The following is a 144,179-nucleotide window of genomic DNA, read 5'->3' on the forward strand; positions in this document are numbered from 1 at the left end:
ATGTACACATTTTATTCAACACATAAACATCACTACAGATATTCGGATTTAGGTTATGACATGTTTGAGATGCCTGCCATCCTTGGTGATGATGAGGCACAGACGAATGGTGAAATTCTGCACGATCAGCTAAAGTGTCGGAACATCAATGCTGTCAATGACCTCCTAAATAGCAGTTTTCAGCTCCACAATGGTTTTAAGGCTATTGCTGTACACCTTGTCTTTATAATAGTCCCACGAAAAGGAGTTGCATGTGCTAAGATCCGGAGAATATGGCAGCCAATCATGGCCCATGCCTGTGGCCTCTGGGTACCCCAGAGTGAGAATATGATCCCCAAAGTGCTCCTCCAGGACATCAATCACTCTCCTGCTTCGATGAGATCGAATTAAGTCTTGCGTGAACCACATCTTGTCGAAATCAGTGTCACTTTGGATAATGGGGAGGAAATCATCTTCCAAAATCTTCATTTACCATTCAGTAGTCATTGTGCCATCAACGAATATCGCACTAATTATTCTGTGACATTGCGCACCACACAGTCACCCGTTTAGGGAGAAGAAGTTTCTCGATCATGAAATTTGGATTGCTCAGTTCCCCAATGTGCCAAGTTTGCTTATTAACAAACCCATCCAAATGCAAGTGGGCTTTATCATTAAACCAAACCATTCATGCCCGTACTATTTCCCATCACGAACCATGGCCAACTTTGCACTTTAAACGTCCTAACGCAAGCCATTCAGAAGTTATGATGATTTTATTTAAGATAGTTCAATAACTGTCACCCTATATATACACAGCCTACAAGAAAATAGAAAAGGCCATTGGAGAAAAGAGAAGCAACTGCATGAATACCAAGAGCTCACATAGAAAACCTGTCCTGAGCAAAGGAGGGAAAGCTGAAAGTTGGAAGGAGTATATAGAGGATCTATACAAGGCAGATGAACTTCAAGGCAATATTATAGAAATGGGAGAGGACGTAGATGAACATGAGATGGCAGATGTGGTACTGCAAGAAGAATTTGACAGAGCACTGACATACCTAAGTCAAAGCAACGCATCGGGAGTAGGCAACATTCCATGTGAAATATTGATAGCCTTGGGAGAGCCAGCCATTATGAAACTCTTCCGTCTGGTGATCAAGATGTATTGGATAAGGAAATGAGACTTTGAAAGTAACAGATGATATTTGTCATTTGGGCACCAAAATAACTGATCACGGCCAAAGTACAGAGGCTTAAAACGCAGACTGGCAGTGGCAAGGAAAACATTTCTGAAGAAGAGAAATTTTTTATCATCGAATATTTATTTAAGTGTTAGGAATTTTTTCTGAAGATAATTATTTGGAGTGTATGGGAGTCAAATATAGATGATAAACAGTTTAGACAAGAGGAGAATACAAGCATTTCAAATGTGGTACTACAGAAGAATGCTGAAGATTAGATGGGTAGATCACATGACTAGTGACGAGGTACTGAAAAGAATTGAAGAGAAAAAAATTTGTGGCACAACCTGACTAGAAGAATAGATAGGTTGATAGGACATGTTCTGAGACAGCAAGGGATCACCAGTTTAGTATTGGAGGTAAGTGTGGGGGGTAAAATCGTAGAGGGAGACCGAGAGGTAAATGCAGTAAGAAGATTCAGAAGGATGTAGGTTGTAGTCAATTAGATTTGATGAGGCTTGCGCAGGATAGAGTACCAAGGACAGCTGCATCAAACAAGTCTTCGGACTGAAGACAACAATAAATCCCCAATTACTGTAATTCTGATAATGAGGATAAATGTGGTACTGAGTCAATCACTTTTTGGAAATCCAGAAATACTGCATCAACTGCCTCGAGCCATAGTTTTCAGGATACCATGCGAGAAAACTTGATCGATGTTTTCAGATTTCAGACTGATTGGCGTTGTGCACTTCAATCTGTTCGACGTACCTCATTGCATTTGCAATCGGAATATGTTCTGAGATTCTGCAATAAATGGATATAGGAATACTGGACAGTACTTCTGGTACACACACTGTAATGTGGAACCTAAGCCCCGCTACATCAGCATTATGATGGCTAACATATTATTCAAGGATTTACTCACAGGCCAAGGTGACCACAAATGCCTGGTTGTAGTGAACTTTCTACAACACCCAAGCAGCAGCACTTGTGTCCCTTCCCCACCACATGGGTTTAAATAAGCCCGACTGCACTAGCACATGGACACTTGTGGTGCAGCACTGCCTCAGGTATGGCCCCCCACCTGACCTTAACTTTGGAACTTGGCTATGTCCTGCTGTTCTCTCTTACACCTTCCAGTGTTTTTCTTCTACTCCTTCGCATCTATTTGTCTATTCATATAATCCTCTTTAGCTTTTCTCAATTTCAAATATTTTACAGGTTTTGTGACAATATGAATGTACAGACTCACACGAGTGACATTGTATTTTATCCATTTATAATGTTTTGACATTCACTAATACTTCACTGTCATCTGATTTGTCCTCGTACACTTCTTTTCCTCCCTAAAATCTAGAGCCCTGAAAAGTTTGCCTTCATAACCTCTGAAAACACTATTTTCTTCAGCCCTTAAACTGAGGTATTCAATTTGATCAAAGCTAGTGAATCTGTTAGCTTTCATGTCTTTCAATTTGATGACTGCCTGGTAAGCAGACTTTAGTTTCCATTATCCATAATTGGAAGTACTTCCATTTAGGACTGTTGTCCTCTTTACAGATTCAAAGCGACATTTCTGACACGCTTGTGCTGTCTGTGAAACAGCTGGTCACACACCTGATTAATTAGTTATCTACTGATCTTTGGTGATGTTGGTGGTGGTGGTGATGAGGTTGGTTTGTGGGCGCTCAACAGCATGGTGATCAGTGCCCATACAAATTCCAAATCTTTCCATTTGCACTCTCAGTACTTCCCAAATGATGATGAGGACAACACAAACACCCAGACCCCAGGCAGAGAAAATCCCTGACCCGGCTGCAAATCGAACCCGGGGACCTGTGATCCAGAGGCAGCAACATTAGCCACTAGACCACATGCTGTGGACTGATTTTTGGTGCTTCAATAGCCCTGGATAGCCTGAAGCTACAGTGCTGGTATACTGAAACTGTGTTTTTGTGCTATTTTCTGCAGGACACTGTCTGGTATCTCAACTACTAGTTCCAAATCTTGTTTTAACACGTCTGTCCACAGCTTAATCATATATTTCAATGAGGAACATTTACGATGAATAGCCCGACTGAACTAGCAGATATGCACTAGCATGTGCATGAATTATATATTGATGTCCATGAAGATAGGATTTCAAAGCAGTGTTACCCCATCTTCAAGAATATTGTAAGTCAAGACACAAAGAACGATTGTACGTCATGTAGGAAGTAAAGTAGACACATCTCACAAATCAGATCCTCAGCAAAGTTTACTTTTCTGTTACTATATTTATTGTGAAGTTCTGCAGCCTTTGTTCCTCCATGCAAGCCCAATAATAAATTTAAAACATGGCTAAGATGGTTGGTTTGCATTTTATCAAGAAAACCTTAAGTTTCTAAGTGCAGACTGTATGCTCACAACCATTTAGCTCCAATAGTTATTTATAACACTGCTTCTTCTAATTACATTTACACTGCTTCTTCTAATTACATTTAACAGTTTGTAAGTTAGAACATTAATATTAGATACTGTTATACAACGATCAGCCAGAACATTATGACCACCGACCTACTGTCGACATAAGCCTGTCCACGCGATAGCAGTGTCACCTGGTGAGGATTGACATGCACGGTGCACGTAGTATCAGTGAGCATGCTGTCCATAAGCAGAATGGGGAAGGCACTAGCTCTATCTGAGTTTGACCGAGGGCAGATTGTGGTCACCTGGAAACAAGGCACGAACATTTCGGAAACTGCACGACTTGTTGAGTGTTAAAGGAGTGCTGTGGTGAGTATGATAAAACAAAAGGTAAACCGTATCCAGATGTTGTGAGGTTGGGCAACCGTCCCTCATTACCGATGTCAGATGTCACACACAGGCTAGGCAGACTGGTAAAACAGGACAGGCGGTGAGCTGTGGCTAAATTAACATCAGATTTTAATGCTGGGCAGAGTACAGGTGTGTGAGAACACACAGTGCACTGAATGCTCCTAACAATGGGCCTCTGCAGCCACACACCGTGCCTGTGTCAATGTTAACACAACGACATCGGTAACCGTGACTGGAATGAGGACACTGGACACTAGTGCTGTAGCAAAGCTGGTGCTGTAGCAAATCATCGGATGGTCTGGTGAATCCCAATACCTCCTCCATCATGCTGACGGGAGAGCGTGAATCCGTCATTTTCCAGGGGAACAACTCCTCGACATCCGTACTGCAGTACCGATGCAAGCTGGCGGTGGCTCCATTATGCTCTGGGGAACATTCGTGTGGACATCCGTGGGTCCAGTGGAGCTTGTGCAAGGCACCATGATGGTCAAGGAGTATCATACTCTGGTTTAGACCGAGTGCACCACTTCACAAGGACCATGTTTCCACCTGCCAGTGGCATTTTTCAACAAGATAATGCACTATGTCACAAAGCCAGGAGTGTGATAGAGTGGCTCGAGGACTACAGTGACAAATTCCAAATCGCCAGATCTGAACCTGATCGAACACGTACGAATGTTGTGTCAAAGCCCCCTGGAATTAGGTGACTTGTGTGTGCAGTTGTGGTGGCAGCTCCCTCCAGTGACCTACCGAGGCCTCATTACGTCCACGCCTTGACGTGTCGCCACTGTTATCCCTGCCAAAAGTGGACATATTGGCTGTTCTGTAGGTCATTATGTTCTGGTTGAGCAATGTAGACGTCCTTCAACAAACCCACCAACAATCTTAATTACGAACACTGAAAATGAAGGCATTGCTCTTCTCTAATAACTCTGAGATCGGAATGACAATTATAGCAGCCTATTTAACCACAGTCCTTCAGATTTGGGTTGTCAGCATAAGAAGCCAATCACTGTGCCAACTAGATAATTCCACATTTCATTGGACTTAGTTTCAAAACACACAACTCTGCAGTAAATCCATATAATTTTAGTTTTTTTTTTCTTTTTTTTTCAAATAACTGGGTGTAGTTCCTATCAAACACCAATTTTCCTTGTTTACTTTGTCTCAATGCTTGTTCCAACGACATCTCCACCTATATTAATTAATCAACAGAAGCAATGTTCTTGCCACTCTGATGCAGTACACACTTGCCAACTAATGCAATTGTGTGATAAGTACATCCCATCATCCCCGTATAAAAATTATGAGTTTTTCATTGTTACCACTTTAACACATTTACATTACCTTGGCACAAAACATAACATACTTGCTTCCCTTTTACCTCTTATGACATTTTTCAAGATATTAGAAGTTCACAAAGTCTATATAATCTTAAGAAATATGTCCAGTGTTGTTATTGTCTTTGTAACCTTATTAACCACAATACACTCTATCTACCTTATATTACCACAATACACTATCTCTCTTTTTTTCCATCACTGGACAATTTTCTTTTACCCATCTCTTAACACAACCACCTACTCCATGTGGAGCTTCCTTTCCATTTGATTGACACACAACAAAAGCTGTACACGATTATCATTCATCTCGTGTTCTATATTTCTTGTTCTATATTTCTTGCTTGCTCACAAATAAAATTCAAATTTACACAAATTTTGAAGAAAGCACATGTCATCAAAATTCACTAAACCAAGAGACACATCCCTGTGCAAAATGAAATGCTGGAAAATATGAGATACAGTAACAACACAGTTCAAGATAAATTACTAATAGAGGTGCTATTGAACAGCAGACAGGCATGTTTACCTGTTGGATGTTTCATTTCAAGTGAAGAAAAACACACACACACACACACATATGGGGACACTATCATTTCCAGGTGCTGTGGTCTAGGGATGGCAAGAGCTGCTGTGTGTGACCAATGACTTTGCCCAATAGCTAAAAAAACTGTTTAACATCTACTTCTGCCTGTCTTCTGTTTAACACTTTCTCTGCGTGGTGAGTAGCAATTTATACTAATTTGTATCGTTAAACAAACTACCATGTTCATAAGTGTGTGTGATTTGTAACACAGTCTTTCTTCTCTTTCCTTTTATTGCAATAACATGTTGAGTTAACAAATTATTTACATGACTTAGAAAATTTAATATAACTGATTATGTCACTGAAAAATCAAAACTGCAAACAAGAATGAATGAACTCTACCTTCAACCACAAAACAAATTTTATCTTAAATTATACACTATTGATCCACGATGTCAAGCAGCACAATTTAAAGAGAGCTGTTTTATGGATCACAGTGAAATTTGGACATAGATTCATTTTAGTTTCCACAATTATAGGTCAGTTTCATATTTCTGGAAATAATACTAAACTGTGTATGTAAGACTCATTCCTTAAAATACAGTTTTGGGTAATGCGTTTTAAAATACTTGACTGCTCATGTAGTGTTAATTGCACTCACTGCTCACAGCCAAAACAGAGTAAATGTTGTGTGTGACGTATGTCCTTCAAGTGAAATTACAAGGTGACAAACTATTAGTTCCTTTATTAGGCAGGAAAGAGTGATAATATTCATAAATGATGTGAATGAGCCACAGGTTTCCTGTACCCGGAAGGCAAAAGACCTATCAGATGTGAAGACAAGTGAACACAAACACTTTTTCTACATCTACATCTACATCCATACTCCGCAAGCCACCTGACGGTGTGTGGCGGAGGGTACCTTCAGTACCTCTATCCGTTCTCCCTTCTATTCCAGTCTCGTATTGTTCGTGGAAAGAAGGATTGTCAGTATGCCTCTGTGTGGGCTCTAATCTCTCTGATTTTATCCTCATGGTCTCTTCACGAGATATATGTAGGAGGGAGCAATATACTGCTTGACTCTTCGGTGAAGGTATGTTCTCGAAACTTTGACAAAAGCCCGTACCGAGCTACTGAGCGTCTCTCCTGCAGAGTCTTCCACTGGAGTTTATCTATCATCTCCGTAACGCTTTCGCGATTACTAAATGATCCTGTAACGAAGCACGCTGCTCTCCGTTGGATCTTCTCTACGTCTTGTATCAACCCTATCTGGTACGGATCCCACACTGCTGAGCAGTATTCAAGCAGTGGGCGAACAAGTGTACCGTACCCTACTTCCTTTGTTTTCGGATTGCATTTCCTTAGGATTCTTCCAATGAATCTCAGTCTGGCATCTGCTTTACCGACGATCAACATTATATAATCATTCCATTTTAAATCACTCCTAATGCGTACCCCCAGATAATTTATGGTATTAACTGCTTCCAGTTGCTGACCTGCTATTTTGTAGCTAAATGATAAAGGATCTATCTTTCTGTGTATTCGCAGCACATTACACTTGTCTACATTGAGATTCAATTGCCATTCCCTGCACCATGCGTCAATTCGCTGCAGATCCTCCTGCATTTCAGTACAATTTTCCATTGTTAAAACTTCTCGATACACCACAGCATCATCTGCAAAAAGCCTCAGTGAACTTCCGATGTCATCCACAAGTTCATTTATGTATATTGTGAATAGCAACGGTCCTATGACACTCCCCTGCGGCACACCTGAAATCACTCTTACTTCGGAAGACTTCTCTCCATTGAGAATAACATGCTGCGTCCTGTTATCTAGGAACTCCTCAACTTTGTTCATTAAACGACTGTGGGGAACTGTATCAAACGCCTTGCGAAAGTCAAGAAACACGGCATCTACCTGTGAACCCGTGTCTATGGCCCTCTGAGTCTCGTGGACGAATAGCGCGAGCTGGGTTTCACATGACCGTCTTTTTCGAAACCCATGCTGATTCCTACAGAGTAGATTTCTAGTCTCCAGAAAAGTCATTATACTCGAACACAATACGTGTTCCAAAATTCTACAACTGATCGACGTTAGAGATATAGGTCTATAGTTCTGCACATCTGTTCGACGTCCCTTCTTGAAAACGGGGATGACCTGTGCCCTTTTCCAATCCTTTGGAACGCTACGCTCTTCTAGAGACCTACGGTACACCGCTGCAAGAAGGGGGGCAAGTTCATTCATGTACTCTGTGTAAAATTGAACTGGTATCCCATCAGGTCCACAGGACTTTCCTCTTTTGAGCGATTTTAATTGTTTCTCTATCCCTCTGCCGTCTATTTCGATATCTACCATTTTGTCATCTGTGCGACAATCTAGAGAAGGAACTACAGTGCAATCTTCCTCTGTGAAACAACTTTGGAAAAAGACATTTAGTATTTCGGCCTTTAGACTGTCACCCTCTGTTTCAGTACCATTTTGGTCACAGAGTGTCTGGACATTTTGTTTTGATCCACCTACCGCTTTGACTTAAGACCAAAATCTCTTAGGATTTTCTGCCAAGTCAGTACATAGAACTTTACTTTTGAATTCATTGAACGCCTCTCGCGTAGCCCTCCTCACACTACATTTCGCTTCGCGTAATTTTTGTTTGTCTGCAAGGCTTTGGCTATGTTTATGTTTGCTGTGAAGTTCCCTTTGCTTCCGCAGCAGTTTTCTAACTCGGTTGTTGTACCACGGTGGCTCTTTTCCAGCTCTTACGATCTTGCTTGGCACATACATGTTTTTGTCACCATTTTGTTGTTGGTGTTGCATCTGCCAGTGGTGCTGACCTTTCACGCCCCAAAGCAAGTACTGGCAAGACCACCACAGGAACACACTGCTGCAGGCTTGATGTATGGCGTCCATCTGTTGGATTAAAAATGGGGCCTGCTGTGCCAACCAGCCTTAATGTGCTTTTTAGGTGTAACTAGAAGAATAGCATGTAACTAGAAGAATACTGGTCTGGTACACCTGTCCCACTTCGTTTACATGATTCAAAAATATTCAGAAAAATTTCAAATATTTTTGAACGGGATAACACGAGATGCACACACACGGTTTAAACAAATTCTGTCCTGAGGATGAGAAAGACCTGGTGACAGCTCTACCATTACCAAACCCAAAAAAATGATGTGCCAACCCATGTGGTTACAGGAAAAGCTAAGGAAAAAGAAAGGGCGTACTGGTCAGCACACCTCCAAAATAATCAGCACGACCAAAGAAATTCTGTTTACCACCATAAAAATAACAGCTGTGTATCAGTTAAAAAAATTATAACAGCTTAAAGCCAACAATTTGTAGCAAAGAGAAATCATCATACGAAGTTATAATGGTACCTGTAATTGGTAAGCCACAGAATTCTTAAACAGAGTAAAAAAAGTTGCAAAACAGCTTCAAAAACAGCAATCTCAAGTCTACTTTAAAATAACATTGCATATTGTAAAGCTTCAGTGTATAATGAACTGGGCAACTCTCAACGCACTAGAATCTGTTATCAAAGCTGAGGAAAACCTCTGCCATAGCTAACAATCTGGTTGTCTTTGCTATTCAATTTTTGTCTCCATACATATTAGAATACTGCACGGTTTCATGTATACTGAAGTTCTATAACAGTGAGTCCAATACATATACTAATGAATTAGCACTGAAAGACTGGTATCAGTCCTTTTTACTAATGTAGTCAAATTAGTGCAGGCCAATTTTCACCTGCAGCAAACCTTTAATAAAAAGACAAAAGGAAAACAATTACGAACATTATCCACATGGAAATAAGCTCTGTATTAACAGAGCCGCAACTGCTCTTAACAATTAAGATGACCAAGCAATACAATAGCACACAAAAATATTTTCTGGGAAATGTTCACACTGTAACACCCCCCCCCCCCAAACACCCACACACATCCACACAAAGGTACAGTAGGAATAAAGGAAGGATGGTCACTTATATACATGGGAAAAATAAATCAAGCCTCACAGCAGTTGGTGACTTTAGCATACAAGATTTTTTATCACCATCTTTCTTTGTCGAATAATCCAGAAGTAAAATTGCTTCGAGATTAGCACACACCCAAGTCAAGTTTCTTATAAAGGATGAGGAAACACAAATAATGCAAATCATTATTGTAAACACCAAAAAATATTTTATTTCATGAGCATATAATTTCTTCTGCAGCATGTCAAGTATGGTTACAAGCATCAAAAAACAATAAACACAGGCTTCACGTGTACACAACTTCTCTACAGTACTGTACTAATATTACATTTTAGACATTATTCCCTAATGCAGCCTTCTAAAGCAAACAGATTGTCTAAGATAAAAATCAGCACATTCAGATCGAGAAACAGGCTTGCAGATCCTGTCTCTCAAATGGTGTTTCAGGTTCATCACAGCTGAGTCTACCACATATGACAATGAATTTTATGTACATAGCCTACTCTTATGAAACTGGCCTACAAATAACTTTTATCTTCAAACCTTAGAGAATCTCATTTGCTTTCAAATAAGTAATACTACCAGTGCCCCACCAGGAAACCTCAGCTACTTTTTTTACTATGCAGTATGGCCAGCACAACTTTAAGAACTAAAGACAAAGTAGATGTGATACACAGGTTCCAGAGAAGCAGTACAGCAAGCAATGCCCCAACTGACCACCTGCAACAATTCTGCCCGCCATCTATGCTACTGGTATCAGAAAATGAGTTTCTGGCATGAAGTAATAACCTTACTTCCACTGCATGCACATTTCAACCACTCTTCAGCACAATCTAATAAGCTCAGGACATATGAGCTTCACTTCAGTGTCACACTTTCGTGAAATTGGGGAGGGGGGAGCTATTCCAATGCCATCCTGGCACAGAAGTGGCTAATGTAATAGGATATCCAAGGAGAAAGGAAACTTAGTACCTGCAGGCAAAAATGAGGGGTTTCATGATTTCGAAGTGCCGCTGAGCCCAAAGGCACAGGGCAACAAAAGGAACCGGATGTGTAGGATCGAAATTGAAAACCGGAGTGTTTTTTTGTAGCAAAGGGCATACAGTAAAAAGTTATGAAGGAAGGAGGGTACCAAAATTTCTTTAGATTACACTTCTTTCATAATTTTTTTTAGGGAAGTGCTGCATAACACCACCGCCTGAACAATAGTTCATTGTCTTTTTTTCACTTTCAACACAGTAATACGCCATACTGTGACTACACACTAGTGTCTTACTCTCTCCTGCAATTTGGCACAATCAATTTCCAAGTTAGTCTCCTGACGATAAGTTAAGGTTTCAATGCAGATCACTCCTCCTACCACTGTCTCCTTCTGCTAAATAGCTTCTAGGTCATTTGAAGTAGAGTACAGTGCTCTCACACAGATTCCTATCCCAATTCAGAAATAAATTTAGAATTATAAATTATTCGTAGCAATTCATGCTGCACGTACTGTAATAACATCATTTCACAGCACTGAATCAATTTCTTGGACTTCAGTCATTGTGTCAGTCAACTGTAGTGTGCACCATTATAGTGATGGAAGGGCTACTAAATCATTTACTGCTTGCAATGGTCACTGTCCACAGAGTGAGTAGAACAGTGAGCGCTCTTTCTAATTGGTTCCAAAATTCATGCAGTAGAATATATTCCTAAAGTTAATCCTCTACTGCTACTGAATTTGTGTGTGTGTGAGATCTTTTAGAAGGTGTAGTTCGCACAAGTCTACTAGAGCCAAATCACATTTTTCACTACCATTTTTCCAAACCCACAAAAGATGGTTATTGCTGTCTTGATTTCAAACAGATCAACATTGCGTGCAGAAAAATGGAATTGTCAACCCAGCCCAAAAAAGAACTACAGGCCCTGAAGATTCCGCCACGTGAACAGGCTGACATGTCATCCTTTGGCTGTGGCATCATTTAAATGCAGTGTGGAGGTTCAAAATGGTTCAAATGGTTCTGAGCACTATGGGACTTAACAGCTATGGTCATCAGTCCCCTAGAACTTAGAACTACTTAAACTTAACTTACCTAAGGACATCACACAACACCCAGTCATCACGAGGCAGAGAAAATACCTGACCCCGCCGGGAATTGAACCCGGGCGCGGGAAGCGAGAACGCTACCGCACGACCACGAGCTGCGGACGCAGCAGTATGGAGGGTCCTATGGTAAGCACACCACTCTCCTCGCTATCATCAACTTCCTGAGCCACTACTTTTTTATCAAACGGCACCTCAGCTAGCTTCACATGGCTGAGTGCTCTCATTCCAGTTCTCCCATCCTGGAAACAATCCCTGTCAGAACTGGAAACTGAACCCAGGCCCTCTGCACAGCAGAATGACCCAACCTAACTGCTCAGCTATGGAGGCTGATTGACCCAGTGAAACATTGTGTGGTTACCACAAGTTTCCAAAGTAGCGAATGAAAGGATAAATTGTGTGTGTGTGTGTGTGTGTGTGTGTGTGTGTGTGTGTGTTTTTGTTTTTCACAAGCTGTTAGTGAATTAGATGGCTATGGTTTAGAAGCTAGAAGTCATATTTATCACACCATTTATATACTTCAACTCAAGCTGTATTACAGCAAACATATTTATTTGTACAAGGCAAAAGGAACATCTAAGTTAATTCATCATTTCAGTAACAATTATAATTAAAAATAGTCCATCTGAGCTATCACTGACCAAAAAAACTTTACCTTTTTACAAAGTTACTTGTTATACAATAGAGATAGTTTTGCTGCAAAACTACCTTTCATTAGAGACACTATTAGTACTAAGTTTTGCTAATAAAATTTGTCTTACTACACAAGGGTTTTAATCAAATTCTGATTAATTGTTAAAACACACCAGCGAGTTTTGGAGTTCCTTTATAGGACATTGCAGTCCAGGCATTGACTAGGGTAAGAAGGTTATCTACTACACAATAAAGGGTGGCTGATGACTGCAAAAGCTACAGGAAGTTAAAAACAAAACAAATCATTGCTGCAGAAAAAAACGAAAAGCAAAATATTCCTGATAATGTGGCAGCAATGGTCTGCCATATTGTGAGAAAACTTATCATGTAAGCAGTCAGTGACTGCCTGCGATCAAACAGCAAAAAATGCTATTAAGCTGCCAGACTCATTTTCTGATGCTTCTGGTCCACTGTACTGCAGCAAAGAAATAGAATATTGGGCTTACACAGCTGTAGAACTCGAGATAACCTCAGGATCTATTCCCTTCATCAACTGGCTCATTTGACCAACCAAAGATTGTGGAATTGCCTCAAACAACTAATCTCTTTTATTTCAATATTTGAAACATATTGATGTACACTGGCTATTTAAGTCTGGTGTGAAAGATACCTACATTTTGCATGTGATAATTACTTTTAGTCTACAGTACTTCACTGTACAGTCTGGCAATGACTATTTTTTATTGTGAAAAGGTTATACAAAACAAAACAACGTGATAATATGTATTATGTAAAAAACTGAACCTCTCCACATAAAATGTGCAGCACATATTAGTAACAACAGAAAACAGGAGTTTCTTATCCATTCATACACATACATCACTGAAGACAATTTTAAAATCATTTGAAAACTCATCTATAAAATTAATTATCTGCAGCCATTATCAGAACTGCATAAAATTGCCATCCTTTCCTATACGTAAATATTTTAGAACATTCTTTTATTAACAGCAGTAGAGTTATTCTGATTCTATAGGTAACATGATCATCACAATAACAGGCCTGCAAGCGGTGAAGAGGCAAAGAGTACTGAAGCCATAAATGGAGACATAACATAATATAAAAATCATTCGAAATTGGCAGCCTCACATGTCAAATGAACATCAACAGCACATCACAATCCACATACGATACACATTCGACAAAAGTAAAACAAGGTATGTAGCTGAGACTTCACGAAGATCAGACAATAAAACAAGGCTTGACACACATACATTCAACCACAGTCAATTCAACAAAATTACTCTCAAATGCTACAACATCCACACACACACACAAAAAAAACACAAAAACTTTGTGCAACCCTGTTTTGAACACTGTCACTCTTTATTTCAGTCCTTCAAATCCAAAAGAGTAGCTGAACTAATACATTTGTCCAGCACATATTAGTTGGTATACAAAAAGATGAATACACACCTAATTTGTAAACAAGTTAAAAAAATCACTCCTAAACTTAGTAAGTAGCTTAGTGCTAAAAACTAAGAGTCAAAAAGAGTTTATCACTGTTTGTACCTAGGAATCATTTCGGGAAAAAACAAACTTTCCAGTCCTTTTTCATGAAATGTTACAGTTAAAATTTAACTGTGTAAGATCTACAAGTTAGCCTTAATTTTAAAAAAGTCTACAACAGTTCAATGCAACACTATATAAAGGGAAATTAATATATACTATGTACAGTTCATTTATTTACAATAAATGATATATTTATATACACTGTAACGACTCCCCATGATGTGTACTTTTGTGCACAGAAAAACTCAGTAATGCGGCTAGCGCAATTACACAGCTCGATATAAAGATCAATAAAAGTGGAACAGATTCTGCGAGGGGTAAAACAGTCCCCTCTACCTGGTACTGCACGAGTAGTGAATCCGTGGCATGCCCCTCGCATAAATACATCACATAAGTGTAATGTGTAATACACAAAGCACTGTAAACTGCGTATTTACATTCAGAAAAAGGTATCAGTTGTTATTCTTATTATTATGAATATTAATATGTTTATTAATGACTGATTTTTATACTATATACATAATATTTGTTTGTTGTCCCTACTAGATACAAGCGCTGCTAATACAGTCAGTCCGACTAAAAACAATTCTGACAAAAGTCTCAGAGGACGTAATTCTCACCGTGCAAATTAAATCAAAAACTGCTATCAAAACTTCTGAACAGCAGTACAATTTCAGGAAAATTCTTAATACCTTCCCAAGAAGACTCCAAATACACCCTTCCGCACCGTGGAAGGTTATTCTATATACACAAAATGGTCACCGAGAACAGCTAAATGGCAAGACAGTTTGACAAACGGTCTCAGAGAATATATCACCAACATTGTTTCCATCAGCAGATTTACTTGTTTGTTGCTTTTAGAAAAGGTCTCAGCTTCGGGGTTAAGTATGACACACTGCCATTCTGTGACAGCCCATTATTTCTCCAGTGACCAGACAAACAATAGAGGTGTACCCCCTCCACTCTCTCAGGGAAGGGGGGCCGCAGCGTTAGACCAAAAAGACAAGGGAGGGCTCTCCTCAGGCCCCTTCCGGCCAGCCGCAGTAAGACGGCAGCGGGGGTGTTCTCCGCAGGCACAGGCGCTGCCGCCCCCCCTTCGTGCCCCTGCCGAGGCTAACGACTAGCGACGACTCGTTCTGACCCTCTGCATCTGGACGTACCCCTAGGTCTCCTTCTTCGTCTTGAACTCCTCGCCCAGGATTGTAGCAATCTCTCCTTGCATGAATGCCCACGGCACATTGGAGTTGGCCAGTGGGCACTTTTCACCACTCGGGCAGTATACCTGTGAACACATATGCCCATTAAGTGAATTTTAAGAGGTCTTTCCATTCGGACATGTGACGCATCAACTGATATCAGTTATGGATATATCACCATATTTTATTCTAATGTACCAGAATTTAACTCATGTTGTTACAGGTATGAAAAAGTTGTTATTATGGGCAGCTAATTGTTTTATAGTGCACCCAAGCAACAGCGTGAGGAAGGGTGCATAGCACAGATGGACGGGTGACAGTCACTTTTCATAGTCCGAATTTCATTCTTGCACAGAGAAGGAATACATACATACATACATACACACAGGGCCGAGCACCACAAACAATTTTCACTGGCCAAAAAGTTATACATTACTAATATCGAAGTTATGTTTTTTTGTTCTTTCATGGTTTGTTCTGTTGTGTGAAGGCAATTTTGATTTTTCAACAAAACATTCTCTGCTGACTACACAGAAACACTTAAGTTAAAAGAAAATCTGCCATGAGAGTGAGTATTATGTGCTTTTTTAAAAAGTTTCAGTAGGATACATTGTGTCACCTCAGAGAAGTGTACGAGCAATGACCACTGACAAATTACAAAATTTTCAACAAATACAGGTAGCTCAGAGTTGTAGACGGACACAGAAAGAAGGAGGTAAAAAATGGTTACTTCACCTAGCTGCTATACACTTCCTTTACAAGATGAGTGGTTGTCTTTATTAACGACAATGTTTATTTAACAATCAAGTACTGAGCAGCATGTCGTTGCAAACACAATCCTAACAAGTCTCCTTCCTTTAATTTTACTGAAGCCTATACTGAGACAGTCAATGTGGCTTCTCCAGTTGTTACATATCCGAGATTAAATAACAGCTCAAGAAAGGGGTCAAGTTGAATATTTGATAGTAGTTGTCAGCTTCATCTAGTGACATAATGTTAATGGCCTCTGTGACATAACATTTTGGTGCATATATTAACAGTTTTGCTGTGATTTGGCAAAGCCAGTGAACATGAAACTAAAACAAAACCTGGGTGTGTGCCAGACTGAGCTGTGGCTTAGCTATCTGTAGCGGGAAAAATCACAACTAATCATAAACTACAGTCACCCCATTGTTTACAGGGTTTGTCATAAGTTTCCCGCATAACTGATCAAAGCCTTTGTCTTAACTCTTATCACAAGAAAGTACAGCAAATAACAAGGGAAATAAAGAATAGAGTAAGGCATAAAAAGTCAGTTTGATGAACTGGATGTTCACACCCCTTTCCAAAATTTTCTAATGTGGTAAACTTTCAACAGAAATACACAAAAAATTGTCACATTCATTGAAAGTCAGTGTCTTTGAAGCCATACAATAACGATTCAATACACATCTCTCAGGTCTGTTAACGGATCTTGCTTTCTAAATCCCACAGCAGTTCATCAAAGCACCTGCTCGAGATCATCAGGTGGTGGTTGCCGCATATTGCCGGTTCAGTAGCAAGAGTGAGTTGTTACTTACTAGTAGTAACCAGCAGTCACCACCTGAGAATGCCTAACAGCTGCTTTGATGAAATATTGTGAGGATTTACAAAACTTGATCTGGCAGCAGACCCAAGAAAAACTGAATACATCTACTGGGCAAGCCTAAATATTAAATATGTTAAGCCAAGCTACAGCAAGGTCTGAGTATATAAATACAAGCAATAAGCTGTTCCCTGTACATATAAATGGGCACTGCTGGGAAGTACTAGCACTTACCTCAGCACCTGCACCCTGCCTCTTGATGGACTCTCTGCTGCATGGGAAACAGAACTTGTGCTGTGGAACAGAAGGACACTGCACGAAGTGCGTGTCTTCCAGCCTCTCCTGACACAGCGTACACTTCAGAGTCGTGGCAGAGCTGCCGCCGGTCCCCGCCGCACTGCCGCCGGTCCCCGCCGGCGTCTGCCCGGGTCCCGAGGCCGCGGTGGAATTTCCGTCGTGCCCGGTAGCGGCTCCGCCACTACCCGTGCCGGCACCCGCACCGTCCGCTTCGCTGGACGTGGTCACTGTGGTCGAACTCACGGTCCGGCTGCCTGAGCTACGGCGACTCCCCGTGGAACCTGAAACATCCGTTAAAGGGCCTATTTTACAAGAAAAATCGAAACTAGGTGAAGGCAGCTACATACTTCCAAAATTCAATCTTAAATGTACCTCCTGATGTGTGCACACGAGAGAGAGAACTTATCTTCCTTCTCGAAGCTATAGAGGGGTAGGACGGGATGGAGTGAAGACCGGACTCTTGTGGAAAAATGTATTAAGTTTCCGATATCCCACAGACTGGACCAATCGATGCTACTAGATTATGATCTTTTCTTTCATGTATGTAAGTTGTCATGTCAGTTGTGGCCACACTGTAAAGTCAACAGAACTAACGAGAATGAAGTGTCATTAGTAGAGCTCGAATGTTTACTCTTCAGATTGCCACCACATAAGCAGTGTCGCAGCTCGGTGGTTTAAGACGCGAGGCCGAACGTAGAACTGCCAGAGCATCTAACGGGCGAGTAACGTGCCACCAGTGGAGGTAAGACTGACAGTAAGAATAATGTGTGCATAGTAACTTTATTGCCAGGGTGAGTAATAAATGTAGTCAAAGTTAACAATTAAAATGGTGGGCAGATTGGTGACACAGACCAGCAACATACTACATTGGAATATTGTGGAAACTGTTGACACACGGACAAAAACCCATATAAAAATAATGAAAAGCAGCACAACTGAACGAAAACGTAGTGAAGTGCAACACAATATTCAGAATTGCGATCAATTAAAGTATTAGCACACAAGCGTACCAGTGGAACTCTAAACAGCACAGGGATCGAGACATCGAGTAGCAAAGAAGTTTCGAGAGGAATTTGACACGGCCTAACAACTCTGAAGGTTTTATCACAAATTCTCTCTGAAGTCCGATAGTAGAAATGAGGACATTGTCTCAGTCGTACAGGTTGTACACGTGTTACGAAGAAAGAAATGACAACTTACCTGAGGAGTTGGGAGAATGCTGGGAGCCCCTGGAAGCAGAGCGTGGTGGCCCCGGAGGGCTGCCTCCTGCAGAGCGCGGAGATCCGGGTGGCAAGTTGTCTGCCACTGACATGAGAGCAGCCATGGGGGACTGTCCAGGGGCAGCGGCTCCAGCACCACTGCCCGCCGTGGCAGCTGCAGACTCTGGAGGAGTGTTGGTGCGCGGGCCCAGCGGAGAGCCCGCTCCACCTGCACTCACGCTCATCGCCACACCTGGGTATCCTGCAACAGCACAAACACTACTTCGTCAGAAAACACGGTCACAAATGAATCGCTGAGGAAACAGCTGCTGAAGGCATAAACATTTTTTGAAAACGACTTATCACACCAAAGTAATAACTAACAACTAAATGTTTGGGGTTTAAAATTTAGCACTCTCAATTCGCTTCCAACAGGTTCATTTGGTTTTGGCCAGAAGCAGGATGTGTACAGATATTTCTCTGCTATTTTCAGGTTACATCAGTAACTGAAAGATTGCAAACTATTTTGTTTACTTCCAGCACAGCACAAGAATCTTATATATACTTTTCATTATGTTATTAAATTTAAAGTGTGTGTGTGTGTGTGTGTGTGTGTGTGTGTGTGTGTGTGTGTGTGTAAGACAGACAGATAAAAGCTGTCCGTTACTGAAACAGTTTTCACAATTGGTGCATGCAAACTTCCTCTGTCTCCTCTTGCGAACTACCTGAACGCTATGGTGATGAAGGCTATGTCAAACAATTTAACTTTACATGACTAATTTTATTCCAGTAATGTGGATATGTCCAAAGACAGTAGTGAAAATTTTAATCAGCCGTTACAGTGCATCATGTGAAAAGTCACAGAGGTACTGAAATGTTTTGTAACAGAAGCTGAAACAAAATCCACACATTCTGGCTCTAAATAATGAGGGGCTGACAGCTACTGCAGATGCACTCTAAGAAGAATTCTGGTATATTCTCTGAATCACCCATCCCTTTTTCCCCACAGCCACCATGAGGGAAATTCAGACTAGCCACTTCAGCTGCAATAATCAACAGTTTTCTTATCTGCACAATGCCCAGGATGTTAAAATGGACCCACTGACTGGCGCAAGTAACACAGCAGTCATCCCTCACACACTGTGTTTTACGTACATAGCTTTCTTGTCGGAAACTTGTCCATCGTGTAATACAGAACTTTTTGAACATGCCTTATAGTTTTTGTTTCCATAAGGAAAAGTGCATCAAACAGACTGCAATTACACAACAGGCTACACTACAGATGAATCTGTTGCCATTAACTTTACTTCACATTGCCATTGTTGACTTCGACAATTACCCTCCTAATCAAATTTTTACCTTCGAACCTAACCCTGACCACAGGCTACGCTACAGACGATCTCGGCACAGCCGACATACATCTTTTTTTGTTTTTGTTTTTTTGTGGGGGTGGGGGACGGTGTTTGCTGGATTATCACGCTCTAGGCCTGCATATATGATACCTTCCCAACATACACGGCAATGTAATTCTCTTTTTCTTCTTATTTTTATATACTGAAATAACACAACATTTCACTAATTAATATTATACCCCTGATGGCTGGTATTTTGTTCCTGTCACGACCAACATTACGCTAACAAACTCGTGAGCTTAGTCACGCCGTAGACGCCCTGGTTCTGAAAACGACACGCTATTTTAAGTAACAGATACCGCTACTGAAGAGTTAGTAATGTGATTCGATTAACTCTTATGCCTCGGTTAATTTAAAACGCAATTTCTACCTCCGTAAACGCTTGATACGAAGGTACGTACAGTATGTTGGAGGCACTGCCGGAGGAAAGCGTTAAATGAATAAGGCTACTGTCATATTTCAGTAACATTCACTTTTTATATGTCAATAATTAGATTCAGCTGAAGTGGAGCTTAAATGTCGGCATTATTTAGAACCACATCTGAATACACGTATCGGTTAGTGCAACGGATGCACGTGAGCGCTGGCGGCCACTAGAAAGCTGTGCAGGTGGCCACGGTGACGTCACAAGCCGTGACCCCCAGGCAAGGTCGTGGAGGGCTAATAATACGGCTGGGCCAGCACCGCTGCCGACTGCTATCGCGGACACGTCGCGCCTACGTGCTCTTGCGCAACGCGTCGTGCAGGCTCGTCTTATCTGACGGGGCACAGTTCACCGCCTCCCCCTCGCCTACGTAAGACGTCCCCACGCACACAACAACCAACCCAACCGCTAATGCAAATAACAAATCTGGTCGTTTGCACAGGTGACACTGATATCTCTGCTGGAACGCGGGTGTGATACAATACTTTGTATTTAGAACCGTGTCGCAATACAGTTGTCCGGTAGCAAAACGGATGCACTGAGCGCCCGCGACCGCTGGGCTGCTGTGCAGGTGTCGCGGTGACGTCACAAGCCGTACCCACATACCAGAAAATACACACATCAAAAAAAGGTTTGCCTCGTTCCCAGAACTCCTGAAGATCGACGCTGACTGTGGATATTGTATCAGAGACACAGTCCCTTTGACTGTTCAGAAATGTCACTAAACCCGCCCGAAGATGTAAATAACCACGCATGAGCAGCGCCATTAGACGGAGGGGGTCCGACAGCCGATCAGTTCCAGTCATTCCACCGGAAAGGAGTTACAAGGCTCGTGTTGTCTCTAGTTTAACCTTGCCTAGACGGTCAATACCGCGGTTCGATCGCGATTGTTACTTTGTGCCAGGAAGGGCTCTCAACAAGGGAAGTGCCCAGGTTATCTAGGAGTGAACCAACGCGATGTTGTTCGGACATGAAGGAGATACAGAGAGACAGGAACTGTCGACGACATGCCTCGCTCAGGCCGCCCAAGGGCTACTACTGCAGTCAATGATCGCTACCTACGGATCATGACTGCTCGGAGGAACCTTCACAGCAACTCCACCATATTGAATAATGCTTTTCGTGCAGCCACAGTACGTGTTGCGACTCAAACTGTGCCCAAGAGTCTGCGTGATGCGCAGCTTCACTCCCGACGTCCATGACGAGGTCCATCTTTGCAACCACGGCACCATGCAGCGCGGTATAGATGGGCCCAACAACATTCCGAATGGACCGCTCAGGACTGGCATCATGTTCTCTTCACCTATGAGTGTCGCAGATGCCTTCAACCACACAATCGTCGGAGACGTGTTTGGAGGCAACCCGGTCAGGCTGAACGCCTTAGACACAATGTCCGGCGAGTGCAGCAAGGTGGAGGTTCCCTGCTAGTTTCGGGTGGCATTATGTGGGGCCGACGTGCGCCGCTGGTTGTCATGGAAGGCGCCGTAATGGCTGTACGATGCTTGAATGCCATCCTCCGACAGACTGTGCAACCATATCGGCAGCATATTGGCGAGGCATTCGTCTTCATGGACGACAATTCGCATTCGTCTTCATGGACGACAATTCGCGCCCCATCGTGCACACGTTGTGAAAGACTTCCTTCAGGATAATGACCTCGCTCGACTAGAGTGGTCAGCATGTCTGAGATAGATTGAAAAGGGCTGTCTGTGGGCGACGTGATCCACCAACCACTCTGAGAAATCTAGGCCGCTGAGGACTGGAACCATCTGCACCAACTGTGTGCCTTGATGAATTTGTGGACAGTATGCCACGACGAATACAGGTATGCATCAATGCAAGCGGGCGTACTACTTTATAGGTACCGATGTGTACTGAAATCTGGACCACCACCTCTGAAGGTCTCGCTGTATGGTGGTATAACATGCAATGCGTCGTTTTCATGAGCAATAAAAGGGCCGAAATAATGCTTATGTTGATCTCTATTCCAATTTTCTGCACAGTTTCCGGAACTCTCGGAACCGAGATGATGCAAACCCTTTTTTATGTGAATATTTACCTTGCGTTGCCAATGTATAGAGTGGATAATACACTCCCGCGCTGCTGCTCCGCAAGGACATGCGGAATCATTCTGTAGAGTATACACCCGGAAGCTTTTCATGGCGTGTTTCGTACTGTGCTGTTATAGTTGTTAATACATGTTAGTATTCGTATCGTTAGGCTTGGCATGCAACAACATGCTACTGAGAACATTTTCATGTGTACCAATGCACGCTGTGTTATCCTAGGTATCTCAACTTACCAACATGACGATAATGGAAATTAAAACATTTCTTAACAGCAGCTGAAGCGACGTTTTACATACATCTTGGTCAATTTTATTTACAGGTGAAACACTTTTTTGGGCCAAATAGATACGCCTGCACTGTATTTCAGTATAATTCTCGCCACCTGTGGCACATTGAAGGTGAGTGTGACAGTAGTTATATTATGAGGGAGATTACAAATCAGTAAAAAACTGAACCACGTCCCACCCCCACATCTAACAGCAGACCCGCTTCCGCACAATAGCCTACGAGCAAATAGCAAAATTTCTGAGCGAAGTTAGATTACAAATTCAGATCTACAGATGGCAGTTCATCGGTTCGTCTACTCTTGCCGATCATGCGTCTTTTCGTGCGGAGACGTCAGATTCGAGTGGAAGTGGCAGAAATAATATTCAGATTATTTCGCAGGCAAGGCGAAAAGAGGTTGTCATTTTCCGTGGGTTCACTGCCTGGTTTACAAATTTTCCTATTTTGGTACCACTTCGGCGGCTGGAGTGTAGCGCACAATAGTGATAATGTTGCAGTTCAGGAAATACATGACACCCTGCGACAAGACATCTCAACTGTTACTGAATTCGAATCGGCGATCTTCAGATCAAGTGTCTTATCACAGGTGTGTGTTTTGGCGAGCTATATACTTTTCTAACAAGTTTGATGCTCCCGCTCCGAATCCCGACAGCGCATTACTGACAAAACAAAATACAGCAATTTGTCACCCTAGTCTTAGACAATTTTCTTCACATATAATAAACACGCCCTTAACTATTCGAACGCCGCTACCTCACAGAATGACATACTTCAGAGCTCATGCGGATCTAACGTTTCACAGAGAAAATAACACCATACAGCAGTTCAGAGTCCACACTCTGCGATTCATTGACAGCAGGCGTTGTAGCGTAATGCCCCGCCAATGCCAGCAGAGCTTTGGCAGTCTTCTGCCAAGGAGGCAAAGTCCTCAGATTACATCCTCAAATACAGCTTACCTCGCAATCACATGAAACAACTCGTGGTGTTAGCTTAACAATGGAATGTCCCGGCATTTCTACAGCCCTTGAATGTGGAGTTTCTCGTGTCGTCTAGGTAGTCTCGTCGTCGATTGGACGAACGCCCACTGGTATACGAAAAAAAAAAATCTGAACCCTATGGAAACACCCGAAACAGTGCACGAGCATCAGTGCGACATTACTGACGACACCAGTATTCATTCCATATGTTAGCATATTTCGGTGGTTGATCTGGCAGTAATATCAACAAGTAAGTGCCTGGGGTACACGACCAGGCATTATGAAACCTAAGTTCTGCTAAGGCACCTGCAGAACCGTGCCAGGCGGAAGCCACTGACGCCCACGCAGCCTAAAATCCCCTGAGCCGTCGCTATTTCTGAGCTGCCGTGCGTCAAACTGCTTTGCGGCAGCTCGCTGGGTAGCGTGGAAACTCGGGCTGTTGCTGTTCGTTCAGCTTGCATCTTCTTCGACGCCGACAATTCTTCCACTGTCACTGAATTCAATGTGTAACTGACGTTGAAAGTACATACTTCAGTAAACCTGTGAACTACATCGGACGTTGGGAATCTTCGTAAAAACTGTTTATGATCGTCTTCCTCTCACATGTCATGTAGAATCACAGAGAGCTAAAATACTATCGGTCTTCCCATCACCAGGTAAACAGTGGCGACGAAAATTTCTGCGAGCACCATGGTTCGAACAAGCTGCCTCCAGATAGAGTGCCGCTACACTATGTAAGTTTTCGAGTTGTGTAGTAACGTAATAGAACGACATTTAACTGCCTCCTTAACCTTTGTTCACGTGTGTGCACTTCGGTGCTGATGGCAAGGACCTTTAGTTACGGTGTATTTTATAAGACGGAGCTACCTTTAAGTTTCTACGCCCACTCTCAGACTTGGGCCATGAGGGTGGTCGGAGTAGCTTAACGTCAGCTACAGTACATGTTATCTCGGGGTAACATGGCGATTAAAAGGCAGAATTTCGGTGAACGACAGTTCCGCGTTTTGCTTCTGCTTCTGTACAAGACGCACTGAGCAGAATTGTCTGCCATTAATGCTGCCAGTGCTCAGGAGTTAGGCAATACTGATCGACACTATTCCATTTTTATAGGTGAATGTATTCCCACCAACCACCTCGCCTAGGCTAATAGTGCGCTTACAGCAGTCAAATTGGGTCTCATTACGGCTCTGTCTGACGGCGAATCTTACCGTCAAATGGGGACGTTACGCTCCACCTTTATGTAACAGCACAGTTTATATGAAGCAAGATGGTGAAGGACTTCTCCTCCGGCCTTGATACGTCATCATAGTGAGGTATTGATTGCAAGAGGGAGGAGAGGGGCGTGAAGGCTACGTCAGAATGGTCTGACCCGTACCACATCTGTCGTCTCACTGTCAGTATTTTACTGTTACTGTTCGCTATTCTGTAGCGGGAACATCAGCAATCGCGATCGAACGTCATCGACAGTTATGACGCACATCTAGTTAACCAGGATGTACTGTGGATGCGGTCGGTTAGATGGAAGCAGTGGTGCAGTGTACTTGGAGTTGGGGGCTAGGGACCGGGGATTTTCCTGGCGCGTTGAGGGGGGGAACCTCACCGGTCCAGGTCCGGGCGACCTCAGGGGAACCGGCCGCTAAAGGTCGCTCTATGCTAATGCAGGACCCGGCCAAACCTGCACCGTTACCAACTGCTGCTTTCCGCGGGTGTGCACAGTCCAAATAGCAGCTGATACCATGCTACGTCCCATCTCAGCGACGCCTTACTGCGGATAAACGTGTATTTCACTCTTCAAATCTTGACAACGGCTGTTTCTGTGATGGTATGGTGTTGGACAGTAATAAACGATTCTACACAGTAGTTAATTTTGAATAGCTTCTCAAGTTCTTTACCAGAAGGATTTTCCCCACTTCTATTTCACAAATCTGCCGCTTCCCTGTTTAGTCTGCACATAAGCAATACCTTTATTGACAGCGCTGAAATCCTGCACTTCCAACACATGCAGCAGCAGTAGGCCTACGCACACAGCAGTAAACGCACGCACGAGCGACCACGTCAGCGCTGGCGTGATGCCAGCGCAGCTATCCGACACTCCCGGAAACTAGTCAGCAGCTTCGACCAACATACGCACGCTTTTAGCTTCTCACCTGGCGATTTGTTAGCAGTCAACGCGCAACAGATACAGCGCTTAGGAAAGATACGAGTTATTTTGAGAAAAGAATACCTACAACAGAAAATATTCCTGAATCAATTATTTACGTGAATTCTGAGGTTTTCCCAGCGTTTCGATGGACGTGGCACGTTTTTGGATTTATTTGTAAATATGTTTTCGGCGGTTGGCCTAGGTGAGTGGACTTTTCGCTTCAAGATGAAAACTACCTCCAAAAACGCAAGGCAACTGATCTTTAACTGCGCAATAAAGGTAAAAAAAAAGTTAACTCCCCATGAAGGTATAGAGATAGGACTGAGTCAGTTTCGTGTACTACATGGAGAACTATTTTTTTTTTTATTTTAGTTTGAATAACTTGTTCTACAGCCGTACCTGCTAGTTGTTAATAGCGCTTTAGTAGTACATAATTTCTTCACTATTTCCTTTTGTAATTTATATTGCTCATTTGCACTCTTCTGGATGGACGGATTAAGCCGCCAGCTTCCGCTGTTTCTGCCGAGATTGGAACGTTAGTTAATGTCAACCGCTGAAAGTGCTTTAATTGGATTCTAATTTTACATGATAGGAATTTTAAGCAGTCTTTAGCAATCATGTACATATTTTGCACGTTTGCTCTAAATTCATTCGCCCGATTTGGCATCAGCTAATCAGCACGTTCTACTTTGCCACGTTCGCTCAACGTGTATATACCCTTTTGCTACCTCATTCATTGCGCTTACGTCATTAGCCCACTGGAAATGCGGACCCCTTCCTTCCTTCCCCCACCCCCAAAAAGAACTTGCGACGCAATACTAGTTGCCTCACCCGACATACAATGATGTTACAAAATTCATGGAATAGCGATTTGATAAAAGGGGCAGTGCATTGGTGGAGCTGTCCTCTGGTCCAACTGGACCTCTCATTGACTGAAAATTGTTATGTTCGACTACTCGTATACCACTAGGTGCCATTGATTGATGAAATTTTTATGGATGACAATGCGCCATACTACCCGGACACGATTGCTCGCGATTGATTTGATCCGGGGTGAAGTTATACGAGGCGGCACCCCTCAGCTCCACAGTGGGACCGCAAGGCGCGCGTTGTTCAGGCCGCTGTCGTGTCGTGCGGTAGGTCGCGGCAGCTACCCTGCACACTGCATTTTATTGCTCCGCAGTTAAGTTTAACGACTGCGGTTAAGAACAACGGCGCGTGACCCGAGCTGGCAGGAAAGGTCGCAGTGCACAGAGGCTAGCGAGAGCTGACGCGATGGTTTGAAAAGCTGCACACGCATTCGAGGAAACAGCCGTTCAAAGTCTCGTACGGCGATTCAGATTTAGGTTTTGCGGCGTACGATTTAACAGACGTTGAAGCATCCACTGAAAAACTTTATACGCCCAAGGTAGAAGGGTGATTACTGTGTTAGCTTGCATCGCTTTAAAGCAAATCCCACGAGTTATTTTTTCCCGTAACCTTGTCCAATATTTTAGAGGGAGGATTTTCTTTGAGGTTACAGCTGGACAACTTAGCTGATTACATGAACTGAGAATGGGCCTCCGATCGCGAAACTACGCGCAAAGAAAGAAATGTAAGTAAGTATAATGGAAAAGAAAATGCAGTTGTGGAACTAATATTTCCAGAAATGCGCCGGGGCAGTCATAATCGAAAGGGCCGATTTCCTTCCCCAATGCGACCGTTGTTCCTTTGCTTTGTCGTCAATGTGGCGTAAAAGCTGATCACTCTTACAAACAGCGAACCTATGACCTGATTGCGATGGTGCATGTCAGAGTATTAATGCAGTTCAATCTTCAGTTTGTTCAAACAAAGAAATGGGGACTTTGCTTCCGTGCACCACGGTGACTGATAGTTCTTTTCATTTATTGGCTTCTATCTCTACCCAGTCCGCCCCGAAAGCTGAATGGTCAGCGTGACGGACTACCGTCCTAAGGGACCCGGGTGGGTCGGGGATTTTCTGCGCTCAGGGAGTCTGTGTTGTCTTCATCATTTCATCCCCATCCGGCGCCCAATGTGGTGTCGAATGTAAGAAAACCTGCACCGAGGCGGCCGAACCTGAACGTAACGGGCCTCCCGGCCAATGACGTCAAACGCTCATTCCCATCTCTACCTACACAGCTATCTTCACACAGTTTTTTAGCATTTAACTATTGCAGTTTTTTTGCTGGTTCATGTAAGTTGGATACAATATTTTCAATTAAGTACATGGTGATATATATATCTAGTTATAATGAAGGTTCATAATTAGATACTATTACTAATCGCATTTGGTCAATTAAAACAAAGTGGAGAGTAAAATTGATGAAGTCGTGATGGGAAGTACACACTACATAACTGGATAACTAAATAGATTTACGTTACTGATACAAATATTGCCAATATATTTCCTGCACAAGTCTTACAAAAGTCAGTTGCACTTCACTGCATTGCGTACACTAACAAGTAAATTCAAATTTACAAATGTGTTGCACCTTGATTTAACAGAGATTTATCTGATTGCCTACGTCTAACTACTATTTAATGTTTCTGCATACAAGAATCCTGTAGTTTCCTGTCGCCTGGAGCGCCAGTGGAGGGTTTGGAACAGAACATTTTAACGTCACCAAAGGCGAAAACTGCTGTCTTCGATTACCAAAGAACAATTGGTCCTCATCTCTGTGATTCCACATTCGCAAAGCGCTGAGTTTGAAGAAGGCCAGAATGTGTAATGGATACTCACTCACAGCACTTGTACCCAGACTCATTTCGCTATTAACAGTGAAACATACACTTCCTCGTGCAAATATTCTCAACGATGAAGTGCATATGTGCTACGTCGCCGTGAGAATTTCGTTTATTTTATGATGACTCGTGTATCTACGAGGCAACAGTTTTAGTACTCGGCTTTTAAGGTCTGGACGCATTCGTTATGCAGTGCTTACATTACACAAGACGTTAGGTCACTGCTACCAGAACCGAAAAGAGATTGGCATCGACAGGGGAAAACCAAGATAACGCTGCAGCAGAAGGTATTTTTCTAAAGTTGGAGTGAATAACGAATGTTGAGTATCCACTGAACAGTGGACGCTGTCCCTAAACCTGTCGGGAGAAAAACTGTCGACAGCTTAACGGGTAATCTGAACAGCGTGTTGCTTCACTTTATCACCAGAGGCGACTGGTTACATTACAATTACTAAGTTTTAAATAAGAATTTGATTGTACCTGACAATGCCATTTCTACGTGCAAAATTTCGACAGCTGCGAACGGCCCGATAAGAAGATTGAGCTCGGCAGTGTTCTCTGTATGGACGCAGAGGAACAGCTAAACGAAGCTTCCAGACGTCAGGAAGCCGACGACGACCTGGCAACATCGCACGCGACTACGCCCGCCGCGCTCTTGCCATCGCCTTTAGTACTCAAGTCATACAGCATTCTATCCTGTTCTGGAGGGAAAATTTGCGGGAACCCCTGTACTTGGTGAAACAAGGGATTGTTATTGACGGTCTTCTCCCCTACACGTAGAGCGTCAGATTAACTTAGAACAAAATACACCAGTGGTGGATGCTAAGTTGTAACAGAACGTAAATTTCCCATGATCCTACTGGAGGTAATGCGCCGTGAATTTAGAAAGTCACGTCCCCAAAGTCGCAACAACTGAACTTGTTGGAACTAGTCCACAATAAAATTGCAAAGAAACTGGAAGACTTTATATTCAAATAATGACCTGTATTCTTAAGGAAACATCAATCGATGAGAGGTGTGAACGTTTACGAAAAAATATGAGGAAACACGATGAACTACTGACGTTTAGATGAAAAATTATCAAGGAATATTTAGGACATGTAATCGACGATGATACCAGTGAATGTAGGCTCAGACAAAAATTGTACAAACTGTTGAAGGGGAGAAGGTTGAGCTGCATAGTAAGTGTGTGAGGACAGAACCTAATATATCACAGTTTGCAGAAAGAGCTGTTGGCCCGTGGAGAGAAGGAGAACCCAGAAGCCGAAGCGGATTAACAATCAAGGTGACGCAGCAAAAATAGATCGAATAATCATCCAACGCATTAGATAGAAATAACTGAATGAGGCTTATGGAGTAGCCATAAGATCGATAATGCCCTAGTGAATCACCAATAAATAAATCACTTAAACAATATATTTGAGACACTCTTGTTCGCCCATGCAGGAGCAAGAAATCAACTGGAATGAGCAAGGGCAGGGTAGCCTGAAGTTCCTGTGAAAAAATTGTATACGAAAGCACCTGATACCCGCCGTTTTTGATCCCCCCCCCCCCCGTTTTTCGCGCTACCCTTGCGTCATGTTACTACACACATCACGATGGTGCAAAAAAAAAAAAAATTAAACTTGTTTTATGCTTTCTGTGAGACAGGGAACACTGTTGATTCCGCCGTTTATCAGTTTAAAATACTGACTACGCATCACTGCAAACAGTGCACGGTCTTCAAGAATGAGGCAAACATTGAGGGGAAATACTGATTATAGGGCTCTAATCTTATCGGAGCCAGTGTTGCGAGTCACAGCAGCAAGTTGTAAATAGCACTATCACAGAGAGAAAAAGCTGGCCGTTATGTCAGACAGCATAGCTCTTAATGAATGGCCGAGACAGCAAAACACCGCCTATGTCTGACCTGGTCTCCGTTATCATACCTACCGTTCAGCAGAGCAGGTTCAAACCATAGTGGAAACATACTTTTAATACCTTTTAAAATAGATTTTTTATTCCTTCGCAGCTAATCGAACTATAGAAAGGTAATCCAAAAGACAATTCCGGTAGCTACATGATTCCAAAGTAAGCAACAGCCATCTTACACAGAAAATATATTAAAAATGTATCACTATTAAACAGGCAATTTCAAACGTAGTACTTTCACCAGAAAAAGCTTTTTATAGCTGACAAATCGTTTAGCAACCCTCTTCCAACTATTTTTTCCTAAACGGCTTATGATGATAACAGTAAAGAAATTGAGATCAGCTATAAACGCATGTTACGTTCTCGCTCACGACACTGCGAGTAAAGTATTTAATATTAAAGTCAATTTCCAAAATTTCTACATTAAGTAAACACAACAAGTTATTTTATGAGACAGCAACGATCTTGCGAAGGAAATATTCGTCAACGGAAAACATTTTCACATGTAGACCTAGTTCAAAACACACGGGAGTAAATTTGATGCAAATACAACAAGCATGTTTCCCAGTAACATAAAGGGCGACTCCGATGTAATGTTCTGAACTGCTTCAACTACTTTCGAACTTACATGTGATATGGAGACTTACTGACTGACGTTCGGACATAATAAATTACACCGTGTTGTGTTCCGATCAATGCTGACAACGAACCCCCGTTCGTTAACGAAATATTACGCAATTTCATGATAAAAAACTGAACTCTGGACAAAAGAATTATTACACCTTCGTAGCTGTGTAGTTCAGATTGCGTAAGCTTAAAGGAGTGGGGGACGTAGCGCGCTTGGCGTGAGAAACGGAGCCGTATCACGCCATGAATTATCCCACTCACGCCACGCAAGCAGCCAGGCACGCACGCTCGCACACACAAAGGCCTGCTGTCGCGTCGGCTCGCCGCTACCCAACGTGGCAACGCCGCCGGCGCGATCGCGCAACACCGCATGACGCGTCCGTTGGCTACGTGCCCTGCCGCTGTCGCTGCAGGCCAGACGGGGGGGAAGCCGGGAACGTTCGTTACGCGCGGCGCAGGGACACGAAAGGACGTGGAGGAAAGGAAGGGGGCACGAAAAAAAGAAAGAAACCGACGACGGGGGGAGGGGAGGAGAAAACGAGTGGCACGCTGCTACGTCGGCCGCGGCGGGCAGGCTGCCAGGCGTGGCGAGCCATGAGAAACGAAACGGGCTGGCGGCGCATTCCAGGCGCCGAGGCGCGGCGGAGGCAGCCGAGTGTGACGTCACGCGCGACGCCAGCGACCGCGTGACTCACATTGCGCCGCCGCAGCCGCCATCTTGCGCGTTACGTGAGGGCCCTCTCGCGGCTCTACATCTGCACTCGAGCATGTCATCGTACAGTACGTGGCAAAGGGCACACAGATAGTGTACAATTATGGTCTTACGCTATACACAGCAGACATGTTTGTTCATTAAACTATGAGAATCAGGCGCACCTGTTACGCAAGCAACTGTTCTTGTCAATGCCCAATGTTTCAGCACTCAATGTCTTCAGTGGACACTTAGTCGGTTCTGTAAATTGCAGCCATGTTTTACGTGATTACTGAGCTGAAATTGCGTCTAAAACTTTTATGCCTTCTGCAAATAGTAGAACTACTTGACATTCTTCAAAGTACTGAAATCATCTCAACAGGCATAAAAATATTTAGGGGTAAATTTCGTTCTTTACACATGTTTACACTGTACGAAACTAACTAAAAGCATTTACTAATATTGGCACAAATGTGCTAAAATATATCTGAGCATTACGAAAAGACTATTTTACAGAAGCGTGTGCACTATTCAGCATGTTTCATTTCCAATACGCTTCCAGTTTAAGTGGAAAAAATTGTGTGATTATCTACAAATGTCTTGAAATAGAATTTAAAATTTTTCCTTTTGGCATACTCCTTTACTTTAGTTCCTAGCAGTAGTTGAGACCATTTTTGCTGTAATGTGTCATTTATTCCCGTAAAGCCACATTTTTTTGTGTTTCATCTTCAATTTATAAATTTTCTATTCATCCTGTGACCTTGTACTGATTCGTTTCATGATTGAGTAGCTTTGGCTCACTTGGAACTTATTAAAATCAATACTTTGTTGGTTGGTTGTTGGGGGAAGAGACCAAACAGAGAGGTTATCGGTCTCATAGGATGAGGGAAGGACAGGGAAGGAAGTCGGCCGTGCCCTTTGAAAGGAACCATCACGGTATTTGCCTGGAGCGATTTAGGGAAATCACGGAAAACCTAAATCAGGATGGCCGGACGCGGGATTGAACCGTCGTCCTTCCGAATGCGAGTGCAGTAAAATCAATAGTGAACTTACCGTTAAACCTTTGACTTTACTTAACACCAGTTAATATTTGTGTTGTATTCTAATAGCTGTACTTCTGTAAACAATAAAAATTGGACACATGTCATACCGGATGATTTATCCGAATTAGTCTGTACTACCAATTAGTCCACCTGAATCAATCTGTATCGTCATTTGAGTCGACAGTACATGTTTCGAGCATGAAAGCAAGTTGAGGTACAGCTGCGTCCCTGGAAGGCTTCTTTGTCCGAGAGTTACCCTCGGGCAGTGCGCGTAGCTCCGGGTCGGCCTTTAAATTTAGCGCGGAGATACTGACCAGCGCCGTATTTTTGGCACCAACGGACAAGTCCATCCCGTTGCGGGGCACGCCGTTCTTGTAATATGCCGGGGTTTTCCTTCACCGTGGGTGCATCGTACCACCGACACAAGGACAAGTCGCAGCCCCCTTCCAGTGGCATAGTGTCCTCCGCACTTCCGAGGCCACGCATCGCTAATCGCGAGGCACATCTTGGAACTGTGAGGGTGGATTCTTGTGTTCTGGAGCCTCCAGAAAGATTACTTTTTCATAATACTATCAGTGCTGTAGCTGAAAAAGTAACAGGCCATTAACATCAACGCACTGCAGAAACCTCTGTCAGACTTAATTTTCCAATTTACCGGTTGGGCTGAATGTCTGGGAGGGAGTGCAATTACCTTATGATACGCTGACATATTAGAAAGTAGTGGAGCCGGAAGTACTAGACTAAGTGAGGAAATATGTCTACGGAACTTCCGGGAACATTAAAACGGCACCATGGCAATGATCTTACCGACAGAGTTCTGGTTCACAGCTTTACCTCTCTGCCAGTACCTCTCTCATACCTTCCAATCCCCACAGTTCTCCTGGATATCCTTTGTTACAGGAGTGGTAGTCCTGCTAGGTATATACAACTTTGAAGTTACGATTGAGATATACTGCACAATAACCAATACTGCCATGTATGCAAGACTTCACCTCAGGAAACTTGCTGTATGCACGAATATGAGCACCGTTACAGATGCAAACCTATCTTCGCCAATGCATTAATCTTTAATTTCGAACTCTTCAATGCAACACTGTGCTAAAATAGGACTACCGCTGGCAGAATGAGCGTCCACTGCTCGTTTTGTTGTTATCAGTTGGATGCAGTGACGTAGCCTCTCCAGCTACTGTTGCCCCATGCCTTTCAGGCACCTGATTTGTTGTTTACAATGCGTCTGTACCTTTGTAGCATTCAATTTCACAGGTACAATAAGTCTTCTAATATATGTTTATGCAACCTACGAATCTTACACCGAGAGTTCACTCACTATCCGTGACCCGTTAATATTCTAGGCTTGTTTCATCACTGTGTCTGATGTCATTTTATAATTCTTTACGGACTTTTACGAATTTTCATATTAAAAATTCTGAGCTGTTGCCTTTCAGCAAGCCCTCTTAATTAAAAATAATACTATGTCGGACCAATGGAAAGATTTTACGTCGTCATATGAGTTAATGCCGATGTGTAGATTATTTCATGCTTCCATCATAGACATATATACCATCTGGGAGTCGATGCGGAGCAGATTCGATTGATTAGTCACTGCAAATCAGGAAAATGGGTTAAAATGGGGCCCAGCGATGGTTGCTTCGGTAACTAAAAAAAAAAGGATAAGGTAATGATCAATAAGAAGACAGTTTTAACCCCGAGGGGGGATTCACTTGATCCTGTGGACCCAGTGGTCATCCAGCACGTTACTAGGGAAGATATGAAGCACGCTGTTCCAGTCACTGTCCTACTCAGTATTTTGCCAACGTTACAGCTCCAAATAATGACATGCACCAGAAATACACTGGAGAATTTGTTTAATCACTATTTCTGACCAGTCAGATTCTTCTTCATTTTCAGGCGGTGCCTCAGTGAAAACTCGTCTTTTGCTTGGCATTTTGAAATGGACGAATGTTGGAGTGTGTAACATCCTGACGACATCCGAGACCATTAACAGACTGAATAACAGCTCAGTTGGGCAAGGCTGGGGAGAGAGAATGGTCGTGACCTTGCAGAAACTGCAGGAAATTCCGTTTATTTGGTACTGCAAAATTACCTAGAAAGCGAAACTGGATGACTTTTAAGGGGACTAAATACCGTTACAACAAAATACTAGCACAACGTCTTAACCACGAAGCATTTGGAATTCAGCCTTCGGCTACTTTCGTCACTACCTCTCCCAAACTGCCGAAATTAAAGTCTGTGTGCAGTATTAAAATACGTCAAGTCTGACTTAGTCTTCATACTAAACACCGTGAAAACTTGTGATAACTACCGAGGAGGAGGCTTACTGAACTCGGCATATTCCAATTTCAGCAACATCGTCAACAATAAACTGTACTCATTATGAACCGATCATGGGTGATGGGTATTTCTCATTGAATCTACTTAATACATAACATAAAGACAGATTTCAACCTAGAACCACACATTGCCTTTATCGACTTCAAAACTGCTGTCAACAGAAACTAATTATAGATATTCTGGCATATGATTTGTGTTTTCCAGCCATTTATCGATAATACATACAAAATTTGCAGAACAAATTTAATCTGTGTCAAGAAAGAGGGATGATTATCAGAATGGGGCAGAATGTACACAGGAGTACCTCTGATCAATCTTCTTTATTATTTATACGAATACAATCATACAAAAAGTGTAGACAAATGCCAAACTACTGTTATCAAATAAAAAATACAAACCTACGTGCTTTACTTTTGGCAGATAATTAAAATCTTATACAATCTTCTGAAGATGACCTGCGGTGTTCTGTACACAGGTGTTACATCTAGAAATACGGCATGGACATCAACACAGAAAAAAAACTATGACCCTCTGCGTAAAATACCGAGTACAAACAAAATTATGTTTGAAAAAATAAAACTCAAGAATGACTGAAGGCATTCACATATTTACGCCATACACTATCCGTCCGGATGAAATAAGACCTAGCTGAAAAAGCTATCAGGTACACAAAAACGTTGAGAATCATTAAAATGTAATGAAACCACCTACAGTAAAGAAGCACACCATAGAACAACTTTACCAGACCATTTCAAGACCTGTTCTGTACTGTGCTTTGGCAGAGAAGCTGGGACAACAGAGAGAAAAGGTGTGAAAAGACACAACCTGAGAAATGAAATTCAGACTGATAGCTGGTTGCACAGAATGGGATCAGAAAAGGAATGAATATGCGTCTAAGGACCTACAAGTAGAACCCATCACACATTATACACGAACTACGAAAACAATTGGAGAAGACGTGTTACGAAAACAATTCGAGAAAACATATCACGCATGGGTCCAAAGAGGATTCCAAAACCCATGGTACACTACCACGCCAACAGTGGAAGATCTCTAGATTGAACAATAAAAAAAATGGCACGAGACAGTATCGACGGCTTAATTTTTGGAAGGATGATGACGATGATAATGACGAATCATCCTGCCGGTGGACGAAGGAAACAGACTATTCACAGTCTACTACGTAACGACAGAGGAGCAGTGGTTGGTACCTCTGAATGTTTGTGACATGAGTAAGAACTTATATCCGCAGCGAGCAATTACATTTACGATCTACTCTGGCAGCAACAGGAAAACCCACCTCGACTGCAATAGCCCAATGGCTGGAAAGTTCGCCCGCATACCCTACGCGGGCCCCAAGCGTCAAGTTCAAGTATACCAGCCGCTGAGAGAGAGAGAGAGAGAGAGAGAGAGAGAGAGAGAGAGAGAGAGCATGTACGCTCAACGGGCGTGGGCAGCGGACGGGATACAGCTGCGCGCTGGCTATCTGCCAAAGGCTTGCTGCGAAATTGTTGGGCAACCTCAACAGCCCACTGAAAGCTATACTCTCTCAACTGTTCACCGCATTACAGCCGATGACACAAGAAAACGCATCAACACACACAATTGCGTGGGAGTGAACAGCAAATGGGACATCAGTTTATCCCTTAAGCCTTAAGGCGTTAAGACATCGCTAAATCATATTGGGTGAGAGCTTAGAAATGCTGCACGGAGACGTCGCTGAGAGAAGAATTCGACACGTAAAGAGTAATTCCACGTTCTGAATTTAGCTATGTGATTGCATCGCCTTTTATCTCCAGGATACGCCTGCTTTAATCTTTACCCCTACAACGTGCCTTCATTGTGCCGCACAGGGTAAGAGGAAAACAAAGACGCGACGTACTTAATTTCGAAAGATGATCAACTGCGTTTGTAAGTATCCCCATCTGGGAGGTGCCAGAAGCGTAGAAAAATTCCATCATCACACCGAAATTAAAATATGGCCAAATTAGTTCCGCTTTTTTTTCTTCTCTTTTAAAAAGTACAGTGACCAACCATACTCTCCTGCAAAAGTCAGTACTGTCATACGTCTATTTTAAAAAACGCCACTGACCATATCCGCTACATCGTTTAGGTCAACAGAATAATGGTAATTCTATTGTGCTTTCTTACAGCATTCTGGTCTTGTTTTCGCTTCTGTTGAATATCAGTCTAGGATTGGCAAATGAGTTCTACAGGTCCAGAATTCAAATAGTTCAAATGTCTCTGAGCACTATGGGACTTAACATCAGAGGTCATCAGTCCCCTAGACCTTAGTTGAACCTAACTAAGGACATCACACACATCCATGCCCGAGGCAGGATTCGAACCTGCAACCGCAGCGGTCGCGCGGTTCCAGGCTGAAGCGCCTAGAACCGCTCGGACACAAAGGGCCGGCAGGTCCACAATTCTATTCGGAAAAAAATGTATCTCCGAAAGTACTTTGTGGGATTATCTCGGGTACCAGGCGACAAAGTGGAGGGTCGTTAATCAATGTCCTACGTTCCACCAAACTCGAAGTGAACTGTCGCTTAGCGCCTTTGGCCACGCGTCGGTCACTACGTAGCGCTCCCCACACACGTGCTCTCACAGCTGGTTGGCGCCGCTACCTGCGCATTCCGCCTTGCTGCCCGGAATAGTAGCCCGAGCCTATTACCCAACGTCCGGGAATGAAAGGGGCCCCGGGTGGAAATAAATAAAAAACGGCGCGCAGCCAACGCAGCAGAGGCAGTGGGCCTGGCGCGCATGCGCGAGCGGCCGCCATGTTGTCTACTGACGTCACGTCCCGGACGTGACAGCCGCGTCCATTGGCTGTGGCCGTAGGTAAGGAAGCCAGTGCCGCCTCACCTACCTTCCTCGGCACGAAATAACAAGCGATTACCCGTGACTTCGAATTTGGAATGAAATTTCCGTATTTATCATTGCGTGACATACTGACTGCCAAATCTCGTCTCCATGTAGTAAACTTACAGCGGGAAATCGATGGAAGTCTCTTCCAGAAACTGATGGTTCAGTTCATTCCCTGACTACAGATCTTTTTACAATGAAGCCTTATGCATGAAGAGTTCTCCACACCCATAATTGTATGTAATATAAAACATAGCATTAACCACAACGGCTGCTGAACGTTCTGGGCAATCTTCATATGCTGTGCTATGACACCTGACTATACGCATTCATTCACATTGAAATTGCAGACTATGCCTCAATACAAACAAAACATTAACATTTGGACTGTTGATCGACGTCTGACGCTAGAAAATACCCTATGCTGTGCGTTCTTTACCCACACAATTCAGAAAATACGAAATAATCTAGAAAGTCTGGAGCCTGAGACATTTGAAGGCATTTGAACGGCGTTGACTGAGCTTGTTCCTACAAAACATCCCTGTATTAAAGTAGTAAACATTTATTTAATGGAATTACTACCAGGGCGTATATCTGGCCATCAACTAGCAGGTGCAGCCACAAACTCATATTAACGAAAAAGTAAATACCGAATGTTGCGAAAAGTGTCTTATTTTGTTGAAGGTGACCGAGAGAGAGAACCAGAAACGCTATATCCAAGTTAAATGGTAAATCCAATAACATGGCTGAAATAGCCAAGCTTACATATGTCAAGTCACAACAAGATTAAGTGATAACTGACATATCTTTTAGCTTTCCTTTTTAAAAGTCAGTAATAAATAAAGTTTCCCAACGATTTCATTTTCAATGTAAACTAACATACAAGTAACAAACACATACGTTATGCTTATCAAACAGCTCAGCTCACCGAGACGAAAAGCTATTTATTGGGCAGTGGAGTAAGAAGCCGCGCGAAGGGTCAACTAATAGCAGCTGGAGTCCAATGGAAATTCTTTTGCTATCGATCTCCATCGCCGTGTGGTTTCTCTCAATATCTTTGAATCACGGCGCAAAAAAAAAGTAACAGAGGATATTTCTTGTAAAACAGTTTGTAACAAAACGCGAAAGAGAGAGAGAGAGAGAGAGAGAGAGATGTGGCAAGAGGGTAGACGCGTTATTTGTGGGATTTCTCACGCCAGAGGTTCACACGCAGGCTTAGTCCCGTGGGATAGCACAAAGGCGCCCGCCCAGCACTGGCAAAGCCCACACAGATGCTCCCCGCGGTAAAACCTGCTTTATGTGAACCCTTGGCATTAATTTCCGTTAGCCACCCCTCTGCTCCATTTACGTTCTTGTCAATACTGACACACTTCGTCTTCCCTCGGTGCAAAATGCTAACTCTACTTATTATTGTACACGTTAAACACGTTTGAAAAGTCGAAGAATGAAGAATTGAACTGGAATGATTCTTATAACTCCTAAATGCAATCAAACTACCAGGAGCTTTTCTCCTAAATTGCCAGAAAATGTGTTTAGGAGCTTTTCTCCTAATTTGCCAGAAAATGTGTTTATAAGTAAGATGGCAAAGGATTGGGAAATGTTTACAGCTGCGGTGCGAATCGAATTCTTTCTGACGACGCTAGCATTCGTCTGAACTGATTTACGAAAAGTGTAAATTGCATGGCACCTAGTCCTCCAGGAGACAGGCGATTTGAATACACGATTTTTCTGGTCAACCTGTGAGAATAATCTTCCAATGGTCTTAGGCCACTTTTCCAAATTGTGTTTCACTTGGATAGACCTTTTCCGTGTGCTTATAGAAGCAATGTGTAATATAAATACCATTTAGACAAGTCATTCTGTTACCTCCAAAGCACAAGCCACAGGATCCCAGAAGAAACCCGTATGTACAAATCGATTGTATCTCGTTGGTTTATGACGATACTGATAAACGTAACGGTGAATCCAATCGTCAGATCCGTAGAATGAAATTAGGATATACGATAAGATATTAAAAGGAATACTGGGCCACTACGTTGTGACAGAGAACAACCTATTAAAATCAACACCATTACCGGTAACGACTAATGGTCTCTATATGTTTAGGATAACCTGCAACTGGGCTATAAATGTCAGTGGTTCCTCGTAATGAATATCCCTGCTCAAATCCTATCGCATTTTATAAATGTTTATATCTATTGATCGATATATAATCTTCATTACTTTTTTTTAATTTTTTGTTGAAATTTACAAGTTCAGATATTATCGAATGTATATGCCGCTTTCCTATGTTCGAATTATAGTAGCTTGGCAATTATGCTGCTACAGCTTTAGGAGTTGGAACAAATATCTCTTATTAACAATGTTTTATATATGGAATTAAAATACTGAATGTACATGTTAACGAGCTTTGTCATACAACCATTATGGCCGATTTCCGGTGTGACTACACAATCTGTATTAATACTAATATGTACGTTCTCTGCCTTTACTATATTGTTGCAATATAACCCATAACTCCTGCAATACCAGGAAGCGGGGGGAAACTTTATGTCCATCTTTTGGTAATATTACGATCTAGTCAGTTGCTTTATATTTTAAAATTTTGAAAAATATTTCTCTTTTAATGAATTCTTCAATCAGATTCCGAACATGCTTTGTAGGTTCGGAACCCTAATTACACATCAGTACCTCTTTAAAGAGGCATTTTGTTAATATAAATCAACAAAAATTAGCGCATTTTGCTTTTTTAAATTATTTTTAGGGTGAACGTAAAGTATCGCCGCCCCTTTAGTAATTTGCGTTTGGAAAACGCCTTGGTATGACAGAATTATCAAGAAATGTGTCATGCGATAAAATTATGTTGCCGATCATGACCATTCAGTGCCAATGTGGTCACAGGTGTCCTTCGAGTACATTTCTCTCAAGTGATAAAACTAGGAAGACTACGTCACAAAACAGCTGTAGGACCGGAATACGTCACATAACCGCTGTTCGGCGGAGGGTTATGTGTGACCCATAAATATATTCTTGGGAGTAGGATAAAAGCGTCGCGTGGAAAAATTTCTCACTGCTGCAGCATTTCTCAGGTTCCGTGGGCGCGTTATTCCACGTTGAAGCCTTTCAGGAACTGTGTCTCGGAATGTTTCAGCTGTGCCAACGGAGGAATGTCGTAATAAGCAACATACGTAGCAGAGAGAACGAATCTGACACTGGAATGCATTGCACTGATTCATGCATTAGCTTCTTTACAACAACGTGCATCTGCTGAGCAATGGCTACAAGCCACAGTCCCAATGAGAAGTTTGAAGAGTCCGACGCGAACGCAACCTTTTAGCACAATCGTTGCTAACCAGCTTATACGCAACTGCAGCAGCCTGCACCGGACCAGACCTCGCCAAACAGGCTTAGGGCAATCTCGTTTGGACCGGTAACTCCTTCCACAAATAACTGGCTTTCTTAACGGTCCTACCTCCAATACAGCCGTTGTTTCGACATGTGAATGTCACATGCAAACAAGTCTAACCATCAGATTGGGTTCTGGACGCAGCATGACGCCGTCGGACAGCGCAGGTGAAATTTGCAATTCCATTGACGTATACATGATTAGTGGCAACCTCAACTAACGAAGGACGTGGAACGAAATCGGCCGTGCTCCTGTAGAATCTTTCCAACATTACGCGGGGGGGTTTTAGAGGCGCCCAGGAAAATTTAAATTACGATGCCACGAAGTGGGGACTACTCTGTTTGCGTAACGAGTCAATTTAGTCGACTGTCGATTATGGTCCCTCCTTTCTTAATTACAAATCCAAAAAGCTCCTGTAGCCAGTCCAGTATCAAAAAATATTATCAACACAGCGATTCGACGCAACGAGAACTTATTGTACACGCACTAACACTAGGAGCAGGCCTCAGGCTCAGTCAACCGTTGCTTGTGTACAACCTAAAGTGAAAGACTAAAATATTTTGGCTCGATACCCCCAGTCTTTGAAGATGTACACAAGCGATCTGCCAAATATGAGCCCAATCGGTTGGCTGTATACGACTCCTTCGCCTTGTAAGAAAGCTTTTGGCAAAATGACATCTGCGTCAACAAAAACTAAACAATGTCGGAGGAACTGCTATCCTGTAGCTGCCACTTTAGTTAGCGGAAAACACAACGTGTGGTTCATCTATTTCTACTAAGTGGAGTTATGGTGCTCAAACGATATCATCTCATTTATCTATTTATTTATCGCGTTAAAATACACCATTGTCTGCTAGCTAAAGTGGGTTGCTACGGAAAAGCGGTCAATGGCATTCTATTTCTATCGATTTAGCTACTCCAATATGAGAAATCTCCGAGGGCCTCTTCGAGTGTGCATATCGCATAAACGTTGGCACATATATCATTTGTTTCTGTTAAGTCTGAAGAAAAAACACTTGCGACCTTTGCTACACAAATTCTATCGAAAGCACTTCACTATATAAGTTAGTGTGTGTGTGTGTGTGTGTGTGTGTGTGTGTGTGTCCGGGGGAGGGGGTTAATTGGAGGGTACCTGAACACTAGGGTTGCTGCTAAGGTGGGTTGACGGTATGTGGGAATACTGGTGAATTGGTAAGCTGTCAGTTTTTATAACGATTAGGGGAGCGAGCGAGTAGTCTTCCTGAAATAACAAGGGGTCACAACCGGTCTCACATTAGCGTGGGAAGCGTGTCTTCAATGGCGGGAGGGGAAGGGAGGGGAGGGGGGGTGCGGGAGAGATGCGGAAAGGAAGAGAGAAACTACTTCCTCTTCGTTCGCTTCCAAGTTCCCACACATACTTTAACGGTTATTGTTTGCGTTGACCCAAGTCTTACAGTAGTAAGCCTGTAATATAAACATCATGTGTCTTTCGAACAACTGTTTAAATTTTCACAGAATCAGGAAAAGTCCCACGAAAATCTGCCCCGAAAGGTTGTGATAGTGAACGACTGGAAGTGTTTGCGCCATATTGTGTTGGCTGATTTACGGTATTTCAATAACACTGGATTATTTCCGTGAGCACGACGGCAAATTCGGGCTATGGGAACAGCGGAAAAGGAAGAGGCGTATTGTGATGTTATAAAAGGATACCGAAAGATAACGAAGACTGATACTGGTAAGCTATAAAAACGAAAAGGTTCTCGACAGAATCACAACACGAAGGAATACATAGAAAAGACTTAACTGAAAGTTAAGTATGACAGGAGATCTATAAGACTTCAGGGAGTAACTGGCACGGCAGTAGGAGGGGCTGTAGAGAGCAAAAGGTGTAGATTAACAAAGAAGTGGGAATATATCCAACAAATAACGGTCTCTGGGAGATGATGAAATGAACACAGAGCGATTCGTGGCTTCCGTCAAGACAGAAAAAAGAAAAACGTACTGCTGTCAAATAGTTCGCTCTCGTGCAATCTCCCCCCCCCCGGTGTGTGTGTGTGTGTGTGTGTGTGTGTGTGTGTGTGAGAGAGAGAGAGAGAGAGAGAGAGAGAGAGAGAGAGAGGGAGGGAGGTGCGAGAGAAGAGAGAGAGAGGTGTGAGAGAAGAGAGAGAGGTGTGAGGGAAGAGAGAGAGGTGTGAGAGGAGAGAGAGAGAGAGAGAGAGAGAGAGAGAGAGAGAGACGGGCGGATATTAATTGTGGTATCTAAATTCAGTCTGATACAGTTTAGTATTACATCGTTTCTATTTTCTGGGGTCAATGCCAATGACCCCATAAAGAAAAACACCACCAGCCCCATCTGTTTATCAGCAATGGAATAAGCTAATACTGAAAGTTTGAAAGACCTTCCGGGTCACAATTATTCAGTTGGAGATGGCACTATGGCAGGTCTCTGAAAGTCAATAGCAACATGTTCCATAAATTTAAAACACAAGGAATCAGTTGACCTAGCAGAAACAGAATTGCAAATTTTCCAAACCTCACAACAAAGAACACGGAGTCACGTCCTCTTTAGTGTGCTGCGACAGGCTTCGACGAATACCAACGTGGATCCTAAAAAACATTGCCCTTCTACCACATTTACACACAATGCGGCCCACGCGTGTTTACTGCGTTTTTGTTACCGTGTGTCTCCGGCCTCTCCAGCACCACCAGAGAAAAGCGAATCACATCTTAAGGTGGCTCGAAGGTTTCAGAAAGCTCGGAACAGCATCTTTCAGGAACACAATTTTTACCTGTGATTACATAAGCGTACAACAGCATACGTTTAACGGTATTGCTGTTACGCACACGTTAAAGTGTCTTCCAGAGATAAATTCCGAAACATGCCTGCGTGTGGCTTTCATTTATCATCTTGCTAAAACCGAAGTCAAATGTTTCAACTATACTAATCTTCAACTTCCTTTCCATGACTATATCCCCGAGTTGACAACAGACTTCATTCCAGAAATCCACCAGTGCGAGTGGCCCAACAGCATCTTATTGAGCCTCTGGTCTACAAAGCGCTGTTCCACACTGCAGCGCCTAGAACCGCTCGGCCACCCCGGCCGGCACTTAAACAGGTGGCAGGAAAAAGAAATCTAAAGCCCGCGTTGACGATTGGAAGAAAAACACCAACACAACTCTGAGAATGCGCTTAGAAGCATATATCGGATATAAATGAAGACGAAGTGTCAAAAATACTCGTCATAATCCAAGAGAGGCATGGTAATTGGGTCCGATGTGTACTTCAAAGATGTGTCAGAAATCCGGTCACAGGAAATGTCATCAAATTTCTGCTGGTGACAGGCAGGCAATTCGCAACGCTGTCTGGGAAACGATGTTATGGGATCACAGAAAAATTTACGAAATCAATCTTCCCGACGTAATTAAACCAAACGTCCTGGGAAAATCACTGGTGAATCCTGGAGAAAAGGCAAGCTGGTTTATTATCTGAGAACTGATACGGGAAAAAATCATGTCTGAAATGAAAATGTTTTTCAATACACTTGGCGCTGAAGAACGGACCGTGAAATATTGGCTGGATAATTCCACATACAGGATGAGCCATGATTCAGGATCGTTAGGTTCTCGAGTAAAACATAAAGCAAAAGAAAAAATTCGTATAGGAACTCCTGGACTGTCTTCCGAAACTGCCATCAAACTACTGCAGGAAGTCATCCTCCAAGATGCTGTACAAAGCAAACAGCTGCATGGACTCGTGCCGAAAAAGTGGTAAGGAACAGGTTTCACCACTGAGTCGGGTCATCTGTAACTTGATCTTCAAAAAGGGTAACCTTAGCTTATTTTCCCCCAAGAAAGACCAATGCAACATGTGTTGTAGTTACGGGCTCCGAAACTTGAGTGAAGACATGTGGAAGCAGCACATACCACAGAACGAGCAGCCAAGATTGCAGAAAGATCTAGATAAGAAACATGTCCGGCGGAAACTAAGCACTGTCTACACTATGGACTAGCAGACCGTGAAGTAGCAGAACTTCTACTGACAAGTGGAGTTTATTATAAAACAAAATTGTTTGTCCACTGCTTTACAATGCATAACTTAAAAAGTTATGGTGTAGTGTACTACTGGTTCGATGACACGCAAGGTGAATTGACCGCATCAAGTTTCGATTTTTGTATCGTGACCACAATGTCGAAGGGTATTAAGGAAAATCCTGTCCCAGTCATTTTGGGTTCTAAGGCTATACATATCAGAATAGAAACGTGATATTATCAAACGCTCTTCTACGATTAGCGCTTGATTCAAGACTATTTATTACGCAAAAGTTTTTGCACAAAGGTCACTCAGATGAAAGTTTTCGCTAACTATGCACAGAAACGTTTGTGGCTGTATGACTCAACTGAGCCTGGAAGAGCTGCAAAGAATGTGGCCGTTAGGGACCTGACGGCGATACTGTACCGCCCAAACGCTATTGTTTACTACATGTGCACTTTCAACGAAGTGTGGCAAGAAATATCAAGACGTCCGAGAAAAATTTCCAAAAAAGTTTGCTTCCCGAAACTATACAAAGGAAGGCTGAAAATCAAGAAAGAGGAATGGGACCATTTACTACAATTTAAAGCCGCACTTCCTAACGATTGTCACTGCTATTATAGCCAACATTCCTTACGAACGATAATCATCTTGGATGTTACTGTGTCAGTAAAGCCAGTGCGATGAAGTTCTTTCTTCGGCAGTTTTTCCTTGAAGAAATCTACAGATATTATCAGACTTGTATGAACAGTGTGCATATTTGCAGTAGTTTTCATTAAGTCTTTCAATAAAGTCTTTCCAAAACGTTGTTTTTACTGTTTTTCAGCGCCACAAACACGTGAAAGCGGTAAGTCGTACAGAAGACTCAACTATCGCGTAAATAACATTCCACTTTCATAAATACCCTGACAAGTCTGTGATCTGCCGCGATTAAGCTTTCTAAAAAGTACTTTCCTTGTTTCACTTTTTTGCTATGATCTGGAATATCAGTGTAGTGCAACAATGCAAATTTCGTGATTTTTTAAAAACATAGTAGGTAGTCTAGACAGTATTTTTTTTGTCTCTTCTGTACAACAAGTGTTTTGTTACTTACGCGCTATTTTTTCTTCACCGACGATTTCTTCCCGGTGAAGCCAGTCTTGCCTGAGCTGCGTGCAGCGTACGAGTGGCCAGGGGGGGGGGGGGGGAGGGGGGACCGTTGGCTGGTGTCTTGTCGCGACCTACCTGTCTGTAGCTACTCCCCCCCATCCCCCTACGCCATTAAAAGCGGTCGCAGTCAGACCGGTTCTACTGGGGAGCGGTGAGATTGGAGGGAACAGGCTCCAGTAGCCAGCCAGACTATTTCAAAAGCGAGCAAAAGGTCTGCAAGCCAAGAAAAACAACTGGGCGAGTGGCTGTGCAGCGCGTGAGTCAAGTGCGCCGCCCAGGGCTGTCCAAGCCATTGCAACCGGAAAGTCCAGATGTCAAAGGTCGCCCACACTACGCTCTCCATACGTCACTCATGCCCTATCACTTGCACGACGGCAGGGGTTATTCCCTTACACCTATTTCTGTGGTCTGCCACAATGACACGGTTTGGAGGCAAACAAATTTATTAACAACTGAATGCATTCACAAGTCTGTTTGGTATCAGACCGTGTTAAAGCAGCTATGAAACAAAACCGAAGTTTCTCTATGAGTTTGCAGCGTTCCTCTTCAGGGTGACGAAAATCTTATTGGTTGGTCTCTCACCCCATCAGTTATATTGCGCTGGTACATTTATACGTAAAAACGTGTTAAACCGCTTGGCAAGGATTCTCTGATACTATAGCCTTTTTTACCGTTGTTTCAGAGGTGTCAAAACAGTCTCTTCACTAGTGCTACTTACAAGGGAACATCCCCATCGCACCCCCCTCAGATTTAGTTATAAGTTGGCACAGTGGATAGGCCTTGAAAAACTGAACACAGATCGATCGAGAAAACAGGAAGAAGTTGTGTGGAACTATGAAAAAATAAGCAAAATATACAAACTGGGTCGTCCATGCGTAAGATAGGCAATATTAAGAGCATTGTAAGGCGAGGAGCTCCGTGGTCCCGTGGTTAGCGTGAACAGCTGCGGAACGAGAGGTCCTTGGTTCAAATCTTCCCTCAACCGAAAATTTTAACTTTTGATTTTCAGTTTATGTGAAAAACTCTTATGTTTTCATCACTTTTTTTGGAGTGATTATTACATCCACAAGAAAACCTAAATCGGGCAAGGTAGAAGAAACTTTTCACCCATTCGCCAAGTCTACTAGTTAGGTGGGTCGACAACATATTCCTGTCATGTGACGCACATGCTGTCACCAGTGTCGTATACAAAATATCAGACGTGTTTTCCTGTGGAGGAATCGGTTGACCTATGACCTTGCGATCAAATGTTTTCGGTTCCCATTGGAGGGGCACGTCCTTTCGTCAACTAATCACACGGTTTTGCGGTGCGGTCGCAAAACACAGACACTAAACTTATTACAGTGAACAGAGACGTCAATGAACGAACGGACAGATCATAACTTTGCGAAAATAAAGAAAGCAAACTTTTCAGTGGAGGGCAGATTTGAACCAAGGACCTCTCGTTCTGCAGCTGTTAACGCTAACCACGGGACCACGGCGCTCCTCGCCCCACATTGCCCTTAATATTACCTATGTTACGCATGGACGACCCAGTTTGTAAATTTTGCTTATTTTTTCATAGTTCCACACAACTTCTTCCTGTTTTCTCGATTGATCTGTGTTCAGTTTTTCAAGGCCTATCCATTGTGCCAACTTATAACTAAATCTGAGGGGGGGTGCGATGGGGATGTTCCCTTGTTAGAATAGCTAAACGAGCATTTTATCACTAAACACAAGAATTCTGTTGTCAGTTTTATAGTGTTTATGATCATAATATCACAACACCCAAGCTTGACAGAGAAATCTTTATTTTGTAATAAAAATTTATGTATTAAACTTAAAAATAACCAGAGTGAAGTAAATAAGTGTTTTAATACTGCTAACAAAACGGCGAACAAGACTATAGCCCCATAAAATCTAAATTAGCTGTAAAACATGTATTACATATAAAACACCAAGCATACCAAAGACAAGATGTCTAATACCAAAACGGATTTAACAAGTTTCTTATTTTTATCTAATTCGCTCAGCACTTGTGAAACTCAGTAGCTACTTCAACTGGCGCCGAAATAGCCATTGTGATGAATTCCGAATATGTACGCCACCTGATAGTCTCGGTTCGCCTTAAGACCGTAACAGTTAAAAGAGAGAGGTGACGCGGATGGCATCACAAGCCAAGTAAGCATAATACGGAAATGAAACATGACAGATCACGCCAAAAACTGTAACAAAGAATGATAGCCAATTAAATTAAAGAATTGATTATAGACCACAGTGACTGTCAAAGCAAATCGAGTAAGGAAGGTGGAAAAATTGAACTGTGTACAAAAATTAATGTTTAGTTCTCTGAATTATTGCAGATCTTGGTCTACTAGACCAAAACTCAAGAACATCTACCAGGAATTCACCTAACGTAAAGCGTATTCTATACCGCACAATGTGTTTTCACGAGAGCGTGGCCACGACGTTGCACGACCTGTGCGTCCGACGGCGAAAGGAAAGCTAGCTCGGATGGCAGCTAAGCTCGGCAGCGCTGGAAAAAGGAATGATACGAAAAGGAGAGAACGGACAGAAAAAAAGGCCCAAACCTGCCGAGCTGGCCACCACCTGGCTTCCATTCAAGCAGGCCGGGACGGGGCCGCATTCCGCGGTTGCGGCAACACCGCCGGCGCCCGGCAACAAGCCCGGCCTGGCGTGACGTCACGGCGCGCGGTTGCCGCCTCGCGCCACTGCGCATGCGTGACTGGAACGCCGGCGCTCCCTTGTTTCCGTGCTCAGAATGCGGTCGGCCGTTGGGAGGAGCGGACGTAGCGCGCTGGTCTGCTGCACGCCTTCACCGCTGCCTCACTCCACCGCGTGACCTCATACGAAAGACAGACAATGCAAAACTATCTCTCTATAAGCAGTGGCGTACTTGAGGAGCTGCGGAGCGACTTGCGGTCGGCACCGGGTATCAGCTCTTTGGGGGGTGACAAAATTTTAAGTCCGCGGCACGAGTTGTAAAACGAATTTTTCATAGACTCATACTGGCAGCGGGCGGGCAAGACTGGCCTGACACTTCTGTATTCACAGCGTGTAAACAAGTCGAGTTCTCTCTCAGCACTTCAGACAGTGATATCGATTAAATAGATACGCTGACATTACCAGAGAGATCGATGTTGAAGAGTGCATTGACAAGTTGACACGAGTTCGCAGAACTTTGGAATGCACATTAGAGCATTTCGCTGTTTTAGAACACAGCAATCTGCTTAAAATATCAGAAATGGTACTTCCAATAGCTGTTTAGAGTTCAGTTGACAGTTACGATAACATTTCTTAACATGGTATCCTTGTAGAAATCCCATGCCTAAGACGATTCTGCAACTTGCCCGAGTTGGACACCTTTTAAGATTCTTAGCGCTCATGGATGAATATATATTTCCTGAAGCTGTTCCCACCTTAATTTTGGGTTGTACATTTTTTTAGCTTTGTTTTGTTTCGGTAGCGTCATGTGAGAACTGTTTTACAAAACTCTAAGACCTGTCTTAGGTCCTTTTGTCAGTCAAACCTAGTCTAGCAAAAGAAACTATTTTGATGACGCAATTTCAACTTTTGCACCACGCACACTTTGAAGGATGGGATTCTAAGCAACATTTTGTCACCCACCTCTAACAAGATTTTAATTATTTGCACTGTTTTATTAATAATAAAAGAGTGTTACATACAAAATAGAACTGTTTACAAAATAGCTAACGTATAATGACTACTTAACCGTTGCTGTATCAAATATGCTCCCCCAAGGACAATTTTACGTTTGTATGGGACAGGAGGTGGCGTGACAAGCTTATTCTCCCAAATTACGCCCGAACGTTCGTTGGATAAACTACCATGATTTGTTGCCTTCTCATGTAACCCACACTATTACTTTAGAAGCAAAAATGACACGCAAAGGAAGCAGTGACAAAATATGCATCCACCAACTTCACGCAGAAGGTATACTCACGAATGTTAAAGTTATAATGTGAAAGAATACTATGAGGCCTATATTCCACACTACTCAATTTAAACTGCTTGCCACAAGAGTACTTGGGAGTTTTGGGAAAGCTTACATGCATGAGCAGGTAAGTTGTAACATATGATAAACAATCGCCATTAAGCCCACTCCATTGAAATGTTTTCGCTCCGAACAAAGGATCACATTTTCGATATTACACGCCATCCACTGTGTTCAACATTTATAATAAAGCGTATGGGTAGACATCACAAATATGCAATTGAATAAACCTATCATGTACAAGTTGGGTGGGAAGTTTGTTCACCAATACTTCAACCACCAACTGGCCTCACAGAACTGGCCCACATGAGCGGTTATTGACGCACGAAATCCTTAAATCTTAATGTTACAGTATCATGAAAATCTTCTCACATTCCTCCGTCCGCGCTGGGTTATCACAAACACATTATCTTAAGTTTTATCTGTGTGGTTCTCCGCCTCGATGATACGGAAGAAAGCATATGTGACCTATTATCAGTTATAAAGCAAATTAATTCATCACCGATAGTGACACAGCCGTTTGACCAGTGATAAGAAAGGTTCACTAAACTGAGCAAACATTGGCATGAAGTAACTGGTTTATAATAGATAACGGATTAGAAGCCTGAAGACACGTGACAGTATTTCTTTTACGCAATACTCGGCATAAGATCACTGGAGAACAGCTTATGTGACCACATTTAAACTCGACTCCAAAAGTAACACCGCCCTGATACAAACTGATACGTAAAACCTGAAGAAATTGTAGCTGAACTTGTGATTTTCTTAAATACATAAGATATTAGTTAGAAGAAGAAATAATGAACATATTTATAGACGCACAAATGGAGAATGAAAATTAAATTATTATAGGCTATGACGAGGAGTTACTGAAAAACGACAATACCGTGTAAAAACAAGTACTGTAATAATATGAAAAAATACACTTTAAGCTAAAAAGTTATCAAGCACTTTTTAAGTGAAAACTATTTTCACCTAAGACCGAAAACGGTCTGGGATTAAGGACGCAGTTTATCTCACCTGCAAGGTTGTGAATCACGGCCACTTGTAACAAGAGGAATTAAAGCATCGTGCAATTGACAAGTGAAGCTACAAACGAATTGGTTCTTTGTTCGTGCCTGTGCTATGCTAAAATGGCAAGGCGTATCTTCAGGGAGTCCCTACAGTTGGATACGAGATAGTATTAGATAGCGTATTTAAAATATTATACATGTGATCAGAATGAGCAAAACTGTCTTGGAAAGTTTCATAGATCGCGGTGCACGAGGGCATAAAGACAAGCGAATTTTTCCTTATCTCCGTTTGTGGACTGAAGAGGGCTGAGACCTGCTATCACTTGGACGCAATGCAGTCTGTCGTATAGACAGTAACTCGCTAGTACGGACGTAGACATTTACTGCGCACATCGATGGCTGATGGTACACAGAGTTGAAAACAACATGGCGTACAGAATGAAATAATTGAGACTAAATTAAAATTAGGCTGTCATCAACCCTTAGGTTAGTTTGAACACCACAGTGTTTTGTTTGGCACGATCCTACCAAGTTGGTATGACGCCCTCTGGCTTTCACAGACATATGGACTGGTCAGTTGTACAGGTACCTACAGTTTAACGCTGACTCCAAACACCGATGCAACTTAGCATGTTAGCTGCTATCAAATAATTGTTAGATAATAGCCGAGTGACAAAAAAATATTATGACCCACTGAAGATTGAGACCCAAATCCAGAAGAGGAAAATCGCGTTGCCATTCAGTCTGCAGGTTGATAACATACATAGTGCCGCGCTTTATGCGAACACCTGTGCCAATGTTCGCACGTGCGACTTGATACCCTGGGCCGGCCGCGTGTATCTACCAGGTGGTTCCAACGCGGCACGTAAGCAGACTCGGGTAGGCGGTTGAATAGCGGGACAGGAAACCTGGGTGCCAGCGAGAGCCTGAAAAAGTAACGGCGCATTTTTTGGCCGCGGGAGCGGCTGTGGAGACCGTTAGGCAGCCGTTAGCTGTGACCGGGCCAACCGCTGGACACGTGTCGTCACACAGGTGTCCGAGCCAGCATTATAGCCCTGCTGTCCGATGTCTCACCCAAACCTCGGCCTAATTTAGGATCCAGAGTATCAAAATGATACCTATAATTTGAAGCAAACGAGGTGTATGAAAAAACTTAAAATATACTGTACTTCTATGACAAAAACCCCAAAATCACAAACGTCAAGGTTTACAGAAGTTACGAAAGATCTAAGCAACAGACACATAGCAAACAGGTATACAGTCAGAGAAAAGTTACAGAAAAGTCACGGGTTTCCAGACTAAAACGAAGAGACGAGGGAGATGGACAGATCAAAAAAGAGAACAGAGATCAAGAATGAAGTACTGGGAAGCCAAAGAATTGAAAAAGAACGTAATAAATCAGCTGTTTCGTGTGGTATTGAGTTGGCCAAGTTCGAATAATAACAATAATAATAATAATAATAAATTAATGAGCATTTCAATGCGATGATACATATAGAATTCAAATAAAAGTAAAAAGAAGTTGCGTGAGGCATGAACCTCGTTGATTACAAACTTGGAACGCTGCGAACGGCTCTATTGAAAAGCTGGAAACTTTATAAACATGGACGTTAAAAGACGTTTATTTCGTGTGTTTAGACGAGTCATGTCCACGCACTGACCTTCGAAGCTTATGAAGAAAGTCGAAGACGCCCGTCCGTTACATGCCCTTCTCAGATCGAAAATCAAAGCATAAGAAACATTTAATTAGGTTACACGCGTGTGACGTGACGGTGATTGTTATCAAATTCCACAAATAAAATTCCACCCCTGACAATATCCTCTATTAAATGCTACTAGTTTTGGTGAATTACTATATCTTCGCGCATTTTAACTTTGGTAGAATAAACTTCTCTCGTCAAATTTGCAGGCCCTCAGACTACCGGTTTCCGTCAGCAATAACAATCTTCAGATCTGTTTTATAAAAGCATGTCCTAATACAGTGGAGCCATAGCGACATCTTCAAATGCTAAACACGATGCCATTATGGCACCAGTATATTAGGACATGCTTTTATGAAACAGATCGGAAGATTGTCATTGCTGACCAAACCCAGTAGTCTGAGGACATACGAGTGTGCGGACACAGACATGAAACAAAGGAATTTATTCTAAATTTTCGGGTCACTGCTCCATTCGCGACCATGTCGCAGCTTGTGTTAACTTTGATAATTACAGCAAATTGTAAGCTATCAGTCAATTATATTTGAACCGTGACGCTAGAAAACTAAGCACCATGTGAAAACTGACACTGTTGGTTGGTTGGTTGGTTTGGGGAAGGAGACCAGACAGTGTGGTCATCGGCCTCATCGGATTACGGAAGGATTGGGAAGGAAGTCGGCCGTGCCCTTTCAGAGGAACCATCCCGGCATTTGCCTGGAGTGATTTAGGGAAATCACGGAAAACCTAAATCAGGATGGCCGGACGCGGGATTGAACCGTCGTCCTCCCGAATGCGAGTCCAGTGTGTAACCACTGCGCCACCCCGCTCGGTTACTGACACTGTATGTGACGGCAAACAGCGCTATCGACATACGTTCACGAAGAAATTCTTGCATGGACCTTTTTGCAGCAAACGTTATGTCAATGCTGGCTGCATTCTTTGCCTTACGGCTGTAACCGTCCACGTTGAAATGCCTGAAGACGCGGCAGCATCAATCTTGCTAAGCTGGGAGCCTCAACAAACGGGCTTTGGCAAGTATTTGAAACAACAGCACTGCTTAAATTCTCATCCCGAAATAAAATCATTGGACAATGGTTTTCTAAATCTATAGCGCCCAGACAAACGGTGGTAACGTCGTAATCGCTACACGGTCGGATACCAGAGAACTGTTCAAATTGGAAATACGCCGGGAATACTTCAGACCGCATACATCATATTTGCTCCGCATTCCTCTGTGACGAACGGTTGCTTCTGTGTACCGTCTCTAATAACGAACGGCACAGAGAAATGTTTAAGAGGGCACTGAAAGGAAGATATCCTTGAAGATGTGTGTGTGTCAGACCGGTTCTACCCTGGAAGAGCCCACTATTAAGTGAACATATCTGGTAAGTACAAACATCTACATCAGCTGTAGTTTATTTTGTGTCACCCCCTCGCGCTGGATATTGTACTCTTAAGAGCGCAAGAGTATGCCTACAGCAAACGCTCTCCCACTGTCAATGAGTCGGTCGTTTTAGATTAAACTCTTAACGACGTAAGGCCAGAACTGGAGATCTGAAGGATTACTCTTCTGCAATTAACAATCCCTTGGTATTGTTACTCATCCGCGTACACGAGTGCGCTGCGAACGGTAAGTATTGGAGGTACTCAAAACACATCGGGAGGGGGGGGGGGGGGAGGGTGAGTCACAAATGGCACGAAAAGTAGGAAAGCGCCGTTGCTGAAGAGGGTAACGGCTGCGTGCATGACGTACTTTGCGGAAGTCTCTTAGGCAGATTCGGTTACTCGGGCGCACAGTTAGCGAGCGGTGTCGAGTAACGGAGGGCAACGTTCTACCGCTCGCTGCCTGCTGGCCACGGGACAGCCGGTTTCAGTCCACTCCTACAACACACTCGCAGCTAACAACACATCTGTCCTGCTTCCTGCTGTAGGGTCTAAACGGGAGGGGGCGAGGGGGGGGGGGGTTATGTGCTCGTCAAAACGAATAATACAGTTGTCTATTGGTCATAGCACAAATTTTAAATCAAAAGTTACAATATTACTTATAGTCTCGGTGGGTACATAACAAAGCGTCTAGTCAGGGGTTCGAATCTCGGCAGGTCCTATAACATTTTCTGTCATATATCACTTGTTTCGTCTCTGGCAATCGTCTGTGTATGTCAAAAATGCCAAGCAGCACTGTGGTTCAGAGACTAAATGTAACTGTAGGTACCCTACAAGTAGCTGAGTAATTCGGTTCAAAGGCAAGGGTACACCATTTCCAATAGGACCATACACATAGTAAGGCACTATTACATTCATAGCGACTTTTGGATTCAGGGTAGCTTTGCTTTTTTCTATAAGGAAACACACCTGAACCGCCTTGAATGTCATATTAATTAAATATTACATGACAAATGTATGTAGAGTTAGAATGGAGGATACCATGCAATCACTTAGTGAAAAGTACGCCTATCGGTTCAATTAATCAGCTGCCATATGACTCTAGAGACTTCTGCTCAACAAGACCTTAAAGGTGGGAATCCAGGGTCATATCCAGAGAGTATAAAAGAATTTAATCCAGCAGATCCATTCCAATATTCGCGACATTTGCTAGCCCAAGACACGATGAAACATGCCTTCATCAATCTGGCTCAGAAATGTTGATAAACCATCCAGAACAAACGTGTGTGGACACGATTTTCGATGCACGTGCGACAGTCAATCTGAGCACGGAAGCATGGACATGGAACGGAATTATCACAGTTGCAGATGAGGTACATGGCAGGCTTCAGTTTCTTTGGTAGGATCTACATCTGGTTACATATTCCGCAAACCACCGTACGTTGCTTGGCGGAGGGACTTGCACCACTAGCAGTCATTTCCCTTCCTGTTCCACTTGCAGAATATGGGACACAAAGACTGACTATGTGCCTCCGTACAAGCCCCAATTTGTCTTACGTTCATGGTCCTTCCGCGGAATGTATGTTAGCGGCAACAGGATCGTTCTGCAAAAAGCTCAGTTCTCTGAATTTTCTCAATAGCGTCCCTAGAAAAACAACGTCGCTATTCACTCCAGGGACACCAATTGAGTTCCGGAGACATTTCCGTAATATTTGCCTTGTTTATCAAAGCTATTGGCAACAAATCTAGCATCTCGTCTCTGAACTGCTTCGATGTCTCCCATAATCCGACCTGGGATCCCAAATACACAAGCAACACTCAAGAATACGTCGCACTGGTGTTCTATATATGGTCTCCTCATTCGCCTTTCCCACTACAATCCTTACATAATAGTAGGATTCAGTCTATGTACAGGAGATCACTTACGAAACCCTTATGCGTCCCTTGTTAGAACACTGCTGAAATGTGACTCATACCAAATAGCTGTAATGTGGGATATCGAACATACACAAATAAGGGCAGCACGGATGGTCGTAAGTTAGCCTGAGCCATACTATGTGAAACATGAACTGACGGATGCTTGAAGATGACCGTCAAGTATTCCATGAAAGTTTACTTACAAAGTACCAGTATTGAGTGGTGAATCTAGGAACACACTTGAGTCCCCTGAGTCTAGAAACACGTGTCCCCTTAGTATTTTTTCCGTAGTGGCAGTGAAGGCAAGATTTGACAAATGCATTTGACAAGAACAGATGCATATCAGCGGCCATTCTTCTCGCGTTCCGTACGCGACTCGAACGGGAAGAACCCTCTAACGTTAAGTCCATACATTTAACAGCTGTTTACAGACCATGTACGTAACTTTTTACGTGCTAGACTGAAATGTAATAGGCCATTACAGTTACAATGAAAAATGGGTGGTAGTGGCATACGTAGCGAAGTGAATGGTTGATGGATTAACACCGTTCTCTGCTGGTTTCCTGTAGATAAATCCGGGACGGTCGTAATGGAAGGTGGATAGATGATGAGAAAGCAATTTTAGTGACTGACAAGGGTAGCTAAAGACCGTTTTGGATGGAAAAGTCTACGGAGAGCCATAATCGAGTGACGGTCACCGAGACCCACTTTGTCACTTAACCTCGTTCGGCGCCGTGGCGTGACTTTCCCTCGACACACCTGCGTCCAGTGCAAGAGCGATGACGAATGTGGCGGGAGCGGACTGCGCTGGCGCGGCCTCAGCTGGGCCGCTTTCTCCGGCCTGAATGCCACGCCTGGCCTGCCCTGTCCTCTGACGTCACGCGCCCACAGCGCCATATGAGCGCGCGTGACGTAACGACGAGACGCGGCCGTCGACCTCGCGCAGGTACTGCCCGACGCACTCGGCAGTTCGCCCCTCTCCAGGAGGCAAACTATGACTAGTCGCTGCCGGGGAAGGTCAAACACAATGAATTACAAGTCTGTCGCAACGTTAACGGGATACTTCAGCCGGATTACTGTGTGGCGGATATTTTTACAAGATACAACTGGTTTGTAAATTATAGATCGCAGCGATCATTTGTCGTTTTTAAATTTTGTTGTGCAGATCTAGATTTCGGCTGGAAGCTAGCCATTCCCAATGCACTAATATAACCAACAGGGAATTACATGCATTGAGCGAAAATATTAGTGCATTGGGAATGGCTAGCTTCCAGCCGAAATGTAGATCTTCATAATAAAATTTAAAAACGACAAATGATCGCCGCGATCTATAAAAGTCAACATAATAGTCGCTGAGTGCAACAGATTTCTGAATGGAAGGTAACCTGATACACCTCGTTTGTTTATCGCACCTGCTTAAACAAGCTGCTAGTTGTTTCCACAATAAGATTTTTAAAGGTTCGGCAATTCTTTCTTAGCTATCAATTCGCGCACTGAGGGAGCGGAATCCCTGTATTTGCACTGAAAACGGACTAATATCTCTTTCTCTCTCTCATCGCTACCCGACATATTCGAAGCTGACAACATATTAGTAATGTAATTAGAAATGTAATTCCCTGTTGGTTATATTAGTGCATTGGGAAAGGCTAGCTTCCAGCCGAAATCTAGAGTTCCTCAACCGTTTGCGTTACTTTCGTACGACCTATACACCGGCCGTCCTGTTACGATCCGAGCTGGGTCTCTCTCCACACACTGGGACAATACAGTTGGTCGCACTAGCCATCCCTTATATATCCATTGCACTGTCCTATCTTTCCAAACAAATCTACGTCCGTCATACGTCTTCCCTATACTGACTTCAAGTGTTCATCCCATTGTTATCAATTCGTAATAGATAATAGATAACTGCGTTTAAAAATGCACGATGGGTCACGGATGTATTTACTGCGTGAATGCATAGCTCTCAACACGATGTATTTCATATAATTTTATGCTGACGGCAACCGCAGCTTAAGTAATCCATGTTTCTGAAATAAACCGGTTTCAGCTGCAGATGAACTTTTACAGGAACACGAACTGTTTCGTGGTGTTAAATCACATCTTCAGGTGTACATCTACAAGACAGGGAACGTACCATCAACATTATGACAAAAAGCAGGTACGTATTCTAAAAAACTATTCGCAGAAAACGTCCACTAGCTACGACCAATTGAAAAGGACGCAGTGCTAAGAGGATGTATTCCAGAGGACGGTGGTTCAATTCCCCGTCATGCCATAGAGAATTAGATTTATCACTGGTTTTCCGACATCGCGGAAAGCAAATGCCGAGATTGTTCTTTGATTTCGTGACGGGCTCGCTTTTTGCGTTGTTTGTGTGAACTAGGGCCAAGGTGAACTATTCACAAAGAATAAAGAGAACTGTAATGGAACCATAGAGAGAATTTCCAACACAATTCAAGATCACAAGGACTACCAACACTGGAGCGCCCAGCACCGTCATTTGTAAAATTTTACACGCTACACAGTTTAAGTTGTTTACCCCGTAACGTAAAACCAAGAGTTATCCAATTTTTATTATTTTAACAGAAACTTAATATCTCTAGTATACTTGGGCAACTTAAGAAGAGACCTTCCAAAAAATAAAACCCCATTTATATCAGTTTCAGCACTGCTAGTTACGTGTTCAGCCGCTAGAGAGCATCTGGTACTATATTCGTAGCCTGGTTGTCGTGTATTGGTTGCGGTGGTTGGCACTAGATATCGTTTTCACTGTGTGCTGCTACGGATATTAGACAACAAAACGCGTGCTGTCAGCCTCTATATGACAATTCCTCAGCCGAATGACAAGTGCACGCCACTTGGTACGAGATAAATACATCCACTATATTCCAGTCAGTTCCTCTAAGATTTATGTTCACAGGAAACCGTTGTGTACCACAGGGTTGGACTTCACAGCTACACAGAAACTAAAAATTACTTCAAATTTCAGGATATTTTCGACAAAGTCCAGTGCATAATCATACTCGGTATTTTATTATTGGCGATTTTCAAATTTTGTAACTCATTATTTTTGCTTTAAAAGCATTCTTTGTGTGTATGTTATACATTATAGGATGTTTTTCACTATCAAAATTTTTTGGAACATTATTTGAAAAAAAGTCAAAGGGTCAAAGAAGAATACCAATTACAGCTGTAGCTTTTATAGAACAGGTGCAATATGTCAGAAATTCAGAATGGGGTCAAAACAACAATGGAATGAGCAATTGCTGTACAGTAGAAATTGCAACATACGTGATTCTTATTTGACTGATGTAAAGATCGTTTTGTTGTGAACTACAATCTGGTTTCCTTATGCAGATCTTCATCCAGTGCAGCCTACCCAACAGGAGTTTTTCCCTATTTTTAATAGACATTCTTGTATTTTACAGCATTGATTTAAATATCATCGGTACCAAGCTTCTGTGGTCTTCTTCAATCTTAACCTAAAACTTTCGTTTCGCTATCTTTTTCATCCACTTCTGCAACCAACTCAGATTCCAATAGGATATGGCCGTTCTGACTAAAAAACAGATTCGCGTTTTTTAAGTGCGAAAATATGTTTTGCGTGTTTTCTACGATTGTCATTCTGCCAAGCCGCCAAGAGCAAGTTTCTGACGACACACGCTACAAGGCGTCCTTGTCCTCTTTCAGGAATTTCCTCTTCTGCGGTATCCTGCAGAATTATCAGCTACAGTGAACAAAGATCACGCCCACTAACCTAACCGCTTCCCGCTGTCGTTAAATAGTGTGTCAGAATCTGATACGAGGTTCTTCAGAAATACTCTCGTCGCCATAGTATCAAGATACATGATTCTGGTATTAGGGTTCACGCCCGAGGTCTGTGAATGTTCTTTCCAGATGTCTTGTGATTGGGATACTAGAATACACGATGCGAATACTGTTCTCAAGGCTGCACAGACATCCACTTTCTATCTTCTACCTTCTTTTACGTCGTGATTATGAAATAGGTAACTCAAATACATATTTAAATGTTCCAGACATAATGACCTAGTTCTCTTAGTCTGAGAACGAGGAATAGGTTGTCTGGCACTTTTCTTTAGCAAGCATTCGAAGTGACACAGCCAACGTGTGGGTACTGCTCACAGAGTGCAGCTTGCAGATTAGAAGCGTCTGAAAACAATGAATTTCATGTGTATCCCCCAGAAAATGCGAAACACCTTTAACTAATTGCAGACTAACAGATTTAAGTTTAAAATCATTATTCATAAGTTTTGGCTCTGAAATTCTATTAAGCTGATAAAACATTCAAGAGTTGCTCCATCCTTCATGTCCTCTTCCAAACTGAGCTCTATGAATCCTGTTACAGTAGGCAGTGCATACTCGAATCTTAACTTTATCGTTTTCGGAACAGCTATTAATCATGACTTCAAATTCACTACACCGTACTGTCGTCGTCCAGTATTTAAATCAGTCAGTGAATTTCCTTAATGGGAGATTTCTCAAGCTCAGATTAAGCAACAGCATCTTATTTACATGCCTATATGGACCTCTCAATTACGTGCGTACACCGCAGAGTACTGTTCACGTCAGCTTTGAAAAAAACCTAGACGAACTTACATTCCGATCATAGAGTACACCAGCTCCTACCTAGTGATTTCATACGCTTCCAAAGGCGTTACTATGCTGCTAGTGGACCATAGACGAAACAATCGACTAGCCGGTCAGAGTGGCCGAGCGGTTCTAGGCGCTTCAGTCTGGAACCGCGCGACCGCTCCGGTCGCAGGTTCGCATCCTGCCTCGGGCATGGATGTGTGTGATGTCCTTAGGTTAGTTAGGTTTAAGTAGTTCTAAGTCAAGGGGACTGATGACCTCAGATGTTAAATCCCATAGTGCTCCGAGCCATTTGAACCATTTGAACAATCGACTGACCCATACTTGTAAAGATAGTTGATTAACACATTTTGTAATTCGGTACCAGAAAACCAATGGAGGAACCTATGATCTAGCGACAAGAGTCCGGTCATAAGAAGTGCTCGGTTCCAAGCATCAAATCTGTTGAAATGAATGTGCAACCAAGGGCTATCTATATTGGTACGTCCACCATTCAACGGAGACGCCGCTACCTGCTGGATCTCTTCAAAGTACTAACAGTCATGCCATTGTAATAAAAGGAAACAATTTTTGTACCATGTTTGCATATAAAAGGAAGTGATTTTTCAAGTGTTCAAGTTAATGTGAACAACAACGCACTGTTACATCACTTTCTTGTAGCTGCACTCGCAGAGGGCACTTCCATATCAGTAATCAAAGTACAGAGCGGCGATGCTCCAAGACGCAGCGCTTGCGTCAGCAGGCACAGCTGTGTACGTGACGTGTCGTGCTGCTCCCAAACAAACAGGAGCCAACAATCTCCGATCACAAGCAAACAACGAGGCCAAGATAGCGGCAGACACTCCCAGCTCTCCAATCGGCACGGAAACTTCCGGAACGGGAACGCGACTGCAGCGCCACGAGCGGCGGCGGGCGGAAACTAGTCAAGGCCACTAACTGTCGGCGCTGAGCTTTCTGTGGATGCAGCTTGTTGCCGCTGCGTATGTAACGAAATAAAATCACACGAAATAAGGCTACAGGTGGGGCTAACAGGGAATAATTAACTGGCAGCTCAACATTCTACATTACGTAGAAACATTCGTATCCGGTGAATCTCAGGTCAAATGGCAGTTGTCGGCTTCTCTTCGAATAGCTAACGCGAACAAGGCCATACAGAACTGCCCACATCAGCCCGATCACGACAGTTCTCTCTCTCCGGATTCCCTTGAACTCTTCGAAAAATGAAAAAATAAGAAAGGGCTTCTAATTAACATTACCTGTAACTTATTTCCTGCAATATTATGAATTTTTTTGTGTACGTTAACCGTACAATCACGCCAAGTACGACGGCATTCCTGATCACTTCTGCACTTTTCCAATCAACTAAAATAACCGTAATTCAACGCATTTGTGCATCTGAAACCGGTTTCAATAAGTAAAATCATCAATAGTTTACGATTGTTTCCTATTATTACTACTACTTCGGCTGTTCCAGCACCAGTCGCCAAGTCCTGCCCACGCATATAACAATATTTTGAAATTATTTGCAACGTACGACAACAAAGACCGCTTTACATCATAATTATTCGTAAGCTACAAAAAATTAGGCGTACCTACTGCCGCTAAAACGGCCACGTCTCTTGTAGAAATCACTGTCGTGCTGAAACCAACCTTACGATTTGCCTTTGTAGTGGTGGTGTAAACGTCTGAGCATGTTGTGTGAGAATGTTCGGAAACCGTCGTTGCGTTATTATTCATATTGATAGAAATTTTACGGCGACTGATATGAGTCAAACGACGTGAAACGCCATATTACTTAGGAAGGAACATATAAACACTGAGAATGGATGCAGTTCTAATACTTCAGAAACTTAAGCAAATTAAAAAATATAAAGATAGCTCTAATTTTATAAGTTCTCTCGTAAAGTTAGTTTCGTTTTTTCTTAATAGACGATAAGCTATATGTAAATCATGTGAAATACGACGTGAAAGATGGCTTAGTGACTATTTGCTCTGGTGACCGCTCCTAGTATGTTGATAAGAGGGCTTTCATGTTTTCTTTTTTTTTCAAACTTAACAGAATCTGTTGCATACCATATTTGAGAAATTCTTAGTTCGCACGATTTATAATTTTTTCTATTCCTTTTTTGAAGTTCTGTATTTCTCTCGAATGGAAATATCAATCTACAAGTATTTAATCATGCCATTTAATAAAAATAACATGCTTTAATTACGAATTGCATATAAACACGAATACAAATTGTATGATTATATGATAGCGGAACAAACACTGGTAGCAGTTACTTCTGTAAAATATCTGGGAGTATGCGTGCGGAACGATTTGAAGTGGAATGATCATATAAAATTAATTGTTGGTAAGGCGGGTACCAGGTTGAGATTCATTGGGAGAGTCCTTAGAAAATGTACTCCATCAACAAAGGAGGTGGCTTACAAAACACTCGATCGACCTATACTTGAGTATTGCTCATCAGTGTGGGATCCGTACCAGATCGGGTTGACGGAGGAGATAGAGATGATTCAAAGAAGAGCGGCGCGTTTCGTCACAGGGTTATTTGGTAACCGTGATAGCGTTACGGAGATGTTTAACAAACTCAAGTGGCGGACTCTGCAAGAGAGGCGCTCTGCATCGCGGTGTAGCTTGCTGTCCAGGTTTCGAGAGGGTGCGTTTCTGGATGAGGTATCGAATATATTGCTTCCCCCTACTTATACCTCCCGAGGAGATCACGAATGTAAAATTAGAGAGATTAGAGCGCGCACAGAGGCTTTCAGACAGTCGTTCTTCCCGCGAACCATACGCGACTGGAACAGGAAAGGGAGGTAATGACAGTGGCACGTAAAGTGCCCTCCGCCACACACCGTTGGGTGGCTTGCGGAGTATAAATGTAGATGTAGACGTACAAACAGAGAGTTAAAATTTGTTACAAAACTGGGAAACTTTAACTACAGAACAAAATGCTTTTTATTTCCTGGGACTGAAAAGCATTAGTGATGTGTCTATTTTCATTTCGTGTTTTAATATGAGTTTTTAACACATTTTCATTCGATAATTAGGTGAAGTTTTTTAAAATAAAACTGCTTTCATTTGATAACATATAATTTAAATAATATAGGGTTATTACAAATGATTGAAGCGATTTCACAGCTCTACAATAACTTTATTATTTGAGATATTTTCACAATGCTTTGCACACACATACAAAGACTCAAAAAGTTCGTTCTTTTAGGCATTCACAAATGTTCGATATGTGCCCCTTTAGTGATTCGGCAGACATCAAGCTGATAATCAAGTTCCTCCCACACTCGGCGCAGCACGTCCCCATCAATGAGTTCGAAAGCATCGTTGATGCGAGCTCGCAGTTCTGGCACGTTTCTTGGTAGAGGAGGTTTAAACACTGAATCTTTCACATAACCCCACAGAAAGAAATCGCATGGGGTTAAGTCGGGAGAGCGTGGAGGCCATGACATGAATTGCTGATCATGATCTCCACCACGACCGATCCATCGGTTTTCCAATCTCCTGTTTAAGAAATGCCGAACATCATGATGGAAGTGCGGTGGAGCACCATCCTGTTGAAAGATGAAGTCGGCACTGTCGGTCTCCAGTTGTGGCATGAGCCAATTTTCCAGCATGTCCAGATACACGTGTCCTGTAACGCTTTTTTCGCAGAAGAAAAAGGGGCCATAGACTTTAAACCGTGAGATTGCACAAAACACGTTAACTTTTGGTGAATTGCGAAATTGCTGCACGAATGAGTGAGGATTCTCTACCGCCCAGATTCGCACATTGTGTCTGTTCACTTCACCATTGAGAAAAAATGTTGCTTCATCACTGAAAACAAGTTTCGCACTGAACGCACCCTCTTCCATGAGCTGTTGCAACCGCGCCGAAAATTCAAAGCGTATGACTTTGTCATCGGGTGTCAGGGCTTGTAGCAATTGTAAACGGTAAGGCTTCTGCTTTAGCCTTTTCCGTAAGATTTTCCAAACCGTCGGCTGTGGTACGTTTAGCTCCCTTCTTGCTTTGTTCGTCGACTTCCGCGGGCTACGCGTGAAACTTGCCCGCACGCGTTCAACCGTTTCTTCGCTCACTGCAGGCCGAGCCGTTGATTTCCCCTTACAGAGGCATCCAGAAGCTTTAAACTGCGCATACCATCGCCGAATGGAGTTAGCAGTTGGTGGATCTTTGTTGAACTTCGTCCTGAAGTGTCGTTGCACTGTTATGACTGACTGATGTGAGTGCATTTCGAGCACGACATACGCTTTCTCGGCTCCTGTCGCCATGTTGTCTCACTGCGCTCTCGAGCGCTCTGGCGGCAGAAACCTGATGTGCGGCTTCAGCCGAACAAAACTATGAGTTTTTCTACGTATCTGTAGTGTGTCGTGACCATATGTCAATGAATGGAGCTACAGTGAATTTATGAAATCGCTTCAATCATTTGTAATAGCCCTTTATTACCAAAGTTACTACATGCTGCAATTGCAACTGGGACTTCATGGTTACAAGACCTACGGAAGCATTCACCTGCCGCTTACTATTTTAATCGGTTTAAGATATTTTGTACTTAACCATGCTCAGAAATGTAACGTTCAATGACGATTTTTAGGGTGTTTCTAGGAATTGGTAGTAGTGAAAAAAACTGATGTCCGACCACTGACTGTACGCACGGAGAAAAGGGAAGAATGTAAGTCAGTAAGATCCGCTACTGTGGCTAATAAAAGTGCTCCTCCGTCCTTAAGGCTTGTTTAAGTGACGCCGTTTAAACTTTCGTTAAAGACAGCTGTATCAGATGAAGGAAAGCTATGACGTTGCTGGCCAGCAACAGCAGCGCAGGATCAATAAATTCAGAGCCTGCACTTAACTGCAGCGTTGCCAGCTCTCACCGAAAATCCGCTGCCGTCCTTTTCCATCTTTGCGTTTCTCTTTCTGCAAAGGCGAAGACGTAGCATAAACTGCGCGTCTGGAGGTCCCAGAAGATTACTCCAAATGGAATAATGCACGTTGCAAGAGAGCACAATTTTATAACTAGTCGAACATAATGTAGCGCCAAATGATAGCACTCAAAACGAGCATCCTGTTTGCGTGGCCAAATTCTTGTTTTGAGACGAACGCAGATATTTTCTCCGTTGGCACGAAGTGACTACTTCTGCATTTTTATAAATGAAAAGCACAAAAACATATTCTACAGATAATGTGAAGTACATTCTTGTGCTCTATTTTTTGCTATGAAATTGTTCTACCATGTAGCAGGAGAAAAAAACTGGTGAAGATAACATCATTAACTTAAGCCAGACGTTTAAAGATTCTTCCAGTATAGCTTCAGAAGTTATATTTCAAGTTCCTGAAGCCGTCCTATTCGTGGGAGATTAGTGGTAATGATAACGTAATGTTCCAAAACGTGAAAAGAAGTATTCATATTGTATATTTCAAGCTTTTTTTCTGGCGATGTTGTACACACACACACACACACACACACACACACACAAATGAACTTTTTTAATATTCAATATGCTGGGCTGCTACATGTAACGGTAGTAAAATATTGTAATCTGTATAGGGAAGGTGTCTCTTCTTAAGCGAAATCAGATAAACAACCTATGAGACTTTCTTCGAAAGCACACTTTACCGAGAAGCGATGAGACATTATATGAAAAATGTCGCAAATCGTAATTGATAAATTGCCTCCGGATAAGTGGAAGTTCGAAACGGCTTCGTCTCCCAAGTAATTATGTAGTCTACTGGCAGTCAATTTTTCTTTAAGAACGCACTACTATGTGCTGGACCTTGAAGCAATCTGGAAATTTAGGGCACTGATGCGTTATGCCGGTAAACCTAGCTGATGATGTATACTATCGGACTACAAATGCAATAGTCGCGCGAAGTAACGCTGGACACACATTTAGCAGATCGTTTAGGACTGTACAATTTCAGACAAACATGGCGCAAGACCTCGCCTTTTGGAAAACGAATTAACAAAGCGGCATCGCTAGCGTATAGCGCGGCGAGAATCGGTCATGAGCGTGAAATAGATGTCTTACTTGCAACTGGCGTGTTAAGATTGCCTAAGGAGTCTAGTATAGAAGCGATATCGCTTTCCCGTTCCTGTAAGTTTGCTCGCAGAAGTGTTATCAGTGTTCTTCGTCGTCGTGTACGTTCCGTATGTAGTGTAATGATAGCCAACGTTGCTTACCTGTCCAACTAGCAACTTCCACCTCAACAGTAGTAACAAAGTCCTTCGTCTTCATTGCTAAAGTTCAATTGCAATACGCGTAAATTCACAACAACATGCTTTCGAAGGTATGGTACTGAAATGACATTTCCGAATTAAAACTTTCATTTTTGAAATGCCTTGTATTCATTACCTGTAATTATGTTCCTTACATGCCTGATGTTTTGGTCTATGGCACCACATGGGTACCACTTTGCAACGCTATTTGGCAGTCTTAACAGTGAATCTCTCTTGTGCTTTCGTCTATGTTGGCAATATTGTACCTGCAAGCGCACCCCCCCCCCCTCCCCCACATAAAAGCATTTGGCACACACGCAATAACCGGTTCTTTCTTTCCGTAACGACAGACGCACGCCACTCTGTTCGTCCTCGCTCCGTCCTTTGCACGAGCTGTTTCCAAACTAGCCACATGCAACTGCCACAACTTCTGAATGACGATACTCTTAGTAGTCGTCGCCTGCCTAATACACTTCAAATGGTCGCTAATGTCTATGTTTACTTTACTTCCAGTTCGGGATCTAATGATCCAGTTCTATGATGCAATACGCTCTACAGCTATAACTCGAGTGACACAAATCTGTAGTTTCCTACGCGACCACTACACAGTATTGTATAGGAAACCCCCTGCGACATGGAAAAGCTCCCAGTTGTTAGTTAAGTGACGTTATAGTCGCGGCCCCTCTCTCCTCCTGCTTCTTCTGGAATTCATCGGACTTATTCCAGCTCGGTGAACTTATTTTCCATAGTACTGGTAGCAGAAATGGCAGAACACTGCATGCGTGATGATGTGCTGTACGAGGGTACTCTAAAGCAGGCGGAACATTAAAGGCAACGTCGTAGCAGACGTCCTTTTCAGGGCGAACAGCTGCTGCGACGCGTCACGTGTCAGTAGTTTGGGCCGGGCGTTACGTAACAAAGGCCTGTGAACGAAGCGCGTAACCTTGGGACCCTGCTAGGCGCGGCACGACAGGACGGGCTGCGCGCGCAGCCGTGACGTCACGCACTTCCTGGCTGCGCGCGCAGCTATGCCGCCACCAGCCAGATGTGGGTTACCCGACCGACGCGCCGCCATTTTGTGCCCTTGCGCGGCTCCGTCAGGAGATAATATACCAGCCACGCGACGCGAGGCCTGCAGTCAGGCCAGCACCTCGCCTGCGGCGCTCATTATGAAGCTCTGTAGGTCGCCCATGCTCCGTCACAATGGCAGCGGTGACTAGTACGACGGGGAAGGAGCAAAGCGAGGGAGGGAAGAAGAGAGGCCGCGAAGCGGTTGCCAGAAGACCCCTCCCTTCGGCCTCAGTGGCCTTTACGCGAGGCAAAATTAAAATTGCCCTGGCTAGTAGCCCAAGAACGGCAAAGTAGAGAGGCAGAGAAGGGCTGCTTCGACATCAGAGTACACCAGGACACTCCCACCCGCTGGCTGAGTTCCATCTGTCGATTTCCGTTCTTAAAAGCCCAGTCCTTTCATTTTATGCCTAATACATCCAATGAGTTATCTACATCAGACGGTTACCTTGCCCATTTTCCGTCCTTTCCTACACTATTTTAGTAATGCCACTGGGTTACGGTTCAGTCTTTTTTCCGGGTGTGGGAGTGGTCGGTATGACAAGAAATATCACAACGCCACCGACATTGTAGTCCTATATGAGTTCCTCAGGTCTCCAACACCACGCTTCGTACTATGTTATATTCGGAACGTTTGTCTCTCATTATCGACTGTTATAATGACTGGACAAGTCACCAAAACCCAACATGACGAAAGCGCTGCTCTGATTGTAATCACTGGTACAGTTTATCCAGCGAGGTCAGCTTTTGGCTTTTGCTCAAGTCTTCGGTAGTAAACACTTCCAAAATATGTGAAATAATACTAAGACGACGACGTTAAAAGCTACCATACTGTTCCATCGCACGTCACCCTTAGTGGCTGCACTATACAATTGCTGCATATAACTTCTGTAAACTCTTACCTGCCATCGGTCCTCTTCAACGTACAAAACATCTTTAGTTTTAACTGAAGTACATACGTCCTTCACAGGACCGACCACGGATATCAATATTACTTCACACAAATGTTGGAATCTGCACTTTAACCAACGACAGAGCACTAATTTGTGCGCGGAAAATTTTACAGTTTAGAACGTATAAAAGTAAGAACTTTAACATTACTAGTAAACATAAATTAGTCTTCGCTTTCAAACGAAATATGCTCTCTCAGACAGTGGTAAAGTACAACAACGCTTCTTCGCTGTTCCACGATGATGCGACTTAACTTCAGATACTGATTTCTAACGCATCTTGCTGAAACATATTTCCGACATCTGAATATACGGATTCACGAACAGTCCAGTTTCAAATACTGTAAGCACAGTGCGAATGTACAGCAATGAGAAAACCGTCGTTTATTTTCATGACCAAAGTATAGAGGTCGCATGCGGGCATAACTAAAGACTCCGGGAAAGTTGCAGCTGTGATGTACAAAACAATGCAGTCAAAATGGTTCAAATGGCTCTGAGCACTATGGGACTTAACATCTGAGGTCATCAGTCTCCTAGAACTTAGGACTACTTAAACCTAATTAACTTAAGGACATCACACACATCCATGCCCGAGGCAGGATTCGAACCTGCGACCGTAACGGTCGAGCGGTTCCAGACTGAATCGCCTAGAACCGCTCGGCCACACCGGCCGGCACAATGGAGTCAGCACCTACTGTGACGATACGTGGAGATCCACTATATCGCATGTTTGCCAAACACAAAATTTTAAAAATTGGAAATAAATACAACGTTTATCCTCAAGAGCGTATTTTTCCCTGGACTGGCACTACCTGTGACCATAATTCAAATAGAGTCTAAATTTCATTTGGCAGCCTTGTCAAGGTGTCGATCTCTTTTGTAACAAAGCCACAGAGTAACAGCAGTAATTTATTCAGAAGACTGCCGTTTCCTCACGTAAATTAATGACTACTACTTTGTTCACTTTTAAAGTATCTCCATTAGTCTATTCATACCAACCCCTCTGGATGTGGAGTTCATTGCAATCTGTGTAGATAATTCAGAATGAAACATTTTCTGGGCAGAGGGAAAATGTAATCTGTAAATAATAATATTCTATCCGATTGGAGTGTGTTTCTAGAAAGTTTTCAATGTACTATAACCTATATTTGTGCATGTGTTTTTATTTCTGTTTTTGAAACTTTTTGTCAAGTACAAGAATGTACACTCCTGGAAATGGAAAAAAGAACACATTGACACCGGTGTGTCAGACCCACCATATTTGCTCCGGACACTGCGAGAGGGCTGTACAAGCAATGATCACACGCACGGCACAGCGGACACACCAGGAACCGCAGTGTTGGCCGTCGAATGGCGCTAGCTGCGCAGCATTTGTGCACCGCCGCCGTCAGTGTCAGCCAGTTTGCCGTGGCATACGGAGCTCCATCGCAGTCTTTAACACTGGTAGCATGCCGCGACAGCGTGGACGTGAACCGTATGTGCAGTTGACGGACTTTGAGCGAGGGCGTATAGTGGGCATGCGGGAGGCCGGGTGGACGTACCGCCGAATTGCTCAACACGTGGGGCGTGAGGTCTCCACAGTACATCGATGTTGTCGCCAGTGGTCGGCGGAAGGTGCACGTGCCCGTCGACCTGGGACCGGACCGCAGCGACGCACGGATGCACGCCAAGACCGTAGGATCCTACGCAGTGCCGTAGGGGACCGCACCGCCACTTCCCAGCAAATTAGCGACACTGTTGCTCCTGGGGTATCGGCGAGGACCATTCGCAACCGTCTCCATGAAGCTGGGCTACGGTCCCGCACACCGTTAGGCCGTCTTCCGCTCACGCCCCAACATCGTGCAGCCCGCCTCCAGTGGTGTCGCGACAGGCGTGAATGGAGGGACGAATGGTGACGTGTCGTCTTCAGCGATGAGAGTCGCTTCTGCCTTGGTGCCAATGATGGTCGTATGCGTGTTTGGCGCCGTGCAGGTGAGCGCCACAATCGGGACTGCATACGACCGAGGCACACAGGGCCAACACCCGGCATCATGGTGTGGGGAGCGATCTCCTACACTGGCCGTACACCACTGGTGATCGTCGAGGGGATACTGAATAGTGCACGTTACATCCAAACCGTCATCGAACCCATCGTTCTACCATTCCTAGACCGGCAAGGGAACTTGCTGTTCCAACAGGACAATGCACGTCCGCATGTATCCCGTGCCACCCAACGTGCTCTAGAAGGTGTAAAGTCAACTACCCTGGCCAGCAAGATCTCCGGATCTGTCCCCCATTGAGCATGTTTGGGACTGGATGAAGCGTCGTCTCACGCGGTCTGCACGTCCAGCACGAACGCTGGTCCAACTGAGGCGCCAGGTGGAAATGGCATGGCAAGCCGTTCCACAGGACTACATCCAGCATCTCTACGATCGTCTCCGAGAATAGCAGCCTGCATTGCTGCGAAAGGTGGATATACACTGTACTAGTGCCGACATTGTGCATGCTCTGTTGCCTGTGTCTATGTGCCTGTGGTTCTGTCAGTGTGATCATGTGATGTATCTGACCCCAGGAATGTGTCAATAAAGTTTCCCCTTCCTGGGACAATGAATTCACGGTGTTCTTATTTCAATTTCCAGGAGTGTACATATTACAAGATTTATTGCCTATTCTATCACAGGCAAATTTTGCCCCCAATTGAATCTTCCTGGCAGATTAAAACTGTGTGCCGGACAGAGACTCGAACTCGGGACCTTAGACTTTCGCGGGCAAGTGCTCTACCTACCAACTGAGCTACCCAAGCATGACTCACGCCCTGTCCTCACAGCTTTCCTTCTGGCAGTACCTCGTCTCCTACCTTCCAAACTTTACAGAAGCTCTCCTGCGAACCTTGCAGAACTAGCACTCCTGAAAGAAAGGATATAGTTCTGCATGGTTCGCAGGAGAGCTTCAGTATAGTTTGGAAGGTAGGAGACGAGGTACTGGCGGAATTAAAGCAGTGAGGACGGGGCGTGAGTCGTGCTTGGGTAGCTCAGTTGGTAGAGCACTTGCCCGCGAAAGGCAAACATCCCGAGTTCGAGTCTCTGTCCGGCACACTGTTTTAATCTGCCAGGAAGTTTCATATCAGCGCACACTCCGCTGTAGAGTGAAAGTTTCATTCTTGGCCCCTAATTGGTGCCCCATATAACGTAAAATAACCTTGTGCTCTTAAAGAGATAAAAGTTCACACAAACATGGCTGTAATTCTTCCTCACTGATGAATGAAACGTACAAAACATAACTAGTGTTAATTAAAAAAGTATCTTCTGCCAATACATACTGCAGATACAACCTGTGCGAGATCCACAGGCAGAATTCGTCACGCCGCCGAAGTAGGGCAACTTTGGTTGGCAAACCGCTCCGCAACTTAACCTTTCCCTCGTTTCTAATTAAACTGTGGTGATTGAGCGGACCGAAAAGAACAGACACGGCAAAAAATTAGAACCAGGCCACGTTTGTTTCTCGAGTGCCAGGTTGTTGCGTCCCTGAGAGTAGTTTAACGTCTCGTCACAGCCAATTAAAGTGAAGGAAGGAGACAAAGATGCACAGCTATTCTTTGCCCGGTTTGACTAGACAGCGAAACGCTGGACTACTATTGCTCCTACCAAGCCGTCGTCGTTTGAGCTAAATTATTAATTATACATGCCTATTTCTCACTTTCAGTCACTTTTAGAATCACGTATTTATTAGCACGCCTATGTTGTTATACACCACTGATACACAGTGTTTTTACAAATGATTGAAGCGATTTCACAGCTCTACAATAACTTTATTATCTGAGATATTTTCACAATGCTTTGCACACACATACAAAGACTCAAAAAGTTTTTTTAGGCATTCACAAATGTCCGATATGTGCCCCTTTAGTGATTCGGCAGACATCAAGCCGATAATTAAGTTCCTCCCACACTCGGCACAGCATGTCCCCATCAATGAGTTCGAAAGCATCGTTGATGCGAGCTCGCAGTTCTGGCACGTGCATTGGTAGAGGAGGTTTAAACACTGAATCTTTCACATAACCTCACAGAAAGAAATCGCATGGAGTTAAGTCGGGAGAGCGTGGAGTCCATGACATGAATTGCTGATCATGATCTCCACCACGACCGATCCATCGGTTTTCCAATCTCCTGTTTAAGAAATGCCGAACATCATGATGGAAGTGCGGTGGAGCACCATCCTGTTGAAAGATGAAGTCGGCGCTGTCGGTCTCCAGTTGTGGCATGAGCCAATTTTCCAGCATGTCCAGATACACGTGTCCTGTAACGTTTTTTTCGCAGAAGAAAATGGGGCCGTAAACTTTAAACCGTGAGATTGCACAAAACACGTTAACTTTTGGTGAATTGCGAAATTGCTGCACGAATGCGTGAGGATTCTCTACCGCCCAGATTCGCACATTGTGTCTGTTCACTTCATCATTAAGAAAAAATGTTGCTTCATCACTGAAAACAAGTTTCGCACTGAACTCATCCTCTTCCATGAGCTGTTGCAACCGCGCCGAAAATTCAAAGCGTTTGACTTTGTCATAGGGTGTCAGGGCTTGTAGCAATTGTAAACGGTAAGGCTTCTGCTTTAGCCTTTTCCGTAAGATTTTCCAAACCGTCGGCTGTGGTACGTTTAGCTCCCTGCTTGCTTTATTCGTCGACTTCCGCGGGCTTGTAGCAATTGTAAACGGTAAGGCTTCGGCTTTAGCCTTTTCCATAAGATTTTCCTAACCGTCGGCTGTAGTACGTTTAGCTCCCTGCTTGCTTTATTCGTCGACTTCCGCGGGCTTGTAGCAATTGTAAACGGTAAGGCTTCTGCTTTAGCCTTTTCCGTAAGATTTTCCAAACCGTCGGCTGTGGTACGTTTAGCTCCCTTCTTGCTTTATTCGTCGACTTCCGCGGGTTACGCGTGAAACTTGCCCGCACGCGTTCAACCGTTTCTTCGCTCACTGCAGGCCGACCCGTTGATTTCCCCTTACAGAGGCATTCAGAAGCTTTAAACTGCGCATACCATCGCCGAATGGAGTTAGCAGTTGGTGGATCTTTGTTGAACTTCGTCCTGAGGTGTCGTTGCACTGTTATGACTGACTGATGTGAGTGCATTTCGAGCACGACATACGCTTTCTCGGCTCCTGTCGCCATTTTGTCTCACTGCGCTCTCGAGCGCTCTGGCGGCAGAAACCTGAAATGCGGCTTCAGCCGAACAAAACTTTATGAGCTTTTCTACGTATCTGTAGTGTGTCGTGACCATATGTCAATGAATGGAGCTACAGTGAATTTATGAAATCGCTTCAATCATTTGTAATAGCCCTGTATATTTAATGAGTAACATTCCGACTACAGCAAATCAAAGGAAAAAATTTCGTCATTTCACATGCACTGGGAATCAATCTTTATATGTATATAATACCAAGTGATGGCAGCATGCTACTGAAACGTGTAGCGTCAATATTTGATTATAAAAATGGTCGAAGCTACGAAATTTGAACCTATTTTATAAAATTCGTAACACAATTGCTGGTATTAACAAATTTTATACATTATGGGCAAATTGAAGTTAAATGCCATTTTATCCTGGATATTACTTCATCCATAACGGATTTCAGCTAATGTAACTGGGTCAGTCACATCTCGACTGGCTGTACTGGGCATGGTCAAATAAACATCCAAAAATCTAGGGCTTGTCAATATTACATTACTCATTTCCAAGCTAATATCGGAACTATACGAATTGTACAACAGAACTGTAGCACACCTGTTAAAATACGAGGAACAACTACACTCCTGGAAACTGAAATAAGAACACCGTGAATTCATTGTCCCAGGAAGGGGAAACTTTATTGACACATTCCTGGGGTCAGATACATCACATGATCACACTGACAGAACCACAGGCACATAGACACAGGCAACGGAGCATGCACAATGTCGGCACTAGTACAGTGTATATCCACCTTTCGCAGCAATGCAGGCTGCTATTCTCCCATGGAGACGATCGTGGAGATGCTGGATGTAGTCCTGTGGAACGGCTTGCCATGCCATTTCCACCTGGCGCCTCAGTTGGACCAGCGTTCGTGCTGGACGTGCAGACCGCGTGAGACGACGCTTCATCCAGTCCCAAACATGCTCAATGGGGGACAGATCCGGAGATCTTGCTGGTCAAGGTAGTTGACTTACACCTTCTAGAGCACGTTGGGTGGCACGGGATACACGCGGACGTGCATTGTCCTGTTGGAACAGCAAGTTCCCTTGCCGGTCTAGGAATGGTAGAACGATGGGTTCGATGACGGTTTGGATGTACCGTGCACTATTCAGTGTCCCCTCGACGATCACCAGTGGTGTACGGCCAGTGTAGGAGATCGCTCCCCACACCATGATGCCGGGTGTTGGCCCTGTGTGCCTCGGTCGTATGCAGTCCTGATTGTGGCGCTCACCTGCACGGCGCCAAACACGCATACGACCATCATTAGCACCAAGGCAGAAGCGACTCTCATCGCTGAAGACGACACGTCTCCATTCGTCCCTCCATTCACGCCTGTCGCGACACCACTGGAGGCGGGCTGCACGATGTTGGGGCGTGAGCGGAAGACGGCCTAACGGTGTGCGGGACCGTAGCCCAGCTTCATGGAGACGGTTGCGAATGGTCCTCGCCGATACCCCAGGAGCAACAGTGTCCCTAATTTGCTGGGAAGTGGCGGTGCGGTCCCCTACGGCACTGCGTAGGATCCTACGGTCTTGGCGTGCATCCGTGCGTCGCTGCGGTCCGGTCCCAGGTCGACGGGCACGTGCACCTTCCGCCGACCACTGGCGACAACATCGATGTACTGTGGAGACCTCACGCCCCACGTGTTGAGCAATTCGGCGGTACGTCCACCCGGCCTCCCGCATGCCCATTATACGCCCTCGCTCAAGGTCCGTCTACTTCACATACGGTTCTCGTCCACGCTGTCGCGGCATGCTACCAGTGTTAAAGACTGCGATGGAGCTCCGTATGCCACGGCAAACTGGCTGACACTGACGGCTAGTGATGGGGAGCTCGTGAATGAGTCGTTCAACTGAACGCTTCACTCCAGTGAAGTGTGAACTAACCACTCAATTTCAAAGAACTGGTACTTCAAACTCTTCACAGATAGCACACTCCACACTTTTTTCTAGTTCACTCACTCTCTTCCCCTCTCCCTCCGCCAGTACATCGGCGCTACGTCACTCATTCTCCCTTCACTTCAGTCCTCCCTCCACTGCCTGTCGACGAATCGCGCGGTGTTTGTGGGGAACGATAGGGTTATGAGGGGTTGAGGCGCTGAGGGGCAAGGGGAAGGTAGCGTCAGCTGCTTCCTGCAGTGCTGACATCATTACAAGCGACTATTTGTGCAGTTATACTTCGCATCTACGGGTAAGCTACCGTTGGCAGCGCTTGCAGACAAATGAATATTGCCGGCCGCGGTGGTCTAGCGGTTCTGGCGCTGCAGTCCGGAACCGCGGGACTGCTACGGTCGCAGGTTCGAATCCTGCCTCGGGCATGGGTGTGTGTGTGTGATGTCCTTAGGTTAGTTAGGTTTAAGTAGTTCTAAGTTCTAGGGGACTTATGACCTAAGATGTTGAGTCCCATAGTGCTCAGAGCCATTTGAACCATTTGAATGAATATTAAAATACAAACGAAGAGGCTGGCTGTGTGAGCACGCACAGCCAACATGAAAATAAAATGCCTACCTTGTGAGTCTGGAACTGAAGCATGCGTGGAATCCACGCTTGAAAGATAATCGTTCATGTAGGAATGTTTATCTCGTACACATTATTGAAATAATTACACTAAATGTCAATTTGAGGACTGTCCTAATTAAATTTAAAAAATACACATATATATTTATGAATAAACATCAACGGATTTGGTGAATCTTCAGAGATTTCCGTTTAAAAACATGATTTGTTCCACTTTTTTCCCTGTCAGGCGATTTCTGCTGTCAGTTATATGCCTTCGAGAACACTCTTTCACACGGCGTGGAGGTTGCGACAATACACAGTCGTATTTTTGCAAGTTCAAAGAGCGAGTGGTATACTGACAGCCGTTCAGACCACCACTGAAGTGGATTGCCTTGTCTCTGTAGCAGGTTCTCTTGTAAGTATTTGTCCACTTCCACTATTGCAGCAGCTCTCGAGTGTGGATTACTCTGTAGCCTGGAAAACACTTCATCAAATTCGAGCCAGAGACTGGAAGTAGATTCAGTGGTTGGAACTGAGATTGTTACAGCAGCAGTGGATGTGTTCGTCACAAATTTCTCACAGTGCCTGATCAGGTTTAATTTTGCTCTATATTTCTAAATCGTCGTTTTAGGTCTTCAGCTAACTTTTTGGCCATCTGTTGCACGTCTACATGAATTTCAGTGTTATTAACAAATCTGCAACACCATTTTTTCAACGAGCGACTAAGGAGTATAACTTTAGAAGCAGTGACAACATTTTCACTTGACATTTCCTCAGTGCAGTCTTTGAAAACTTTCAACAGGTCAGAGGCTTGTGTCACACTTGCAATGTCCTCTGCAGTCAGATTTGGAAGATCCGGATAATTCAGAGTGATAACTGTCATTAGGGAATTCTTAACCTCGATTATTCTTCGCAGCATATCATAGGTTGAATTCCATCTTGTAACAGTGTCCTGTTTTAGTGTCAGAACTGGCTCTTTTAACTGTTCCTGCATCTTTTTCAGTTTCGTGCAGGCCTGCGAACTTCTCTTAAAAAATTCAACAATTTTTTTTTACTTTATTCAGAATGGGTTGAATGTGCGGAAGCCCATTCTGAATAATTAAATTGAGTGTGCGCGCAAAGCAGGTGATGTGTTTCCAGGCTGTGAGTCTTATAGCTGCCACAATATTAGCAGCATTGTCGCTGACGACACACACGACTTTTTCTTGAATGCCCCATTCCCTTGTGACACGTAGCAGTTCTTCCGAGAGTTTTTCTGACGTGTGCCTTTCATTGTATTTAAAGCACTCTAGGAGGGAAGACGCCAGCTCCAGGTCTTTAACGTAGTGTGCTGTCACCGACAAATAACTCTCATTTGTAGTTGAGGTCCACCCATCCATTGTCAGCACAACCGCTTCCGCAGAATTAATTTTGGTTCTCACAATTTCTTTCATCATGGCGTACTGTTGTAGCACCAGATTGGAAATGGTCTTCCGAGATGGCACTCTGTAAGCACCATTCAGTTTGCCTACAAAACTTTGGAAATGTTTGCTTTCCACTATGTTGAAGGGCAAATAATCCTTTACAACAGTCTGCAGAAGTGCGAAATCTATCCCCTGATTTCTTTTGTTAGAAAGAGGTTTCGGAAAATACATGGGTAATGTTCCGTGATATTGAGGTCTGCTTTCTGATACTGAAGTGATACTGTTATTTTCTGGCACCAACTGCTGTTCGCTTCTGGCATTTGCTGATGTTGGTTCCGGATTGTCCGGGTTTTTTATCCAAGAAATATCGGAAAATGCAGGAGCAGGGGGCGCTAAGCGCCTGGCTGACAATGACACTGTTGGATGCAGCACTCGAACATGACGCGCTAGATTAAATGTATTTCCAACTTTATATGAAATACACTTAGAACAATAATTGCACTTTGCTTTCCCATCACTTAAATCGGCGAAGAAACCCCAAATCTCACTACTTCTACGCGATAGCGAGTTGCTAGCCATTGTGTAAAAGTGAACAGACACAAAAACTGCTTTCCAAAGAAAATAAAGAGGGATTTTACCTGAAATCGTACCAATGACTACAGGTGACAGTTTACGTTTTGAATTTGGAGGGTTATTATTCTCAACAAAAATAAAATCTACAGGAAAACTTCAGAATAATTACTTAACGTAGGTATATAGACTTTGTAAGAGTGGTAAACATACTCATTCTATTTTGGATTAAATTTTAAAAGGAACAAAATTGGACTGCATTTCGTTGGTAGCCCTAGTTTTCAGTCCATGAATACAACAAATAAGGTTTCACTTGGCAGATAATGACTTTTTTGGGCGCTTCATGAGAAAATGTCGAGCAAGATTAAATGTAATACCCTCTTTATATGTGACTGGTTTCTCGGTTTATCTTTCCTTTATCCCCTTCGACCATGCTCTATTTAACTCAGACACTGTACGAGCGTAAAACGTTGCGTTCACGTTACTGCATAGTTCGGCCATCTGTTGGTAAAATTATGAAGTATTACGAAGCTTTATTGTATGAGCGAGGCGAAGCGAGCGTAGCCGCGGCTGAGCGGCGAACTGGGCAACTTCGCCAGCCTTCCGTACTTCATGAATGAACTACTTTATTTGAACGCTTCACGGCAAAGAGTGAAATGAATGAAGTAGTTCACGGGAATGAACGAGCTCGACCCATCTCTACTGACGGCGGCGGTGCACAAATGCTGCGCAGCTAGCGCCATTCGACGGCCAACACCGCGGTTCCTGGTGTGTCCGCTGTGCCGTGCGTGTGATCATTGCTTGTACAGCCCTCTCGCAGTGTCCGGAGCAAGTATGGTGGGTCTGACACACCGGTGTCAATGTGTTCTTTTTTCCATTTCCAGGAGTGTATATCAGTAAACGGCAAGGAATCATGTAATGGAGGTATCTGACATAAGCTTATATTGAAATCCTTGAAATATAAATCAATCATGCCTGGCTCTCAGATTTACGAAATTTGTTCCCCCTGTACAGCTTTCGCCGGTTCACTCAGCTAAAGCGACGTGGCATTTCTTTTATGTACAGATCGTGAAACGACCGTTAAACGTGTCTTGGTTATGTCGTCTAGCAAGACGTGTCATGACACAAAAGCTTTTAAAAGACAGGCGAGTTGTGAGTCACACTGTTGCTCGGAGCCAATAGTCGGTGAAAACTGTGTTATTTGCTTTCGTCAGCTTATGCTGAGCCAAAAACAAATGTCAGCTGACGCTGTGGCGTAATCTCTCAGCGCACTTAAGGTAACTGGAATTTTTTCCCTCGGAAGGCATTACTGCTGCGTTAATGTCTTTGCTTGTCTTGGATAAGACAAACACAGAGACCGGCTGAGAACGCCTGCTCAAGTTTCCGTTCTCATAGGAATAAAATGACGTGTCCGAGCGCTTGTTTAACACCGCTAAGTACATCCCAAAAAAAGGATAGACATGATCACCTACTCTGGGTATTCTCGTTATTAATGAAACGTGTTTATTTGATAGTAATTAACAATTCAACCGTTACTCGGGAGAGTAATAACTGAACACCTAAAGCTGCAAAGAATGCACATCATGAAACTTCCTGGCAGATTAAAACTGTGTGCCCGACCGAGACTCGAACTCGGGACCTTTGCCTTTCGCGGGCAAGTGCTCTACCATCTGAGCTACCGAAGCACGACTCACGCCTGGTACTCACAGCTTTACTTCTGCCAGTATCTCGTCTCCTACCTTCCAAACTTTACAGAAGCTCTCCTGCGAACCTTGCAGAACTAGCACTCCTGAAAGAAAGGATATAGCGGAGACATGGCTTAGCCACAGCCAGGGGGGTGTTTCCAGAATGAGATTTTCACTCTGCAGCGGAGTGTGCGCTAGTTCTGCAAGGTTCGCAGGAGAGCTTCTGCAAAGTTTGGAAGGTAGGAGACGAGATACTGGCAGAAGTAAAGCTGTGAGTACCGGGCGTGAGTCTGAATGCACATCATGATTATATATATAAACTGCCAAAATGAATTCGGGCAAAAGCAAATTCTTTGTTTCGAACCTGAACGACCAAACACAGGTGTAATTTACAAACAATTTATGTTAAATTCTTACAAAGAACCCAATAAAAAAAAAGCTTTCATTCGATGTAACTATCTCTTATAACGATTACCGCTTCCATTATGGTTCTCAAATGGCCAGTATTTTCATTTTTCACCCATTTGACAAAATAATGGTCACTTTAAGTGATGTAACGTCGTAGAAAGACATCCAGACACTAATTTTTTCATACCGGGAATTACCACTACCGATATTTTTAACAATCCCAAAAAAAAGGCTAATCAAGCTCATAACCTCTAGCTCGGATCTGTGGCCTTTTCACAACGGGTATTTCTCTTCGGCTTCTGCAGTTTATCCAAATACACAGAAATAAATAAAATAAGAGCAACTAGTAACGGATGATAACCGCGCTTCTATGTTCAGCAATTCTGAAATTGTGGTTTGGCGCTGTGTCGTGTAAGGAGATGCAATATAGGGGGCCCAAACTTCACATGGGAGAAGGCGCTGTGGCTTTTATGACTTGCTTACCAGTCAGGAATAGCTCGCCAGAGGCTAGCACTGCGATTGTTTATATGCCTCGCGCGTTTGTGTTTACGTGAATGCGTGCTCCTGTTGGCGTAATGCGACCCGGTGAAAAGATACTCCGATAAACATGAGAGTGAGAACAGCTGTTATCCATACCGCATTTCGTGCTTCGTATCGTTCCGTAGTATCGTTATCTTTTTCTTTCTTCTAGAAACATGCCTCTTTGGCAAAGTATTTGCCCACCCCCTTTCCATTGCTCAATGCACAGGTTGCGTGTCATACCTTACCCATCTGTAACATAAATTGTCCATGTGCTTCTTCGTGCGGGTTTCTAGTCTGCCTTGACCATTCAAACAGTGGCCTGAATAGGATTCTTGTGTGACATTACCCTCCAGTGCAAGTGATTAAAACGTCCACAATGCTTCGGGCTCGTTATTTCGGAACTGTGGTTTGTATTTGCATTACACAAGGTGTTCCCATTTGTTACCAACCCTACTTTCTCATGAACGGTGCACTTTGGGGAAACACTGGATTCGACATAAAATACAGCGTAAATTGCAGTCTACCAGGTGGTAAGCATTTTTTATTTTTTATTTTTATAGTAAGATTGTAGCCTATCGCTAATATTATTCAATCTGTACATTGAACAATAGAAACCAAAGGAAAATGTGGGCAGGAATCAAAAGTCCAGAGAGAAGAAACAAAAATTTTGAGGTTTTCTCGTTGACATTGTAGTTCTGTCAGCGACAGCGAAGGGCTTGGAAGAGCAATTAAACAAGTAGTAGATGAGTTCTGTTATTTGGGTAGAAAAAAAACTGATGACAGCCGAAATAAAGAGGAGATAAAACGTAGCCTGGCAATGGCAAGAAAAGCGTTTGCGAGAAAAATTTGTTAACACTGAATAACAGAAGTCTTTCCTGAAGGTAGTTGTCTGGAGTATAGCCATGTTTGGAAGAAAAACAAGTAGAATAAACAGTTTCGACAAGAAGAGAACAGAAGCTATTGAAAATTGGTTCTATAGAAGAACGCTGAAGATCAGATGGGTAGATCACGTGTCTAATGAGGAGATACTCACGAAAATTGAAACACGACTTGGTTAAGGGAAGGGGTAGGTCGACTGGACACATGCTGAGACATCAAGGTATCACCAATTTAGTAAGAGAGAGAACTTGGGGGGGGGGGGGGCGGGGGGGGGGTTGGAGTAAAAATTGTAAAGGGAGAAGAGATGAATACAGTAAGCAGGTTCAGGATATAAGTTGCAGTAGGTATTTGGTGATGATGAGGCTTGCACAGGATTGAGTAGAATGGAGAGCTACATCAAACCATTCTTCAGACTAAAGACAACTACTTAAATAGTTGCATACAGAATTTATATCCATTGTCTGTCTCAAAATGTCAACACAGTCCAGAGATATCATTGTAGACACATTACTGCTCATATCTCAAGAACAATTTTACGGTTGATTTTCTCGTGTAATAGTTTTAGTTCCTGCCTTAACGACAAAAGCGGATCGCTGTTCGACCATTACAATTCTACTGGGCATCATCATAAAGAAAGTAGTAGCCTTTTCCCAAACTGAAGAACGCCAAATCTACAGTTCGATGTAGAATGCTAAATAAGATGCTATTTTACTTTTCCTTGCAGACAAATCAGGGCCGGATGTGATCGTCACGCTAACAAGAAAAGGCATCACTACCAAAGGGGATACCATCATTGGCTTATTTATTAATAATTCGACGTCTGCACAACCATTAAGCCATGGTATAAATATTTTCCAATTGGGTGCCAGCACACACATCTCATGGTCTGGAAAATGACTTGTCTTCCAAGCGAAATTTCTACGATTCCCCACGAACACATGCACAGATTTCTGCAGAATGTCAGGAGTGCATGTCGACTAGTATGCGATCCGTAAGTATTTAAGTGTCCAGGCAACAAGACGAAAAAGGTGGAAACTTGAGGTCATAGAAGGTTATACAGCCTAATAAATTAAGGAGCCATCGAATATCCTAAATCAATGCAAGACATCGTTCGGTTTTGCTAACATTTGTTCCCTCATTGGCCTGTAGTTGCAACTCACGTCACGTGGCGTACAGTTCTTCACTACCTTTACTGCGTCCGTTACAATACCTAAGTCCAGCTCAATCACATACAGCGCTTCCACCTAACGGCTTTCGCAGAGTACATCGGTTTCCTCTGGTTTAACTCGAGAATGCCAGGACGCATTGTGCAGTAAGCACACACACATCCATTATGTTACGGCAGTAAGGCAAAGATAAACTGAAATATGCCGCTTGCAACGCTTACACGCGAATAAGAATAGTCGGAGCCTAACCCGATACAGCTGCTCCGCCAAGTTTCATGTTACCAGATTCGGGAACAGAATTACTTCGAAGCGTTCGTTTTATACGAGGATGTGCAAAACCTGGGTATACAGCCGTCACAGGAGACCGGAAGTGTCCATTATCTCACCCGCCCCGCTGCAATAGTGTCACATGACCTGTCACTCAGCAGTGTTCCCGCATGTTGCGCGTACCTCCTGCGGTTAACCCAGCCTGTCGAGCCGCAACGCTTAGTCGGCTGTCCTACTCAGCTCTCCATACTATTTTTCTAATAATGGAACTTTCCTGTTCTAATGCGCCTCAATACCATGCCATAATACATTCTACTAGCTTGGGTACATCTGAAAGACACTAGCTTACGAAAGAGAAGATAGACTGTTTTCGCACCTCTTCAACAACGAAATCATTTGAGACGGAACTCAGACTGGAGAAGGGATGCGGAGGGTACTTGGCCGTATACATTTCAAACGAATTTATGCGGTTTAGGGAGGCCTTGGAAAACAGATTCGGATGGCCACAAGAGAATTTGAAGCGTCGTCAGCCCGAATGCAAGTCCAACGTGCAAACTTCTGACCTGCCTTGGCTTTTTTTACTTCGATCCACTCAGGGGACTGTTTTTTGTTCACTGGTTAGAAACGGTGAAATCAGGAAAGAGGTACTTACCCTATCCACTTAACAAACTCTCTGAAGAATATATCTCTGTCCTTTAATGCATCCAAGACAGTTTTAGAACTATTTATGTTCCAAACACAGTAGATTCTGTGTATGACTTTAAAGGATGGTCATCTGTACCCAAATGTATTAAGACAATATTTTGGTAACTACAACGACCGATTATGTGACCTGAAAAAGTTTTACGGTGAAACTAATATCCAGTCCTAAACCAATTTTATGAAGCTCAACATGAGCCCTTAATAATGAAATTCCTGCCTCATAAAACATCTGCAGCTTCGACCAGATGTGACAGTTACTGTCTATAGTTTCATGTTACCTGCACACACTTTACATTAAAGTAGTGGATAAATAAATAAAAATAGCCAAGAAAAAATTAAGTACTCTCGTTTACTGTAAATGAATTTTGCCCATTTGTTACAATATTAATAAAAGAATTAACCAAACACGGCTTTTTACACTTTATGCTATTGTAATGGTAATGAAAAAGTAACTGATGCACCGGATATCCTGCCTTCCTCCATACGAGTGGAATCAATCTTTTCTTGGATGTCATGCTCTTGGCAACCTAGCATCTGCGATAGTTTCTGCATCAACGGAGTTCACCTTTTTGAACTTCGCTACAGCTTGTTTTTCCAAGTCCACAAACGTTTTAAACCCCTCGTTCAATGAGTTATTAATCTGGAGTCTATAAGGCAAAAACATTCCATCATCACATAAGATTCGAATAAAATTCACGAACATTTGTCTAAATAGCTCCCTGGGTTTGAACCAAGATTTTCGTCACCGATAGAAAAGTAACGACACCGACTGTTTCGGAAGAGCGCAAAGTTGTAAACACTGCCTTCAGAAATTTCTGCCTAGCAACTGTTTATGAAGTCCACCTCGTAGCGGAAGGAAAACAAGTGCCCAACGTGTTATCGTTTTGGTGACGTCACGCGCTGTGGAAGCGGAGGCACTGTTCGCCTGACAGCAGTGTTGCACACGGCACATGGCTGTCGTCACCGCTCGCTTGCAAACATCCTGCCGTTACTTCACGGAAGTTCACACCTTGGCTACAACAGTTTACACATGCTCTGTACATCCTACTTCTCTTCCTGTACATGAATTCCTACAACGAAAGCCGATTCCAGGAAGCGCTTTCGTCGAATCATATATCTCACCTAGAAGTTCTAATAACAGTCGGGATTCCCGGTCGAGGTACACAAACAAGCAAACACGCTGGAGTGACGAATGACTGTCTTCTACATGGCTGTCAATTGTAGTACCCGAATATTTCCCCTTCTTAAGTCATCAATCGGCAGAAACCTTCAAACAAACCGCCTGCCACCGTCTTCCGGGAAGAATAACCTTTTAAATTTGTTTTACATTAAGAAAAAACTGCTTTACGCTTGTCTAGACTGCTGCAGCGAAGTACGCGTGACGTTTAAACGAGCAAAAATGCACGAAACCTTTCCGGAGACATTTCTCAGCGATTTCCAAAGCATCTACCTTGTCCAAACGGGGTTTCGACGCTCGTTCAGTAGACAGTTGCAGTTGCACTACGTATGGGTGATCGTATGCGATTGCTGCCACTCTTACTTTCGGAATACGTTAACTACAGTCTACAATTTTCAGTGCGATAGGATCTGCAGCTGCGATACATTTTTTTGAAAGATTTCGTGATGCCTTAAGCTGCCATTCTCTTTTTCATGTACGCTTGTATAATTCCGGTCTTAGGCCATTTTCAAGTATTTTATGGATGGGCTTCTGGTAGGAAACTATGCACTGTATGTCGTTGCTCCTATGACCATGTTACGCTCGTAAAATAAATCCGAGATGTTTTACGCTCGAAACATACATGGCATAATTACGCGTAAAACACCTCCGATTTACTTTATGAGCATGACATGGGTGTCTTAGGAGCAACGATATAGCCTACATGGCATAATTCACTACTAAAAACCACTGATAAATACTTGAAAATGGCCTACAGCCGGAATTGTACAATCGTACTTGGAGAGAATGGCAGCTGAAGGTTTCACTTAATCTATCAAAAAATTTATTAGATTGCTTCCAAAAGTAAGTTTTCTGCTTTACATACAAATAAATGTCTCTTTAAAACAAGACAAAAGATGAGAGGGAGGTTCAAACCACAATAATACTGTAGCTCAATAACAGGCTAGTAGAGCGATGTCCAAACTTCTTTTCATGAAGGAAATTGTTGTCGGTCCGTAGTTCATATTTCAGGAACAATTCTTCTAGCCATACACTTCATATAAATATTTCAGTCACACTCGATTCAAGACCGACTTCTGTGGTGTGGAACACGAATGGCCATGTTATTATCCGGTAAATACTGATGCGACATAATGAGGGTTGTCTTGAAACAAAAGACTGGAAAAAAACAGAAGCTAGAAGAGGTATTTCATGGTTCAACTACGAGAGAAGAAGTATTTCTGGGGCCTCACCTGACCAGCACAGAATTCGTTCCCTCTGAAACTGAAACAAATGTACAGTTGCTCTGCATGCTAGTTTCAACATTAACTGGTCGATATGAAGCACACAGTACTTGGTAACAGAATTGTAGCAATTTACGATGGAGGTGCTTACTGCTCTAGTTTACGGTACAACTATTGAGGTTGAATAGCTACTGATCGTTCAAAGACACACATCGTTGATGCGGGATAAAGTTTTATTTGAGCTGATTGAATCTGTCGACGTAGAGAACAGTCAATTATGTTAAATTGCTACATTCTTGTAGTAGACGTCATAATGCGTAAATCGTACCTTGCAATACACCCCTGAACACGTCAATACGAATAAATGACACCTTGCAAAAACACAAAAAGAAAATCGAATCGAAATGTGGAACACATGCCTTCATGTGACGTAAAAAATATTACACCACATCACCCCCCCCCCCCCCAAGCATTTGACCTACTGGAGCACAAGCAATACTTCGTAACTAAAGTAATTAACAAGACATCCAATCTGGCTACTACAGGTAGGTACAAACCCGCAGAAGTTGTGGTTGTGATGTACCTTCTGTGGATTAGTCCGTGAACGATGGATTTACTAACGTATAGCTGATGCAAATCCCGGCAGTAATACCGATATGAAACATAAAATAGGTCAGCGGCGAATCACTACTAACAGTGTTACGTTCAAACTGTCTTTTGCTTCATTCAGATTAAATACTGGATGACCCTGTAAAGGGTTACCGAGTTGTATACTATGAATGTGGAACGATCAATGATGCATAAATGACTGTTCAAATTTATACCTTCGCCGGTAATTTCCAAAAATGATTGCCTATCGAAGTCGCGAGGTCCAAAAGATACATATCGAACGTGCCATCGCAATTCGATCAAGCGACTCTGGTGGCGGGCGCTGTGATCAATTATTTGTGATTGTCATTTTTATCTGTTTTATTGTGAGTTGTTAGGGAATCCCAGACCATTTATGTCGTTAGTGAGTGGGATGTCTGGAAGAATACATGGTTCAACTCTTCCAAATTATCCATCCAGAGCGCTGTAATGGACTTTCACATGATAACAACACCGACGACGAGCAAGGTAAGTCGTCTCCTTTTCAATTATTAGTATTTTTGTAACGCTCTTCTTTTGTCGTTGCTGTAGCGACCATCGTAAATATACTCATAGTGCCCGCCACCAGAGTCCATGATCGATTTACAATCGCACGTTCGATATGTATCGTCTGGACCCCGTGACTTCGATAGGCAATCATTCTTGAAAATTACCCCATCGCCACATTAAAAATCCGTTAATTCCACGGGAATGAAATGTATATACAAACAATGGATGTGAACTACAGACGAATGGAGTAATGTTACAATTTGAAGAAATTGGTATGCGACACGTGAGACGACCTTTAAGAACTGAAGGAGCCTTCAAAATGAGATTGATACATAGGTTATATACATAACGTATCAGTTCCTTCGTCATAGTTTCGTGGGGCTTTTCTGCGTTATGTACGTCGTCTACAGTTCATAAAATGGCTCTGCTAAACAACGTCGTTACATAAATTTACCACATGGTTTGATTGTAAGCTCTGTAAGCAGTGTTGCGTAAGACTTTGTGAATATAAGCGTCCCTAGGATTAAGAGATCAAAAATTATCTCGCTAGAGAGAGCGATACAACTGATAAGTCAATTAAGTGCTGTAGCAAATGCGTCACCACTTTCCTCTTCCAAGTAGTAAGCATCAATAAAACCATCGCCGATAAGACATAGAGCTTGTGTCTGATTTCACGCTCGATTACGGCTAGTCACAGGGATCGGATGTTCTACACAAAAAAAAAAAAAAAAAAAAAAGCAGTGAGCATTAAACCGCACGTCTTCCGCCAAAGAATCTCCGATCCAAATATAGACAGCAGCTAAATACTAATTAAATTACATCTTGTTTCATAGGGGATTGCAGAGAATTTACATTCATAAACTTAAAACCCAACACGCAAGCAATTTACATACCACTGCCATCTGCAACATACTCCGTCGAGAGCAGAAAATGTGTACTGCGTATCATTTGCCATGACTGGACACAATACCCTGCCAGCAAATAAAATAATAAGCTTTCAATCGCAACTATTACGTCCACGACAACAATCAGTTCCGCTAATCTTCAACCAAAGAACATCGCAGTAAATATTGCGTACACGAAGAACAACGATCCCAATACGCGAAACCAAAGAACGTTGAACAAACATTTTACTCCTGGAACGAAATTAAAAACACTTAATAAAATAAGAAAAACCTTACAGGCCTGAATGATGCACTGTCAACTTACGTCAGAAAACATGTTAAACATATCATAGCTACGTGTGCGATTATTTAAAAACCATGTAAATGCATTAAGCCATGAATCAGTAAATAACTATATCGCTGACTCCATACAGGGACAGAAAGTAATATAATGGAGCACCTGCCCAAAAAAAAAAATATATATATATATATATTTGACACCTAGTGGTACGTTTATCAACATTAAGTGAATATAGCTACCAATACGAAAAAAAAATTAAAGTTTGGAAGCAGTGTGTAATCTTACGTAAATTTTAGATTTAGAGCAATTCTTTAATTATGATAAGCACACCAAAAATATTGAGCAATGGAGACCTCATAAGAATTACTTGTTGAGATAAGACAACAAACCAATTGTTTAGCACAAAGCCTAGAGTGTAACACTTAAAATCACAAATGAAATCAAATGTAAGTGGCCAGGATATGTATAGCCAAGAAAGTTGATGGTGATTTATTGAGGAGTTCTTTGCTGGGCTCCGAACGACAATTTCATTAACAGTGGGTAGATGACATTAGAAAACATGAAAGATGGAAACTTGCCGTCTCTTTTTCAAAGGAACGTCCAGAATTCGCCCAAAGCGATCTGCGGAAATGTCTAGAAAATTAAATTTGATGGCTGAACGGCGATTTGAACCGTTTTCTTCTCGAATAATGAGTCAAGTGTCAACCACGAACCACCTCGACCGATGATAATATTTAGGAGTGTGGCACAACAGATCTCTTATTTCTGTAGTTGTGCTTTGCATAGACACGAACAAGTAGCGCTTACTAATCCCCTTTCAAACATTCGTCCACGACCAGCTATAGTATTTGTAAAATATAAAATGGTCCATCTCTACATTTCGCTGTGTTCGACATGTTACAAGGAAATATTTAAATAAACATTTGCATAACTAGCACGCCACAAAGTCACATTCTACTGCTAATGTAGGGTGTCCATTTCATTTTCATTGAAAAAGGGGACATTTAAAATAAATTAGAGAAAAACCTGGGGCAATGAAGAAAAAAACGGGACATAAATATTGTATTGACTAAATTTAATACACATACAAGTTTACCTTTACAACGTGCACTCAGATGATCCAAAATCACTTTTTATAATTATTCTGCCACACTACCACCGTACTTTTCACTTTTATGTACTTCATCAAGAAGTGCATTTTCGTTTGAAATTGTGTCATAAAAGTCAGTACACGATACACCATTAAAGTGTGTTTTGACAATGAGTAAGGCCCTCACTGTTACAACTTTCATTCTGTTTTTTTCATCTGACCACAAAGAGTTCACTACCGAAAACACACGTTTCACAGCAGCATTTGACCCAGGAATTGCCAGACAGAACTCCACCAAATGAATCATGTTTTTCATGTGCACAGAACTTCATAAAAAGTGAAGGAGGAGACAAAGAAAGTGTTAGTGCAACGTGGTATAAAATATTTGCTTATTTCAAAAGTATATTTGAAATAAGAAAATATTTTACACCACGTTGCACTAACACTTTCTCTGTCTCCTTCTTCACTTTTTATGAAGTTCTGTGCACATGAAAATTCATCGAACAGTTCGTCTTCATCAACAGGAAAATTTGGTACAATGCTTTCAACAAAAACACAACAGTCCTGAATATCCTTTCACTGTAGCTGCTCCTTTTCAGTATTAGCCCAGTCAAATGCTTTAAAAGGTGTGAGAAATGGTAAACACCATTCTTTAATATACTCAATGCAAGAGTCATAGAAGATGTTAGCATAAATATGAAATTGTTCTACAGTAATTTCGCCCTCTTCTTCCAGCTTCCTTAGAGTCTCATGTACAAAGGATGTGAGAAATCTTTCAGATTCTCTACTTCGTAATTTGCCCAATAATTTGTTTATTTCTTGATAAACTTCCACTATTGTGAATTCTTCTTTCTCAATACATTTAATTGTTGTGGAGAAAGGTTTTAGCTGGCTAACAAGAAAATGTAGAAGAACAATAGACACAGGGTTATCAAAGAATTGTTTAAGGATAACATGACACTTATCAAGGACATGAAATTTGATTTCAAAGCAGTAAATATCTCTACATTTCTTTCCAATGCTGGTAGCAGAGATAGCCACCTTGTCTTGCTGTGCCCAAGTACAGTTTTGTATTCAGTTTCAGTAAACTTACAGAATGACTTCAGAGATTCAACCCTTACTGTATATATGTGGAAATGCAGGTTGATTTTGTTTACAATTAATTGGCAGTCGATGGGTAGGCAACCTGAGACAGCTTGTAAGGGATTGTGCACCACATGTGCTGGACTGCCAACCCCTACTATATTATTCACTGTGTTCTGTTGCAGTTTATAGAACAAATTGTTTTTTTCCTTTACTCTGCTTACCACCAAAATTGGTGTTAGTGTTGTCTGCAGTAACTGCAATCACCTTTCCCTCAAGATCATATTTCTTTAAAACCTCCAGCACATAATTCTGAAGTAAATCTGATGTTTCTCCCGCTAAATTAAGCAATTCGAGCACTTTAACCTTGATGCCATTTTCAGGGTGAAAATACATGATAAGGAGAGGAACCAACTTCAAATCCGGATGATTCTATGTATCAGTCATTACAGAAATGAATCGAGCACTTTTCAGTTCATTTAAAACCTGCTGAGCTGCATACGGTGCAATAACATTTGAAATGATTGCATTACATTTAGTGTGTCCACATTTGAATTTAGGATTGAAAAGCTTTTTAATAACTGCTGTAGTACAGTCCATTGACTTGAAGCTATGGTTATGCATTGCACTGTGGTATGCAAACGTAGCTCTTTGTGCTGCCAACTGCCTATCCATTTCTGTTACTGATTTTAAGTTTACATATTAGTCACTTACGCATTTATTTGCTCTTTTCGTTCGATCTTTCATGCGATGTTTCTTCGTCTTAACGTGATTCACAATGACAGACCTTCCACCATGACCAATAGCAAATTTTGATCTGCACAACATACATTCTACAGTTTCTCCACTACCAGTGATAAAAGGAAACTCGCTTTTTATATTGCTGTTAAAATTACACTTTCGTTTTGGCATAATGAAACAGTGATTGCACAGTGCAAAACATTAACAGTGTGGTGACGAAAGCCAGAGAGCAAGTATCAGTGGTGTAGAGTATCTCTGGACCGAAAGGACGGATTCAGTGGATCGATTTAGAAGAGAGGAATCTGCGTTGTTATTCATAACCTATAGTGCGTTTAAAATTACTTGCGATTTTTGACAGTTCGGTACATGTTTGAGGGTATGCTGAAAGTCATCACACGCTTCCTAGCGTAAATAATTGCGCAGTTAATAGCAAGTCAAAGAACCAGTAGCGTAAAATACTCTAGCCAAGCGGAATAATAAAAAAACGGGACATTTGAGGGTTCCCAAAAAAACTTTGGGGACAGCGGGACATTTTTGTAAAAAAACGGGACTGTCCCGGGAAAAAACGGGACGAATGGACACCCTATGCTAACGATACTCACATAACAACATGACACCCATAAGCGCCAAAACTATTCTGGGGTAGGCATGGTCTGACAGATGAAGCCGCAGTCAATCGGGAATTTTCGCTTTAAATCGTTTAATTCCGCTATCCATCTCTTGAAATTATATTTTCATATGATTACACACCTAAGCCTTCCACGATCCCTTTAAATTATGCTAATCCATGACTTCTGCTGCCAGTGCTATCTTTTATAGTTATCTTTCCCTGGGGGTCTGAGATAAAATTAATGGCAAGTCATTTTCCTTTGTAACAGTCTTTGGATCAATTGCTTAACTGACCAGTGCTACTAAGTATTTCATCTTAAATAAACAGCACAATATACCTTTGATTTAATTCCACACTCGTGGGACTCACAAACTACTCATGGAGACGTGTCAACTGTAGTTTGTGATGGTAGCGCCCCTTGAAATACTGACTATGGCGACACACTGATCCGTAGTATAGCCCGAGACCTAGGTGATATTGAAAATGACAGTTTCGGTTGTGATGTGGTGAAGTGAATGTGAAATGAAGACAGTGTCATGTGAAGCTAAAACTGCAAGGTAAATTCGGAGTACCTATATTTTATATCACATAGTGGGCAGCTACCGAGTCCTTTAGTATATGTAATAAACACGAAAAATGCAAGGTGTGTAAGAAGTTGACTATGCAACTTTTTCCAGCGTTTTGACCCGATCTTACCAGTGACAACTATTATAACCACCCAACTTCTATCTAACGATCGGCCAAAACCGTGAACCCCCAATAGAACGTACAGACGATGCTCAATTCGTTAAGTGTCCATGTGTCCTGTACCGCTGATTGCTAATCTTCTCTTGGGGTGTCCCATACATAGCAGCATTCGCCGTATATGTCGCCTTACACCCGGATCAGAATAACGAAAGTGGTTTAACAACTAGTCGCTACCCTAACAACAATGGAAAACTTCGTAAATAAAATCGTTCTGATCAATCTATATGCAGGGTGTTACAAAAAGGTACGGCCAAACTATGAGGAAATATTCCTCACACACTTACTAAGAAAAGATGTTATGTGGACATGTGTCCGGAAACGCTTAATTTCCATGTTAGAGCTCATTTTAGTTTCGTCAGTATGTACTGCACTTCCTCGATTCACCGCCAGTTGGCCCAATTGAAAGAAGGTAATGTTGACTTCAGTGCTTGTGTTGACATGCGACTCATTGCTCTACAGTACTAGCATCAAGCACATCAGTACGTAGCATGAACAGGTTGGGCCCCATGTTCTTCCACCTACGCTCAATGGAGCACGTTTTCATGATTTCGTACGGGATACTCTTCCTGTGCTCCTAGAACATGTGCCTTTATAAGTACGACACAACATGTGGTTCATGCACGATGGAGCTCCTGCACATTTCAGTCGAAGTGTTCGTAGGCTTCTCAACATGTTCGATGACCGATGGATTGGTAGAGGCGGACCAATTCCATGGCCTCCACGCTCTCCTGACCTCAACCCTCTTGACTTTCATTTATGGGGGCATTTGAAAGCTCTTGTCTACGCAACCCCGATACCAAATGTAGAGACTCTTCGTGCTCGTATTGTGGACGGCTGTGATACAATACGCCATTCTCCAGGGCTGCATCAGCGCATCAGGGATTCCATGCGCTAACAGAGGACATTTTGAACATTTCCTGTAACAAAGTGTTTGAAGTCACGCTGGTACGTTCTGTTGCTGTGTGTTTCCATTCCATGATTAATGTGATTTGAAGAGAAGTAATAAAATGAGCTCTAACATGGAAAGTAAGCGTTTCCGGACACATGTCCACATAGCACATTTTCTTTCTTCGTGTGTGAGGAATGTTTCCTGAAAGTTTGGCCATACCTTTTTGTAACACCCTGATATTACGCTGTTTCGGCTACTGTAATCTTCTGATCCTTAACGTTAAAGGAACATAGAATTCGAGGTACTTCCTGTATATCACCATGCAAATGTGTAACAGTTTCTAAATCTTAGTTAGTTAACTTCTTAAAATTTGTTTTAAATTTTAATTTCTCCATCTTTTGTAGCCACATAATTCGTTAAAAACCTTTCACTGTGTGTGCCATTAATCTCAATTGCAGATCTGTAGGTGGCAGTAGCCGAAACTATGCAACAAAAATATTAAGCGACCTAGGTCTTTATTCGCGAAGTACTCACAATGTCGCTAGCTGATTTGTGAAATTTAATTCCTTTATTAACGACTACATAGGCTTGACCGTGCCTTCTGTCGTCTCCGCCTCCTAACGAACAGTTGTGAATCGTTGGCGCCATTGCTTTTGGTTCTTACTGCCGATCTCTTAAACACATAAAAGAATCTGTTCGCGAATGGCGTTAGTTAGCAGCAAAATGATACAGCTGTAACAAACCTGCTAGGCGAACTCAGTATTCCAGATTAACACAAGTATTCAGTACTCAACTACACAGCTGTTACTGCGGCGGCCATATTGGGCGTTCGGGTACACGTGCACCGGCAACACGGCTTGTCTACTCTTCATCTGTCTCGATTTATGTGGGTATAGTAATCAAACCAGTCGGTTTCAAGTTTTCATACGATTTGATGAACCATTAAACAGTGTTCAAGTCTTTGTAGCCTGATGAGATGGAGTTGTTACACGAATAGCCTTGCTGGAACATGTGCAGGCGCTGGAGGAAATAACAGAAATTAGCTATCGAAAAGGTTATGAAACGATACGATTTTCAGGTTTTAGATTACTTACACTGTACTGCCTTGCTATTTCAGTGTCATGGATACCAACGAACAGTGCAATGTAAATAATCTAGAAGAATGATTATTCCGTTTCATAATCCTTCCGTTAACTCAATAATTGTATAACCATACTTGTAGCTCGGTGCTGCTTAAATTATAATTCTTCATATTGTAAAGCAGGCGCAGTTTCCTATATGTCAGCACTCGACAAGATTGCGAGGAAATAAAGTATTTCCGCCAGCACCACGACCGTAAGGTCTACATGCAGCTGTAACGTTCGTGTAACAGCTCAACTTGACAGCGAGCCTCCAGTGATCTGAAAACTAGTTATTAATGAAATAAATCGTATCCAAATTCAGGTAGGTGCCCGATTACATGATTATTATACCCACGCAAATCACAGATTTAAATCATTGCAGTTGGCTATCAGCAGTGGATACAGTGAACCGATCAGTTTGCCATTCTGATCCAGGTGGGTTGGGCGTCGGAGCTTACCGTTGCTCTTGAAGGCGGTGGCCGTGTCGAAGGAAGGCGCCCTCATGGGGTGCTTGTCCTTGAAGGACCTCTCGAGGAAGGGCGGCGTGCTGATGGAGACGGCGGGCAGCGACTCCCCCCTGGTGAGCGGCGGCCGCCCCACGCCCGCCGGCCCGTGGTCGTCGGCCAGCAGCCGCTTCGAGTCGGCGCCGTGGTCGTCGTCGCCCGGGTCGGCCGACGCGGACAGGCCGCGCTTGAGGCCCCCCGGGGGCCGGTGGGAGGCGACCGCCGCAGCCAGCGCGTGGTGCGTCGCCGACAGGTGCGGCAGCCGCACGCGCACCATGTCGTGCTCGGGGGCGGAGGAGCGGCCGCCGCCCCCGGCGCCGGCGGTCGCGCCGCCCGGCGGGGGCGGCACCGGCTGGTACTCGGCCAGCAGCCCGCCCGTCGCCCCCGCCGCCACCGCCGCCGCGGCCGCCGCCGCCGCGCTGCTGCGCGAGTGGTGCATCGCGTACCCCTGCGGAGGCGGCGGGGGCGGCCCGGGCGCCACCTGCTGCTGCTGCTGCTGCTGGGACTGCGCCTGCCGGCCGCCGCCCCCGCCGCCGCCCCCGGAGCCGCCGCCGCCCCCGTGGGCGCCGGGCGCCAGCTCGACCAGCCCCGCCGTGCCGTTCTCGTGCACGCCGGCGCGCGCGTGCATCTGCTGCGGGGGCGGCTTGCCCTGGTGGGCGCGCTTCATCTGCCGCGCCGCCTCCAGCACCAGCTCGATGCGGTCGGCGCCCTCGTAGTTGACGCAGCCGCGGCACACCGCCTCCGTGAAGTCGTGCAGCATGGCCCACGGCATGCGCGGCAGGTCGCACAGGTAGCAGTGCTGTCTCTTCCCTAGCACCGACATCCTCATCGAAATTGTTCCAGTCCCTCCTCCGCGTCGGGGGAGGACGCGCGTACTGACCACCTGACGACAACAACAACAAACGCACACGCCCGCAGTACCTGTCCGTGACGCACTACCTGGCGCACTATAATATCATTTCGCCCGCGAGAACGCTCCGAGCATCCCGAGAAAACACTTTTATTCGTTCCCCCCACTTTCACACGTGAGACGTATGACAGGAACCTCTGTCTCTCTCTCTGACTTCCACTGGCAGTGACGTGCAGCACAGAACTGGACGCCTCCGCCCGGCCGCAGCCAGTCGCGCCCCCCACCCCTCGGCGCCCGGCTGTGACGTGGCAGGCTGCGCCGCGCTACGGCGCATGCGCTACAACGAACTGCCGGTTTGTCTGTTTTAAAGCCGACGGACGGGTCTACAGTACTGGCACGGCGCAGCGTTGCCGTTACTCGGATGTAGGCCGGCGCCGTTGCTTCTGGTGCAAAACACGAACCACTGCAACAGTCCGATGTGCAGATAGTAAACACACTATTCGGTAACATCACTACAATCAACTATCTGAACCGAAAAGCGATTCCTACAGAAACACGTCTTTTACAGTACGAAAATGTGGCAAATAGCACACAGAACAAACAATCATTGTACTTCTACACCGAAGCTCTTCATGTGATAGGTTCGCAACGTAAACACCACTCAAGGCTAGACCTGTTCCACCTGGCTGAATGCTGCCGTCCCTTTTACTTTCCTGTCCCAGCTGACTACTCGAGACAAGTCGCACACACACACTCATCACTAGACCGGCAATACCGCATCATTGGTGTCACAGAAGTCGACACCTTAGAATCGCACTATGGTGCCAAGCGCAAAAGGGCGTGTAAATAGCTGTTTGTTCACTAACAAAAATGTAAAACGGAGGTAAAATGATATAGCTACGTTACGTTTAGAGTTTCAACACAAAGGTCAATAGCCGGCCGTAGTGGCCGTGCGGTTCTAGGCGCTACAGTCTGGAACCGAGCGACCGCTACGGTCGCAGGTTCGAATCCTGCCTCGGGCATGGATGTGTGTGATGTCCTTAGGTTAGTTAGGTTTAATTAGTTCTAAGTTCTAGGCAACTGATGACCTCAGAAGTTAAGTCGCATAGTGCTCAGAGCCATTTGAATCATTTTTGAACAAAGGTCAATACTTGTGTCGTGTTTCGCTATAATTTTTCGTACAGCAGACGGAAGATACAAAGAAATCAACATCTGTCACTGCAAGCATAACTAGAGACATTTTACGTATCTTCGAGCATCAAAACGAATAAAGGGATTAGTGAACACAGAGTTGGCGAACGAGATTGAATGCTGTGACCCCCAAATCCTCCAAACAAACGAAAATATACCTGTTCAAAAAAGCAGATAAAAATACGCCTGACGCCTTCCTCAGAGACAATCTCCACTCATTTCAAATTAATAATATAAGTGTAGAGCAGATGTGGCTCTAACTCAAAGAAATAGTATCGGCTGCAGTTGAGAGATTTATACCAAATAAGTTAAAAAAACAACGGAGCTGATCCTCCTTGGTGCGCAAAACGGATCAGAACACTGTTGTGGAAACAACGAAACAAATATGCCAAATTTAAACAGACGCAAACTCTCCGAGATACGCGATCTATTACAGAACCTCAAAATTTAGCGAGGATTTCAATGCGAGATGGCTATAATAGTTTCCACAACGAAACCTTGTCTCGAAATCTGGCAGAAAATCCAAAGAGATTCTGGTCGTATGTGAAGTATGTTAGCGGAAATACACAGTCAATGTCTTCTCTGCGCGATAGCAATGGGATACCAGCGAAGACGGTACCGCCAAAGCAGAGTTACTAAACATAGCCTTCCGAAATGTCTTCACAAAACAAGACGAAGTAAATATTCCAGAATTCGAATCAAGAACAGCTGCCAGCATGAGTAACGTAGAAGTAAATATCCTCGGAGAATTGAGGCAACTTAAATCACTTAATAAAAGCAGGTCCAGACTCTATACCAATTAGCTTCCTTTCAGAGTATGCTGATGAATTAGCTCCATACTTAACAATCATATACCGCCGTTCGCTCGACGAAACGTCCGTACCTAAAGACTGGAAAGTTGTACAGGTCACACCAATATTCAAGAAAGGTAGTAGGAGTAATCCACTGAAGTACAGGCCCATATCATTAACGTCGATATACAGCAGGATTCTGGAACATATATTGTGTTCGAACATTATGAATTACCTCGAAGAAAACGGCATATTGACACACAGTCCACACGACTTTAGAAAACATCATTGTTGTGAAACACAACTAACACTTTCTGACATGAAGTGTTGAGTGCTACTGACAAGGGATCTCAAATTGGTTCCGTATTTCTGGATTTCCGGAAGGCTTTTGACACTGTACCACACAGCCGGCGTCTAGTGAAATAGCGTGCTTATGGAATATCGTCTCAACTTTGGATTCGTGATTTCCTGTCATCGAGTAAAACAGAAGGGATTTCTGGCGTTCTCCAAGGTAGTGTAATAGGCCATCTGCCGTTTCTTATCCATATAAACGATTTGGGAGACAATCTGAGCAGCCGTCTTAGGCTGTTTGCAGAAGACGCTGTCGTTTATCGACTAGTAAAATCATCAGAAGATCAAAACAAATTGCAAAACGATTTAGACTATGTATCTGCAGGATGCAGAAACTGGCCATTGACTCTCAATAATGAAAAGTGTGTGGTCATCCACATGAGAGCTAAAAGGAATTCGTTAAACTTCGGTTACACCTTAAGTCAGTGAAATCTAAAGACCGCAAATTCAACTAAATACTTTGGAATTACAATTACGAACGACGAAAATGGGAAGGAATACATAGAAAATGTTAGGGGGAAGGCTAACCATAGACTGCGTTTTATTGGGAGGACACGTAGAAAATGTAATAGATCTACTAAGGAGACTGCCTACACAACGTTTGTCCGTCTTTTATTCGAATACTGCTGTGCGGTGTGGGATTCTTACCTGATAGGATTGACGGAGTACGTCGAAAAAGTTCAGAGAAGGGCAGCACATTTCGTATTATCGTGAAATGAGGGAGAAGAGAGTCTCACTGAAACGATACAGTGTTTGGGATGGACACCATTAAAACAAAGGTGTTTTTCGTTGCGGATTAATCTTCTCAAGAAATTCCAAGCACCAACTTTCTCCTACGAATGGGAAAATATTTTTTGATGCCGACCTAGATAGGGAGAAAGGAGAACCTACTCATGGAGAAACGATCACCACGATTAAATAAGGGAAATCAGAGCTCGTACGGAAAGATGTAGGTGCTCGTTCTTTCCGCGCGCTGTTCAAGATTGCAATAATGGAGAGTTATTGGGAAGGTAGTTCGATGCACCCGCTGCCAGGCACTTAAATGTGATTTGCAGAGTATCCATGTAGATGTAGATGCACAATAGTCAACCAAAATGGTTCAAATGGCTCTGAGCACTATGGGAATTAACTTCTGAAGTCATCAGTCCCCTAGAACTTAGAACTAGTTAAACCTAACAAACCTAAGGACAACACACACATCCATGCCTGAGGCAGGATTCGAACCTGCGACCGTAGCGGTCGCGCGGTTCCAGACTGTCTATAGGCAACCCTAAATAATTACAATAAAGGTTGTCTTACCTGAAAAAACCGGCAGTTTTATACTAGTTCACTTGCACATTAAGGGGTTTAATCATTGTAGTATTTTCAGACGTAGCTTAATGATGCGGCTTTGACCAGTTTTGATCAACTTCGGCTTTTCTTCGAATTGTATATTCGTTATGTAAGTGCTCTTATAAGTAGAACGTTTTATTTGTGGTTGACGACAACTGTCTTATTTATTTGAGTGTTATTACGAAAACTAAGTCTGTTTTACACGTGTGTATATGCAACCTGATGTTCTTCTCACAACACGATTCTTGTATGTGGTAAACTCAACTAGTACGCAAATATTTGCTCGACTGCATAACTTATTTATACCACCTCCTAAAGCTTACGCCATTTAGTTCCAGAAAATCATAGTAATGTCATTCACAAACTCCCCGATGCCATAATTTTATCTCACCAAACGTCGGGCTTCAGTAAAAACTACGTCTTTGCCAGTCTAGTAATGTACACTCATGCTCATAAATTAAGGATAATTGCAGAATCTGGTGCCACACAACGTGGCACTACACAAAACTGGCGCTAATAGCATAGGCACATAGGGAACACACACGACACAGATCTATAACTCCACAGTACTGGTGATAAGTTGAGAAAATCGTCTCGAAACACATGTGCTACAAAACGCCACTGTTTCCTGCACATGCACCCGACTTCAACGTGGGACATGACCACCATGCACATGTACACAGGCCGCACAACTTGTTGGCATACTCTGAATCAGGTGGTCGAGCAGCTGCCGGGGTATAGCCTCCCATTCCTGCACCAGTGCCTGTCCGAGCTCGTGAAGTGCCCTAGGGGTTTGAAGACGTGCAGCGATACGTCGACCGAGAGCATCTCAGACGTGCCCGATGGGGTTTAGGTCTGGAGAACAGGCAGGCCACTCCATTCGCCTGATATCTTCTATTTCAAGGTACTCCTCCACGATGGCAGCTCGGTGGGGCCGTGCGTTATCATCCATCAGGAGGAAGGTGGAACCCACTGCACCCCTGAAAAGGCAGACATACTGGTGCAAAATGACGTCCCGATACACTTGACCTGTTACAGTTCCTCTGTCAAAGGCATGCAAAGGTGTACGTGCACCAATCATAATACCACCCCGCACCGTCATACCACGACCTCCATACGGGTCCCTTTCAAGGACATTAAGGGGTTAGTATCTGGTTCCTGGTTCACGCCAGATGAAAACCCGTCGAGTATCACTGTTCAGACTATACCTGGACTCGTCCGTGAACATAACCTGGGACCACGGTTCCAATGACCATCTACTGTGTTCTTGACACCAGGCTTAACGGGCTCTCCTGTGAGCAGGGGTCAGTGGAATGCACCTTGCAGGTCTCTAGGCGAATGAACCGTGTCTGTTCAGTCGTCTGTAGACAGTGTGTCTGGAGACAACTGTTCCAGTGGCTGCGGTAAGACCCCTAGGAAGGCTACCTGCATTACTCCGTGGCCGTCTGCGGGCACTGATGGTGAGATACCGGTCTTCTTGTGGTGTTGTACACTGTGGACGTCCCGTTCTGTAGCGCCCGGACACGTTTCCTGTCTGCTGGAATCATTGCCATAATCCTGAGATCACACTTTGTGGCACACGGAGGGCCCGTGCTACTACTGTGGTGTTTGACCAGCCTCGAGTCGCCTTAGTATTCTACCCCTCATAACGTCATCAGTATGTGTTCTTTGAGCCATTTTAAACAAACAGTCACCATTAGAACGTATGAAAACGTGTGCACACTTACCCGCTGCAGCGTACTCTGCCATGCTCCAGCACACCTCTGCGTCTGTGGACTGCCGCCAGCGCCACCGTGCGACGACCGCAGGTCATAACCCGAGGTGATTTAAAGCCGCAAACCGCCCACCAGAGCGTCGTTTCACCATGTATCAGCATTGTCCTTAATTTATGAGCACGAGTGTATGTATGTCTGTGAGGCAGGTGCGCCTACCGCAGTTCCCCTGGCGTCTTATCCGCATACTGCCTCACGTGTCTATCGACTGTCACGAATGATGGCGATGATGATGACGAAATGATGAGGACAACACGAACACCCAGTCCCCTGATAGAGAAAAGGCTCGTAGTTCGCCAGTTCGTTACTACCTACTCCCCATCTCCAAAAATAACTTGTCGTCTCCCTCACTTATAAGTAGCCACAGATGCATAGCAGTTTAAAAATAATAGCGCTATAGTATAATTGTTGAACTAATCATTTTAAATAATTTTTTTATATCAGTACTTAGTATATCGCTTCAGCATAACTTTCAAGAAATTGCAGTAGAGATAAACGTACAGGGTTATTACAAATGATTGAAGCGATTTCACAGCTCTACAATAACTTTATTATTTGAGATATTTTCAAAATGCTTTGCACACACATACAGAAACTCAAAAAGTTTTTTTAGGCATTCACAAATGTTCGATATGTGCCCCTTTAGTGATTCGGCAGACATCAAGCCGATAATCAAGTTCCTCCCACACTCGGCGCAGCATGTCCCCATCAATGAGTTCGAAAGCATCGTTGATGCGAGCTCGCAGTTCTGGCACGTTTCTTGGTAGAGAAGGTTTAAACACTGATCTTTCACATAACCCCACAGAAAGAAATCGCATGGGGTTAAGTCGGGAGAGCGTGGAGACCATGACATGAATTGCTGATCATGATCTCCACCACGACCGATCCATCGGTTTTCCAATCTCCTGTTTAAGAAATGCCGAACATCATGATGGAAGTGCGGTGGAGCACCATCCTGTTGAAAGATGAAGTCGGTGCTGTCGGTCTCCAATTGTGGCATGAGCCAATTTTCCGCGGGCTACGCGTGAACCTTGCCCGCACGTGTTCAACCGTTTCTTCGCTCACTGCAGGCCGACCCGTTGATTTCCCCTTACAGAGGCATCCAGAAGCTTCAAACTGCGCATACCATCGCCGAATGGAGTTAGCAGTTGGTGGATCTTTGTTGAACTTCGTCCCGAAGTGTCGTTGCACTGTTATGACTGACTGATGTGAGTGCATTTCAAGCACGACATACGCTTTCTCTGCTCCTGTCGCCGTTTTGTCTCACTGCGCTCTCGAGCGCTCTGGCGGCAGAAACCTGAAGTGCGGCTTCAGCCGAACAAAACTTTATGAGTTTTTCTACGTATATGTAGTGTGTCGTGACCATATGTCAATGAATGGAGCTACAGTGAATTTATGAAATCGCTTCAATCATTTGTAATAGCCCTGTATTATCTGTAAAAGATTTGCACAAAAATTTGAAAAGCATCTGTAGCATTATTAAAGCAACAAAAATGGTATGTTGACTTATGTCTCGTATTCTATACCTGGCAGCATTTTTTCAAAGCGAGGTGACGCAGTGGTTAGCACGCTGGACTCGCACTCTGGAGGACAACGGTTCAAAACCGCGTCCGACCATCCTGATTTAGGTTTTCTGTGATTTCCGTAAATCGCTTCCTTTGACTACGGTACACGTATCTTCTGTATCTGAGAAAATCTCACACATTTGCACATAAACTTCAAATATAGTTGAAAACGTTACACGTTTCCTCGTAAACTTCAAATAATGTAACATGTTTTTGGCTGTGCTACACGGTTCAAATGACACATTTCGTGGCCAAATGAAGGCGATAAACTGAACAATGTGTAACACAAATTTCGGGGCCAAATGAAGGCTATAAACTGAACTATATGTAACACAAATTAAGTAAGTGCATTTTTTTAAAGAAATGGAACTAGTTTCCACCTGTACTGTTCTTTAGGTTGGTAAAATATTTATTGTAACATCATCTTCACATCTGATTAATCACGATTTATGAGAATTCAAAATTCATAAAGAAAAAAGAATGACATGTCGTAAGCTACGACATAAAGGAACAGAAGTACAGTAAATTTGTGTTAGCATTCCGCGGCATCAAGCATTTTACTTAATGGACTAGTTATTGGTTGCCGCCTGAGTAATAAACCCACCAGGCACATCTGAATCCTTCGAGCGCTGGCCTAGGCGAGTGCTGGGGGTGTCACTGTGAAGTGATAACTCAAAGGAACAACTATAGATGAACCAAGACCATGCGGCGGCCATTGTGGCCGAGCGGTTCTAGGCACTTCAGTCTGGAACCACGCGACACTACGGTCGCAGGTTCGAATCCTGCCTCGGCCTTTGGTGTGTGTGATGTCCTTAGGCTAGTTAGGTTTAAGTAGTTCTAAGTTCTAGGGGACTGATGACCTCAGATGTTAAGTCGCATAGTGCTCAGAGCCATTTGGACCACCAAGACCAGGCAGATCGCAAGTACTGACGACAGGAGCCGTTGGCGTTGTAGAGGCTTGCTATGAATGAATCGCGTGACATAAGCGAAATGAATTATTCGAGAGTTTCAAAGCACTACCGGCAGTCGAGTGAGCTCGGTCACTGTGCGCAGTGAGTTAAAAAGATTGTGGTACGGTGGTCGGGCAGCTCCTTACAAGCTACACATTCCTGTATTCAGTACTAAGCCGTGCTCGATATGGCCTAAAAAGCGACACTACTCGGCAGCGGATCGCTGGAAGGGATTGATTCGGCATTACGCTATACCCTCTGGTAATCCGACGGAATGGTCTGCATTTGGATAACACCTGTAGATCCATCCATCGTGTGTAGTGCCAACAGCAGGTGGCGTTACGGCGTGGGAGGGTTTTTTTATGGCTAGGTGTGGTCCCGTTGGGCAACGGCCTTGCCGCAGTGAGTACTCCAGATCCCTGAAGTTAAGCGCTGTCGGGCGCGGCCGGCACTTGGATGGGTGACCGTCAGGGTCACCGTGCGCTGTTTGCTTTTCCCCGGGTGCACTCAGCCTTGTGACGGCAATTGAGGAGCTACTCGACCGAACAGTAGCGGGTCCGGTCAAAGAAAACCATCATAACGACCGGGAGAGTGGTGTGCTGACCACACGCCCCTCCTATCCGCATCCTCATCTGAGGATGACACGGCGGTCGGATGGTCCCCATGGGCCACTTCTGGCCTGAAGACGGAGTGCTTTTCTTTGTGGTCCCCTTGTTGCACTTAAGAAAACGCTAAATGTGGAAAGATATGAATGCATGTTACAGCATTAACACATACAGTAGAGGAAGAGTTCGGAAACAAGGACTGCTTGTGTCCGCATGACAACGCGCCCTGTTAAGAAGCAGCATCTGTGAGGCAACGGTTTGTGGAGAGTGTGGTCTGACTTCCCCAGAGTCCCGAACTGGACCCAGTGCAATGCATTTGGGATGCGTTAGAATGTCGACTTCCCTGCAGACTCCGCCGTCCGGCATCACTCCATTTTATGGTTTCGACTCCTGAAGAAGAATCGGTTGCCATTACAACACAGACTTTCAGACACCTCAGTGAAAGTGTTCCCAAGCCGAGTCGAAACCGTCATAATGCCGAAGGGTGGTCACACACCCCATATTAACGTCCACTGATATGTGTCCAGATATTTTTGATCAGGTAGTGTACTCACATGTCCACTTTGATACATATTACATTTCTTGAGACGTGATCTTACGGCAAGAGTTGCCCCTGCATTTGCCTGAAATAGTTTAGGAAAACTGCGGAAAACCTACATCGAGATGGCCCGATGGTGCCCGGTGACTCCAGAGGTCAAGGCGAGTCAGTTCGCCCCTATTGTACAACATCATTTTGTAAAGCAGTTATTTAACTTTTTAGCACAGAAATATTTAAAGATCTTATTAGTCAATCTACTGCCTTGTATTCGATATAAAAGTCCAGAAAAATATCAGTCTTGTTTTTCGCATTACATCTGATATGTTTCCTTTGTTTCGATAATCTTTATCGTCATTTACAGATTTCCATCCTTCCACAGTTTTTCGTGGGCTAATATTTTCTCAACTATTCGTCTTTCGAATATTTCTTCAAATGGCTCTAAGCACTATAGGTCTTAACATATGAGGTCATCAGTCCTCTAGACTTAGAGCTACTTAAACCTAACCAAGCGAAGGACATCGCAACATCCAAGCCTGAGGCAGGATTCGAACCTGGGACCGTAGCAGCAGCGCAGTTCAGGGACTGAAGCGCCTAGATCCGCTCGACCACAGCGGCCGGCCTCGAATATTTCTAATTTATCTACATTATACGAGGCTTATCCAGAAAGTAATGACTGCATTTTTTTCTTCAACAGTTCTTTATTGAAGATAATGAGAATTACACACACGAAAGAATGGATTTTCATCTGCATACACTATTTTTCCGCGTAATCTCCATACCGTTCTATGGCCTTCGTCCAACTCGAAACTAGGGCGTGGATCACCTCCTCATCGTCCTCAGAATGTCTTCCACGAATGGCATCCTTTAATGGCCGAAACAAGTGGACGTTCGAAGCGGCTAGGTCAGGTGCGTCAGGTGTGGCAGCTGTGGGTGGTCTCTCCGCCCGCTACAAATCGTGCAGCTCCGCCGAGCCGCCTTCTGATGCCCTCACCCTCCGTGTCCAGCGACTAACTGTACTTCTGTGGACTGCAGATGCTCCGTAGACTTTGCACAAGCGTTTCTGAATATTGCCCACAGTTTCTTTCTCTGTATTGAGAAATTCGATGACGACACGTTGCTTGTAACGTACATCACCTAAAGACGCCATTTTGAAAGTGTACTGCAGCTGCGCTATCTGTCGGAAGTGACGGAAACTTGGCGCGCTCACTCAGGAGACTTCAAGTAATACATAAAGTTTCGCGTTCGTAGCATTGTTTTCGGCTGAGGAAATAAATAAATAAATAATGCGGTGCATTACTTTCTGGGCAACACTCGTAGTTCAATGCTACACATTCCTTGAACATAAACATTATGGCTTCACTACTATATTGTTAGGCCTGTTTTTGTACTTTTAGACGGGCGTTTTTTTATTGTAAAGATCTTTAGTTATACTACACACCCTTCCCATTTTATATACCTTTTCTTTTATAGCACCTTTACCCGAAACCATTATTTTGGATTATCTACCCATAAATTTTTGAACTTCATCTGTCTGGTGAATATCTGGTTTCAGAAACCTCGGCGCATTTTTAGTGTTTCTTAAAAACATGGCTATTTTTTCCTGCCGTCCGCTGTGGCTGAGCGGTTCTAGGCGCTTCAGTGCGGAACCGCGCTGCTGCTACGGTCGCAGGTTCGAATCCTGCCTGGGGCATGGATGTGTGTGGTAGGTTAGTTAGGTTTAAGTAGTTCTAAGTCTAGGGGACTGATGACTTCAGATGTTAAGTCCCATAGTGCTCAGAGCCATTAGAACCTTTTTTTCCTGCAGTAATTCGCTATTTTTCTAAATTACGAATCTGTGGTACAGCAGATTTCACACTTTCAGAAGCTATAGCAAACTCATCTGCAAATGCGAGACAGGTTATTCCAACATTTTTGTTTTTTATTCCCAACCTCATTGGTGAAATCTTACATTCATTCAGTTTTCATTTCTAAGCTCTCACTGTTTTTTATGTAACTCAGTTTAAAAGAATTGGAGGTAGCCCATCACGCAGCTATACATCTGTGTTAGCTTCTATTTCGGTAGGCTGAGATATTTCTCCATTTCACTTTAGGTACTCGTTTTCTAACTGTTTCACCAATCAGATTTTCCGACCATTGTGACCGAGCGGTTCTAGGCGGTTCAGTCTGGAACCGCGGTGCTGCTACGGTCGCAGGTTCGAATCCTGCCTCGGGCATGGATGTGTGTGATGTCCTTCGGTTAGTTAGGTTCAAGTAGTTCTAAGTTATAGGGGACTGATGACCTTAGAAGTTAAGTCCCATAGTGCTCAGAGCCATTTGAACTATTTTCAAACAATTAGATTTCCTAGTCTAGATATTACATCAAATTGTCCGATTATTTGAGGTGCAGTTTCTCTCTCTAATAATTTCGCCGCCAGATAACTTTGTTTCACTGTTTGAGTAAATCGTTGTACAGTTCCTTGGTAGGAATCGCTGTTTCGAGTTTAATGTTTATTCTTACTTGTGGTTATTAAGATTTCGAACCACGATATTTCGGAAACGTTGGAGAAGGATTCGTTACAGTAAGCGTGTACTTCAGCTTTAAGACGATACGCGAATCCGCTGAGCCGCTGTCTGTATGCTTGCCTTGTGAGTGAGAATCAGGGCGCGCTACGTCACAGTCTGTCGGCTTTGGCGGCGCAACTCTAGACCGTGACGTCACAGCCTCGTGGGCTGGCGCAGCCGTCTGGACTAGAGAGTGAGGGGGGGGGGGGGGGGGGGGCAGCTAAACCCGCAATCCGCCCGGCAGGGGATTTCGCAAGCCCGGAGCGCCCCACTGTTCGCTGCGTAACCAGTCGGCCACTTCGGCGAGGAAACGAAGAACAGGTTTTACGAGCGGGCCGTTTGCAGAAGTAAGAACTGCCCTCGACCCATGCGCGTGGCTCCCGCCAGGACAGAGACGCGGCTGACGAGAAACCTGCAGCTTCTCAGAGGCGTGCGTGGCGCGCCGCGCCGCGCCGCGTGGTCTAGTTGCGAACGAGTCCAAGGCTGCTCAGCTGACCGATATACCAGGACGCCTTCACACCACACTCCAGCGCCCGTTTTACAATTCACTCACCAGTAATTACAAATGGTTCAAATGGCTCTGAGCACTATGGGACTCAACTGCTGTGGTCATAAGCCTAACTAACCTAAGGACATCACACACATCCATGCCCGAGGCAGGATTCCAACCTACGACCGTAGCGGTCGTGCGGTTCGAGACTGTAGCGCCTTTAACCGCTCGGCCACTCCGGCCGGCCCCAGTAATTACACATCTCGCCAAAATACCGCCTCTGTTTTCAGCAGTCATATGTACTCAGTTTGGAAAAGCAATTAACGTTCGATTAGAGTAAATAAAAACCTACAGCTTGAGAGCGATGACGTGATTCTGTCAGAAACGGCAGGGCGGACATGAACTCAGCAGTTGAAGAAAGAGAAAGTCCACTAATCCGCCACACCCCAATTCCACAGCCTGTCACGTAAAAGAGCGCTTACATTTACTGTTGAGACTGAACGAAAATTCACTGTAAGAAAAAAAAAAAGAAATAGTCCTTATGCAAGAAGTTATTCGGCTCGGAATTTATTGATTGAGTGGTCGGATGTCGTCCCGAGGGGTATCGTGCGAAATTCTGATCAACTGGCGTGGTTCGTCTTCAAAATACCGAACTGGTTGGAGGGCTCTGCCCGTTATGCACCAAATTTGCTCAACTGGGGAGAGATGGGGCTACTTTGCTGGCCGAGGTAGATTTTGGCAGCCACGAGGATAAGTAGTGGAAACTCTCGCCGTATGCGGGCGGGCTTTATCTTGCTGAAAAGTAAGTCCAGGATGGCTTGACACGAGGAGCAACAAAATGGGGCGCAGGATATCGTCAACTTACCGCTGTGCCGTGAGGCTGCCTCAGATGACGACCAAACAGCTCTTCCAAATGGCACCCCAGACCATCACTCCTGGTTGGTATCCCACCGCTGTCCAGGGCGTTTCCAGGCACGTCTACGGCCTGGAATCTCACTGACTGGAGAAGGACTTTCTTCAGTGATGAGTCCCGCTTCGAACTGAGCCTCGACGACCAGTGAACACGAGTCTGGGGTTGTCCCGGCTACAAACGTGACTGTTACCCGCCATCCAGGGGTGGTCCGAGCTGCCATTTCATTTCTTACCCCTTTGGTTGTCATCAGCGACACCCGCACAGTACAGATATTCTACGCTCCCTTTTGTTGCTCTTCGTAGCAAGCCATCCTGGACTTATATTTCAGCAAAATAATGCATCCTCGCACGCGGCGAGAGTTTTTGCTGCTTGCTCTCCTGCTTGCCAAACCCCACCTTGGAAAGTAAGGCAGCCGGATCTATCCCCAACTGAGAATGTTTGGAGCATTGTGGGGATTTTGGCGGTCTAGTGCCCCAATGAGACAGAATTTGGCACAATATCCGTCAGGAGGATGTTCAATAACCCTATAAATCAATATCTTAATTCCGCCCGAACAGGCCATGAAAGGCCAACGGTACCGACCGGCCGCCGTGTCGTCCTCAGTCCACGGGCGTCACTAGATGCGGATAAGGAGGGGCACGTGGTCAGCACACCGTTCTTCCGACCGAATGCCAGTTTACGAGACGGGGCCGCTACTTCTCACTCATGTAGCTCCTCAGTTTGCCTCGCAAGGGCTGAATGCACCCCGCTTGCCAACAGCACTCGGCAGACCGGATGGCCGGTCACCAAGTTTTAGGCCCAGCGCGACAGCGCTTAGCTTCGGTGATCTGACGAGTACCGGTATTACCACTGCGCCAAGACGGTTGGGAGTCTTGTCAGTCGATGCCAAGCTGAGTAACTGCTTACAGGGCGGGAGGCGGACCAACGCATTATTCTCTTTCTCAATTTGTGAAGCTCTTTTTATTGAATAAAATAATCCAGTTTTTCTGTTGTCGTAATCTTTTGTTTTGAAACGTCCCTTTAAAAAAATTATATAAATGACAGAGCTGGAAAACCTATTACGTTACTTGATTTTCAAACAGCTGAGCAAAACTGAACGTACTCAGACATTTCTCTCTTTACTTATTCTGATCAACAGTAAACTGACACTTTTTTTTTCGCAACACAATCTGACTTTCAATAACCCATACAAAGAATGACCCCGACTAACAATAACCGATACCTTTCATGAATCACTTACTTCACAAAAATCTTCGTTACTCGAACTACTGTAATACAGCGAGCGTCAATACTGCCAGCTAAATAAAAGATTCTAACTACGGAAGGCACTAACTACTGATAGGCATAGTTAGCAAAATTAAAGATTTTGATAAAGAACAAACAATGTTTTTACCTTAATAACGTTCAAAAGTCATCATATATTAGTTCATGATATCCAGTATTACAAATTTACTCTTTCTGACGGACACACGTCCAGATCGTCCGCTCTCAAAACTCTGCCATCCCTCTCCCCACATCCACCACTGCTGGCGACTCACCTCCAACTGCGCAACGCTACGCGCTGTTCACATCCAACTGCCCAACACTACAACAGCGAATATTCCAACAATGAGTCCAACCAGCCACAGACTGCACACAGCGCAGTCAGCGATTTTAATACAGATTGCTGCGTGCATTACCAACATAAAAACCAAAACAGCCTACTTACAGTTTGTGTGCACATGTACAGTACATCTTCTGATTTTCGTCCCATTCGAACACATTGTGCACACACATTATGTGATGAAAAGTATCCGGACACCCCCAAAAACGTTTTTCCTATTAGGTGCGTTGTGCTGCCACCTACTGCCAGGTACTCCGTATCAGCGACCTCAGTGGTCATTAGACATCGTGAGAGAGCAGAATGGGGCGCTTCCAAAGTAGTCAGGTCGTTGTGTGTCACTTGTGTAATACGTCTGTACGCGAGATATCCACACTCCTAAACATCCCTAGATCCACTGTTTCCGATGTGATAGTGAACTGGAAACGTGAAGGGACACGTACAGCACAAAAGCGTACAGGCCGACCTCGTCTGTTGACTGACATTGGATTTCATGGTAGGGTGGCTGCTCATGAGCCACACATCACGCAGGCAAATATCAAACGACGCCTCGCTTGGTGAAAGTAACGTAAACATTGGATGACTGAACAGTCCAAAAACGTTGTGTGGAGTGACGAATCACGGTACACAAGGTGGCGATCCGATGGCAAGGTGTGGGTATGACGAATAACAGGGTACCGTCGCCTGTCTGCGTGTGTAGTGCCAACAGCATAAGTCGGAGGCGGTGGTGTTATGATACGGTCGTGTTTTTTATTGAGGGGGCTTGCACCCCTTGTTTTGCATGGCACTATCACAGCTCATGCCTACATTGAAGTTTTAAGCACCTTTTTGCTTTCCACTGTTGAGGAGCAATTCGGGGATGGCGATTGCATCTTTCAACACGATCGAGCACCTGTTCATAATGCACGGCCTGTGGCGGAATGGTTACACGACAATAACACCCCTGTAATGGACTGGCCTGCACAGAGTCCTGACCTGAATCCTATAGAACACTTTTGGGATGTTTTGAAACGCTGACATTGTGCCAGGCCTCACCGACCGACATCGGTACCTCTCCTCAGTGCAGCACTCCGTGAAGAATGGGCTGCCATTCCCCAAGAAACTTTCCAGCACCTGACTGAACGTATGCCTGCGAGAGTGGAAGCTGTCATCAAGGCTAAGGGTGCGCCAACACCATACTGAATTCCATCATTACCGATGGAGGGCGCCACGAACTTGCAAGTTATTTTCAGCCAGGTGTCCGGATACTTTTGATCACACAGTGTATCTTTTATATGGGCCGGCAGGTGAGCTCTTCGTGTTGACATTGTGACACAACAAAATCGTCTGTTACGATTGCGGTTGGCACGGGATCTTTAAGACTGGAACACAGATCAATGGAAATGTTTGCCATGTCTTGTCACACTAGATCGATGGTCGTGTTGAGAGCAAGCAGTATTGCTTTGTAGTGGGTCGTTCACTTCCGCTTGACTGCAATATGTGGTAGTAACCGAAGGCGCCAAGACAGCTGCCAACTAAGTGAACATTACTGGGAACTACCTGGATCCCTTCATATTAGGTGTATTCCCTGACGGCGATGACATCTACCTGTCCGAGTCACAAGGCCAGAATCGTGTTGCATCATTTTCAGGAGCGTGATCCTGACCTCATGTTGATGTCTTCGCCCGATCTGAACCCGATGGAACATATCTGGAATGCTAACAGGTGCCAATTCGGCGCCCGTAAACCGCTGCCCCATAATGCTTAGACATTTTGTGTCACGGTATTTCTGGAAACCTACCAGGGAACCTATGCCACGCTTAGTCGCTGTTCTACTGCGTTGCAGAAGTGGCGCACCAGTGTTACGCAGCTGATTGTAATGGTTTGACCCGTCACTGTACACCACAGCTTTCTTATAGTGTAGCTTTCTCCCATTCTTCTGCTGATTTCAAATGTCTTTCGTCACTTTACCTTGTTGAAGTCTTTTCCAGATCAATGAATACCGTGAACCTATGTTACAAAACAGATTTGCACCTACATCTACATGACACCTCGGCGATTCACATTTGACTACGTGGTACAGGGTTCGTCGAACGACTTTCACATCATTTCGCTACCGTTCCACTCTCTAACAGCGCGAGGGAAAAACGAATACTGCGAGCTCTGATTTCTCTTATTTTGCTACAATCATAATTTCTCCCTATTTATGTGGGTGTCAACAAAACATTTTCGCATTCGGACGAGAGCGTTGGAGATTGAAATGTCGTGGAAAGATCTCACCGCAACGGGAAACGCCTCTGAGTGAATGACTGCCATCCCAACCTGCGTATCACATCCGTTTCACTCTCTCCACTATGTCGCGATAATACAAAATGAAGTGCCCTTCTTTGAACTTTTTCGATGTTCTCCGTCAATCCTATCTGCTAAGGGTCCCATATTGCACGGCAGTATTCATTCTATCAGAGGACAAAGTAGGCGCAGTGCGAGCAGTCTCTAGAGTAGACCTGTTTCATCTTCTGAGTGTTCTGCCAATAAAACGCAACCTTCGCTTGCCATCCGCTTTCTCCCCCCCCCTCCCTCACCATCATTATCTATCCAAGTTCTTCGCACTGTAATCCCTAGGCATTACGTTGAATTTACAGCCTTTCATTTGTATGATTGATCGCGTAACCGAAATTTAACGGATTTCTTTCAGTACTCATGTGGATGACTTCATTTCATTATTTAATTGAATTACCACTTGTCGAACCGTAAATATATCTAGTCTAAATCATTTCGCAACTGGTTTCGATCTTTTGCTGACTTTATTAGACGGTAAAAGACAGCATCATCTGCAAACAATCAAAGATGGATGTTGAGATTGTCTATTTGGGAAACGCCGGATATCATTCGATATTACTCGATGACTTTCCGTCAGTTACTAAGATCTTTGCGACAGAAAATCAGGAATCCAGTCGCACAACTGAGACGATGCTCCATATGCAAGCAACTTGACTATATGCCGCTTGTGAGGAACGGTATGAAAAGCCTGTTGGAAATCTAGAAATATGGAATCAATTTGAGATCGTGAGAATAAAGAACTAGTTACGTTTCACGAGAACGATTTTTTCTGAGTCCGTGCTGACGGCGTGTCAATAGTTCGTTTTCGTCAAGGTAAATCATAATATTTGAACACAGTATACTTTCCAAAATCCTACTGCAAATGGACATCATGTGGATCGGTAATTCATCGGATTACTCCTACTCCCTTTCTTGCGTATTAGTGTGACCTGTGCAAGTTTCCGGTCTTTAGGTACGGTTCTTTCTTCGAACGAGCGGCTGTATATGGTTGTTAGGTATGGAGCGAGTTTATCATCAAACTCTGAAAGCAATCTGTTTCTGAAAGGACTGTACATGCAAGTCAATGCAACAACAGATACGACCATTTACGTCCAATTCTGTTCAATAAATTCCGGAACTTCGCTCAGAAAATTTTTCTAGGCTTACCTTTTCGTTTTGTGCCTGATCTCCTTCGAAATATTCTCCCCCATAATTGATACACCGCTCCCAACGGCGCTTCCATTCCGGAAGCAGTCTTCGTACGCATCTTGCAGAATAGCGCGCGCAGTCTGCAAATTTTCTTTTATCTCATCTATCGTTGCAAATTTTCAACGGGGTTTCCAACTTTGGAAATAAAAAAAAGTCCGTAGAGGCCAGGTCCGGAGAATCTGTTCTCATTTGCTCGATCCAAAAGCTCTTCATAGATTGCGAAGCGAAGGTCTTTCTGGTCTCGATTCACGAGCCGTGGGACGAACTTGAGTGCAACACGATGCATTCCAAGGTGCTGTGTGATGATTTCATGGGACGATCCAGCTGAAATGTCAAACTCCGCTGCAATCTCTCGGACAGTCAGTCTTCGTTTGGCACTCACATTTTCAATGTGGGCAGACATCGAAGGGCGTTCTAAACTACGATATCTAGTTATTCCGTCCGGTGATTTTTAAACCGAGTGAACCATTCGTAACACCGAGTACGGCTTAAGCACTCATCAGCGTAGGCTTTTTGGATCATTTGGTGTGTCTCTGTAAAGGGATTGTCGAGTTTCACGCAAAATGTACCAGGTGTACCCGTATGAAATGAGCGTTTTTTTGTGAAAATGAAACACTAATTCTGAATTGAAAAGTAAAAACATTTTATTCAAAGTACTGACCATTGCTTTCTATACATTTTGACCACCTTTCTGGCAATTAGTGGACACCACGCCAATAGAAATGTTCGTCTTTTGAAGAAAACCAATCAGACACCCAATTTTCGACTTCTTCGTAGGAATCGAAGAGTTCCTCAGCCAATGCGTGTCCCATTGATGAAAACAAATGGTAGTCGGAAGGGGCCAAGTCTGCTGAATACGGCGGGTGGGGTAGCAGCTCCTAGGCAAGCGTTTTGATTGTATGCCGAACCAGTTTTGCTTTGTGTGCAGGTGCGTTGTCTGGCCCATTCTGTTCTTTTTTCGATCAATGCATAGTTCAAATTGATCATTTGTTGTCTGTATCGATTATTATTCACAGTTTCACCGAGTTTTAGAAGCTCATGATACACCACACCTTTCTGATCCCACCAAACATAGAGCGTTGTCTTCTTGCCGAATCGATCTGGTTTTGCAGTCAATATTGATGGTAGTCCCGGATTAACTCATGATTTTTCCCGTTTAGGATTCTTAAAATAAATCCATTTTTCATCGCCAGTAACAATTCGATGCAAAACTGATTTTCTTTCAAGTCTTTGAAGCAAAATTTGACATATGGTTTTTCGGTTTTCCATTCTTTCATTCAATTCATGTGGCACCCATTTTCCACACCTATTGATCTTTCCCATAGCTCTCAAACGGTCAGAAATTGTTTGTTGCGCAACATTTAGCAATGCTGCCATTTGCTTCTGACTCAAAGTATCATCTTCATCCAATACTATTCGGTGTCTTCGAACTTTTTTGGTGGTCTTCCTCGTTCTTCATTTCTTACATCAAAATCATTATTTCTGAGCCGTTGAAACCATCTTTTGCATGTTGCTTCTGATGGAGTATTCGCATTCGATGCGACTCTGCAGCACTTTTTTCAAATGAAAACAAAAAATTAATGCTTTCCGCAAATCATCACTTTCTGGTACAAAATTCGACATTGTTAACACGATAAAAACATATGATGTTGTTTGTTCCATGAGTTGATGTATACTAAATCTCTTTGACAGATGCCATACCGACCAAACAAAAAAAAATTAAGGCTCGTTCACAACAAATGTTCCCTATCGACAGATTTGTATGTTAACGCTCATTTCATACTGGTACACCTGGTAATTCAGACGCGTTGTTCCTCTAACTCCACCAATTTGAAAATCGCAAACTGTGCGACGTTCTACTCAATACGGCGCTGAACAATAACAGACATACAACAATGAAGTTAAACATTAAACACAGGCGTGTACAGGGATGTCAATCGCGTTTCGGTCCAACACATCATTGGCGGGAATTTGCGAATGTTCCGGAATTTCTTGAATAGACCTCGTATTTCGATACGCGCAGACTCGCATATCAAAACCTTTAGATGACATGTCTGTTCAGGATGATTCAAAATCCCTACTACAGGCTCCTGGGGGCCGTAGAGGGGATTTAGTTGATAAAGTTCTGACAAGGAAATCATGTCCAGATACGTACCGTTTGGATGTACATTCAGTTTGAAGATCGGATCATTTCTAAATCTCCCCCTTCGCGGTTCGCACACAGCGGAGGCAATTAGCTCTGACTTATGTGTTGTAGCAGCACAAGGCACATGCAGTGTTTCTCTGCGTAACGTAGCAAATCTTTGAAGTCCGTAGTGAACGGCGTCCGTGAAGCACCAAAGCCAACCCTTCCAGTTGCGAACGTGCCAACTTCTTGCAGCCCTGTAACACATGATCTCTGCATAAACATCTACATCTTCATCCACATAGATACTCCTCAAGCCATCGTACGGTGCGTGGCGGAGGGTACACTGGATCATTACTTATCATTTCCTTTCCTGTTCCACTCGCAAATAGAACGAGGGAGAAACGACTGTCTGTACGCCCCCGTATGAGCCATAATTTCTCGTATCTTATCTTCGTGGTCCTTAAGGTCAATGAACCGTAATTTTACTTTCAAAATCTTTTCTTAAAGAATTTACTTTATTTACTAGCGATTCACCAAGAACATTAACACATTTAATCACACTAGGTGAGCGTGGAAGTAGTTGCCAGGAAGCAACTGATGGAAAATAAAATTACCTTTAACAAATGTGAATTTTGTTCCCAAAAGCCTTCCCAAAAACAGATTTAAAATTACAATCAGAAAGCACCCTCTAAATATCAAGTTACAATTATTTAGAGGCAGAATAACAAAAATTATTTTTGTTACAGTTGGAGCCTTCGGGCTCAGAAGCTTGCCGCTCCCTCTCAACACGGCCGTAGTCACGACCGCTCACGACGACCTCTGAAAAACTACACTGGTGCAAATCTGCAACACACCAGATTACTTTAAACTAGAAATTTTAACAACTTACACAAAAAAATGGTTCAAATGGCTCTGAGCACTATGGGGCTTAACTTCTGAGGTCATCAGTCCCCTAGAACTTAGAACTACTTAAACCTAACTCACCTAAGGACATCACACACATCCATGCCCGAGGCAGGATTCGAACCTGCGACCGTAGCGGTCACGCGGTTCCAAACTGAAGTGCTGAGAACCGCACGGCCACACCGGCCGGCTAACAACTTACACAAACACATTAACTGTGCACCCCGAAAGAGCGCTGGAAATGGTACAAAACACTCACACTAATAAATTATTTGCCACCAAAAGTGCAATTTGTTTTTAAACGGGCTCTTACGGTGGATGGGTGGCAACTTTATAAAAATGACTATTTAAATAAAACCCATGAAATTCAGACTTACATAAAATGTACAACATGCTGTACATTACACATATACCGCCTCGCAAGATGATAGGCAAGATAAAAACATATTTCAGGAATTCGGCCTTTACACCATAATTCTACAAATTCGTTAACAGCGAATCCGACAAACATGACAGAGGCAGCTATTAACCTACGGCAGATTGACGGGGGGGGGGGGGGGGGGGGGTGGCAGGGGGGGTTTACTAAACAACCCGAACCGCAGATTGCTCTAAAACTCCCCAGTTCCACAAGGGAAAAACGGACCACCCAATTCACAAATAACCCCCTTCCCGCGGGTGGGCAAACGGAGAAGAATAGTGGGACGGCCCGAAAACAAAGCGGCTGGTGACCTTACCAAGAAAACAAGTAGACTTTAACAAGTAAATGAAACAACATATCTCCAATCACTTTACTTCTAACAAACTGCGATGTCTGGCGAAGACCTGGCGCAGCACCCCCAACGCTCTCCCGAACCGTCCGCTGCCAGCCGCTTCAACGGACGCAGGAAGGCGCGCCGATCTCCCGTCTCACGGCGTCGCAGCTCGCCCCGGCCAGCCCTATGTCGTGGTTCCGCTCCTGCTGCTCTCGTGTGAACCGCGAAGCCACTACCCCTTTCTATACGGCGCGGCCCACTGGACTCACGTGGGGACCTCACATGGGCCGACGCTCAAGGCGGACAACTCATCTCGTGTCTCAGTGTGCGACCGACCAACCGACCGAGCCAACCGCCAATGACCGTTGCCCGAGCAGCTCGAGCAGAATGCCGGCCTAACGCGCAGACTCAGATGCAGGAACTCAGCCCCGACCGGGCGACCACTAGCTGAGTTCTGTTACTGGCGGAGTGGCAAGACTCTCATTTTCTGGCTTTAAAGTTTCATCCAAACGACAGACATACTAGCACTCCGACGACAGACAGACACTAACTGCCGCACAAATGCGAACGAGAGACAGACCGGCAACTGGGGACGCGAGACTGACCGAGACTCACTCCGACTGAGCAACTGACGAGCTCATAGCGCCCCTTAAATGCACGTGAACAGGCAACCTTTCCGCTTTCCCACCAGAGGGAGACACCAAAGCTGCGATTACCACAGCGGCGCCACCGCCAGAAACGGAGGGCGACTGCTTCACACAACGCGCTGCGGCGCTCTCTTCAAAGCAGCAGTTTCTTACCACGGCTCAGACAATATATGTAGGCGGCAGTGGAATTGTTTGGCAGTGAGCTTCAAACGCCGGTTCTCTAAATTTTCTCAGCAGCGTTTCTCGAAAAGAACGTCGCCTTCCCTCCAGGGATTCCCATTTGAGTTCTCAAACAATCTCCGTAACACTCAATTGATGTTCGAACCTACTGGTAACAAATCTAGCAGCCTACGACTGAACTGCTTCAATGTCTTCCTTCAGTCCGACCTGGTACGCAACCCAAACACCCGAGCAGTACTGAAGAATAGTCGCACCAGCGTCCTATACGTAGTCAGTCTCCTTTATAGGTGAACCACATTCTCCTAACGTTCTCCCAATTAACCGAAGTCGACCATTCGCCTTTCCTACCACAACCCTCGCATGCTCGTCCCACTCATATCGCTTTGCAAAGCGATGCCCAGATATTTAAACGACTTTGTGCCAAGCAGGAGCCTAGTAATACTGTATCAGAGCGTTTTCCTACTCATTCACATTAAATTAAATTTTTCAACATTTAGAGCTAGCTGCCACAGTCATTACATCAACTAGAAATTTCGAGCAAATGGTCCTGTATCTTCCTACAGTCACTCAAATTCGACCCCTTACCATACACCACAGCATCGTCAGCAAACAACTGGAAATTGCTGCACGCGTAGCGTGAGGTGAGGCATTTGAAAGTGATCCGACCTTCAAACTTATTTTATATTCACACAGTGCATTTCCGGACGTGGGTTCCTTCTCAAAAATTCACCTGTAAAGTCTCTTCTACAGCCCCTAGAAGTCTGTAATAGGAATTTTGCATCACCCTGCATGCATAACTAAGTTTGCACGTAAACCTGGAATCGCCTGTCCTACTCGAATTGTCTATTTTCATTTGTTTCTTCTGCTTGCAACGAAAGAGAGCAATCAAGACAGCGCCATCGTCTTTAATCGTGCAACATTTCGGACCCGACAAAAGTACTGCGTACACTTCTATCGAGCAGTCAAGAATAAAGTTTAATAATGTTGCACAGTATTGCGGTACGGTGACGCTGGCTGTGCGTGGGTGGGGACGGGAGTTCTGAGCACACGCGTGATGCCACTGCGTGCCGCAGCGAGGCTTAAGGCGACCCCCTCACCCTCAATATACTGCGTACAAGTGCGACGCCAAGAACGGCGCAATAGTATTGTGCAATATTTATGCTCAGGACACCCGGTAAGGGTAAGTACACAGTTGTATACAAAATAGAGCGATTGTCAATGGACAGTGTAGGGGATTGTCTATAGACATGTAGCTAGACAATGTGCAGGGCCCGGCAATAAAACCGCCCGCATTTGACGTAGCGGCCGTGCGAGTTGTAGTGAGGAAAGTGACGTGGAGTGAGTTTTGTTTGGAAGCGGTGTAGGCCTACGCGGCCACCTTGAGCGTGCGCCGTGCCGAGGCTTGGTGAGCATCGTGCGTCTGTTGTGGGGGGATTCATTCGTAACGGTGGTTCTGTCGTTAGTACTCACCGAGCGTTTTGGAGACGATTCGAACTTGGTCGACATGATCGTGTCCCAGACAGAAAGGCAGGTTCGGCACTGAAAAGAAAACCTACTGGCCGTCCTTCGGACTGCAACAACGCCGGAAAATGTGCCGCGTGAGAGAGTGTCTGTGCAGCAATCGAGAATGCGTTCAACCCTTAAACATCCAGCTGCCCTGGGATTATCTGACAGGAGCGTAAGAAGAATTCTTCATGGAGAACTTCGTATGCACCCGTTCAAAATGATGGTTATCCAGGAATTAAGCGAAAGAGATTTTGAAACTCGCCGAGCTGCGTGTGAGGAAATTCTTCAAAACATTCCACCAGGCGCTTTGTTTGTTTCTTCGGATGACACCCATTTTCACTTATCAGGAACGAAACGGACAGAATTTTGCGGTACTGTGCTGCAGAAAACCCTCGTGAAATTCATCAGCGACCACTAGATAGCCTTCGTGCGGCAGTTTGGTGCGCCGCTGCTGAATGCTCTGTGTGGAGACCGTATTTTTTCGAGCCGGTAACGGTTAATTCAAACCGTCATGAAGATGCAGAAGTGTGGTTCGAGCAAGATGGAGCAACATCCCACACCCTTCGGCGTTCTACGGAAATGTTGCGCGAGTTTGTTTCTGGTCACCTTGTCTCTTTACGAGGAAACATCGCTTGGTCCTTAACGTCGCCTGATTTTTCCTTGGCAACATTTAAAGGCTTTGCTGTACAAACATCGTCCCACTTAAAGAGGCCATCATCCAACAAGAGGCAGCCATTCCAAGAGAAATGGTTCGAAGATGTATGGAGAACTTTCGGGACAGACTTCGTCAATGTGTCAACAAGGGAGGACGTCATTTAGGAAATATAATTTTTAAAACCAAATAATCCAAAATGGCAAAGTATGTATTTTTCATAAATAAAACTAATTTTTCTCAAAAATATTTTGTTTTCCTGTGACAACCTATTAAAATGAGGGAGGTTTTATTGCCGGACTCTTTATACAGGTTGTACACAAAGTTCGGGAACACTTTCAATTGCTTATTGAACAAGAAATAAACATTGTGCAGATGTCATACATATTGCATTTTGAAGAGAAACTCTGAAAGTTTTTTTTCTTTTTGTACAATCATTATATATCTGAACCATGAGTGACCCGGCAGACGTCAATGCGGTTATCGAATTCTTGCCATACCCGTCCCAGCATGGCATCGTCGACTGCGGCAGTCGCTTCCCGTATTCTCTGCCGGAGCTCTGCTACATCACGTGGTAGAGGCGGTACATACGCCAGATCTTTAATGTGGCCCCACAGACAAAAGTTACACGGAGTGAGATCTGGTGTTTTTGTCGAACTCCAACACACAGAAAGCTCGCTCCGCATCTGAACTCGCCCTGTTTGCGACTAGCGCTGACTATCGGCAAATTACCAAACTACGCTGTGGCGGCATACACGAAAAAAAAAAAAAGTTCAGGGTTTCCTTTCAGAATGACTTACGTGTGATATCTGTACAATGTTTGGTTCTTGTACAATAAACAATTGAAAGTGTTCCCGGACTTTATGTACGCCCTGTATAGACAGTCTAGACTCTAGACACTCGGTGTCGTGTACACGCTCGAATGCGTTGTTGGGATCGCGGATTGTGCAGTGATAATAACGGATAGTGTAAGAAATCGAACTGAAAGTAGAAGACAGACGGTTTTTTTCAACAGTACTCACTGTTACTTAATGTTTTATGGCCAGGCTTCTATGGTCAACTTTTTCTTGTTGTGATTTTTATATTCGGAACTTCTAGCTCCCCACAAACATGATGCTGTTTGAATATCTTCAGTCAGTTATAACGCTTTCTCCGTTGCCCACATCTTTATAAGTGATGTTTACCAATAGCAAAAACAAAAATGACACAAAACTGACGAAGATTTTTTCATGCCGCAAAAAGAATAACGGGCGACCATGTCTACAAACACGTCAAAACTATGAAATATTGCGCAGTACTCCCATTGCAAACGGCAGTCGATAGTTCTGCGATTTAGTCGCAAAAGCGTGTCTATAGACATGAAATATCTCTCAGTTGTCTATATACAGAATCACTTGATTGTCTATTGAGACTGTCAAGATACAAAAATCCGTCGACTTTGTATACTAGTGTGTAAAGGACCTTAGATCTCTGCCTTCGAAGCGAAAACGTCGGATCTCCATATTGGCAAACTCAACATGCGTATCGACTGATTTCTTTGTCTTGCAAAACACGGGCAGATGTTATACAGAACTGTCGAAAAAGTCCGAGAAGCTTTCTATGAAGATATCAATGGATCAGGCACTCTTTCATGGCAGGATAGATTCGAAAACAGCAACAACAACTAACTGCAAATTGAATAACTTAACTTATAAATTATCATGTACGTGTTCTGTTAACTATGTATTTCTCTGTGAAACTTCCTGGCAGATTAAAACTGTGTGTCGGACCGAGACTCGAACTCGAGACCTATGCCTTTCGCGGGCAAGTGCTCTACCAACTGAGCTACCCAACCACGACTCACGTCCCGTCCTTACAGCCTTACTTATGCCAGTATCTCGTCTCGTACCTTCCAAACTTTACAGAAGCTCTCCTGCGAACCTTGCAGAACCAGCACTCCTGAAAGAAAGGATATTGCGGAGACATGGCTTAGCCACAGCCTGAGGGATGTTTCCAGAATGAGATTTTCATTGTGCAGCGCAATGTGCGCTGATATGAAACTTCCTAGCAGATTAACACTGTGTCCCGCACCGAGACTCGAACTCGGGACCTTCGCAGGAGAGCTACTGTGAAGTTGGGAAGGTAGGAGACGAGGTACTGGCAGAAGTAAAGCTGTGAGGACGGGGCGTGTGTCGTGCTTGGGTAGCTCAGTTGGTAGAGTACTTGCCCACGAAAGGCAAAGGTCCCGAATTCGAGTCTCGGTCCGGCACACAGTTTTAATCTGCCAGGAAGTTTCATATCAGCGCACACTCCACTGCAGAGGGAAAATCTCATTCTAGATGTATTTCTCTACTTTAACTACTCCTGCAAACGAAATAAAATAATTACGCTGACTGAAAGGTTCCATAATCTTATATTTGTGCTGTAACAACTGTTGCCAGAAAAAAATACACGTGTACTCACTGGTCACCTGGTCTGATCTTACTTGCCAATTACGAAAACTTCTTTAAGTAAAATAAACAGTTCTGCTTACTGCCATGACACCATGATGTTTAGTTTCATCTCATATTGAGGACAACGAGACATGTGGCCTTTTCTGATCAATGGGGAGTTCCTTTTCTTCTGAGGACCACATGGCGCTTTCATATGGATCTTCCAGCCCACTTCCTGGTCTTTTGTCTTTCTTTTTCAGTTCTTCCGTAAATCCGTTCGGAGCGAGTTGAACTTCACTTGATCTCATTAGGAATCGATGTGTATCTCGCAGTATCAGCCTCACACAGTAAAGTATATTGCACTGTATACTGAATGAGCGTCAGTATTTCAAAAGGTCTCTCTCTTCCACACATTCTGCAAACCCTCAGTACCTATCTCAGACGTTCAGTATTATTGCACAATACTGACCATGGTGCAATAAATATTGAACATCTGAGAAGCCATTTTTTAGTTTCTCACACGTTCAACAATGCCGTCAAACCGCCAGTACGCCGAACACGACATGAGACTAATGTGTTTGTCAACTAGTTGTCAATAAATATTGATCGTGTACGGGCCGCTTTAAGACGTGAACACAGGGGGAGAGAGGTCGGCAGTGACTCACCGAGGAGGTGGGTTTGGCGGGGGGCAGGGTTTGGGAGGGGGAGGGGTGGCGGGTATTTCCCGGCAGCAGGCTATATCGTGACGTCGCAAATCAATACGGCATGGCCGGCATGCCGCCACGCCCCTGCCAGTGCGTCCACCCGCCCCTGGTGGGAGGGAGCGACGCCTGCCCGGTCCTGTCCTTGAACGTGGCGCCAGCTGACGGACCCTCCCCAGTGGTGGACTCACCCTCCTCAGGGGCGGCTTTGTAGGTTAAGAAAGATCGTTACAGTCACCGTGTTTACATGCGACACATCTTCCGAAAGACGGAAACCTAATTTCCAAAACCGTAAGGTCTGAAGCGGATTTGCTAGCCCAGTTCAATATTACGCCTGTAAAAAGCTGTTACAGTTTCTCATATGGTCAGCACAATCGCTATTTTTCTTCATAATCTAATATTTTCGCTTCTCCTTCACTGTACAAACAGCCACTCCGTTCATATTACCCGAAAAATTTTTTAAAACAAGATAAGACCTGACAGCCCAATCGCGTTCCAAAAGAGGTAGCATTTACATGGTAGCAAAAATTTATTGCGGAATTGGAAAGCTCACAACTACAAGCGAATTTCCAGAGTCAATTTTGAAGTGTTTACAGGATCACCTGGAAGTGGTATTGGGAATCGGCTTACGATATCCGGTTTTGTGAACCCCATGTAAACGGGGTGAACGACTCTTGTGCTTCGAAATATACACACATCAAAGAAAGTTTTGCATCACCCTGTTTCCCAGAACTCCTGAAGATAGACGTTGAGTTTGAGTATTCTGTCACAGACACAGTCCCGTGACTCCTCATAGATGTCACTAAACCCACCCAAAGACGTAAACAACCATGCATGAGCAGCGCCTATTAGACGGAGGGAGTCCGACAGCCGACTAGTTCCAGTCATTCCACGAGGAAGGAGGTACACGGCTCGTGTTGTCTGTAGTTCAACCATGCCTAGACGCTCAACACGGCGGTTCGATCGCGTCCGCATTGTTACTTTGTCAAAGGAAGGGCTCTCGACAAGGGAAGTGTCCAGGCGTCTCGTTGTGAACCAAACCGATGTTCTTCGGACATGGAGGAGATACAGAGAGACAGGAACTGTCGATGACATGCCTCTCTCAGGCCGCCGCCCAAGGGCTACTACTGCAGTGGATGAGCGCTACTTACGGTTTATGGCTCGGAGGAACCCTGACAGCAACGCCACCATCTTGAAGAAAGCCACAGGACGTCGTGTTACGACTCAAACTGTACGCAACTCAGCCAACTGAGGACCGGTCAAAGAAAACCATCATAACGACCGGGAGAGCGGTGTGCTGACCACACGCCCCTCCTATCCGCATCCTCAGCTGAGGATCACACGGCGGTCGGATGGTCCTGACGGCCATGTTGAAGACGGAGTGCTTTATTTTGGGGCTTATTTATCCCATAATTCAGAAGGCTTTATGGATAAATAATATTTTAAATTATTATTATATCATCATCTTAAATAGTTGATACAAGATTTAAATCGGGAATGATATGACACTTGACTAGGTGTTAGATGGAGGCCGACACTGTGTAGAGGACGCAGCTTTCTACATTCCCTGGTCTATGAGGAGCAGTGTCTTGATACTGGTAGGAGCCCGTGTTTGTTGTCGTTAAATAGTTCGCAATTCACATTTAGATGCCTGAAAGAACAGACATCACTTGTATGATTCAGCAGCCGCATTTCTCTATATAGAAAGAAAATTTTCAGCTTTCAGCTGCATATGGAAATTGCATTAAATGCAACGGTGATATGTGAAAATGTATTCCGTGCGCAGATTCGAACCCGGATGCTTCACTCCTCACGAAGCCCGAATTCCCATAGGTCACACACTAGAGATGAAATATCCTCCCTCTGCTATGCGCTCTCTGCTAGCAGCTATTCAAATAATGAATATCAGATGTTTCGAGAACCACGCCACCACGAAAACAAAAGACGGTGACACATCGCAACATCAGAACGCAGTACAGGACACGAGGCATACGTAGATCCACAAAGCATGAAAACGAAAATATATTCCTTGTCTGTGAAGTGCGTTGTACTACAACCGAACGTCACTGTGTAGAACAACGTTAGAAACGAAGTAGGAAACATAAAGTCGTTATAACTGTAGTAATTTGACAGTGTTCAGAACTGTGTAAGGACCTTGGCAAACAGATTTTTAAGAATAATCACAATTTACAATGACCTCTGAAGATGCTTTAAAATAAAGCAAAACACGTATGGTCCAAATAAAATTTTTATTACAGTAGTAAAACACGATATGACTGTGGCCACGGAAAAGAGTTATATAAGCAAAGTAGATAACGTGCACTTTTGAGACAGTTCGTAAATATTTTGGAACTGAACAGAATACATGTTGACTCCTTGCACTAGCTCCAACAAGGCATATTCCTTCAAATGGTTCAAATGGCTCTAAACACTATGGGACTTAACATTCGAGGTCATCAGTCCCCTAGACTTAGAACTACTTAAACCTAACTAATCTAAGGACATCACACACATCCATGCCCGAGGCAGGATTCGAACCTGCGACCGTAGCAGCAGCGCGATTCCAGACTGAAGCGCCTAGAACCGCTCGGCCACAACGGCCGGCTGCATATTCCTTCCTCTCTTTTGAACTACGACGGACGCACCGACTGTCTTCTCCGCTGCTGAACATTGCGAGTTGAAAAATCCGGAGCGTCGCAACGATGATGCCCTGAAACGACAAGACGAAAGCGCTCTTGAAAAGAAGGGTGGCTATTTCCTTTCATATTCTGTTTGCTGACCTGCGAGAGCAAAGTCTCCGTCAGTAACGATATCACAGTCGACGTGACGTGGTACACCAGCGTCTCCCCATTGTTTTGCGGCGAGCCGTGAGAAAGGCCGGGACTTTTGTGCGCCGACTACAGTGCTTGGCGGGTTGCCTGCCCTGCACGCATCAGGGGCTCCCCGCGCCAGCTACGGTCCGTTCAAAGCATCTCTATTACGGGTATGGGAACGCAAATAGCGAATTGTTCGCCAAATCCGACTTGTCGCATATTGGCCAATGTATGGCCGAAAGAGCTTATGATTATAATCAAATTCTGTGACTGCGTCTGAAGAAATTAAAATTATGCTTATTGACCTACCACAGTTAAAAAAAAAGCACAATGGAGGAACACCAAAACATTTGTTTATGAGGTATATCTCGGAGAATGCATTAGTTGGAATGCTGGGGAAAGCAAAGGAATGAAATCCAGAAAAAGTAAACTTGAATTGGCCTTCCAGCTAACAAAAAGTAAATACAACAAAAAATCTCTTTCATGGGGGTCCAAAATTACGCGTTACAAGACAGTGATTAAGACAGAAGCACCGTGTGCAGGAGAAAAACTAAACATGAATTTTAAAGGCCAAATGGAGAAACTTGAGCTAAAGGAAAGGAAAAAAAATTAAGAAAAATCATAGGACCAAAATTTCAAGACAATAAGATTATATACATCAAAAATAAAATTGTCAGGTACTATTTGAAAAAGGGGGATAAATTTTTATGGTCATCTTCTCAGAATGAATTCCAACAGATTAACTAAACAAGTCTTTGACTTTTTCCGTAACCGCAAAACTAAACCCAATTGGTTTAAAGAAACTGAGAAAGACCTAGTAGAAGTAAAATTTCAGAAAATTCACTTATCAATCGAACAGCTAAATTAATTACTAAAGATGAAAACGTAAGGTTCCAAGATAAATCTACGCAAGAGTCCAAACCCTTCATCTCGGAAGAGGAGAGGAAAAGAAGATTAGAAAGAATGAAGAAATACTAGGCCCTAAGAAATGAAGAACGCACAAAGAAATGATTGATCCAGCGTACCCCAAAGAAGGTGAAACAAAAGAAGAAGAAGAGTAATCTACATTGATTGGTCAATACACTACGACCATTGCCGACTGCGAGATGGAATGACACCTGATGGTGTTTGAGAACTTGACCCAGTAAGGAAAATACATGTAAAAAAAAAAAAGAAAAAAAAACGACACATTGCGAAGGAATTATTCGAATATGACGGAAACTGGTAGATGTGATGTACATATAAAGACAAACAAATGACTGGATGATAAATTCAAGAGAAAGAGCTCCAAAAATTGAGCAAGTCAGTAATGTGTCGATCCACATCTGGTCCTTAAGCAAGCAGTTATTCGGTTTGGCGTTGATTGATAGAGTTGTTGGGTGTTTGTAATCCCCGACACAGTACTCGTTAAAGCCTGTGCTATGGTGAGTGAGCGGGATTCACCTTATGAGAAAGGATTTTCGCGTAGATATCGACCGTGTGTACCTGAATGGTGGCAAACAGGCTTACATCCACTCGGTAATAACAATGATCTGTCAAGTAAGTTCGAAGTGCAATCACACGTCAGGATGGATCAAAAGCAAACCGAGAAGATGCTACCAACGTGACAATAATACGGTCGCCAGCCTAATTAGGCATTAACTGAGTTTCTTCCCTGTAGAAGTTGGTATATATTCATGCAAAACAACAAGTTGTAACACTGCATAATATAGTAGAATTTTAGAACGAGAAAATCTATTGAAACTGATAGTTTCACGTTCTGTATTGATATGGAAAATCATGAATACACTACACTATAATGTTTACTACAAAACTTTATACTGTCTATTAATCTGATTAAGATCAGGTATGGGTTACCCTAGAAATTGTACTTTCGTGCCACACACAAAAAATGTCAATTTTGATAAACATAAAACATTGATACATTTTGACTTTTATATTGACTTTTACTTTTGCTGGTCAAACCAATTTAGCACACTTCAGAATTCAAATGAATGAAGGGGGAGACCCTGAAATTGTTATGATCGCTGTTTTTAAAAAAAGTTGATTACTGAATCTATTATTCATTCAAGATTTCCGGTATATAAGTTACTACTCTTTTCATCTTATTTACTGCTAATTTAAATGCGTTAAATCTGTCTCAAAATAATAAACTTCATTGCTATAGCAATACTAAAGTTATCTTTCGACTTCGTTAGACCTTCGCTATTCATTTACTGGTTAATTAACAAAACATTTCTTTAAACACCATTCTAATATAGTTAGTTTTGCAAATAATTATTATTAACAGCATTTTTAATTTTCATTTCGGGACTCTCGGATTGCACAACGTTTGGAAAGGACCCTATCTAGGTTAGTTGTGAGGATAATTAAATGATGGAAAAGTTCTGGTAAAATTTAGGTTATTATTGCACCAAACAAACACAGTTCACTCTCTGATCCATACGAATACAGTACTAAAAGTTTCAACCTGCTAGTATCGATGCGGCGGTTGGCGGGCGGCAAGATGGCGAGGCACAGAGCACACATACAACCACTGCTATGGCTCTTGATGTATCTGCACTTTAATTCTTCCTAGCGTCGCAATACTTTTCCATTTAGTGCCTATGGAATTTTGCCATGCTGTGTGGGGGTTGGAAGAGCATACCCGAGACTCAGTGAAGCTATGTCTTCCAGGAGAGCCTCCTCGCTCCAGAAGGTGTTGCACAGACCAGTGCCAAACTTCAACTACTACTGCTGAGCCCGTTGTGCCGTGCAGTGCCCGCGCGCATTTTCCCGCGCTCGCCTGCCATCCGCCTTTTACCGCTGCCTGACAGGCCGGATATTCACCCGAGGTTCTGCACTCTACATATCCTAACACATTGCCTAGGTATGGACCAGACGTACAGTTACAATTATTAAACATCTTATAACAGTTTCAACATTTGTTACATTTCAGTTCTATTAGAATATTACTTGACATTTGACATAAACATTAATATTCACATTGAAACTTACTTACAGTTTTCTTAACATAATGGCAAGAAATAAAAAGAAATGAAATCAGAACATCAATTACACAAGTTTGTCGTAAAATCAGATGAAAAGAATTACTTACTTATATGTACAATAGTACAGAGACGTTGTTGTTACATGTTATCCTGAGGGATGGCGTGCCAGATTCTGTCCAGCTGGCGCGTTACGTGGTCGAAATCAGGAGCTGGTTGGAGAACCCTAAACGTAACACTCCAAACGTTCTCAACTGGGGAGAGATCCGGCCACCTTGCTGGCCAACGCAGGGTTTGCCGAGCCTGAAGACGAGCAGCAGAAACTCTCGCAGAGTGCAGGCGAGCATTTGCTTGCCGAGATATGTGACCAGGACGGCTTGCCCTGAGGGGTGACAAAAAGGGGCGTAGAAGATCGTCGACGTACCGGTGTGCCGCGGATGTCCAGCAGTGACACGAACTGCCACCCCAGACCATCACTCCCGGTTGTCGGGGCGTGTGGTGGGCGGCAGTCGGGCTGGTAGTCCGCCGCTGTCTGGGGCATCTCCAGACACGTCTTCGCCGATCATCTGAAAGGGTCCTGTAGCCACCTTTCATTAGTCCGGTAGCCCATTTTCACTAGTATTCCTCTTCTTTTCCTTGTTTATCTTTTCTCGTAACTCTCATAGCGGTGTGATTGAATGAATGTGGTTGTGTGTCACGTTGCTAGTCGGTGGCGTAGTCTGCTGCAGAAAGTCTGAGATAGTCATACAGATTCAGCAGCAGTTGTACAGAATAGCCAACTCTCGTAGTGGTCAAGTAGGCAGAGAGGTTTGCGCTACTTGTGAGAAATCCACCTGCGTTAGGTTGGTGGCGGAAATGGCATCTTTGGGCTTTCCGGTCCACGCAGAGCGTGGAAGAGGCTGGAGAAGTAAAAGGGAGGCAGTCTGCCGCCGGTACGGGAAGCGTCCACAGCTGTGCTCCAGTCGAAGAAGGGTGAGTTAGACTGACCGCGTGGCGCGTTGTTACTTGGCGAGAGGAGAGCTGTTAGCTTTTGGTCTCGCTTTTCAACTCTGAAAGATTGCTTTGCCTTGTCGCAGCAAGCAATGCAAAACGTTGACAGATTTTTCTTTTAGTACATTTCTACAGCAGACTTGGGTCCGCCGGAAGAGCGCCACAGAAACGTGTCGAAAGAAGTGAGCACTCGCTTCTGTATGAATGTCTGTTTGCCTTCAGCTGTGCCTGTATAAGCTTTCAAAAAAATGGTTCAAATGGCTCTGAGCACTATGGGACTTAACATCTGTGGTCATCAGTCCCCTAGAACTTAGAACTACTTAAACCTAACTAACCTAAGGACATCACACATATCCATGCCCGAGGCAGGATTCGAACCTGCGACCGTAGCAGTCGCGCGGTTCCAGACTGCGCGCCTAGAACCGCTAGACCACCGCGGCCGGCTATAAGCTTTCATTTTTCTAAATATTAATAGCTTTGTCTTCTCGTAAATTTTCCTTGCTTTATCTGTCTTTCGTCCGTGGGGAGCCGACCACGTGGTAGAACATTAGAGTTTGTTGGGCTACCGTCATCACTAACTGTCCGATCTCATATTTGATTTAAAGAATGTTAACTGTTCATGATTGTGTGATGAGATATTGTTGCAACTTGGCCACGATACCTAGAAATTGCGTCTCCACAAACCACGTGGGCAGGCGGGTGTACTGCGAAACGTGTACCGTTCCACGAGTTATTCCGATCAGCTATCAGGCAACAGCAGTTGTCTGAATGATTCACACCAATGATTTTAGGTGTACATTATAACGGTGAATGTATCGATGCTTTTCTTTAATGTTTTAGGAATTAATGTTATCAGGAATTGTGTACATGCCTCACATCCATGTCTTAGGAATAAATGATTTTATCTACAATTTTCTCTTGTGTTCCGACATTACGTTTTTGCACATAAGCCACTCACCTCGTAGCTTTCCCGTTAGCACATCCAATGCGTTTCCTTATGCACAGGTCCAGTGATTAGTCTCCCCTTGTATTTTATAACAAATGCTTTAGATTAAGTCTTATTTTCAGGTGTGTTGCTGGGAGCTGATCTTCTGCACAGTGTTCTTGCATGTGCTATTTTATTTTAAATGTATGAGTGTCGTGAACAGTGCACGGGGAACACTATTAATTACATCGTATCCCCTATGAGCGACATCACAACGTATGCATTTTTGTGAGTTTTTGGTCTGTGATCAAATTAATTTATTTTCCGACTCGGCCAAGCCTTTCATTAGATGTATGGTTAGAGTCGGTTGCATGGGGGCTTATTTTTAATAAAGATATATGAATGCAATGCAAATACTTTTTAATTTTCTGTCGCTGTATGTCCGATTACGCAAGTCTCGTAAACGGATGGCCCTGAGTAGTATTATTACGCTATCTGACTGCATAGAACAACAACAAAGAATGAAATGAAAATTTCAGTTAATACAATTAATTAATTAAGTCCCCAGCAACTATAAAATCTACGAAGCCAACAAAGCACAAGTGTAGCTGTTCTGTGTGTGGTAGTGTGACTCAACGCACATCTGGCACGGTTCTTCTTCAACAAGACAATAAATTTTAAATACCATTTATACTGACGTGATAAAAGAAAATTAGAAATACTATAATTGTGCAAGAAACCCAGAATTACACTCTAATACAAGAAGACACGCCAGATGCTTTGTTGACTGAACCTGTAATGAAGCATTATTCAGGACACACAAATAATAAGAAAATAAAGAACAGTAGTTAGTTACCTTAATTTATATTGACGAAAAGCACTCAGATCATTACAATATCTCCATTGGAACAACATCTGCTATCTCTCCCATCAAATAACTGCATAAACATGGAACCACACTCTCCACTACCACATCTCACTCTGACTTCACGACATGCAGTGTCCACCACAACTTCTCGGCCAGCACTGCCTGTCGCTGCGTCTCAATAAGCACTGCCAGTGGAGGCGGCGGAACAATACTCTCTGGCGCGATTTTTGGCGCTGTGGCTCATTGTAGCCACCTTTCATATGCCCTTCCTCCACGGGCTAGAATTTGATGGTATATTAATACGTAAATATCATATAACTAGATAAAATTTTGGCTTTGCACTGACCTTTCAATAGCCTAATATACAAAATACACTAAGCAATACAAATTCTTTCATACATGTGACTTTACATAATAGTTTACACAAGTATTATGTGGTTAAACAGTTCAATCAATAGCGTCAGCAATGACGAATATGTACAGGTAAGAGTCTCATAACTTTTCACAAACAGTAATACACAAAAAATCAGTTTATACAAATATTCACATAAAATGTTTACACAACAAGTGGTTGACAGTTCCAGCAGTAGCACCCAGCAATGTTGAGTAGGTGCAGACTCCAACAGGTCACACCATTTCAGTAGAAGCAGTCCATCAGTGGCACCCAGCATTGTGGAACAGGTGCAGACTCCAACAGGTCACATCATTTCAGTAGAAGCAGTCCATCAGTAGCACCCAGCATTGTGGAACAGGTGCAGACTCCAACAGGTGACGTCATTTCAGTAGAAGCAGTCCATCAGTGGCACCCAGCAATGTTGAGTAGGTGCAGACAGCAAGAAGTAACATCATTTCAATAGAAGCAGTTCCATCTGTGGTACCCAGCAATGTTGAAGAGGTACACACAGCAACAAGTCACATTTCTCAGTCGAAGCAGTTCATCAGTGGCACCCAGCATTGTTGAGTAGGTGCAGACACCGACAAATGACATTATTTCCATAGAAGTAGCTCCATCTGTGCACCCAGTATTGTTGAGTAGGTGCAGAGAGCAGCAAGTGACATCATTTCAATAAAGGCAGTTCCATCAGTTGCACCCAGCAATGATGAGCAGATGCAGAGAGCAGTCCATCATATTCACTATCACTGATCACACAGTTCATTAGCAGAAATTAAACATGTCCTAGTGGCACCAATCATGTAGAAAAAGTACAAGTAACAGTCCATAATTTCATCATCACTAATCAGACAGTTCAAGCATGAACAATAGTTTGAATGCACATACAAATGCTTTTACAATGCTCTTACACTAAACATACAAATCATAACAAACACACAAATGATATCAGATAATTGTCATATTACTATTACAAATACACAAACATCAGTAAACCTATAATATTTATGGGTGTCAGTGCAAGCCACTACAAACAAATAAAATAACATTTAGGAGATAGGTGGGTAGGATTAGGAAAGGAAAACACTCAAAACACACTCACTCATCTTTCATCCACATTAAGTACTACTGTGTAATTGAATTGTGTTAACTGTGTGAATCCACTTCTGTCAAAATTTCCTGTTCATCATGTGTATCAGGTAGTAGTGACAGCAATGTATAACAGTCAATAATAGTTAAGTCAACGTCATAGTCATCATGTCAAGACCAATGTTTGCCAAGCCAAATAAAAATGTACGGTTGCTGAACAACTGTCAGTGTGCCAAGATATGCAACTTCCTCTCTCCAAAAAAAAGTACATACTGCTTAGTGATTTAACAAAGTGTGTGTAGACAATCTTCCTTCCATTTTAGTGTTCTAATCTGCTATCTTCATCCTCCTTGTACCATATAGACCAACAACAAAAAAAAAAAAAATATGCACCTCACTTACTTTACCTCTTATACACCAAAACTCCAATCAACTTCATATAATCTCAATACCTCAATAATACCTCTTCAATACGTCGATACATATAAACCTTATTGCCAGTATCACTTCACTTCCATAACAACTCTTTCCTCTAGTCAGTCTCCTCGATCGAGTACAGATAAAATCCTAATGCAAACCTCCTCATCCCATACAATCCGAAGACACACTGTCAACACACAACCTCTGTGTAATCCATCTGACCAAAATCTTCTACTCATTATGAATTATAAACAAAGAATGCATACATGACCTCTAACAGACTTAGCTCGAATAACTCTCAGTAATTAAGTACGATTACGGAGTGTGAATGATCATAATATTTCACAGTGTGTACACCACTTCAAGAATTATGGCAAACAGAAGCAAACATGTGGAGTATTTCTTGTGTCAAGTGTCACTTCCTATTTCAGTTGCTCACGAAAAATGCAGTGTAATAACTGTGTTGGTATGTCATGTCGTTAGATTCCTTCCTATTGGCATACATTTATACAGCTTTCATAAAACCTCCAGCTCATGTGACTTCTATGATGTTTCTTGTACTAATGTCGTTCGTCGAATTATAGCAGTTCATTTTCTTATCTTAAAAATATAAGGCACTGAGCGTAAGCAAGGCAAGCAATAGCGAGTAAATATACCAGTAGTGAACAGAATGTCAACAAGTGGATGCAGCACAATTTTTACAACGAGGCTCTGCCAAGCGAACAATCTGTAACTAGTACCATAGTGTAACCTAAACTCTATGTTTGTACACTGTACATCAGCATTGCTATATACCAAATTAAAGTATAGTTATGACAACAAGCAGAAATGTGTAAATGTGCAATCCATACGCATAGCAGTAAACATATATCTTACGTACTAAACAGGTCATTAGCATCGTATCTTAATAAGTAAACATGAAGGCGCAAGCAGATAAATCACAAAGTATAACTTACATACCTAACCACATCAGCACAATTAATCAGGTGACAATTATAATTTAAATAAATAGGCACAGCAGGCACATAATTAAAAATATGACATCAGTGAAAAAGCAGTGCAGCCAAGCGATGCATAATATACACAAGTTACAACTCAGTTTATTAATAATCATTGTCAAAATCAGTTAACGTACGCTAGCACGTCGCTTCACAAGTAAATTCATAGAACATGAAATTAGCACAAAGTATGAATCACGTAATCGCGAGCAGCAAATTACGTCTAAAGTACGTACCTAAGTGGAAATATGTTACCTGAAAAATAAACTCACTTAATAATTACCTTTTTAGTTTATTACTTTCTTCTTCGAAATGACATTTTTCCTGAAATTTTCTCGATAGCAAGTCGTCTTAACGTCGGACACGCACAGAATTTACCTGAAGTTCTTAAATATTTTATAGAACCGTATCCTGAAAAATACTGAATGTTAATAACATAATTCATCAAGTCATTATAGCTTTATACTGAATTTAGTCGGAGAAATTAGACTGTGTATTTATTTATGGCTGTCAGTGCATTCGCACTGAGCACTCGATCAGCTGTAGGCGCGTGACGTAGGAAGTGATTGTTTGCGGTCAACGACTGCCTTGTGCGGCGCGCAGACTTGACTGTTGCTTTGAGTATATGCCGCCGCCAAAACACAGCGCGGTATCCTTGTACTCTCCGTGTGTTTACATACAACTGTTAGTTTCTCAAAAGTATGTCATTCTACAAAAAATTTTTCAAAAGTATATCATTCCACAAAAATTTTAACGTTAGATATATGATGTATTCCCTTAGAGCGTCGTGATTTAAGAGTTTCTACTTCGACAGTGTTATCATGAATAATTTTGCAAATTCTATATGGGCCGTTATAAAGCAGAAAAAATTTCCGACGCAAGCCTTTTCCTTTGTGAGACAAACGATGAGCCTTAATTAACACCTTCTGACCAACTGACAAGATTTTTAAACGACCAGGACGCTTAGCTGATTTCTCTCTTCTAGCAGCCGCAGATGCAATATTTTGTAGAGCCAGGTTGACAACTTCAGAATGCCGCAGTTTCCGTGTAGGCGGAAAAGGAACGATTTCAGAAATGCGATTTGTCGGTGCTTTGTTTTTTAATATCAGTATAGGTGGTAAAGAAGTTGAGTCGTTAGGAAGTTCATTCAGAATGTTTTGAAAAATATGAAGATACTGATCCCAAGTTCTGTGATTCTGATGACAATAAAGACGACACAATTTATTGATTTCCTTCATCCATCTCTCTGAAGCGTTAGATTGAGGGTGAAAAAGTGAAATGAAAATTGGTTTAAGTTTACGACGCCGTAGAGTACGAAGCCAAATTTTAGAACGAAACTGTAATCCATTATCTGATATAACCTTATCAACATGACCCACTTCTTTAAGAAAATGTTTGATGAAAGCGTTAGATACTGAACGAGCTGTTGCTTTGCGTAATGGTGTAAAACACACATATTTTGATGTCAATTCCACTGCTACGAAAATGTACGCAAAACCATTAGTAGATCGAACCACTGGACCGAACAAATCAACTGCAGCCATGTCCTTTAATTTCGCTGGAATGATAGGAAACAACGGTGCTCTATGATAAACTATTGGCGGCTTAGCCTTTTGACATAATTTGCATTTGGCAAGAACAAATCGAATACGTTTTTCCATATTATTGAAGTAGCAATTTTCTCGTAATTTATGAAAGCATTTTCTGGGACCAAAGTGTGCATAACTGAAATGTGTGTACCAAATCAATTTATTGACCCACTCATCAGGAATACAAACTAACCAAACAGAGTTGTCGACCGATTTTCGTTTGGAAAGAACTTTCCAGATAGATCGCAAAAACGAGGTGTGGCCAAATTGTCCAATCTAACAAAGCGTCTAAGAAAAATTGCAGACACCAAGAAAACAACGAACATCACGTTTTGTGGTAGGAACAGCATAATTACGAATAGCGTCTAATTTTTCTGGATCAGGAAGAATACCTTCTGTAGCAATAATGTGACCGAGAAATTTCACCTGAGAACGACCAAATTCAGATTTTTCTAAGTTCACTGTAATGCCAACTCTTGCAAAAATACGTAATAATGAATCCAAAATTTTGTTGTGCTCACTCCAAGAGCGTTTAGCAATAAGAATGTCGTCAACATATGAAGTAATATTGTCACGAAGATAAACAGGTAAAATTTCATTTAAGCTACGAATGAATGCTGCCGAAGATACAGTAAGTCCAAACGGTAATTTCCGAAACTGGTAACAGTTACCAAAGGCTAAAAAGGCAGTATATTTTCTACAATCAGGGTGGAGTTCTATTTGCCAAAAACTTGCGCGCATATCAATCGTGGATAAAACTTTAATTCCATGAAAATGTTGAAGAAGTTCATCTAAATTTTGTGGACGTTCAGTTTCAGGAATGATGATATTATTTATCTGTCTGGAATCCAGAACCAAACGAATTGACCCATCCTTTTTAAGAACAACGTGTAATGGGCTAGTATAAGGACTGACTGCAGGCTCAATAATGCCCTGATCTAACATGTACTGAAGTTCATTCTTAACCTTGTCTCTGTAAGCCAAAGGAATAGCGTACGTTTTCCCGCGAAATGGTGTGTGTTCTTTTACTTTAAATAAATATTGTAAGCCTTGTATAGTTCCTGTGTGATGACTAAATACTGTAGCATGTGAAGTCAAAATGTGGTGCAGCTCTTCTCTTGCAACGTCATCTGGCACATCAGCTTTCTTAACCTTTTCATTAATTAATTCTTCGCTATTAATTATATCATCCATCGCGTCGCTGTATCTATTGTCATTGTCATGAATAAACACATTGTCGTCATAATGCTCAACGAAAACATCAGAAGTAAGAAACCTTAAACATTTTGTATCTGACTCAGATCTTGTTAAACACTCGAAAAATTTCAAACATTTCGGCATTCCGGCAACAGTCAAGTTCACACTTCCTTGTTTAAAGTTCAAAATTGCCTTATGTGCGTTAAGAAACTCCATACTTAATATAATTTGTGTACTGAGTAATGGAACAATAATAAAATTAGCAGAAAATTCGTATCCTTGACAATTGCAATTTAGGTTGGTCTGTTGTTTAACTTCTACACCCTTTCCAGAAATCGCTCCTCGAATTGTAGTTTTAGAAATAGGTAACACAGGACAGGCAATAGTTCTTTCACATATACGAAAAACTGATTCACTAATGACATTCAATGGGCTCCCAGAATCTAAAACTGCAGTGAACTTATTCTTACCCACACATACTTCAATAACAGGATGTAAAAATGCGTCTACATTATTTTCCTTTTCGTCTAACAAAATGTCTCTCATGTCTTCCAGGCGTACGTAGTGTAAAGTCGTAGTGTCATTACTTTCTGAACCGTCTATATTGCTGCCAGAAGCCGAAGCTGCAAGTCATTGTCGATTGTTTGCGTCACGTCTTTGAGTATTCGCGTCATTCCGCGGATCCATTTCTACCATTTGCACTTGTCTCTCTGAAGTTCTGTCACGTGGAGGATGCCAGTTAGGTCCCTCCTGTCTGTTAGATACAAATTCTTGGTTGTGTCTGTTATTAAAATTTCTGTTTTCCTGTCTGTCTGCATAACTACTTCTTGTGTAATTTCGACTGTCACTTCTGAAATTATTGTTGTATCTACTACCCTGGTTATTTCTGTAGTAAGAATTTCTATTACTGTATGAATAATTTCTGTCTTGATGATACCGATTACTGTTTCCGTATGATTGATCATTCCGGTAGGAATTACCGTTATTATAATTGTCTGTGTAATTTCTGTTAGAACGTCTGTTATTGTCATAAGGCTGGTATCTATTGTCCTGTCTGTTACGTCTGTCATTCTCAAAGTTCCCCATATAACGCCCGTTCCGATCACTATCCCTTTTCTCTGAAAATCTATTGTAATTACTGTTACTGAAAAAGTTACAAGAAGTGCCGTCATCGTTGTCATACTCAAGTTCTTGCAACAAAGTCTTAAAGGTCTCAATGTCGTCTTTACATCTTCCGGCTAAAGCAATTTGTCTTATGGATTGTGGCAGCTTAGTTAAACAAATGCGAATTAATTCAGTCGGGCTATAAGGGTTGGAAAGGAACTGATTCTTTCGAATCATGTCTTCAAAATATTCCGCTGGCGTGCGGAATTCAGACTGTTTGAAATTACGCTGCATGATAAGACTGTGTTTGACTCTGTCTTGCGTGTTTTCGGACCAATATGCCGATAGAAATGCATGATAAAAATCATTCAGATTATTACAATCTCTAATGAGTGCGCGCATCCGCGTCGCCGGTTCGTTTTCTAAATATCCACACATAAATTCCAGTTTGTGACTTAATGGCCAATTTGGTGGGAATGCGTACATAAATTGATCTAACCATGCACATGGATGTATGTCATTCTTAGAATTGCGGAAGATCTTAAATTTCCGAACAGTCAAAAAGTGTTTATAGTCAAAGTTTTCGCCTCGTGGCGACAAAGACCTACCGCGTCTGTCCCAGTCCCAATGTCGATTATTGTCAAGTTCGCGCGCCTGGCGCTCTCTTGTTGCATCCCGTAAATGAAACAAATTATTTTCTTCAAACCCTTCTGGTATCTGTGATTCTAAATTTCTTTTGCCGTCTTTTCCTACGATTTCGCCTTCAATTTGTTTGACTTGCTTTTTTAATGCCTCAAATTCCCTTTTCACGCGTTCATTAAATTTTCCCTGATTTTCAACATGTTTATTTATGCTCTGGTACTCTTCGGTTTCTGAAAATGGCAATGGAGCTGTGTCATCTGAATCTCTGTCCCCATTTAAACTAAGATTTGTCAATTTATCTGAAATCTCCTCCACTCTTTCCGATAAGTCACCAATTTGTTCTTTCTGTTTATTTACGTCTTCCGTAAGAGTCGCGACTCGCGTTTCAGTATTAACACATTTAGTAGCTAACTGTTCATACTGTTGTGTTAGGTTATTTAATCTGTCATTCGGTACGGATACCTCGATTCTCTCAAATATTTCTTCCTTATCTTGTGCACGTTGTAAATTTAATTCTGAAAATTTTTGTACTATCGCGCGATCTCTTTCTTCCTGTTCTCTATCCTGTTCCTTTTGTCTAATCTCTACTGCAATTAATCTATTATTGTGAGCATTCAAAATCGGTTGTACTTCTTCTCTAATTTCTTTCTTTAATTCATCTTTCATATTTTTGAAACGTGTCCCTATTCGTGAGTCTAACCGTGTTTCCATTGTTTCCATCTCTGTTTTAATTGTTCCTATTTGTGTTCCCATCTCTGTTTTAATTGTACCTATCTCTGTTTTAAATTCAGATCGTATCTGTGATCCCATTGTTCCCATTTGTGATTCTAACCGAGATCCCAAATTTAGTATTGCACTCATCAACTGCTCCGTGTTAAGTTGTTCGAAATTCTTTTCGCCCCTAACATTTCCCACAAAACTAACTTCCTTCTGCATAGCTGTAAGGCTATCTCTGTTCGATACTATTTCAGAAACTTCTATCGTTAATCTCGTATTCTGTGAATTTTCTGATTGAGAAAAATTTTGAAATGGTTCCGGACTATTTTCCCGACTTATTACATTGTTTTCCACTTCATTATTCATCACACTGTTCTCCTGTGTTGGCGAGTTCGCCATGTTAACAATTTCGTCATTCTCACTATTCATCATTTTGCCTTTTTCATTGATCGCGTAATCATTTACAAAACACACAAAACTCGTCACTGTACGAAAATTACACACAATGCCTCCTTATGTCCAACAATACCATTCACTCGAAATGTTTCCCTCAAACACGATTGACGGACAATTGAAATAATTGCACAAAAGCGTCAAACGCGTATACAAGACAACAAATCAAATTCAAAAAAAAAGAAAATACCATTAGAAGAATGACAATTACCAAATCTACACTGCAAAATAGACTACAATTACTAAACTACAAATTACTACAACAATGCTACGGTCTACTATTTTTACAATCAGAAGATTTCCAAGGGACGATCCGAAGCAGCGGTCGCCACGTGCATGGGGGCTTATTTTTAATAAAGATATATGAATGCAATGCAAATACTTTTTAATTTTCTGTCGCTGTATGTCCGATTACGCAAGTCTCGTAAACGGATGGCCCTGAGTAGTATTATTACGCTATCTGACTGCATAGAACAACAACAAAGAATGAAATGAAAATTTCAGTTAATACAATTAATTAATTAAGTCCCCAGCAACTATAAAATCTACGAAGCCAACAAAGCACAAGTGTAGCTGTTCTGTGTGTGGTAGTGTGACTCAACGCACATCTGGCACGGTTCTTCTTCAACAAGACAATAAATTTTAAATACCATTTATACTGACGTGATAAAAGAAAATTAGAAATACTATAATTGTGCAAGAAACCCAGAATTACACTCTAATACAAGAAGACACGCCAGATGCTTTGTTGACTGAACCTGTAATGAAGCATTATTCAGGACACACAAATAATAAGAAAATAAAGAACAGTAGTTAGTTACCTTAATTTATATTGACGAAAAGCACTCAGATCATTACAATATCTCCATTGGAACAACATCTGCTATCTCTCCCATCAAATAACTGCATAAACATGGAACCACACTCTCCACTACCACATCTCACTCTGACTTCACGACATGCAGTGTCCACCACAACTTCTCGGCCAGCACTGCCTGTCGCTGCGTCTCAATAAGCACTGCCAGTGGAGGCGGCGGAACAATACTCTCTGGCGCGATTTTTGGCGCTGTGGCTCAGTGTAGCCACCTTTCACGGTGGCGACCCTAATCTTAATGCAATAACCCGTAGAAACAGGTTAGTTAGACATCATTGATCAATTTTGAGGTGGAACTCACCACTGAAGGCAATTCTACTCCAGTCAATGAGATTCCAGCTCGACTGCGCCCGACAAGACTACAGACGGGCTTGTTGGTGTACAGAGGTCAATGGCGACGGTGATGATGAGGTCCCATACTCCGAGAAGCGTAGGGGACGATGCGGGAGACCCGCACCGCCGACTAGGCAAGGTCCTAGCGGAGGTGGTTTGCCATTGCCTTCGTCCGACCGTAATGGGGATGAATGATGATGATGAAGACGACACAACAACACCCAATCATCTCGAGGCAGGGAAAAATCCCTGACACCGCCGGGAATCGAACCCGGGATCCCCTGGGCGGGAAGCGCGAACGCTACCGCAAGAGCACGAGCTGCGGACAACTCAGTGGTGGTCGGCGCAAGTGGCGCCGTTAGCTCAGCCTGGTGATGGTCCTTGTGGCATTGGAGCATCAGTTGCACGTCAGATCATTGACAATGACGAATCCGGAGCTCCGAGTGCCTCTGATGACTGCTATTTCCGTATGTTCTGTCCTCTCTGTAGGTCGAACATTTCCTTCTTGACAATGTGACCTGCCACGGTCGACCCCTACATCGTCGAATGCTGGCGTCGTTCTTATTCAGATGTCGAGCGATTTGCCGATTACTCTAACCGGGATCTTCGAGCCCAACTTCATGTCCTCTCGAATGCTGACGCCGTTGTGTATTGTTCAAGCGCCTGTCAGTGAGACAAAGTGCCTGGTCGACTGAGTACATAGAATGAAACTCACGAACACTTAAAGCCCTGGTATCGACATGGCCCCTGTTT

The 144,179-nt window shown here is 43.4% G+C and overlaps 1 protein-coding gene across 1 annotated transcript; it reads right to left on the reverse strand.

The window, feature by feature from the left end:
- Window positions 1-10,007: 10,007 nt before the first annotated feature.
- LOC126106284 (interferon regulatory factor 2-binding protein-like B) lies at window positions 10,008-97,280 on the reverse strand. The gene is made up of 5 exons (XM_049912505.1): window positions 96,510-97,280; window positions 96,116-96,443; window positions 18,368-18,628; window positions 17,105-17,448; window positions 10,008-15,392 (listed from the first exon to the last, which is right to left on the reverse strand). Exons 1-5 carry the CDS (start codon window positions 96,987-96,989, stop codon window positions 15,273-15,275), a joined length of 1,533 nt encoding a protein of 510 aa, XP_049768462.1. The 5' UTR covers window positions 96,990-97,280; the 3' UTR covers window positions 10,008-15,272.
- Between the last annotated feature and the right edge of the window lie 46,899 nt (window positions 97,281-144,179).

The sequence above is a fragment of the Schistocerca cancellata genome, chromosome 10 (assembly GCF_023864275.1).
Source record: "Schistocerca cancellata isolate TAMUIC-IGC-003103 chromosome 10, iqSchCanc2.1, whole genome shotgun sequence".
Taxonomy (NCBI): domain Eukaryota; kingdom Metazoa; phylum Arthropoda; class Insecta; order Orthoptera; family Acrididae; genus Schistocerca; species Schistocerca cancellata.

Excerpts from the sequence above, each read along its gene's own strand:
- LOC126106284 (XM_049912505.1), bottom strand. The coding sequence starts at position 96,989 with ATGAGGATGTCGGTGCTAGGGAAGAGACAGCACTGCTACCTGTGCGAC. Across the intron at positions 96,444-96,509 it reads TGCTGGCCGAGTACCAGCCG|CACGACATGGTGCGCGTGCG; the intron begins GTGCCGCCCCCG and ends TCCGCCCCCGAG. Across the intron at positions 18,629-96,115 it reads CACCGCCTTCAAGAGCAACG|GATACCCAGGTGTGGCGATG; the intron begins GTAAGCTCCGAC and ends GTGCTGTTGCAG.